We start from the raw sequence: 117,338 nt of genomic DNA, 5'->3' as shown, positions 1-117,338 counted from the left end.
GTGCAGGTATTTGGTGATTTTTCCATTTTGTCTGGTGATTGGTTGATGAACAAGGGACCTTCCATCTACATAGATGGGCTGATGAACTAAGACTGAGAATGCCTAACAAAGGCTCTGCTGGGGCCCTGCCTGCCCCCTGCATTTCAGTGGGATCCTTATGTCTTTGTGACCGCCAGGAAGGAAGAGAACATGAGTTGGTATTGGTCCAGTCGCTACCCCTCTTCACCATGGAGAAAGCAGACAAGACACCTCATTGAATATCTGCTCATGCTCTGGACTATTCCACCCGTCAATCGCATACTCCACAAGAGGCATCAGCAAACTCCAAAAGCTTCTGGGACTACAGCTGTATTTTTAACCTTCCTCCTTACATAAGCAACTGGAAACTGAGTGGATGCCCATTAGTTGGAGAATGGCTGAATGAGTGATAGGATATGAATGTTATAGAATATTATTATTCTATAAGAAATGATCAGAAAGGCTTGGAGAGACTTCAGTGAGGACATTTATGTCTCACATGAGACATAAGTAAGCAAATCATAAAAACAATGACAACTATGAGTTTTTAAAAAAGTAAAGTAACATCATAAAAATATCTAAAAAGCAAGTAAACCATAAAATCAATGATGACAACAATAAGTTTAAAAAAAATTTAGAAAACTTGGAATAAGCAGACTTTATCACTTTATCAGATGACAAAGATGGATAACAGATACATACCATCATATTTGCTAAATACATATATAGTGGTTAACTTAGAATAAAAATAACTACGATATGAGAATAGAATCAAAAGTTTCTTTATGGGTGACAGCCACATGAATTCAGTTAATAAGTATATCAACAAAAAAGGAGCTTAGGAAATGACTGAATGATACAGATTTGTTGGTAGAAATAGAAGTGTATGGTAGATATTCAGAACCAGATCTATCTGAATTACCAGAGATTTCGGAAGCATTAGCCTTAAGGAACCTCAATTTAGCAATTAATGAAGATAATATGAGGACATGGATGAGACTATAGATGACAACACTGAAGAGTGTAAAAATCGATCACCTCCTGAATACCCACAAAGACATGACCTGAAGATTAGATTTCTATTTGTTAAACTTGTTATCTTTCATGGAAAGATGACAAATCCCCAATTTGTAAATGTCCAAATGTTCTGGAGAACTCAGTCGACAAACCAGGCCATCAGCACAGATTGGTTTGCTCACTATTTCCTGAACATAACATTTATTCACAAAAAAAATTAGTAATAGCTTTCTTCGTAGATGTCATTAGCTTAAATATTCACTATCTTCCCAATCTAGTCCATCATCCACTTAGTTGTCAAAGTGATTTCCCTAAATTGCAACTCCAACTATATTACTCCTCTATCAATAAAATCCAATTGTCCCCAATAACGTCTAAGATCAAATATCAGATTCTTTATTTGGCATTCAAAGCCCTTCACATCTAGCATCCTATTTCTTTTCTTTTTTCCCCCTGAGGCAGTTCGGTTAAGTGACTTGCCCAGGGTCACACAGCTAGGAAGTATTAATGTCTGAGGCCACATTTGAACTCAGGTCCTCCTGACTTCAGGGCTGGTGCTGTATCCACTGCACCACCTAGTTGACCCCCTATTTTTTTAAAAATAATTTTTTATTTTCAAAATGCAAATAAAGATGTTTTCAACATTTACCCTTGCAAAACCCTGAGTTCCAATTTTTTCTCCCTTTCTTCTCGCTATACCCTTCCCCTAGACAGTCAAGTAATCCAATGTAGGTTAAACATGAAGCACCTTATTTTCTTTCCAGTCTTTATATACTTTACTATTACTGTCCCCAGATTCCATATATACTATCATCTAGTGACTCTATTCTCTTTGTTCTTCCTTGAACCAGACACTCCATCTTTTGGCTCCAGACATTTTTTTCTGTCTCATGCTTGAGAGGCTCTCCCTCCTCATCTTCACCTCTTGGCTTCCCTCAAGTCTTAGCTAAAATTTTATCTTTTACAAGAGAACTTTCCCAATCTCTTTTAATCCTAGCACCTTCTCTTTGTGGGATATTTTTTAGTTATTCTGTATATAATTATTTGTATATAGTTGTTTGCATGCTGTTTTCTTCCTCTTCCTCCCATTGGGGGTAAGTGACTTGTCCGAGGTCATATAGCTAGTAAGTCTGAGGCCATATTTGAAGTCATTCTTTTTGACTCCTTGCTTGGTGCTCTAGCCACAGGGCCACCTAGCTGCCTCCAGCCTTTTTTTGTATCACTAGCACTTACCATAGTTTGGCACATTGTAGTTGTTTAATAACTGTTGATTTACTAAATGATGATAGTTGACATTTAATTTAGAAGCCCCTCACAAACTGGTTCCAATCTCCCTTTCATTTTTATGAAATTTATAAAAATTCAACCAAACTGGCCTTTTTTTTCTGTTCCTTAGATGCAACATTCAATTTCCCACGTCAGGATGCTCTTCTTTCTTTGAGAATCTCTATTTTCCTTCAAAACTCAAGAGCCATTTCTCCTGTAAGAGACTCTTTCAAGATTCTCACAGATGCTAGTGTCCCCTGCTACCAAATTATTTTGCCTCAGTGTTATGGAGTTACCCTTTCCCTCTCAGGTGGGATTCTGTGCTTGGAGCAACTCTGGCTAAAGTTTCACTTCCTAGGTGGCTTTCACTTCATATCCTAAGACAGGAGAGGCAGTAGATAATTGGTCTTCTGAGGAAGTCCAAGGTTCAAATTCTGCCTCTAATATAGACTGCCTAAAACCCCACCTCTACAGGAAGCCTTTCCCAATTCCTCTTAATGTTAGTACTTATCTAGCTTGTACCAGTTGCTAAACACCAATTTATCCTGTCTATATCTTGCTGAAAATAATTATTTGCATGTTGCCTCCTTGCATAAGTTACTTGGGGGGAAGAGGGGAAGAGAGACTGTCTCTTTCCTTTCTTTGTAAATCCCCAGTTCTTAGGCTAGTTTTCTGTCATTTTTTCAGTTGTGTGTCTGACTTTTCCCAACTCTTTGTGGGATTTTCTTGGCAATGCTCATTTTATAGATGAGAGGGCAGCTAGGTGACGCAGTGGATCGAGCACCAGCCCTGGTGAGACTTCCAATAAACACCCCCAAATTTAAGAGGGACAAAAAAGACAGAGGCGTTGAATGTAAAGGGGAAGAACTTCAAATGTAAATAATAATCATAACCTGCACGTTAGAAGAATTTGAGGTTTGAATAGTTCAATTGTCTGAAACCCAGAAAAGACAATGAAATTGCCTTTGAGTCACAGGCCACATTCATACTTTCCCTCTGGACACTCTCTGGCATCAGATTTCAAGGCAGGCTGGGCAGTGTAAGTGGTTGAATCAGAACTGCTCAACATAAAGCTAGGAAGAGTTCCTGCCCAATAATGGCTCCAAAGCAAAAAGGATTGTCAAGGAGAAGCTTGCTCTCTCCCTTCTCTGACTTGGAGGTGACAAACCCAAGAGCTGACATTTTAAGGACTTTCTTAAAAAGAGGAGAGGTTTCTGCTAATCTTAGATGGACCCATTGCCTTGGCTGGAAGAGAACTGTAGCACTCCACCTGAAAAGAGCATTCTCGTTGAAGACAGCACAGTATTATGCAGCGAAGACAGTAGCTACAGGTGGGTGAAAGATCACAGCTGTTTATCAGCTACCCAGGGATTCTATCAGATCAACTAGGTGGCTAGAGCACTGGATTCAGTATCAGTGGGCTCCCCCCCCTCACCAATGGCTTCCTACAAGTACGAGGAAGACCTGAATTCAAATCCAGATTCAGACAATTACTAGTTGTGTGAACCTGGGCAAGTCTCTTAACCTCTGTCTGCCTCAGTTTCCTCATCTGTAAAATGGAAATAATAATAATGGCATCTATCTCTAGGGTTTTTGTGAGGATAAAATGAGATGATATTTGTAAAACTCTTTGCAAACCTTGTAGCACCATATGAGTGTTAGCTATTGTTATTAATATCATCATCAGCAGCAGCAGCTCCTTTAGTAGTGATACTATGCCCTTGAGAAGGGCCCTGTAGCTAATGACCTTCCTGGCCATGGCCCAGCAGCAGCATTACCTATATGTCAAATGTCCTGTCCAGTCTGATGCAAAAAGCAGCTGCCCAATGGCAAATACCCTTCTTGGTCCCGCTCAGCAGGTGATATGCCCAGCTATTAAGGACCATGGCTAAGTGAAGGGGCAGGGCAATTCTCCGAGAGCCTCCGCAGTTGTGGATCATAACACTTGAAGGAGTTGCAAAGCTGCCTTTACTAACGCAGATATTCCTTGTGGGTTGGGAAATAAATTTGAGGCAAGAGGGAAGAGGAGGGAGGTTAGGGAATGCACCTGCCTCTCAGTCTCCTTGTATCATCATCATCCTCTCACATAAAGAGAGCCGTTCTACAAGTCTAAGTTAGACCTCCTGCAGCCACTGGCAGGTGGCTCCTGTGTCACAACATCCAACAGCTGAGCAACCCACCCACTCTAGCTCAGTAATTGATCAACTTATCCATTGAGATGCTGTGCTCGGTAGGGAGCAAGCTCAGCTGAGTAACGCAATGACTTCTTTTCCACTAAAACTATGTCCCCAGAAAACTTCATTAGAACTCTCCAGAGAAGAGTAGTTTAGAACTATGCTCAAAAAGTTATCCAAATGTGCATACCCTTTGATCCAGCAGTGTTACTACTGGGCTTATATCCCAAAGAGATTATAAAGAAGGGAAAGGGACCTGTATGTGCACGAATGTTTGTGGCAGCCCTTTTTGTAGTGGCTAGAAACTGGAAACTGAATGGATGTCCATCAGTTGGAGAATGGCTGAATAAATTGTGGTATATGAAAATTATGGAATATTACTGTTCCGCAAGAAATGACCAACAGGATGATTTCAGAAAGGCCTGGAGAGACTTACACGAACTGATGCTGAGTGAAATGAGCAGGACCAGGAGATCATTATATACTTCAACAACAATACTAGATGATGACCAGTTCTGATGGACCTGGCCATCCTCAGCAACCAGATCAACCAAATCATTTCCAATGGAACAGTAATGAACTGAACCAGCTACGCCCAGAGAAAGAACTCTGGGAGATGACTAAAAAACCATTACATTGAATTCCCAATCCCTATATTTATGCCCACCTGCATTTTTGATTTCCTTCACAAGCTAATTGTACAATATTTCAGAGTCTGATTCTTTTTGTACAGCAAAATAATTGTTTGGTCATGTATACTTACTGTGTATCTAATTTATATTTTAATGTATTTAACATCTACTGGTCATCCTGCTATCTGGGGGAGGGGGTGGGGGGAGTAAGAGGTGAAAAATTGGAACAAGAGGTTTGGCAATTGTTAATGCTGTAAAGTTACCCATGCATATAACCTGTAAATAAAAGGCTATTAAATTAAAAAAAAAAAAAGAACTCTCCAGAGAAAGATAGGACATAAAAATTGATGTTTTAAAGGTAGGACTTGTAATTCCCTATAGAGGTCCTTCACTACAATTATACTTTATTAAAATTTTAAAAATAATTTTTATTGATATTTTCTGTTACTTATATTAATTACCATAGTATCTCATGCATTCTTTCCCCACTCCTTTCCAGAGCGTCATCCCATATGACAAATAGTATTTTTGAAGGCTGGGGGGAAAAGTCAATACAACTGGTCAGTATATTGAGAAAGTCTAAAAATACATATAATGTACTAACAGCTGTGGACTTTCCACCTCTGGGGCTATCTTCTTATATCTCTTCATTCAAGTCCTGCTTGAATAAAAAAAATCTAGATTATTTTGTTACATCCACTTTTGATTTGTTTGAGGTGCCATTGTTCTTTCCATTTACATTGTTGCAATTACTATATACACTGTTTTCTTGATTCTGCTTACTTTGCTCTGAATCAGTTCATATAGATCTTTCCATGCTTCTGTATCTATTACACACTATCATTTCTTCTAGCGTTGTAGTACTCCATTACATTCACAAACCACAATTTGTTTAGTAGATGGGCATCTACTTTGTTTCTAACTCTTGGTTATCACAAAAAGTGCTCCTGTAAATATTTTGGAAAATTGTGGGCTCCCCTCTCACCTATGGCTTCCTACAAGTACAAGGTACAAGTAGTCATCTAGCTTTGGCAATATCACCTCCAACTTCATTTTACCAAAAATTGCTTTCTCCAAAAGCCCAATGATCTCTTAATCGACAAATCTAATGGACTCTTCTCAATACCTTAAGTTTTGTAAAGTACTCCACACACATTTTCTCACTTTATCTTCACAGAAACTGGAACGAAAATGCCCAGGTCTTTCATCCCAATTTTGAAGATGAGAAAGCCAAATTTTCAATACAGTGATTTATACAGGGCCACAGAGATTCCTTCCATACTCAGCCGTGCTCCAGCCCTAGGATCCAGGAGTCTACAGGAACTTGATCCAGAGGGACAGAACAGCTTTCTACCAGTTTATTTTAAGACCTGGCTGTGTAGAGGGATGGGACACCATCATAGAAATAGAAATGACACCTTCCCCAGTGGGATCTAAAGTTTCTAGAAAAGACCAGGCTCCTCTTTCTGTCTCATGTTTAAAGTATGCTCTCTCCCATCACCCTGTTTTTCATGATTAGAGCATCCCTCAGTTACTCCTCACTAATATTTTGGCTCCCAATATAACTACCCATAAACAAGATCAGTACTCCCTTAGGTCTAATCTCAGTCTTTCATGTTTCTGTCATTAGTGGAAAATGTATCATCCCCTATCTACTAGGAAGTCCTCGTGGACTGACGGGGAAAGAAATAACAGCAGTCTCCAACACAACTCATGGGGCTTCCTCAGCCAGTCCCAAATATTCTCTTATTTAGTTATCTGTGAGTCTGGCTGGGTTCTTTAGTCTATTGTCTTTATAACCATGGACACGTCTGTGGCTTCATGTCACATCTGTGACTTCACATCAGAGAAGGGACTCCTTGGGAGTAGGGGTCAGCTTTCTCCCTCACCTGGGGATTACTAATTTCTCCTTTTTTTCTTCCCCTTCTATCCTCCCCTCCCTATACACCTCCTTTGCCAATCTGTCAGAGGACAAGCAACCAATCATGTCAGTCATAGAAGGAGAGAGGTGTGGCTTGTGACTTAGAATTTGTGCTCCCTGAGAACATTGCTCCCCCCTTTTTGCTTTAGAAGTGCCTAGCATACTCACTAGGCCCTTAAAAATTCTTGTTGACTGATTAGTTAGCTGATTGTGGGGCTGACTTTCTGTATAATTTTGGTCAAGTCAATCTCCTCATCTATAAAATAAGAGGTCAGAAGTAATTGATTTTGAAGGTCCCTTTCAGTTCTGAATCTCTCAGGATGAATAGATGCTTATTCAGTTGGTCCTGACCAGTGACCTCTCCAGCTATTTACAGCAAGAGAATGCTTAAATTCCCTGGCCAGGTGCTCCAGTGTGATTAGAGTGACTCTTTAATGGCATCCTTGAAGGATCTTGGATTCTAGGAATGATTCCTTCTAGAATTTTAAGGGTGATTTCTTGGAAATTAAATAATAGGACTGGAAAGGTCCAAGAACTATGAAAGTCAAGGAGAAGTGTGTGTAGAGAGGCCCTGGTAATTGGAAATTGATTTCTTTTCACCGCAAAGTCTTCTCATCTGGAAGGGCCTTTCACCTGCCCAGAACTCAAGGCCAGCTCTTATACAGCCCCAGCTGGAAGCAGTAAAGAGCAGAGTTCTGGCAAATAGGAGCTCTGCTAAGTGTGGGAGCTTCTGGGCAGTCAAGAGCATTAAGGAACCTTTTTGTGGTGATGTTTATGTCCCAGCTCTTTCCTGCTCCTCTCTGGACTAGCAAAGAGAAACCAGGGGGCAGAATGGTTATCAAGTACCCAAGATTCCCATCATTTATACACATCGGTACCCGATGGTGGAGCTGGATTTGAATTGAACTCAGACTTCAAAGGAAACTCTTTGCTCTGAATCCTGTGGCTTATTCCAGTGTTCAGCCTGTTCAATTTCTCTCCAGCCTCTCTGGGCCAGTCCTTTGGATCTCTCCTGTGGCACGTCTCATATTTTACACGGTAGCCTAGGCCCACAGTCTCCATTGGATCCTAGTAGACTGCAAGTACAGTGAAGGCAAAGCCTGGCCTAATAGCCTCCTGGAGCTTCCTCTCTTTGCCATGGATGCAGTGGATTGTGGGCACCCCGAGGGCAGGATTTGCACTGATGCTTTACCTCTCCCTTCTCTTAAACCCAACACGGCCCCTGAATTCAGCAGGTGTTGGCAATCTCAGAATCTCAACTTTGGAAAGAACTTTATAGGGCTGAGCCACAGATTCAGTTCTGGAAAGAGTGTTACAGCTTCATTCAAATCCCAACCTTGCTACTTACTGTGTGACCTTGAACAAGCTACTGTACCTCTTGGGGCCTCAGTTTCTCCATCTGTAAAATGAAGAGGCAGGACTGGACAACCTCTAAGATGCTTTCTAGATCTAAATCTGTGCCACCAGGAGAGTTTGAGGGTATCTGGATTATTGTTGTCAAAAGGTATAACTAGACTGGACTCTCATGGAGTCCTTTAATGGACTCTGTCACCATGCCTTTCTCTAAACCTCTGGGAAACCTGGTTCTCTTTTTGATCAACACAGGGGTTGGGATCCACATCTGCCTCATCTCTCCTCAGGATCAGGGGAGAACAGGGGAGGGAGCTCTGGGCTAGGAGCTAGGAAATCTGAGTTTCAATCTTCTCTTGGCTGCTGGAATTCTGGATGATTTCCCCCTCTCCAAACCTCAGTTTTCTCTTCTGTAATTAGAGGGCCTTTCCAGCTCATTCATTCAGTAACTCCATCTCACTTCAATTCTGTCAAGATGGATGCCTTATGAGTCATTCTAATTGAATGGGCTACACTGGCACTGAGCTCATATCATTCACTCCTTGGGGAGTATTAAAGCTGTTTTTTCCAGACTGAATCCCTGCTCCCTGAGGTCTGAGAAGCTGCCTATACCTTCCTTGCACCCAGTGACTTGACCCCTAGGGATGATTGGGGTGAGGATGAGAAGGCAGGGACCAACGTGAGCCTTTTTCTGTATTCATCCTGACAGCAGAATTCAAATTTGAAGGCTGAAGTTCTGGCTTCTAATTATGATTTTAGGTTAAGTCACAATATTTTAAAGATTGAAAGCTGAAAGAAAGTTTCATTCTATATCTGAGCAAGAATCTTTCTCTGTAACTCCTACCCTTCCTCTGTGTCACACAGGTCTACAGCAGACTAAAAGAAGGCACAGTCTCAGTCTCTCCTGTTTTTTTTCTTTCTTTTTGTCTCTCTGTCTCTGTCTGTCTCTGTTTCTCTGTCTCTCTCTCTCCTTCTGTTTCTCTCTTGGTCTCTCTCTCTCCTTCTGTTTCTCTCTTGGTCTCTCTCTCTCTCTCTCTCTCTCTCTCTCTCTCTCTCTCTCTCTCTGTCTCTCTCTCGCTCTCTCTCTCTCTCTCTCTCTCTCTCTCTCTCTCTCTCTCTCTCTCTCTCTCTCTGTTTGCTTGTCTCTCTGTGTCTGTCTCTCTGTCTTTCTCTGTGTCTCTGTCTCTCTCTCTGTTTCCTTCTCTCTCTCTCTCTCTCTCTCTGCTTGTCTCTCTGTGTCTGTCTCTCTGTCTTTCTCTGTCTCTCTGTCTCTCTCTCTGTTTCCTTCTCTCTCTCTCTCTCTCTCTCTGTTTGCCTGTCTCTCTGTGTCTGTTTCTGTGTCTGTCTGTCTCTTTCTCTGTGTCTCTGTGTCTCTGTCAGTCTCATTAGTGAGAAACACAAGAAAGACAACTTGGGGAGAAACATGGAGATTTCTGAAGACTTGAGAGAAAGCAGCCCTTCTCTGAGGTAAAATGATTGACTGAACATTCCTTGATCAGTGTGTTTGGAGTTTTTAGGACTATGGCGTTTATTGCAGAGAAACTGTTTGGGAACTATGAAACTATCGAATAATAGCTATTTGTGTCAGAAATGATAGAAATAGGAATTGGGAGTTATTCAATCTATGTTAGAAATGAGTCACTCCTTAAAAAGCAGCCTTAATTTGGGGCTTTAGAAGCCAGTGATCAAAAATTGAGAAACCAATCTGAGACATCAGAGAAGCTAAAAAACTGTTCATACAAAAAAACTGTTCATACAGGATAAAAAACAAAAGCCAATAGTGCCAAGCACAACTGATGGCTGATATTGACAATAATGAGTTGATCTGTTTGGAGGAAAGCGACGATGCTGGGAGCTGATTGTCAAAGGAATATCCCATGGTTTATAAAGGGCTGATTGATAGGGGAAGAAGGATAAATAGTGAGTGGGGTGTTTTTCTCTTTAGAATTATATAGAAAAGGGGAAAAGGAGCTTGCCTATTTTATTCTATGGTTATAGAAAGGGGGAAACCCTTCAGGGTCTACTTTTCACTGAAAGCTTGTTGTATTGCCTCAGCATCTTACTAAAGAAGTAGACCCTGGAAGCCCTGAAGATTCCAGGCTTAAGGCTTTTATTAGATGAAAGAGTATAGTACTGATTTCAGGAGGAGAGAATTCCATAGGGGAGTAGAGAGACCCTTAATAGGAGCTGGTAACACATGGTATAGACTGTTCTCTAAAGAGATGGCAGCATCTAGGCCTGCAGTCTACAGTTACAAATTGCCCTTGGCATATGGATGTCCTTCCTGCTTCACTGCTATTTTCTTCAAGTTTCTTTTTAATTTTCTTCCATGGATCCTGTGGGAATTGGGGAAATTGTGATCCAGGTTTATGGTTAAACTTTTATTCTTGTTTTGGTCTTTAATTTAGTAAATGTTAAATTATAATTTTTTTTTCTTTTTCTATCTTATTTAATCAACATTTTGTGTTGAATTGATGGTTTCATTGAACTTATGTATTTCTTTAAAAAAATTTATACTGTCATTATGAATGATTTGTGGAAAATATCAGAGCCTTGGGAGTTAGTCATTAATGTAGACATGTACGGACACCAGGGTTACCCTTATGACCTTGAGAGTGAGTAGCATCCTATTATGCTTCAGGTGAAGTAAAAAAAGCAGGGGTAGCCATCCTTACCTCAGATCAAGCAAAAGCAAAAATTGATCTAATTAAAAGAGATAAGGAAGGAAACTATATCTTGCTAAAGGGTACTATAGACAATGAAGCAATATCAATATTAAACATATATGCACTAAGTGGTATAGCATCTAACTTCCTAAAGGAGAAGTTAAGAGAGTGGCAAGAAGAAATAAACAGCAAAACTATACTAGTGGGAGATCTCAATATTGCACTCCCAGAATTAGATAAATCAAACCACAAAACAAGTAAGAGAGTGAGTAGCATTCATGACAATGCTAACTGCCCCTTTGGGAAAGCACCCAACTGCCAACGTAAGTGCAGGGTGGGGATGATCCCAGCCCAGGAAAAGAGAGATATTGGAGAGAGTTGAGGAGTAAGAGTCACATCCTACACTAATAATTTGAAAGAAATAGAGAAGAATGGACAGCTTAGAGAAGCAAGTGAACTCCCTTCTAAATGGAGGTCTTCAAGCAGGGATTGAATGACCATTTGTTGGGGATGTTGCAGAAAATATTTTTGTTTAGATGTCTTTGAAATCATTCAAAGTCTGAGATTCTGGAATTTCTTCATGAGGCAGCACTGGGAAAAGATGGATTGGAGAGTAAAGAAACTGGAAGTAAAGTGACCAGCTGAGAAGCTTTTACCTACACTTTGATTAAAGATGCTCCAGGAACAATGGAAGACCAAAGAAGGGGGTATGACATCCCTGATTGTATGGACTTAGTCACTATCTCAATGCCACCTCCCTCTATTCCTACAATTTCTTTCTCCTATTGATGAGTTCCTCCTAAACCTCCATTTTAGGGAAAGCCCAAGACTAGCCATCTCTCTGTCTCTGTACTTAGCCATTGTGCCTCAACTCTGCTCCTATGGGTCCCTTCTCCTATTGATGAGTTCCTCCCAGAACTTCCATTTTGGAAACAAAACTTCAAACTATCCCCAATTCTCTGGACTTAGCCACGCTTGTAGGTACTTTACCCCATTCAGCTCTTCTTTTATGTTGTTTTCATTTACTTTGGACAAACTCCTTGAGAGCAGAGAATTTCTTTTTTTTTTAAACAATAATTTCTTTTTTTTTATTTTCATGCATGCAAAGATAGTTTCCAACATTTGCCGTTACAAAACCTTGTTCCAATTTTTCTCCTTCCCTTCCCCTCACCTCCTCTCCTAGACAGAAAATAATAAATGTTAAACATCAATTTTTCTATACATATTTCCACAATTATCATGCTGCACAAGAAAAATCAGATCAAAAAGGGAAAAAATGAGAAAGAAAAAAACCCCCAGGCAAACAATAACAAAAAAGGTAAAAACACTATGTTGTGATGCACATTCAGTCTCCACAATCCCCTCTCTGGATGCAGCTAGCTCTCTCCATCACAAGATCATTGGAACTGTCCTGAATCAGCTCATTGTTAAAAAGAGCCACATCCATCAGAGTTGATTGTCACATAATCTTGTCATCGCTGTATACAATGTTCTCTTGTTTCTATTCACTTCACTCAGCATCAGTTCATGTAATTCTCTCCAAGCCTTTCTGAAATCATCCTGCTCATCATTTCTTATAGAACAATAATATCCCATAACATTCATATATCGCAACTTATTCAATCATTTTCTAAATGTTTTTCTCCTTAAATTTGTAGAGCTCAGTGTAATGCCCAGCCCATAATAAATGCTTAATAAATGCCCCATAAGCACGTGTCAGGGTGATGTGAAGACCTATTAGCCCCCTGACTGAGATCTGGTCAATATTGTAGAGCTCTGACTGAGGACAAGGAAGCTTGCCAATGCTCTCGGCACAGACACATCTGAAGAAGTGGAAGTTATTAAGTATCAGGAGCTCAGGAAATTGAGGTCAGAATCAAACAGGACCCTACCACACCATAAAGAGGCAAGGAAGGAATAAAATTTGCCTATGACACAATGTCTTGAACCAAGCCCTGAGGCTAGAGGTGTGTAAATAGAAGGCAGTAATGCTGTGGGAAACATATGATGGAGCAAATGATGCCCAAGAGATGAGTCCGGAGGAATTATTCTAGAACCAAAGGCAGAGTTTTAGAGAAAACCACGACTTGGTTACAAGGAGTATAATAGTCATTGGGAGGAATGACCCAAGAGATTAAAAAATGGAGTTGTAGGTGAAATGAAAACTCCAGATAAATCAAAGCCTATAGGAATGAGTTAGAAGAATAAATAGCTAAAATCAAAAGATTTTCTCCCTTACTCAGTTAGTGAGCCCCTCATGCCATCAAAATGAATCAGAACTCCTGAATTCCATGGGAAAAAGTGGTTCTCCATTAGAACAAAATCAAAATTTAGAAAAATAGAATAAATTTACTATCAAAGACATAGGACTTGGAATAAGAATGGTTAGTTTAGAAGTCACTGGAAGTCTCATGATTTTAAAAAGCCTGGATACCATCCATATATCAAGAAATCTTAAATGAAAATTGCTCAGATTATACAGGATTTGAGAAATGGAAATTGCCTCACTAGCCATCGAATCCAACCCATACATGAAAAAAATCCCCTCTATGACACATGGCAAAAGGTTGTCCAGTCTTTGAAGATATGACTAAAGATACTATTCCTTCTCCCACTTCCACCAGGGAGGAAGCATCTTGAAGCAGTTGCTTATATTTTGGGACAGTTAGGAAGTTTTCCTTGACATCAAGCTTAAATTTGGCACCAAAGAAATGGGAATTTTTAAAGAAGGGACTGGTTGAAAGTGAGTGCTTACTTTCATTTATTTTATTTTACTTTTGTGAGGCAATTGGGGCTATGTAGCTTCCCCAGAGTCACAAACTTAGGTGTTAAGTGTCTGAGGGCAGATTTGATCTGAAGTTCTCCTGACCCCAGAGCTAGTACACTGTACCATCTAGCTGTTCCAGTGCTTAATTTTAGGCATATTGAATTTGAAGCAACATCCAGGCAGGAGTGTATTAGCAAACATTTAACAACAGGATATCTGGGGAAAATGCACACAAGACACACTTTTATATTTAATCTGCCCTTTTAGCATATTTCCCATCACTTTAAAAAATTAGATCACAGGAAAAACGATGAATGGAGCCCTGATTTTGTTTGCCAGTTTCTGAGGGGTAAATGCTTACTGAACTCCAGCATACTCCTATATCCAGGTAAATATGTTCAGCAAGTAATAGAGGGAGGAGGAGGAGAAAGGAGGGAGAAGGAAGAAGGGGAAAGGGAAAGAGAGTGGGAGTGCTATTAAGGATGAATTTAACTATATAGAGATTTGGAGCCATTTTTCTAGAGATCTGTGTGGCTGTCATTATATACAAAGTGTACAGATGGGAGTAGATAATAGCACAAGTAAATGGACTCTAGTAGTAAGTAATGGTAATCTTGGAAGGCAGTCTCAAGAAGAAGGCTCAGAGATCAATCAACCAACAAGCATTTATTTGGTACCTACTAGGAGTTCTGAACCCATTCAGGATGTTCTATTGCTCGATAGACAAATACATAAGTGAGATTGTGTATGCCTTCAGGGAGCCGACATCCTATCAGGGGAATACAATATGTTCAAAGGTAAGTAAATCTAGGATTTATGCAAAAGAAAAAGCCAGTGATGGAAAAGGCACTCACAGTCAAGTGAATCAGTCAAGAATTCTGGGAGGGGATGACACTTGAGCCAAGCCTTGGAGGAAACTAGGGCTATCTTAAAGAAGATTAGGGGGTGAGGAAGAATATTCCAAGTAGAGAGGATAGACTGTGCAAAGGGCAGAGGCAGGATACGGAATTTCATATATGGGGAACAGAAGGAAGGTTAGTTGGGCTGGAACAGAATGCATCATGGGGAGTAATAGGCACCCATGAAAGGGAGGCTCTAATCAGACTGCAAAGAGCTTTAAAAGTCAAAGAAAGAGGATTATGTTATAGCCTACCGGTAATGGGGACCTTAAGCATGAGAATGACATGGTTAGCAGTATACTTTAGGAATATCAATTCTGGGGCAGTTAAGTGGTTAAGTGGTGGATCAAGCACTCAAGGACGCAAGAATCAGGACTTGGGGTCAAATCTGGCCTCAAACACTTATTAGCTGTGTTACCCCGGGGAAGTAACTTAACCCCGATTGCCTCAAAAAAGGAGAAAGAGAAGCAAGGGATATCAATTTGGCAATTCTGTGTAGTAGGAAGAGGCTTAAAGCAAGGAGGCCTCTGCAGTAGTTTAGGGCAGGAGTGGTCAGGGCTTGCACCAGGGTGATGGTTGGGTGAAAGAAAAGAAGGGCCTAGATGTGAAAGAGATTGTGGAGGCAGGTGCAGCTGGAAGTGACGGGGTGTGGAACTGTGTTCCCTTTTGATCTGTAAAATTAACACTCTGAAATTTTGTCTCCTTTGATTCCTGATTCCCCCCCCACCCCACCCCAGACTCCAGAGAGTCTCTGAGAGCATATCTTCCTGGCTGGGCCATTTCTAAGGCAAATCACCTCCACTGATAACCAGATCTCCATTCAAATTCAGGCTGAGAAAACCTTTAAAGTAATTTCAGTTGGGAGATCCTGGTCTGATCATCTCAAACTACCCCAGCCCCCACCAAGATCTGCTCATAAAACAGATTTCTGTTTGCAATGTCCAAAGTAGCATGCCTTGCCTCTTTGGCATAGCTGCCGGGACTCCTGCCCGCTGTGAAGACATTCTCTTCTCAGTGCCAGCCTCCATTTCCCTAATAGGACTTTGCCACTGAAGAAGTCAGTTTTTCTAGCAAAACTGACTTCTCATCCAACAATAAACTTCCATTTTTGCCACTTAAAACTCTTCCGGTTCGTGAATTCTTTCACGAAGGACCTGCGCCTCCTATCAAAAGGGGATTTCCACAACTCTCTGCCTGCCACGAGAACCCCATCAAAAGGACATGGAATTTGGAATAAGAAATCTTGGCTTTCAATCCTAGCTCTTCTACTTTTATGACCTATAAGAAGCTACTACATGGATAGAGTACTGGATCTGAATCTGAGGAGAAGGAGTTCAAATCCTGCCTTAGATATTTAATAGCTCTGTGCCCCAGAGAAATTGTGAGCTCTAAACTTTGGGATCTTATGAGGTAATCTTATGGATTAAAAGTGAGGTGGGAGGTAGAGCAAGGCATTAAGGCCTGTTTCACTGGAAGGATGGTAGTGCCCTCCACAAAGACAGGGAAATTCAGAATGGGCCGAGTTGAGGTGGAAGGAGGAAGATGATAAATTTTTTTTGGATATATTGGATTTCAAATGCCTTTGGGATATCTACTTTGGTACATCCAGCAGACAGTTGGAAATGTGAAAGCAGAGCTTGGAGAAAAACTGAGGCTAGGATTAAATTCTGGGAATTGTTTATATAGAGACATGAATTGAATTGATGGGAATTTATGAAGTCACTGAGAAAAGAAGATCCAGAATCATCTTGGATGAATATTACAAGTCTTACAATAGGCACTGTGGGGAGTGGGAGAGAGTCTAGCAGGGAAAAAATAGAATTGCTATACAGAAGGGAGAGCCTGGCCAAGGTTGGCTAACACCAATCTGTGGATCCACTCAGGGCTAGTTCACCAGTTCCTCCATGACTGGGTGACACATGAAGCAACACCACCTATGGGGGTAGGACTCTGAGCTGGGAGTCAGGCACATATCTATACATATCTGTATCTATATCTATGCACACATCAGGCAGCATGCACTCACACACACACACACACACATATTAACAGGTGCTTGTTGATTCCTAGACAGGGCTTTATATGCTCATTGGATGTAAATCAAGTTCACAAATGATGATTAATCATCTGATATGTTCAAAGGCAGTAGATCTTTACAAGGAGAAGATTGTTGGTCTTTTAACGTCCCTCCCAACTCCAGCCTCCACTTCCATTTACCGATACAGGAGCCAGGGAATGCTGGGGAGGAGGGGGATGGGCAGAAGAGTCAGAGCTGTTCTAGGCAGATCCCAGGCCACAGGACCTGATAACCCCAAAGGTTCCCTCCCCGCATTGACAGAGTATGTTATTTAAAAGCAAAGGGGGGTGGGGACGGGGTGCTTTTGCAAAGAGAAGAATCCTTGGGTCAGGGCTGCATTTCCATTTGGGAAATTGCTTAAACTGAGGTCTGCCTTCCTGTGGAACGATTCTTCCCTCTCCCTCCCAGTGTCCTCCGGGGGATAAGCTGCCCGAGCCTCAGCCTTGGGGGGAATTAACGCCATGCATTCAACAAGTGGCCCGCCTCAGAACCTAGAGCCCCGTAAGAAATCAGAGCCCGGTGAGAAATGAGAGCCCAGAGCCGGAGTGCAGCAAGAGATGGGAGCGCAGAGCCCCGGGGAGGGTCAGAGCGCAGAACCCCGGGAGAGGTCAGAGCTCAGCCCCGGCTCAGGGCATCTCCTAGCTACCAGGCTGTCTGTGCTCCTGACTCTTTCTCCCTCGTCTGTTTCTCCCTCCCCATGCGACATCTCTCCCCCCCCACCCCTCCCCGGCCGCCTGCGGCTTGTGATTTGGGGTCTATCTCGCCCTCCTCGCCCTCTTTCTTCCCACTGCCCCCACCCCCACCTCTTTCCCTTCCAATCCGCTTCCCTCACTTGCCTGGAGCCAGGAGTCCGGAGCAGCAGGTGCTGGAAGCGGGGCCTGAGCTGGGGCGGGGGTCACCTGGGAGAGAGGAGGACTGACGACGTGGCGCCCACGAGAGAAGCATCTCCGGGACGGGGGTCTGCACGCCTCCCCCTCTGGAGCACAAACTTTGCAGTCAGCGGGGGTGTGGGCCGAGGGGAGAGAGACGGGTGAATTTGAGAGAGCGGCAGATCGACAGATATTTGAGGGCCTGGGAATTGAGGGGCATCGAGTCCATCACAGGCAGGAGTCTGGCTTCACTCCAGGTTCGCAAGCCGCTTGGAGATCCTGGACTGGGCTCCCTGAGTAGAGGCAGCGGGCGGGGTTAGGTTCCGAGCCTTCTCTCATGCTCTGCTTTTGGTCTCTCCACCCCCTTTAGAAAAAAGCATCCCTCCAGCACCGGGCAGGGGCCCGGGTGGGGGGCCCAGTCCGGGGGACTGCCGGGGAGGCGGGCCAAGCGGCTGGCTCCAAGATCAGGCTCAGACTCAAGGCTTCCAGGCGCCCAGCGGCCGCTGGCGCGGGGAGGGGCTGAACAGGCGGGCAGGAGGACTAGCGAGCGAACAAGCAAGAGAGGGAGGGAGCAAGGGAGCCACACGCAATTCCACTATTCCCAGGCGGGAAGAACATGGCGGGCCCACCCAGTGGGCGCCGACTCTCCGACCTAACCACCTTGCTCTCCTTCTTTCCACTTCTCCGGTCCCCCCCCCAATCTGAGCCAGCTGATAGGAGAGCACCTTTTCCCTCTCTTCCTCCCCCCCCTCCCCCTCCATCCCTACACTTGTCTTTTTTAGCTCCTTCCCCTTCCTCTCCACTCCTAACCTTCACCCTTAAGTCAGGAATTTCAAACAACCTTGCAGCTAAGTACTCGCCCAGTTTTGCAGGCCTGGAACTAGGAAGTATATTGAAACTCCTGCAGTGAATGACTCCCTCTCCAATGCTGTGGACTCAGGTCTGAACTCCCCATGGGGGCTGAGGAGCCTCCACGTATTTCCTGAATAGAATGGATCAATTCAAGGTCTGTACCAAACTCCCCTGGAGCTGTCCATACACGAGGTGCTGAAATTAATCTCCAGTACGAAGAGCCCTGAACTTCATAGATAACAATAACGGCTAACATTTTGGTAGAGTTTTAAGGTGTACAAACCACTTCCATCATATAGTTCAAGGCTTACTATTCCCATTTTACACTTCCATCATATAGTTCAAGGCTTACTATTCCCATTTTACAGGTAATGGAAGTGAGGCTCAGAAGCAAAGTAACTTTCACAGTGTTCCACACTTAGTGGCAGAGCTAGGATTCAAATCCAGGTCTGGTTAATTCCAAGTCCAATACTCCCAGCCTGAGATAGCCAACAGATTCCCTTTGACCCAGCAGTGACATTACTGGGTCTATATCCCACGGAAATCAGAAAAGAGGGAAAAGGACCCACATGTGCAAAAATATTTGTAGTAGCTCTTTTGTGGTGGCAAGAAACTGGAAACTGAGTAGATGCCCATCAATTGGAGAATAGTGGAACAAGTTGTAGTATATGAAGGCAATGAAATATTATTGTTGTATAAAAAATGAAAGCCGATTTTAGAAAGGCGTGGAAAGAGTTATACGAACTGATATTGAGCGAAACTAGCAGAACCAGGAATACATTATACACAGTAACAACAAGATTGTGAAATGATCAATTATGAAAAGACTTGGTTCTTCTCAGCGGGTCAGTGATCCAAGCAAATTTCAATTAACCTTGTAGAAAATGCCATCTGCCTCCAGAGAGAGAACTATGAAGATTGAGTGTAAATCTTACTTTTTCTTTTTTTCTCTCCTGTGGTTTTTCCCTTTTGTTTGATTTTTCTTTCTCAAAGCAATTTATAAAGAAATATGTAGTTTAAAAATTAATATACATGTATAACCAGAAAAATGAAACAATAAAGGAAAAATAACCAACAGATTGATAAAGGCAACTGGGAATAGGCCAAGGGACAGGAAAAGTGTGAGATTATCAGGGGTACCTTCCCCTTCTTAAGGCATGGGCTCCATTACATGAGAATTCTCATCTTCATTTAGAATTCTCATCATCTTCAGCTGGTGTGTGTGTGTGTGTGTTCATGTGTCTACCTCAGGATGGTAGCCCCTAGACAGGGCATAGGCCAAGTACTCTACTTTCTATGTGGGGAGATGTTCCCTTGCACATTAGCCCAGCATATCCTCTCAACTTCACACAATAAGGAGAAGCCATTGTTGATGACAATCCCTTTCGTGCCCCCTCCTTTAGCAGGCTCAGAGGCAAACTGTACACACCTGACTAGGTCCAAAAGACCCTAAAATGTGAGAGGGAACAGGATACAGATAGACCTTATCAAAAAAGACAGAAGGATAGTTGGATGCATGGACTGGATGGATTCAGAGGGAACATCTCCCTCCTTCAACTGTTGCTGAGTCATTTTTCAGTAGTGTCCAACTCTTCCTGACCCTATTTGAGGTTTTCTTGTCAAAGATGCTGGAGTGGTTTGCCATTTCCTTCTCCATTTTACAGACAAGGAAATTGAAGCAAACTGAACTAAGTGACTTGCCCAGGATCACACAGCTAACTAAGTGTTTAAGGCTAGATTTAATTTCAAGAAGATGAGTCTTCCTGACTTCAGGTCTGGCACTCTATCCACTGATCACCTACACCTCCTTCCTTCAATACCTCCCCCATGTGTTCCCAGCATAAGGAGGGGGCTGAAAGCATTGTGAATATTTTGTACTTCCCTTACTGCTCTACTCACTCTATCTGCTTTATAAATGTTTATTGGCTGTAGGAGGGGTTGACAGTCTAGAAATTCTATGATCTGTAATTCTTCAACTCTGAGTCTGGAAGGTTTTTTTAGATTAAGCATTTATTAAGCTCTTTCGATGAGCCAGGCACTGTGTAATTAGATCAGAAGGCAGAACATAGAATGTCAGAGCTAGAAAGAATTTCAGGAATAAAGATCTGAGAACATACATAGAACACAGAACATACACAGAACATAGAAATCTGAGAACATACATAGAACACAGAATGTCAGAATTGGAAGGCATATAAGCGCAGGTTGTTGGGCTATCTTACTGGGCTACATTAGGGGAATGATATGAAAAGAGGAGAGGACAGTGACTGTCTCTCAGGTGATGTGCTACCTCCTACATGAAGACTTTCTTCAGCCCTTTAGCTACAAATAGACTCTCTCCCACACCTTATTTTGTATATTCTTTATGTAAACCTTGGGTTGCTTACATGTGTGTATGTTGTTTCCCTGATAAGATTATAAGATCCTCAAGAACAAAGACAGTTTTAGACTTTGGAACTCAAAACCTACTACAGTGCCTGCTTGCCAATGACTTGATTGATCTAATCTCTTGGTGCCTCCAAGTAATCTTCTATTAATAATAATAAATGTTGTCCATCTAATTGCAGACATTCTTTATCCACTTGAATTTCCCTATATAGTTAGGACACATTGTTTGGAGATATTACAGACCTTTTCTAGGAGTCTCTGCAGTGTTCTGGGGTTTGATGCAATCAGCAAAATGCCATCCACCAAAGAGGAACATCTGGAAGACTTCACCATCTCTCTTCAAATTGGATTTCTCTCTCCCTTGACAGTAGCAAACATCTTTGACAGATAAATCTCCATTTCATGTCTCACTTGATATTAATGATCAGAGTGGTAATGTACCAGATTGCTACATCTTGTAAAGCATCTTGTATAATTTTGATTTGTGTCTAGGAGGTAACTCTTTGAAGCCTTTAAGATAGTATTTCGATCGAATCAAATGCCTTTGTTTAGTGAACCAACAACAGTCATAGTGAGATCCTGGGCTCTTGACCTCTTTCAGTCAATTGTGTGAAGTTAAATATGTGGCGTGCCATGGAATATCGCATCACTATTCTCTTCTTCCTTATCCAGGATGCTTTCAATATGTGGGTAATTTTTTTTCTTATAAAATATCATATAGATGAAGAACAGATAAATCAATAGTTATTGTTCTTTTGTTCATGGAGGGGGAATAAGAATCATCTAAAAGCCTAAGCTTTCTTTCCAAGCCTTTGGTCTTCTTGACAATCAAACCATCCACACTTTCTCAACTGCATTGCCTCCAACAAAAACTTTTTCAGTGTATACTTAGCCTCCTTTAGTCACTTTTCCCATTGTTTCTTCAGAGCCATTATACCTTCCTCTATGTACAGTCAGGACTGTGATAAGACAGTTTAATCTGGTGGTTTCCCTATCTATGAACCATCTTTCCATAATAATAATAGCATCTAGCATTGATATAGCACTTAAGATTTCTAAAGCACATTTCAAATATTATCTATTTTATCCTCATAAACTCTCTGAGGTTAAGATTCTATTATTATCCCTACTTTTCAGAGGAGGAAACTGAGGCAGAAAATAGTGAAGTGACTTGGTTAGGATCACACATTTGAATTCAAGTTTTCCTGATCAGAGATCAAGCATTCTACCTACTTCTCTTTAGTTGTTGAGTTTTCTATATCTTCTGGCTTAATTTATAGCATGACGCACTGGAATTAATGAATGAATAAGTGCTTAATATGTACTAGGCACTATTAAGTTCTAGGGATACTAAAAATAGTCAATCTCTGTCCTGAAGGAGCTTACGTTGTAAGGGAAGGGACAACATATATAGGGAAGAGATGACCAGGGAAAGGAGTTTTGTTTTGGAGAGGCAGAAAGTGTTGGGTGGAAGGGTGGGGTGATGATAATGTGGCCTATGTGAGTGGCTGGGGAGGGGTGGGGTAGTCAAAGCAAGGCTTTTTAAGATGATTAGATAGAGTAGGTAAAGTGGGCTTGATGAATCATATTCAGCCACCAATTAACTAAGATGGATTCTAGCGCCGGAGCTTTGAAGATGAATGGATTAATGTAGAATCAGAACACCAGAGTTTAAATGCCAACAGTGATGCTTTCTTCCCATATAATCTTTTTATTTTAAGGTCACTTCATCTCCATTAGTCTCAATTTACTCACCTGTGCAACATGAGTCCCAAAGCCTAAAGAAACAGGACTTTCTTCATTGGTGGAGCATAATTCCTTTGCCTGCATGAAGGGTAAGGTAAAGTTGATAAGAACGGGAGAGAAGAGAGCTTCTCTTTGTTCTCTTCAGGCTTTGCAGTCCTGCTGATTGCTTTTGCTTTCCAGTTTTGAGAGAGAAAGGATGAGCAATGCCAAGCCCACTTCAGATTGCTGGAAGGAAAATTAGACTGGGAAGATAATGACTAGAAAAAGCTATCCGTCTCTATAATGTCCCAATCCTAAATTTGCTACACTAAAGACTTTGCAGAATTTGTCCTTGGATGAAACCTGGGACTCTCTCTTTGCTGAAATGAGTGACCTCGCTCCCAACGGGAAAGTTTCTTTGCTCTGTATTGTCTCTGTCTACTTCCTCTGATATCTATTTTTTAAAATAGTATTTTATTTTTCTAAATACATGCAAAGATAGTTTTCAACATCCATCTTTGCAAAACCTTATGTTCCAAGTTTTTCTCCCTCCCCCCCCCCACTTCCCTTCCCAAGACAGCAAGCAATTCAATCTAGATTAAACATGTGCAATTTTTCTAAATATAGTTCCATATTCATCATGTTTCACAAGAAAAATCAGATTAAAAGGGAAAAAAACATGAGAAAGAAAAAAATCCAAGCAAATAAACAACAACAAGGGTGAAAATTTTATGCTTTGATCCACATTCAGTCTCCATAGTTTCTCTTTCTGGATGGATGGCATTTTATGTCCCAAGTCTATTGAAATTGCCTTGAATCATCTTATTGTTGAAAAGGGCCAAGTTCATCACAGTTGATCATCCCATAATCTTATTGTTACTGTGTACCATGTTCTTTTGGTCCTGCTCACTTCACTTAGCATCAGTTCTTGTAAGTTTTTCCAGGATTTTCAGAAATCTGTATCTGTTTTGCTAACAACCGGGATAAATGGGTTCATTTGCTACTCATTCTGTGTATTCATTGTGAAACTGGTATTTTGTGGGAAGGAATATAAATCTTGAATATAAAGAATATAAAGACATATATGTCTTGAATATAAAGCTTGAGGTCTTACTTTCCCCCAAATAAATAGCAATCAAAATTTTAGCCTGAATATGAAAATGACATCTCCTAGATTAAGAAGATAAGGCAGTGGATAGATGTAATTCTAGCCCAGTAGCTCCTCTGAGAAAAGCAGAACAACTAAACTTCTGGCCCCACACTCTTGATTCCTGGTAGGAAATAAAGTCTCCTTGGGAGAACAGTGAGGGGAGGGAGGCTAGAGATGTCTATTCTGCCTTCCTCAAGCTTCATAATGTGGGAGACAGCCTCACTATACCTGTAAAACGAAGTTAGTTTTAGACTGTGTGATTCCTTCCAATTCTGGGTCTAGGATCCTTTCCAGTCTTTTTACTTATTGGACAGCAGACAAAGACCTCAAATTGTGATTATCTTCTGTTACGGAATTTCTTTCAATCCATGCTTAGTACTATAGTCAGGGGACAAAGTGAAATGAGCAGGACCTTGGCCAGGTCTTGCCCTCAGGGAGCTCCCAACCTATATAAGTTTTATCTACTTATAGATAAGTAGATAAGTTCCAGACACACAGAACATAATTTGGATGCCAGTGGACCATGAGATGGGGTCCAGATACCTGCAATATTTAGGGAAAAAAGTAAAAGTTGGTGAATCAAGGGAGGCTTCTTGGAGGAAATGATCCCTGTACTGATCATAGGATTTAGAGATGGACAGGATCATAGGTCTTTTATGCAAAACCTTTTCATAAAAGTTATGTTGTGAGAAAAAATATATCTCTCCCTTCCCTCTTCCTTACCCCCCCAAAAAAATCCCCTCAAGAAAAATAAAGTAATGCATTTTGTGTTCTTTTTTTTCCCTTTTTTATCTGATTTTTCTTGTGTACCATGATAATTGTGGGAAAATGTACAGAAAAATTTCACATGTTTAACATATTGGAGACTAGGAAAGGAGGTGGGAAAAAAGGGGAGGGAGAAAAAAATTTGGAACACAAGGTTTTACAAGGATGAATGTTGAAAATTATCTATGCATTTGCTTTCAAAATAAAAAAAGCTTTAATTAAAAAAGGAGAAAAATAAAGAAAAAGAGTATGCTTCAATCTGCATACAGACACAATCAGTTCTTTCTCCATTTATAGATAGCATTTTTTTTTATCATAAGTCTTTCAGAATAGTGACAGATCATAGTATTGCTGAGAATAGCAAAATCATTTACAGCTGATCATCCCACAACATTGCTATTACTTTGGATCACACAGGTAATGAATGACAAAGTCAGGATTTGAGCAACCTAAGTCCTTTTGTTGCCAACTCTGGACTCTTTCCCGAACTCCACTGTAGCCATCTGGATTCCTTGGACACTGTCCAGTCAAACCCATGGACCCCTCCTCAGAAGAATGTTTTTTTTTTTAATAACTTTTTATTGACAGAACCCATGCCAGGGTAATTTTTTACAACATTATCCCTTGCACTCACTTCTGTTCCAATTTTTCCCCTCCCTCCCTCCACCCCCTTCCCCAGATGGCAAGCAGTCCTATACATGTTAAATAGGTTACAGTAGATCTTGGATACAATATATGTGTGTAGAACTGAACAGTTCTCTTGTTGCTTAGGGAGAATTGGATTCAGAAGGTAGAAATAACCCGGGAAGAAGAACAAAAATACAAGCAGTTTACATTCATTTCCCAGTGTTCTTTCTTTGGGTAGCTGCTTCTGTCCATCATTGATCAATTGAAACTGAGTTAGATCTTCTCTTTGTCGAAGAAATCCACTTCCATCCGAATACATCCTCATACAGTATCGTTGTTGAAGTATATAATGAGCTCCTGGTTCTGCTCATTTCACTCAGCATCAGTTCATGTAAGTCTCGCCAATCCTCTCTGTATTCATCCTGCTGGTCGTTAGAAGAATGTTTTTTAAAAAAAATATTCACAATGGAAAGAAATGCTAGATTTTATGTAGAAGTTGATGAAAATAAGATGTGTTCAAACTGATGTCAAGAGAAACAAGTAGAACCAGGAATACAGTGTACATACTAACAGCAAGATTGTGTGATGATCAGCAGTTCTTAATGGTTCAGTGATCCAAGGCAGTTCCTGTAAACTTCGGATAGAAAATGCCATCTGCATCCAGAGAGAGAACTATGGAGAATGAGTGTAAAGTTATACAAGCCATATTCACTTTTTTTCTTTTTCGTTTGTTTTCTTTTCTCTTATGGTTTTCCCTTTTGTTCTGATTTTTCTCTCCCAACATAATTCATAAAGATGTATTTTAAAAATTAATGTACATGTATAACCAGAAAAAAAACAATAAAAAAGTTTTAAAAATAAAGTGTGTTTTTTCTCTTCCAAGTTTATAGAGCCCTGAAATCTATTCACAAATCCTTCAAACACTCTGATCTTGACCAACTCCTTTATTTTGTAGATTTGGAGGCCCACGTCCAGGAAGAACCTTGCCCATGACCTCACACGCCAAGGAGCAGAGCCATGCTATAAATTTGGGCTTTGAGTTTCCAAATCTCAGGCTCTTCATTTCTCCAGGTTATTTCAAAAAGTGAAAAGGGGAAGGGGAGATGTTCTAAGTATAGGGGGCATTAAAAGGGTACAGGCCGGAGTCATCCTGAGTCTTCCCTGGCCATCTTAGTTTGAGTGTACAAAACAGTCCCTGGAGGTTTAGAAGTTTTAAAAGCCTTTGGGCTCAGCTATCCCACCCCCCCCAAATTTCACTGATTTAGACACTTACACTCAGAGAGAGAAAGGGATGGGGCCAATGTCTCCCAGTGCATGAGTTGGAGAGTTGAGTGTAGATCATATGGAGGACTAGAGAGGGGAAAGCAGTGAGATACCTCTATGGTTTGCCCCATGCATACCTCGGAATTCCCTCAGCATCCCCACCCTGGCCCCAATTTTGCTCCCTGATCCCCTGGGTTTCCCCTGATTATGACATGAGTGAGTCCTGGAAGTTCGGGAGTCCCTGGGTCACAGACTTATTCCCTATCATTCTGAAAAGTTAGCTGGGCAAGGAGATGGGCTTGAGATGGACTTTGAAGAATCAGCCCAGTCTGGGCCAAGAGTAAGGATACTTCTTTCTCAGAGAACATTGAATTACAGGCTTAGAAAGGACCTTATTTGATAGATGAGGAAAATGAAGCTTGGAGATTTGGGGATTTGCCGAGTCCCCCAGCCAGTATGTGGAAGAATGTGGAACTTGAACTTGGCCTTCTGACTCTTGGTCTCGTATCTTGTGTTTAAATGTGAGAGAAGTCAGGGAGAGATGGTGGACTTCAAAAGAACCATAATCTAGTCTTACAAGTGATAATTTTCCAACATTTAAAAATGAAACCAGACAGTGGATCAAAAGCGACTTAGGATCATAGAGGAAAAGAGTCTTTCCCACCCCCCAATTAAAAAAATTATTTAAAGTTTTGAGTTCCAAATTTTACCCTGCCCTTCCTCCTTTCCCTCCCCCTCCCCACACAAGGTAAACAATCCTATATAGGTTATAAATAAGCAATTATGTACAACATTTCCATATTAGTCATTTTTTTACAAGCAGACGAATAAAAGAAAGAACAATGAAAGAAAGTGAAAAATAGCTCATTTCAGTCTATATTCAATCAATATCAGCTCCTTCTCTGGAGACAGATAGTATGCTCCATCATAGTCCTTAGGAATTGTCTTGGATCATTGTATTACTGAGAACAGCTACGTCATGCAGTTTTTCAGCAATGTTGTTGCTGTCTACAGGGTTCTCCTGGTTCTGTTCTCTTCCCTGTGCATCAGTTCTTGTAAGGCTTTCCAGGTTTTTCTGAAACCATCCTGCTTGTCCTTTCTTATAGTACAATAATAGTCCATTACTACCATACTTTGGTTTGTCCATTTCCCGATTAATGGACATATCTTTAATTTCTCATTCTTAGCCACCAAAAAAGAGCTGCTATAGATATTTTTGTACAAATAGGTCCTTTTCCCTTTTTTTTTTCTCTTTTGATGTCTTTGAAATACAGACCTAGCAGTGATATTAGCGAATCAGAGTATCTTATAGCCCTGCAGACATAATTCCAAATAGCGCTCCAGAACCGTTGGATCAGTTCACTACTCCACCAACAGTACATTAATGTCCCGGTTTTCCCACATTCCCTCCAACATCCAGCATTTTCCATTTCTGTCACATCAGTCACTCTGACAGGTGTGAAATGATACCAAAAAAGACAGTTTTAAAAGGAATCATACTGTGAGTCTGACAAAGAAATAAGAAAATGGGTTTGAAATAAAAAGTCCAGATGCATCCTGTGTAGGGCCATAGGGGTAGAATGTGGAAATGTGGCATGATGAGAGTTTGCCTCCTGCTGCCTTCCCGATGTTTATAACTTCCAGGCTTCCTGTCCCAGGAGTACAGCCCAGGGGAGCCAGAGTGGAGGACTTGGGGGGCAGAGCGGGAGGGGGTCCCCGTCCTGTTCCCTTTCCTGGGTGATGCGTCCTCAGGCAGCAGCTTGTGCCCCCAGCTCAAGGTCCCTCAGCCCTCCTCGGTCCCTCGGCTCCCACTGGCACTGCCACTTCCAGGTTTCAGTTTCTCCAGGGTCCGGGTCACAGTGGAAAGGCTGTTGGACACATGGCTTCTTATTCCTTAGGGAAGGGGGAAAACAAGATCAACATTAAAGACAGAAGAGAGACTCTGGGGGATGATGGGAGAAGAGACAGCCTGGTTACACAGGGTGGTTCCAGAGCCATCGAGAGGGAGTTAATGGCAGTGGGAGAGAAGCCCTGAATGAGGCAGGGCTTAGTGGGGAGGGGGGAGGTCTCCTACCTCCAGAATTCCTTGTATTTATTGGGGATTTATCTGGATGTGCGCTATCTTTCCTCACACATAATAGAAGAAAAGCTTCTTAAAGCAAGGATTGTTTCCTTTTGGTCTTTGTATCTCCAGGGTGGCGCAGAATGCCATAGGTGCTTAATAAATGCTGTTGGGGGGTCGATTAAGTAAAGGAGAAGGCAGGATCCTCCTTTAGAGGCATCTACACTGGCCTGTACCTGCTCAAGGTCCCCTCCTAAACTCCCTGATGAGGCCAGTCTGTCTCCACTTGGGATTCTGGAGCGCTGGGTCCCCTCTCTGGGCCGGGCTGGGACCAGGAGGGACTGTGGGGTCCCTCACACTTACCTTCGCTCTTCCCCTCACCGCTGGGGGCCCCTTCCTCCGCACTGTTCCCACGCTGGGGGTGGATCCTCAGATTCCCTGCAAGGGGAGAGGGATCTCAGTTTGGATAAGGCAGCCCCTTCCCCAATCCCCTGATCTAGGTCTCCCCGTTTCCTTGGCTATCCCCTATCTCACGCTGCCCCCGTCTGCACCTGGCATCCATGACTGAATGGTACATGGTACCACGTGGCATCTGCCACATGTAGGAGACCCTGTGGATGGAGCGCTGGCTCTGGCATGGGGACTCAAGTTCAAATTCAGCCTTAGACACTTCCTAGCTACGGGATCCTGGGCAAGTCAATTAACCTTTTTCTGCCTCAGTTTCCTCCTCTGTGAAAAGGAGCATATTAATATCTCTCAAGGTTGCGATGAAAATAAAATGAGATAATATTTGTGAAACACTCTGTAAGCTCTAATGAGCCACACAAATGGCAGCTTTTATTTGGATGTTTTGGATCCACTTCATTTTTTTGGTGTGTAATGAGAGGGATCAAGGACCAGCAAGAGATGGGCACCTGTAGGGAGGTTCCGCGACTGGCAGAAGCTGTGCTGGGTAGGAAGTGGGGGAGGGGGGCAAGGGGGAAGGGTAACGACTTTTTTCTAAATCTGTCTAAGAGTGTCTCTGGCAGGATGTAAGTCCTCGAAGGTATCCTTGTTGTCATAGCAACATTTAAACACATCTGTGAAGGCTTCAAACCCACACAGATGCAAACACGGGCAGCCTCACACAAACACACACACGTACACACTCACATGTTCACATACTCACATTCACACACACTCACATTCACACACTCACACAGACACAGACACACACACACACTCACACACACACTCACTCACACTCACACACAAACACACTTACACACAAACACACACACATTCAGTCACACACACACTCACACACACTCAGTCTCACTCACACACATACACACACCGTCACATACACACTCATTCACACATACACACTCACACTCACACACTCTCACACACATTCTCACTCACACACAGTCACACTCGCACACACACTCACTCATGCTCACACACGCTCAGTCACACACACACACACTCACACTCACGCACACAGTCACACACATACACTCAAACACAAACACACATGCAGTCACACACATACACACACACTCACACTCACTTACACACACTCATACACAAACACACACACACACACACTCTCACACACACACAGACACTCACATACACACACATGCACTGTCCATAGCTGCCCAAGCTCCTGAGAGCTCTTGGTCCCTCAATGAGGAGCCACAGGTAGCGTGATGTCTCTTTTGCAGATGAAGCAGCTGGTGATTACCCGGCTAGAAATGCTGGAGCTGTGTTTCGAGCCTGGGCTCCTGGGAGTAGCCTCTGACTACTGCCCTGAGTTGTTCCTCACCCCCCCTGCCCCATCACACAGCCCCACAGGGCCCCCCCATCAGCCCCATCACCCTCTTCCCTTCCCCGGGCCCAGGGGGTCAGGGGATACTCACCCAGGGAAGGCAGGAACCGATCCAGATTGAAGCGGGAGTTCAGAAAGGGATAGACCAAGATGAGGAGCCCTGCACGAGGGAGAGAAGCGAGCACCCGTGAGCCCCAGGTTCCACTCCACACTCTGCTCTCATCCCTCCCGGGAAGCCTCGGACAGTCACTGACCACTGAGTCCACACCCTCCACCCCCCAGAGCCGGAAGCTCACAGAGAAGCGGGAGGTTGCCCCGCTCCCGGAGGTGGCCGCTTAACAGTTAGAGGGAAACCCCAGCTTTCCGACTCCTGGCTGTGGGGCTGGGGGAAACTGGAGGCTCAGGGCTTGGCTGTTTGGAGAAGGACTCGGGTGTCCAAAGTGGGCCAGCAGTTGGGGGAAGATGGGTCATTGAGGAGGGAGGAGTTGGTGGGGAGGACGGGAGTGGCAGACAGAGCCTTCAGGTCCCTCTTTCCCCACCCTGGGCTCAGGTTGCCCAAGGCATGACTGCCCTCCCTCCCCTCCCCCGTGCCCTCTGCCTCTGGAAAGCCCGGCTCCTCCCCTGCTGGCTCTGGGCTCCACGCTTCTGATCTGGAACTTCAGGGTCTCATGATGGACTTTGTGGAAATCACCGATGAAGCTCTAGGATTTAAATCACAGCAAGCCCCTGGCGCCAGTGCTTGGGGAAATAAAGGGGGTCCCACAACTGCTTGGATACTCCCGGCCAGGGGTCTCCCTCTTGACCCACTGGGAGTGTTGACATGGACTAGAGAAGGTCAGAACTGAGGTGATCCTGCATCTATCTCCCTTGGCTTTAGAGGGGGAACCCTAGACCCCGAGGGGGGAACCTCAGACCCCGAGAGGGCAGCCCTGGCTCTTGCCTCCTCCTCCTCCTCTGATCGCTCTCCCAAGGCAGAGCTTGGCCTGTGTCTGGGTATGGGAGCTGTGGGGGGAAGGTGCCGCTGGTCAGAGGGATCGCCTGGGTCCCCATGACTCAGTAGGGCGACTCTCCAAAGCTCCCCCACCTCGGGGTGGGGGGAGCAGGACGGCTCCGGGCTTTCTGTCCAGGTCCCCACTCCCAGGGTTTCCATAAAGTGCTATCAGGGCCGAGCTGCATCAGAGTCCGGGACCTCATTGGGGGACACTCGGCCTTGCCCGGCAGAGGATGGGGTGGGTGATAAAGGGCATTGGTGCAGACCGAGAGGGGAGGCCAGGAAGGTCCAGGGTGTCCCCGGGTGTTCCTGAGTGAGACATGACAAGATCTGGGTTCGGTTTCCAAGGAGTCTCATTTGCGAGGCAGGTGAGGCTCACTGGGCTCAAGCCCAAAGGGAGCAGAGGAGGCTGGTGGGGAGAGTTCCCTATAGTGCGACCTGCCCCAGAGGGGAGCGGCCTGCTTGGTGGTGAGCCTTCTGTCCTTGGGGGTGCACAAACACTGCTGGGTGGGCAGGATCAGAGGGTTCCTAACTGGGGGGCCTCGGAACTCCCCTCTGGCCTTGGGGGTACACAAACACTACTGGGTGGGCCTTGAGCAGAGGATCCCTAACTTGGGGGGCCTTGGAGCTCCCCTCTGGCTTTGGGGGTGCACAAACACTGCTTGGTGGGCAGGATCAGAGGGTTCCTAACTCAGGGGGGCTCTTAGAGGCCCCTCTGGCTTTGGGGAGACCCTGAGGCTTCCCTGTGGGAGGCCAGGGAGGAGTTCGGGCCCCTCTGCCACGAGTCCTTTCCTGAGCGTGTGGAGCCTCAGCCTTTGGTTGCCGAGCTCCATCCCTGCCCCAGCAGGAGCGCAGCTTCCCTCCCCGGCCCCTCAGCACCTGAGAGATGGAGGCTGAGATAAGGGAACCTGAGAAGGGCTATTCTGTTTCCTTCTGGGCCAGGAGAACGAGGTCACGGTGACATCCAACACCAGGGGCCCAGCCCTGCTCCTTCCTCTCTTCCCCCGAAGCTGGGTCACGGGGCTGGCCTGGGAGCCCGGGGCCTGAATTCTGCCTTCTGCAACTCCCCCCATCTGCTCTCCCTATCCCTGGTACAAACCGCGTCAGGCAGGGGCTTCTGGGAGAGCCGTGGCCCGGGCTGGGCCTGGGCCTCCCTGAGCTTCCCAAGCCCCTCTCACCGGTGGGAAACCTGGCCAGCTTCCCCTCAACATCTCCAGGGACACGACACTCTCTGCCCCCGAGGCAGCCCCTCACTGCAGGTTGGCTCTGCCTCTTAGGACATTAGGTCTAGCTTCAATCTACCCAGATCCCCTGGGTCTCCCCCCTGCACTCCTTTGTTACTCCGGCCGCCCCTGGCCTCTGCCTCTCAAACGCCAAAGGGGTCGGGCAGCTGTTTGGGACCGAGGAGAAGGGGGTGGGGGGGCTCCACCTTTCCCTGCCCCCGCACATCCGCTATCCCAGTGGCTCCAAGGCCAGTAGGGAGGACTCAGGGTTCTTGCCTACCTTCCTTGGGAGCAGCTGGGAGCACTGCAGTGGGGAGGAGGGGAGCTACTGACAATGACCACAGGCTCTCAGCATCCTTGTGAAAGAGGAGTAAACTCATCCCCATTGCACAGAGGGTAAAACTGAGGCCCCAGGAGGTCATTTGGTGAGAGCCAGAATCAAATGCAAGTCCAGGGCCGGTTCCATTGTAGCATGCAGCCTCTATCTTATGCCCAGGGTTTCCTCCGGTTGTCTTTTATAAACCCACTGAATGAGGAGACTGTATCACAAGAGGTGTATACCTGTGGCTGGGCGGTGGGCTAGGGCAGCGGGGGGCCTCCCTCCCCTCCTCTTAAGGATCCAGGCCACCCCTTTGGCTTCTCTTCCTTCTCCCTCCCGGCCCCTTAGTCCCTTCCCCAAATGCCCCAAATGCCCCGTCCCCCTCCCTCCCCGCTGAGAGCTTCCCACTCACCAAGACCAGCGGCTCCGATGAAGATGCCCCCCACGGCCGCAGCCGTGGACGAGACGGACACCCCGATGATGATGCTGCCGGCCAGCAGGCCCAGGGCAGCGCAGGCCAGCTGCAGACAGCGCAGGTCGCGGCCGCTGATGGAGACGTCCATGTAGGGCTGGACCCCCGGCTCCTGGCTCCTGGCTGCAGGCACCCCTGGCTCCCCAGTGTGGGCACCCCTGGCTCCTGGCTCCCAGCTGCGGCTCAGGGCTCGGACGACTCCCTTGGGCAGGGGCTGGGCTCCGGCAGGCCCCTCAGCATCCCTCCTGGCCTGGAGTTCTGGCCCAGCCAGTCCCACCTTCCCCCACCTGTGCCCCCCTAGGGGCCCGGGTCCTCCTTTGCTTCTAATCTCAGCCCCTTTCTAGAAGGCCCCCTTAGGCTCACGGCGCTGTCCTGGTACCACTGAGGTGGGAGTCTGGCTTGGGCCTTGGAGGGCCGGGGGGCCGTGTCTCACCCGCAGAGAGCTTCCCTGAGCTTCCTGCCTGCTTCAGAGAGAGCTCAGGAAACCCCCCCCCCCCCACCTTCCATCCGCTCCTTCCAGGGGAGCTGCCGGGGCCCCTGTGATCCCGAGGGGGTGGGGGGGAGGAGCCCAGCTCACCGGGCTCAGGTTCTCCCAGAGATAAGGAACGGGGCTGCATTATGAATAAGGCCCAGGCAACATGAGCTGGGGAGTGGTTGGGATGGGCAGCAGGGAGACAGCGCCCGGGAGGCTGTTCCGGGAGGCTTCCAGGCCCTTGCTGAGACCAGGCAAAGAGCCCGGGATTGGGAGGGGGAGGCCGTCAGAGGGCCTGGGCCCAAAGCCCGATTGTACTTCTGAGCTGTGTGACCTGGACAAGTGCTTTCCCTGTGCCGTGGCCCAGCTTCCTCCTCTGTCAAATGGAGGGTTTGGAGCTCTCAGAGCCCTCTCAGTGCTGAGATTTTTCTGATACTGTTCTAAGGTCCCTCTCAGCTTTTCTATTCCTTATTCCTCTCAGAAGGTCTCTTTCAGACATTATTTGTTCCCCTGTTTTAAGCTCCCTCCCAGCCCTGACCTCCCCTATTCTAGGCCCCTCCCAGCTCTGAGATTCTCTGTTCTAGGTTATAAATCTACCCATCTCCAAAGCCAACTGCCCCCTACCCCTCGGACTCCAGCGTCACCGGCCAATTACTCCTGACACTCGCTGTGGACCCTGGCAGGGGGCCCTGGCAGGGGGATCTGTGTGTGTGTCTGGGAGGGAGCGGTAAGGGCCTGCCTTCCTACGGTGAGCCCTGCCTTCCTCTGTGCCACCTCCCAAGGGCCTGTCCGCTGTCCCGGGCTCCTTGGATCACTGCTGAGGAGCTGGCGGGGCCACCCTCATGGTCCAAAAGAGGAAGCAGCTTCAGGAGTGGGGGGGACTTGACCCAGGCCATGGGAGAGCTGGGTGTCAGAGCTTTCCCCCCATCCTCAGAGTTTAAATCCCACCCACTTTTCACCAAACCTCAGAAAACCTCTGCCTCGGATCATCCTGAGGACCTAAACGTGGGGGCCGGAGCTCCTGCGTGCAGAGCCTGCCTCAATTGCAGAATCAGACGATTCAGTCAGTATTTGGGGGGAGTAATTTAATTATTTTAGGAATAAGGCCAGCAAGTTATTAGTAAAAGGATGGTCATTTTGCCATCTCTTTTTAAAATATTATTTTATTTTTCCAAATCCATGCAAAGACAGTTTTCCACATTCACCTTTGCAAAGCCTTGGGTTCCTAATTTTTCTCCCTCCCTCCCCCCACCTCCTCCCATAGACAGCAAGCAATCCAATAAAGGCTAAACGTGGGCCAGTCTTCTAAACATATTTCCACATGCATTGCGCTGCACGAGAAAAATCAGATAAAAAGGGAAAGAAATGAGAAAGAAAAAACAGCAAACAAACAACAACGACAAAAAGGTGAAAACGCTGTGCTTTGATCCATACTCAGACTCTGTGGTTCTCTCTGGATGTGGATGACACTCTCCACCACAGGATTATTGCCTTGAATCATCTCATTGTCGAAAAGACCAGCTGCCTCTTTTAGACTAAAGACAATTGGCCGCGGACAATCAGGACTTCTAACTGTGGGACTCGTTAGAAAGGGGAAAAGGGAAAGATGGAGGGGGCTTTGGCAAAACTCGAACAGGCCAATCCTCTTTGAGAAGCAGCCCTTACAGATAAAAAACGCAGCAGGAAAAGTAGCTGTCTCCCTTCCTCTAGAAACATTTGAGGCGGTTCTGTGGCTCTGGAGAGGTCTCAGTTCTTCTCCAGCTCACTTGTAGAAACGTCTTACAAAACTAGTCTCAACTTTGCCAATAACCGTCAGTCGGTATGAAGGGTTTATTATAAGCAGGACAAGGTTCTGGGGACACAGAGCCCAAACAGTCCTTGTCTTTAAGGAGTTCACAGTCTGTGGGTGGCTTATGGGGGGCCTCGGGCCTCACGGAGACACAGAACCTGGAGGTGAAGGGGCTGGCACAGCGTTATGTGTTTAGAAGGTATTAATATACCTGCGGCATTTCTTTGCTGAAGACGCAGACCCGGTGAGCAGTCCCAGTCTCTCTTGTCTTTCTCTCTCTGTCTCTGTCTCTCTGTCTCTCTGTGTTTCTCTCTCTCTCTCTCTCTCTCTCTCTCTCTCTCTCTCTCTCTCTCTTTGTCTCTCTTTTTCTCTCTGTCTCTGTCTGTCTCTGTTTGACTCTCTGTCTTTGTCTCTCTCTGTCTCTCTCTTTCTCTCTGTCTCTGTCTGTCTGTCTCTGTCTCTCTCTCTCTCTGTGTGTCTCTCTCTGTCTCTCTGTCTCTGTCTCTCCGTATTTCTCTCTCTCTCTCTCTTTCTCTCTCTCTCTCTCTCTCTCTCTCTCTCTCTCTCTCTCTCTCTCTCTCTGTCTCTCTCTGTCTCTCTGTTTCTCTCTGTCTCTGTCTCTCTGTCTCTCTGTCTCTCTCTCAGGCAGATTGGTTGCATGACTGGATTCAAACAGGAATTGCCACTAGTTCAATGTCAGCATGGTTGGAGTCCCTAGTGGAGGCCCCAAGGTTCTGTGCTTGGCCCGGCTGCTGCTCCTTAGACTTGCCGATGAACCAAAGCCGGATGACAAAGTCAGTCAGGATCCACATGGATCTTGATGAGGTAATGGATTCAGTTTAATGTGATAATGGGAAATGAAATGGGGATAAATATAAAGTCTTGGTCACAGAAAATCAAATCCACAAATAGAAGACAAGGGGGAGTGGACAGACAGTAGTTTTATTCTCAAAAAGAGAGCCGGGGATCTGAGGAGACCCCAAGCTTGATGTGATTAAATAGTGTGAAATGGCCGGCAAAAGTGTTGCTGTAACCTTGGCCTTCGGGAAAATGGGCCGAGTTTCTGGGAGAGTCCTGCTGTCCTCCTCAGATTTAGGCTAGACGTTCAGTCTGTTAAGTACTTATGATGGGCCAACTTTGGCTATGACATCTCTGTATCTGAGAGAGAGCCACTGGTTAAATTCTGGGCACTGACGGTTAAAAAGGCCATTGTTTCCCCAGAGAGGTCCAAGTGTCGGAAGAAGCAGCCCGGATGGAAAGGAGCTTGAAGGCCGACTAGAGGCCCTCTGAGGTCCCTCCAGCCCGGAGATTCAGCAAGAACTGGCCCGGCCCTGCTGGCCCTCAGTCCCGGCCTCGTTCACCCTCCCCTCCTGGGCCAGACATTCCTGGATAACAACAGCCTCGTCCCGGCTGTTCAAACCTCCAGCCCCGGTGCCAGAAGGAGGTCTGATTACGCCTCTAATTAGGCAACAAATGACAGCCTGAGTTCCCGGGACTCGACATTTATCCCCCGCAGATCTGGCGCAGAAGGAGGCACGGGAATAATTGTGCATGAAAAGCCCCCTTATTTGCAGGCTCCAAGCAGAGACATGCCTGGCTCCGCCACACACAGGCCCGGGCCGGCTGCCGCATCTGGGCCCAAGCACGTTCCCCACCCCCTCCCCGCCCCCAATCCTCTCAGCAGACCAGGGCCTGAACTGGGCCCCGCCACCTGCCTGGAGACCAAGGGCTCTGTGGGATGGCGGGTACCAGGGCTCTGTGGGGAGCAGGGCTGGGGCTCTCCTGGGGCAAGGCGCAGGGGCAGGCTTGGGGCCAGTCTAAGCAGGGAGGCTGAAGGCTGACCGTGACTTGGCTCAGGGCTCAGCAGGACTGGGAAAGGGCTTGGGCCGTGGCTGGGACCTGGCGCAGGCTCCGGCTAAGGCCAAAGTGGGGCTGCTTTTGTCTCTCGCTCTCTCCTGCTTCCTGTTCGCACAAAGCTATCACTCCCTGGGCGCCTTCTGATCCGTGCCAGCCACAATGAGCCGCGTTCACCAGGGAGCTGTTTTCGGTTCCTTGCTTGTCTTCTTAGAACAGAAAAGAGAATGAATCCCTTGCAGAAACATCCTCTAACAAAGGCTGCAAAGTTGCCAAAATGCCTGAAGATACTGTCGCTAATGCAGACTGAAAAAGGCGGTCCTGAGATGGAGGGAGTGAGCTCCCCATCGCTGGAGATCTCCAAAAGGAGACTGGGTGATCCCTTCTCTGAGAGCTGCCGAGACTGGGGGACCCTCAGAGTCTGAGGTCTGCTCAACGGAACCTTATTTCCAAGGCACAGGCTGGTATCAGCCCATGGGGGGCCCCTCTGGTGCCAGGAGCACCGATAGCAACCCCGGAGAGTTTCCCTCTGGCATCAGCCTTGGCAGGGAGGCAGGACCAGAGCTAGTCCCCTCCCACTGCCCTTTACAGAGGTGGAAACTGAGTCCCGGAGAAGGGAAAGGATTCTTCCAGAGCATCTGAGGGGAAACTAGAGGTCAGTCTCCTGTGGCCAGGTGGGGGGAGGAAGGATAATGAAGGCTGGTCTCTGGGAGGCTCAGCTAGAGAGAGAGAGAGAGAGAGAGAGAGAGAGAGAGAGATGGAGAGAGAGAGAGAGAGGCAGACAGACAAAGACAGGGAGGTAGAGACAGAGAGACACAGAGAGATACACAGAGATGGACAGACAGACACATTAGAATTGGACATAATTTCAACTACTGAAGATGCAGAGACCTTTTCCAGCATGAGGGTTTAGGGCAAGCAAAGGTTTAGAGGCTGGGGAGGGAAGCCTGACATCCAGTGTAGGCCCTTTTGTCTGGAACTGATGTGAAAAAAGGCTGGGGTTACATTGTGCAAGATCCTGACTGTGATCAGGATAAAACATTTAGAATTGCTTCTGGAAGGCGTGGGAATCCTCTAAAGGGAGGGCAAGCTAGGATCTAGGCGATGGGGCTCTCAGGATTCTCTGGGATGGGTGGGATTTCCCACTAAATCAATAATTTCTGCTTTTCTCCTCAAGTCCTTGCCATTGGGTCCCGCCCCTGGCGCAGCTCTCTCTGAAGTCCCTTATGACTTCAAACTCAACGAGCCCTTCCGGGTCCTTGTCACCCTCGACCTCTGAATCCTAGACCTGAGTTCCATGGTTAGCACAGGCAGAGGCGGCTCAGTGGGGTTTGGGCCAGGAAGGCAGCAAGTGTTATAACGGTCCCTGGAGGCATCCCCCTGCCTCGGTTCTATTTCCATAGCCTGAGAGGTATATAATGCACACAGCAGGTTTGCATGCAGGGTTCCTTGCAGGGAAGCTGTGAGGGGAAGCACTTTACAGACCAGCGAGCATCAGACAATAGGAGCTAAGAATTTATACAGGAACAGTGGGGGAAAGAGACGACCATTTGTCCAGATCTGTAGCAGACTCCGCTCTATTCTGTGAATTTGTGTTCGGGGGAGTCACTTCCTGGGCTGGCTCCCCTGGAATTCACACCCCATTTCTCAGCTCTGTCCCTCTGCCTCTGGGGGAAGGGACTCAGAGAAAACAGACTTTCCATCTGTGCTGGGTTGTTCAGGGAGGGAATGATCACAGGAATTAAGGCAAACATTTCCCATAATATTATAATTCTTAAATATTCCTTCTCTCTCGTGGCGCCCATAACATAGAAGAAATACTGGAATAATTATTCTCACTTTATAGAGGAGGAGTCTGAGATGCGCAGAGGGAAAGTTACTCAGTCACTTGATGTAGAAGAGGAAAGGAGGAGAAGGAATAAGTCTTTCTGTGGTGAGCCAGGCACTGCTTAATCCTAGGGACACAAACAGCAAAGGCCCATAGTCTCTCCCCCCAGGGAGCGTGTTTGCTAATGGGGGAGGCAATCCATACTGGGGAGCGACAGCCAGAAAAGGAGCACTTTGATCCAGAGTTACTGAGATGGCAAAGACCAGGCTATTTGGGTCATTTCCCGCTGGGAAGTCTCAGACTTCTCTGCCCGGCAGGCACAATCAGGACTAAACGCCTATCCCTCCCCTTTTCAGACTCAACCAAGCCCCCAAGCTCTTGGCTCTTTGCCCCCTAAGCCCCCTGTGCTCTCCCACCTTCATGGCTTTGCTGAGACCTTGCCTCTGCCTGGAATACCCTCCCTCTCTTTTATAAGCTACTGAATTCTTCCTCATTCTTTAAATCTGTCCTCAGATGGAAGTCTTCTCTGCTCTTCCTCACACTCACAAAGCATTAAGGTAAATCCTCAAGGGAAGCACCGGAGGTTCTGGATTTGTGTCTCAGCCCTGCCCCAAACCGGGGCTCCAGGAGCCCAGCTGCTCTCCCCCCCTCCCCCGCCGTCCCCTGGCACTGAGCCTCCAGGGCACAGCATGCACTAAACAAATGGCCTTTGTCACTGTCATGGCTGCTGCTTATCTGTGCCCTCATCCCCAGCGGCTCCAGGGGCTGAAATGTCTCCGTAGCCATCATGCAGAAGGGGTGACTCGCATTGTGTGAGAGCCTCGCCCTTGCTGAGGGCAGAGCCAGGATGGCAGGAGAACCCTCCATTAGAACTGCCCTGGGAAGGGGGAGGCGCATCTGCTCTTTCCTGGGAGGTCTTCAAGAACAGAAAACCCTGGTGTCAGGGACCATTCTGGGCTCTGCTGCTGTGTGACCTTGAGCTGGTCACAACCTCTCTGATCTGATTTCAGGCTCTCCCCAAGGGGAGAGGATGGCCTTGAGGATCCTTTCAAGTCTGTGGGATCGCTGGCCACTTGTGGAGGCTGCCCTAAAGGAGTTCCTGTTTGGTACAGATGGAACTATTTGCCACTTAGGGCATACATCAGGACACCGGGGCTGAGTGGGGAAGGGCAGATGGGGGCGGGGGGGCTCGCTTAAAGCCCTTGCAGCTCATTTTACAGAGGGAGAAAATGAAGTCCTTGGTCTTCCCAGTCCTTGGACTGGGAGGGAGAGGCGGGGGGGAGACAGAGAGGGAGAGACAAAGACAGAGACAGAGACACAGAGACAGAGAGAGACAGAGACAGGGGCGGGGGGGAGACAGAGAGAGACAGAGAGACAGACAGCCAGAGACAGAGACAGGGAGACACGCAGGCCTTCCCAGTCCTTGGACTGGGAGGAAGGCGACTGCCCGGTTTGTCCTGAGAATCTGAGGGGGAGAATCTGTCTCGAACAGATTCTGGGGAGGCTTGGGTTTCTGAGACTAGGAAAGAAGCCTGGAAAAAGAAGTGGGTGGGAATCGGTGGGGAAGGCAAAGGGCAGAGAGGGAGGGGGGCAGCTAAGAGAAGGCTTGCTCTTTGGGGTTTGGAGGGGAGGAGCAAAGGGGCCGGCGATTTAGGGGGGATGTGGGGAAGGAGCACAAGCAGGAGGACTCTCGCTGAGGCAGCTGGGAAGGAGGGAGGGTGGAGGTGCTCACATCGGGCCCAGAGGGGAGTTTGGGGGAGGTCACTCGGCTCTACTCATCTTCTCTGGGGCCAGAGGGGGAAGGGGGCCAGGGAGGAGCAGTCTGTTTCTGAGTCCCCAGGGAGGAGTGTAGGTGGGAGACAAGACGGGCTTGGAGAGGCTGAGGTCCATTTGAGTTCCTTGAGGAGGGAGGGCTGGGGGGAGGCAACATGATTAATCCTTGGTTCCCCAAAGGAATGAGCCGCTTCCTGGGGCCATGCGGAGGATGCCGACAGCCTGGCCAGGCTCATGAGCTGGCTTCCACGGCAACAAGCTGCCATGGTGATAGGGATGCTGGCCTGAGGAGGGGAGGCTGAGAGGATGCTGGAGATTGTGTGTGTGTGTGTGTGTGTGTGTGTGAGAGAGAGAGAGAGAGAGAGAGAGAGAGAGACAGAGAGAGAGACAGAAAGAGAGACAGAGGAGAGACAGAGAGAGACAGACAGACAGAGAGACAAAGAGACACAGAAACAGAGATGGACAGACACAGAGATAGAGAGAGACAGAGAGAAAGGGAGGGAGGGAGAGAGAAAGAAAGGGAGGGAAGAAGGGAAAGAGAGAGACAGAGACCAGTGAGAGACAAAGACACAGAGATGGAGATAGGCAGAGAGATAGAGACAGAGAGAGAGAGAGAGAGAGAGACACAGAGAGACAGAGAGACAGAGAGAGACAAAGACAGAGAGAGACAGACACACAGAGAGAGAGAGACAGACACACAGAGAGAGGAGAGAGACAGAGAGAGAAAGAGACGGGGGGTGGGAGACAAGCAGAGACAGACAGACAGACATACAGAAACAGAGAGAGACAGAGACAGAGAGAGACGGAGAAGAGACAGAGATAGAGACAGAGACAGGGAGACACGCAGGAGCACAGCTGGCTGCACCTCTCTAGTCCTGTCTCAGATCCCGTCCTAAGCTTGTCTGGCTGCTGTGACACTGCTGGCTTTTGTTGAGCTTCTGGTCCACTAAAACCCTCAGATTTTTTTCAGAACACCTGCTCACTAAGCCATTTCCATCCTTGTAATTGGGGAGAGTTTTTGAGCTCAAGTACAAGACTATATTATCCTTTATCCAAGTTCATTTCTTTATTTGGTCCAATGTTCTGCCCTCTCTGGGCTTTCTTGGAGTTCATTCAGTTATCCCTAACTTCAGGGGCAGCCGGTGGCACAACAGACAGAACCTGGGATCAGGAGGACCCGAGCCCTCAGAGACTTCCTAGCTGTTTGACACCTGGCAAGTCATTGTACCCTGTTTGCCTCAGTTTCCCCAACTAGAAAATGGGGATAATAGCCTATCCCCCGCAGGGTTGTTGTGGGGACCTGGCACGTAGTGGGTGCTGTGTCCGGGCAGGTTCCCTCCCTCCTGACAGCCTCCAATAAGCGCGCCTTGGTCTGAGGAACAGACAGAAACGTCCGGAACGGAGACAAGCCCAGGCCCTGAGGTGACCAACCCTGAGAGGCAGCCAAGGGAGGCAGGGGGAGCCTTCCGGGGGCCTGAGGGCGAATCTCGCTGGAGAAGTCTGGGCCTGTCCAGGGAAAGCCCGAATTTTGGAGCCCAAGCTGCTCCCTGAGGCAGGGAGGGAGGAGCAATGGTTAGATCGACCTTTTGGTCTTAACTGGGCCTTTAGTTACCTTTAAGCGGACCTCGGTTATAGCCCCCTCGGACGCAGGCTTCTGACTGAATTCTTAGTTTTGACAAAACCATCCCCCACAGTTGCTGCATCCAGTCAGAAAGCCGAGACCCCAGGGCGATGCCCTCTCTCGGTTATATTTTCCCAATAAGAGACAGACTCACGTTACAGATCCCCCCCCCCAACTCCTTCTTTAGGAACTTAGCCCATCTTAGGGCTTCGGGTTCTCTCTGGGAGCCGCTGTGCCTTTCTCCGTGTTACAGCGAACTTTCAAGGGCTTAGACTCCTTTAGCCCCATGACAATTGTATCAATACGTACACATATGTTGGATTGAACATGTATCTTTACCATGTGCAACGAGTACTGAACTACTTGACATCTAGGGGAGGGCGAGGGGGGCGAGGGGTTGGGACACAGGTTTTGTACATGCTATTGTTCAAGAATTGTCCATGCAAATGTTTGGAAAAATAAAAAGCTTTAATTGAAAAAAAAAAAAAAAAAGGAATTTGACCCCCCAGTCAATGGCACGATCCTGGTTAACTATTTTTTTTTTTATGTTAGGAATTTAGCCCACCTTATGGAGTTGCAGGTTCCTTAAAACTTGATAGAGTCGCATCTTTCCTCTGGTTAAGTGTGTGCTCTATTAGGGAGCTTAGCTCTCTCCCTTGTCCATGGCTAAGTTCCTCAGGAACTGAGTGCTCCGGTCAGAGGAGGAGCAATGAAATATTTGCTTCTGGATTTGGAAATGGTCTAAGCCTCCAAACTCTTGTGATCCACCTTGTGCCAGTAGTCTGCGGTAGCCCCTTTTCCCCAACCTTTGCCGGCTATCGCCTTCTTAAGCACTGGATCGTCCTGTCTTCCTGAGGGGCGCCCATCCCAGTCAAACTCCGTGTTCCCCGGGGGCAGTGATCGCATCTTTTCTTTCCTTTGTGGGCTTCTCATGTCCCTGTCAGTAGAGCTGCCTCGCTCTTTGTGTAGGGGCCCTTTGTGTAGGGGCTGGACACTGGAAACTGAGGGGATGCCCATCAATTGGAGAATGACTGAGTAAATGGTGGCATATGAATGTGATGGAATATTATGGTTCTCTAAGAAATGATCAGCAGGAGGATTTCAGAGAGGCCTGGAGAGACTGACAGGAACTGGTGCTGAGGGAAGTGAGCAGAACCAAGAGCTCATTGGACCCGGCACCAGCAAGGTTATGTGACGATCAATTCTGAAGGACCTGGCTCTTTCCAACAATGAGATGAACCAAATCCGTTCCATTTGTTCAGTAATGAAGAGAACCAGCTACACTCAGGGGAAGAACTCTGGGAGATGAGTGTGAACCACAACATAGCATTTCCACTCCCTCTGTTGGGAGGAGGGAGGCCTTCAGAGTCAGGAGTCCCTGCTTGCGGCCTCAGTTTCCCCACTTGCGGCCTCAGTTTCCCTGCTTGCGGCCTCAGTTTCCCCACTTGCGGCCTCAGTTTCCCTGCTTGCGGCCGTTTCCTTCTCCGTGGAAATGAAAGCCGGCTCTTCTAGTCCTAAATCACTTTGCTCCTCTGTGGAGAGACCCCAGCGGGACCCCCCCCAGTGGCCACGAGATACAAAAAACACTTGGTCAAGCGCTTCTCGCGGCCGAAATCCAAATTTACACATAATGTGCAAATCGTCATCATGCTTCATGGTCAGCGTGAGCTCCAGGCAGAGGCCGGGTCCTGGTGCAGGTGGTGACAAGCCCTGGGGGAGCAGAGGCAGGTCTGCCCCCCTCCTCCGTTGCTCCCCCTCTTCCCCGCAAGGAGGAAGGTCCCGAGTCAGGCCTCGAGGGAGAGTTTCCCGGCATCCCAGGCTTTCAAACACAGGCTGGCCAGTTATGGGGGAAGCCAGGGAGCAAGTTCTTGTCCATTTAATTTATATTTATTTAATGTTACACTTAATTTTATTTTATATAGTCATATTTAATAATTAATGAATATAATTATTTATTTAGCAGAGGCGGCCAGCAGTCTGTGCCCAGAGTGCTCCCCATGGAGGTGCTCAGCCCAGGGGCTGGCACTTAGTAGGTGTTTTATGGACGGAGGCGGCGACCAGCCTTGGGCTTCCTGCTGCTAAGCCACCGGGTGGGATGGAGGTGGGGGCTGGGCGCACCCTCCTATCCCAGCTCCGGGTGCCTGAGAACCTGGGGCTCCAACTCAAGGCCTCGTAGGTCCCCCAATACTGGGCGAGGGGGCCCAGAGACTAAAATAAGGCTTTGGGGAGTGTTTGTGTGTGGGGCACCTGGAGGCAACCCAGAGGCCCAGCAATCGGGGCTGGCAGAGGGAACGGGGCACGTTTGTGGGAGTCAGGACGAACGCTCCGGACCTAGATGGACGCATGGCTGGGACCCAGACAGGTGGGCGGGCTGCCACAGACATCCCGCAGAGGGTCACAGACAGTGGGGGGCTCTCGGCGAGGTGTGAGACCCTTCAGTGCTGTGAAACTGCTGGCAGCGCCTGGCCGGCCCCCCGACCTCCCGGGAAGTCGGGGGCTGTGACGACTGTACTGTGATTGGGGCAGGGTGAGAGCAGGCGGCAGAGTCACCGACCTACAAGAGCAAGTGTTCCCATGGTCCCTAAGGGCGCGTGAGGGGGAGAGAGCTGGGACAGACGGCTCCACGTTCCCACCCTCCTCGGGAGTCCCGGCTTGTCGCTTCTCCGCTCGGACGGTATCTGTAACCACCGGTGTGGGGGCTCTAGGAAGCAGGACCCAACAAAACTCCCTCCCAAAACCACGTCTGCATCGTGCTTTATGAACTGGCTCTCCTTTGACCCTTGCCATCCACCTGGCAGGGAGGTGCTATTATTATGCCCATCCTAGAGTTGGGGAAACTGAGGCACAGCCAAGGGACTCGCCTGCGTCTGAAGATGGATCTAGACTCGGGCCTCCCTCCAGGCCCAGCCGATTGTGGGTATCCCCCCCTGTAGCCCTTCTTAAATTCCGTGAGGGCCCCTCCCTCCAAGGCCCCTTAGGCTTGCCTAAGCAAGTCCCCAAGGAACCTCCTGCCGGATTCCCTGCTCGCCCCACACAGCCCCCTTGGAACGGCGGCCTGACAAAATTCGGGAAAGGAAAACTAGGGAGGGGCCGTGCAGGTCCCTGCTCGACCCCGCCGAAGGGCCTTTGAAGAACAGGAGAGCCTGAACTTAAAATTAATTTAAATTTAAACAAGTAGAAACATCATGACATGTTTGCCCAAATCTCTTGAATTTCTTAATGTAGGATCTCCAACTACCAAACAATTTATTTAAAACAACAATTAAGGCTCGAACATCCTTCACCCAGTATTAAAAAGCCTTAAAAAACCCCTTGATATTTTGGTAGCATCCAAACCAACCGAAACTACGGGCAGCGGACTCCAAGGCTGGCCGGGGAGGAGCGGCCCTTTTATGCACCCAGCTCCAAGCCCTCCTGGCCCCGACAGGAGGGCAGCCCCCCAAGGGGAGCCCAAACACAACGGGGGCCGGTGGTTCTTGGTAGAAACTCTTCCCACTTTGGGCAGTGTGGAAGAGGAGCCTTTTTAAACCAAATCAGACGGTGGGAGGCTCGCCGGGCCCCTGATGGGGGGGCCGGGCGGGGCCCGCCCCCAGGGAAGCCGCCATGGGAGGGAGAGGCCTGGCGGGAGCTTCCCCTCGTTCCTCGAGCGCACAAGGGTTCAGAGATGACATAGTAAAGGAAAGGACCTGTTTCCTTTCCGAAAACCTTGAGACCAGCTCTCCCAAGGCCTTGGGGAGGCGGGAGCGGAGATGGAGTCCCAGCTCTGCAACGGGAGCAGGCGGACGGGGGCAGGGGCGGCCGGCCTCCCCACCTAGCCTTCGGAGTGGCGCGAGGGGCCTAGGGTCGGGCCTCCCAGCTCCTGGCAGGGCAGGCCAGGCATTGGGGGGGAGGTACGAGGAACTTCATGGCCTTCCGGCCCCCCAGCTCTTGCTTCATGCAACTGCGGTCAAGATGCCCGCTTGCAAAGGGGAGGCGAAGTGCTGTTTCTTGGAGACGAAAGGAGGGGAGCCGCTTGGCAGGAGCCTTGGCAGGCCTCCCCCCCTGGGAGGCCTTCCAGGAGCTGGGCAGCCGGGATGGCTGTGCCCAGGACCCGGAGCGGTGGGCTCCTCGGACCCTTCCATGGGCTGTCCCCCTCCTCCCTGGGGCCGTAGGGAGGGTATTTGGGACCCGGCGAGGACAGGAGCTCACTACAAAATTTTCCTTCCTGCGGAGGCTCCTGCCTTTGGGGAGAGTGCCGTAGCGCGTTACCGGCTGGAGCCTGGAAGGGTGAGAGGGCCCTGGCCTGGAAGGAGTAGCCGCTCAGCCCCCGGCCCTCCCCAGGAACGGCTGGCCAATTCAATGGGGTAGCTGCCGTTAGGAGGAGGCAACCCTGGTGCAAGGCCAGGCTTGAGCTGCGCTCTCCTTGCCTAGAGACAAAGTCCGGACCCCTGCCGCGCCTCTCCTGGTGCCGGGTTGGGGTGAACCCATTCCCGGCTGCCATGCCATTTCGGGCAGCTCCAGGAAGGAAACAAGGAAGGATCCCTGGTTGGCCCCGTCCTCTGGGAGGACTGGAGCCTGTGCCTTTTCCGTAGGAAGCCTCTGTAGGGCCCCCTGGGCTGGAGCCCCTGGCTGCCTGGGCACTCGGGGTGCCGAAAAGGAGAGCTGGGCAGATTCAACATTGAGAGCTGATCCAGCAGGCACAGCCGGGCAACTCCTTAAACCTAGCATTGTGTGGCAACCCTCTCCGGCCTTGAAAGGAGGGAGAGCTGAGGGATGACCTCCCCAGGATTCCAGCCTGGCAAGTGGAGCAGCTATTTTATCTGGGTTCTGTGGAGGGAAGCCTGATAGATTGGGAGCCCCTGGGGGGGAACCCTGCACCTGGGTGCTAGCCAGGCCCCCTTTCAGAAGGGCTAATAAGGAGGTAGGGTCTTGGGACCGACATCCAAACGAGATGCAGGATTTAGGAGGAGACCTCGGGCAGTGCACGGTCTTTGAGGCCCCGCCCCAAGAGCTCGGTTAGGAACGGCAAAGGGAAGGGCCGGCCTCCTGCCCTGGCACCCCCTGAGGGGCTGAACCCCCTGACGCTTGTTGGGAGGACAGAGAGGTTGGGCAATGGCGCCCCATCCTTTCGCGGAATGGATTCCTCCTGGGCTCTCAGCCTGCCTGGGAGGAAGAAGGGCGGGACCTTTCCTGGTCCTGGTGGCCAGGGACCTCACTGTGGACTGGCCTGCCCGGCTCCAGAGCTTTTCCCAATTTGAAGTACAGGTCAGAACCCAGGGACAGAGGAGGCGAGGTACTGGCCACGAGGAATTAAGACCTCACTTAGGGACCCTCCGAGGATTCAGATTCGCCCTCAGCTCTTCAAATCTGAAATGGGGATTACCAGAGCACCCAGTTCCCAGGGCAGCAGAGAAAATCTCACACACCAACACGAGTCTAGGAACGCCATCTGATCTGACGAACTTAGTTAGACCCCTGGAAGGCCAGCAGAGAGCCTGGCACACAGCAGGAGCTTAATCAGTGTTGGCTGAGTGCTCACTGTGCTTTTTAAAAAAATTCCTATTTCATACCACTCTGTACAGGCCTCCTTGGACGCCTCAGTGGCCTGTCCTTGCCCAGCCTACCTTGGATGGCAAGCACGGGGAAACTCGTGAGCAGGCAGGCCGGTGGGTGACGGAGGCCCTGGTCTGGGCTGCCATCTGCAGGAGGGACCCAGGGGCAGCTCAGGAAGCGCCTGCTGGGGAACATGGGCCCCCGCCCTGGAAAATGCCACAGCAGGGACCCCAGGACTCAGGCTGCGCCTCACCTGGCAGACTCGGCAGACCTCTCCCCGGTCCCAGCCGCAGTCGGTGCCACAGTGACCCACAAAGGGAGGGTAGCCACTGAGCATGATGTACAGAACCACCCCGAGGCTCCAGAGGTCACAGCGCTTGTCGTAAAAAGTGGCTTCTTCAGTGAACACCTCGACCACCTCAGGTGCCATGTATTCAGCCGAGCCGCACTGGAGGAGAAGAGAGGGGGAGATGTAGGGAGGACGATGAGCAAATATTAAGCGCCTACTGTACACAGAGCACGGGACGAGGCACAGAACACACAGAGAACCTGCCTGACATTCTGAAAACATGCTACGTGCACCGAATCCCCTCCACCCCAAAGCACCCGCTGCGTCCTCCTCTCTTCTCTGATCCCTGCCTTCTGTCAGCGGTGCACTAATGGCTATGGGGATTCCCCAGAGAAGAACTTGGCTGGGCGGCCTCCCAGAGGACAAACCTCTGCTCCTGGAGACAGCTCTGAGCATCGCAGGGAAGCTTTTCCTGATATCCAAACTGAGTTGTTTTACCCCATTCCCACTGACCCCGGTCTGTGCCTCTGGGACCAAAGAGAACCCTGTTCTCATGACGCAGCCCTGAAGTCCTCTTGGACTAAGCTGAGCTCGCCCTCCGCCCTTAGGACAACCTCCAACTTAACAGCACCCTTCCTATGACTCGGCACTAAGCAGAGCCGAGCACCAGACTTCAGTCCATCCAAAAAGCCCCCATGACCAGAGAGAGGCTGGACGTGATACCATTCTCGATGCAGCCTCAGACTGCATTGGGGCTATTCCTTTTGAACTTGTGGACTACTGAAATCCCCAGATTTTTTTCAGAGAACTGATGTCACATCTTTTCATCATATACATGTAAAATTATTTATCTTATTTTTTTTTGGTTATACATGTATATTAAAAAAAAAAAAACATTTCCTTATGGATCATTTTGGGAGAGAAAAATTAGAAAAGAAAAAAAACCCAAGAGGAAAAAAAAAGAAGAAAAAGAAAAGAAAATGTGTGATTTACATTCAGTGTCCATAGTTCTTTCTCTGGATGCAGATGGCGTTTACCATCCAAAATTTATTGGGATTACTGTGGATCACTGAACTACTGAGAAGAACCAAGTCTTTCATGGTTGATCAAGGCACCATCTTGCGGGTACCGTGTACAATGTATTCCTGGTTTTGCTTATTTTGTTTAGCAGCAGTTCATGTAAATCTTTCCAGGCTTTTCTAAAACCAGCTTGTTCATCATTTTTTATAGAATAATAATATTCCAGTACTTTCACAGACCATAACTTATGCCACCATTTCTCAACTGATGGGTAGTAAAATGATTTTTTGAACCTCACTGGATTCATGATCCTGATTATATTATCCCAAGTGTTAGTTCTCTCTCCCAACTCTGTCACCTGCAATCCTAATAAGTATGACAGTGATGTCTCTATCCAAGTCACTGTTAAATGCACAGGGACAAAAACAGATCCCTGGAGGGACAAGGGCCCATCAATGATCATTCTTTCTCTTTCTCTCTCCTCTTTTTTTTTTGGCAAGGCAATTGGAGTTAAATGATCTGCTTAGGGTTACATTGTTAGTAAATGTCCAGTGTCCGAAATCACATTTGAACTTGCTACGTGCACCGAATCCCCTCCACCCCAAAGCACCCGCTGCGTCCTCCTCTCTTCTCTGATCCCTGCCTTCTGTCAGCGGTGCACTCATGGCTATGGGGATTCCCCAGAGAAGAACTTGGCTGGGCGGCCTCCCAGAGGACAAACCTCTGCTCCTGGAGACAGCTCTGAGCATCGCAGGGAAGCTTTTCCTGATATCCAAACTGAGTTGTTTTACCCCATTCCCTGGAGGGGGATTTGAACTGACTCCAAAGCCAGTCAATGCACTATCTATTGTGCCATAAGAATTGGACAATAAATAGCTTCAATACAAAACGAAACCACAAAAAGCAGCAGCATTTCTCTGCGGAAACAGCAAAATCCAAGAGGAAACGAGAGAGAGAGAGAGAGAGACATTCCACTTTAAACCAACACAAAATGCCTTCAGTGTCTCTGAAGTCGGTCTCTACTAAACAGCTGTATTGACATGACTATGGACCACCTCTGGAAGGAGGAAGGGAGAGAGGGAGGAAGGGGGGGAAGGGAGGGAAGGGAGGGAGGAGGAAAGGAAGGAGGGAAGGGAGGAAAGGAAGGGGAGGAAGGGAGGAAGGAAGGGAGGGACGAAGGGAGGAAGGAAGGGAGGGACGAAGGGAGGGAGGAAGGAAGGGAAGGACGAAAGGAGGGAGGGAGGAAGGAGGGAAGGAAGGAAAGGAGGAAGGGAAGGAGGGAAGGGAGGGAGGAAAGGAAGAGGGAAGGAAGGAGGGAAGGGAGGAAAGGAAGGGAAGGAAGGGAGGAGGGAAGAGAGAGAGGAAGGGAGGAAGGAAGGAAGGAAGGAGGAAAGGGAGGAAAGGAAGGGAGGGAGGAAGGGAGAGAGGGAGGGAGAAAGGAGAGAAGGGAGGAAAAGAAGAGAAGGGAGGAAAAGAAGGGAAGGAAGGAAGGAGGGAGGGAGGAAGAAGAAAAGGAAAGAGGGAAGAAAGAGAAGGAAGGAAAAGTAGCAGGAAGAGAGGGAGACAAGGAAAGAAAGAATCGGAGGTTTACTCAGTGCTCTTGGCTGGACCAGGCTAATGTAAAGAAAATAGAACCTAAGTTTATTTCCACATTTCATGCTACACCAATCAAATTACCAAGGAGACACTATGGAGAGCTAGACAAAATAACAGAATGTTATCTGCAAGACAAAAGATCTTGAAGCTCAAGGGAAATCATGAAACAAACTGGAAATGAAGAGGAGGAGGACACGTGCAGACTTCAAGCTCTACTGGAAACTAGGTGATCCTGGTTAAAAACCCAGAGAAATGGCTTGGGGCTCTTCTGAGAGGATGAAAAATCAGAAACCTGATAACCTGAAAACGCAGGTGATCTGAGATCTCAAGTTACATGAAAAAGAGCTCCACATCTTCCCAAGATCGGTCAGCCAACAAGCATTTATTAAGCACTGACTATATACCAGGAGAGCTTTGGATTCAGCAAATGGGCAAAACAGACACCGGCCTCTTGGGAGTATCAGTGGACAATCCATAAACACCCCTAATGAGCTGCTCCTGGGAGGGGCCTTGAGATGCTGCCTTTGCACAAACCAAAGGTTCTGTTTTGGGGGCAACTTTGTATTTGGACCAAATCCAGACCAAATTGAGGCTCTATTCAGATGTTAAGCAGCTGCCAATGAGGGTTATTTATTTTTTAATGATATTATCTATGTCCCAAGCATTTGGTTATTCTGTCTCTCAGGATCTGAAGCTAGAAGGAAGCTTAGACGCCCCCCTCCCAGTGCAGCTCCCCCCGCCCCCACTCCAGACACCCTTGATTTCATAATCGGCCCTCAGAAGCTGCTGACAGGCAACTCCCCCAAAGAGTGGCTTCTGTGATGAGAGATGGGAGGACCCAAAGGGAGCCTTGGTTTTGGCAATCAGAGCTCCTAGCTGGGAACCCAAGGCGACCCGGGGCAGCCATGCTTTCTTATAGGGACACACGATGGGCGCCTTGCATCCTTAAATATGTGGGGGAAAAGGCTCTTAGAGAGCTGGAAAATCTCTGAGAAGAACCTCAACAAGAAATGTGTCTCGAGTGTATCCGAGAGGACTCTTAGGCCCCTCCCAGCAGGCCCAGCCCGGAGGCAGACAACAGTGTTCTGGGCCAGCCTCCAGCTCCAGCCACGGCGTCCTGCAAGAGGAGGGGCTCCCTGATGGTCTGCACTGGGAGCCCCCCCCCGGACATGCTTTGCCCCCCCCCCCCAGACCTTGCTGTCTCCCAAACTGCCCCATTTCCATTCTTCTTCCAGGTTTCTAGCCTCTTCCCTGTCCCTCATTTCCCATCCACAGCTACCACAGTACACAGAGCACAGGTCACTGACTAAGCCCCTTCCTCCTGCCTCCCCCTTGCAGAACTGCTCCCTCGCTCCTGCTCAAGGACCATCTTCCCCACGAAGGCCGCCTGTCCCATCTCCCCCACGAGTGCCTTCCCCTCCTAAGCACGTTCCCTTCCTCCTGTTGCCCCCTGCCCTCATGGGAAGCTCCTTTTCCCCCCTATCCCTAGCATGGGACCACACGGTGCTCATGGGCCGAGCGCTGTGGACATGCTTTGCTGGCCCCTTTGGGATCAGGTGGCATGGGGCCCGGAGATGGCCCCAGCTAAGAGGGAGGGTCGGCCCCAGAGGCTGCAGGGGCTGGGGGGCGGGGCCAGAGGCTAGGGGCCGGCTGTCTTTTTGCTTGTAGCTGCACCCCCAGCCCTTAGCCCAGAGCTCAGCACCCAGAAAAGGCTCAATAACTGCCCGTGGCCTGAGAGCCTGGCCCGCCGGCTTCTCTAACACAGGACGCTGGCGGGTGAGACCCGGACCTGGAAGGAACTAAGAGGCCCATCCTGCCTCTGGCTCCTCGGTGCTTTCCTCTGTCTTGTCAGCATCTTGCCCGGACGTGCTCCCCAAAGATGCCATAGTGGGGGGAGGGAAAGGGGATGACAGGCCCGGGCCCGGCCCCAGGACACTTACCGGCGTGGTCAGCTCCGGCGTGGTGATGGGGGTACAAGAGTTGTTCAGCTTCACGCCGCTGCCCAGGTCGAAGTCACAGATCTTCACTGGGGACACCTGGAGTGGATGAGAGCGCGAGGTCACCGCCCGCGGCGTCCTCTCCCGGGCCTGGCCCTGGTCACCGCAAACTCTGGCCCTACTAGAGCCAGAGAAGCTTCTCACGGAAGCCGAGAGAAGCTTTCACACCTGTGTCTCCCCAAATTGCAGCTGGGGCCTGCCCTGACCCGCCTCATGCCGGAAGATCCCAGACATCCTAACCAGGCTGACCATCTCAGCGCCCCAGGCCGGCTTCCCTCAGAAGCCCAGCGGGGAGAACTTCAGGGGTCACAGGGCCACGCAGGGTCAGTGCTGGGAGGGGAGGGACAGGCCCAACGCCATGGGCAGAAAAGCCTGTGACTGATGCCGTCCAAGGTTGGCTTCCTCCCAGCCCCAATCTTCACCTTCCCACAGGACACGCATCCCCCCAAGTTATGAAGCCCCCGCCCTACTCATCCTGACCCCAGGCCCCCCCATCTCTTCCAGGGCCATGATTCAGAGGTCTCCTCCTCTCCCTCAGGGTTCCTGGCCCCACCTCTGATCTGTCCACAAACCCAGACAGGTTTGCTCAGTCCTGGGCAGCTTCCCCTGGTCATTCCCCCCCGCCTCTGGTCCCCCGCTTCGTCTCTGATCCCTTCACCATCTATTTCTGGTCTCAACACCCCACCCCCCCGGTCTCTAGACTCCCCATCTCTCACTGCCAAACTCCTGGGAGCAGCGGCCTGGCCAGGACTCCCCCAGCTGTCCCGCCACAGTGACCATTTGAGGGGACACCCCCCCCCCTTCCTGGGCACACTCTTCTCCCCCACACCCCAGGAGTCCTCTGCAGGCCCAGGCCCCCACACCCCAGGAGTCCTTTCCACAAGGCCCTGGGCCGGCCCTCCAGCCCCCGCCCGACTCCTCCAAGAAGGGGGAGGCCGCTGCATGGTGGGGGGCACCGGAAGGCCACTCTGGTTCCTGGCCCAAAGAGGCAAAGAGCTTGCAGATCCTCCCTCAGCTCTAGCAGGAAGGAATCCACAATCGGCCCCGGCCCTGGAAAGGGAGACCTCCTTCCAAGGGGACAAGAAAACCAGATTCAAAAGACAGGTTTATGTGGGAAACCCAGAAACGGGAGAGAGAAAAGGCGGGCGGAGAAGGGCAGCAGACGTGCGGGGGCAGCAAAGCCAGAGGCAGCGCTGCTGTGGGGGCAGACGGCTGGCTCTGCCCAAGGAGGGCTGCGGCCATTGCTGCGCTGTAAGACAGAGCAAGGAGGGCGGGCTCCCACGGCCAAAGGGAGACCTCGATGCTGATGACAAAAGGGTCATGATCCTGAGGGAAAGCAGGCGTGAAGCCATCTAAGGAGAGGGTGTGGATGGGCGCCGACCTCGGCCACTGACCCCTGGGGGAGAGCAGAGGAGTCTGACTCAAAAAGCATCCAAAAGCATGGTAGGGGAAATGTGCCAGGGCTGGAGGCCAAGGGCCCGAGTTCGAATCCCGGAGGAGCCATTCCTAGCCTGCGTGACCGCGGGCAATGGCTCCCGTCTGACCTCCGAGGGCCCTTCAATGAGACCAGGAGTGCTCATGAACGCTTCCTCCCTCTAGCTGCTAATGACACAAAGGGAGGCGACAGCAGCTTGAGACCAGTGCCCCGTGGCTGCCGCAGGTTTCAGACAGACACCGAGGTGTTTATTCCTCTCCCTGGCTCAGAAGCCACTGGCTCTAAATGTGCCACTCGTTCCGTTGGACTTGCCTTAATGGCCGCCTGGTTTGTGTTTTAGGGAAGCAGGATGGGAGAAAGGCTGACTGGGAAGTCATTCCCGTCAAGATCCACCCACAAAACACAAAGCCCCAGGAAGAAGACAAGAGCCAAGGCAGGGAGAGGCAGGGGATGCAGGAGGCTGAGGCAATAGGCTGGGAGGGAGGTGGAGGCCGGAGGCCTGGGCGCTAAGCCGGCCTCCCATGCTCCGCCATCCTGGCCAAGGCACTCAGCCTCCTCAAAAGGAGCAGAGTGTCCTCAAAGGCCCACCTGGTGGGGGGAGGACTCTGAAACCCGTAAGGTGCTGGCTAGGCAGGAATTATGGGACTGCTATTGTTTCAAGGGGGACAGAGGCAGGACCCAAGGACGCTGCTCAAAGGGCAGCTGGGCGTGAGCATGGGATCCCAGGGACCCCCGCTGGAGACGGGATCTCCACTGACGCCAATCCCCCCATTTTATAGAGAAGTGGAAGGGGGCGGGGGTGGGGAAATGCCTTTTTTTTTTTTTTAAAGATTTAGGCGTAGGAGAGACATACAGAAACTGACGCTGAGTGAGATGAGCAAACCAGGAGATCATTATACACTTCAACAACAATAGTGTATGATGATCCATTCTGATGGACCTGGCCATCTTTAACACTGAGATGAACCAAATCAGTTCCATTTGTTCAATAATGAATAGAACCAGCTACACCCAGTGAAAGAACTCTGGGAAATAAGTGTGGACCATAGCATAGCATTTCCACTCCCTCTGTTTTTGTCCACCTGCATTTTTGATTTCCTCCTCAGGTTAATTTTACCTTATTTCTAAATCCAATTTTTCTTTTGCAGCAAAATAACTGTATGGATATGCATACATATATTGTATTTAACATAGACTTTAAGATATTTAACATGTATGGGTCTGCTTGCCATCTAGGGAAGGGGGTGGGGGGAAGGAGGGGAAAAGTTGAAAAAGAGGGTTTTGCAATTGTCAGTGCTGAAAAATTACCCACACATATGTCTTGTAAATAAAAAGCTACAATTAAAAAAAAAAAAGATTTAGGGCTAAATTACAATAGATTTAGGATGGAAAATGCCATCCACATCCAGACAGAGAACTATGGAGACTGAATATGGATTAAAGAATACGATTTTCATTTTTTGGTTTTTGTTTTCTCCTGTTTTTTCCTCTTTTGTTCTGATTTTTCTTATACAACCTGACAAAAATGGAAATATGTTTAAAAGAACTGCACATATTTAGCCCATATCAGATTAATTACTGTCTTGGTGAGGTGGGAAGGGAGAGGAAAGGGAAACAGGGAGAAAAAATTTAGAACACAAAGTCTACAGAAATGAATATTGAAAATTATTTTTATAAAAATTTGTTAAGTAAAATACTAAAGATTCAATTGATAATGATTAATTTTAATTTAAATAAATAATTAATTTTAGTTAATAAATTAACTGAAAATAGGGACTCTATTTATTTTAGAGGCAGTTGGGATTAACTGACCTGCTCAGGGTCATACAGCTAATAAGTGTCCAAGGTCACACTGGAACTTGGAGCAGTAAGATCAAAACAAAAATGTCTACCAGGGAATACAACATCCAAGATAAGGAAAGCTAAAGAGAAAGGGCCTCGAAGTCATGAGGCATTCCTGTTACAAGGCCCAGATAACTACATAAACAATGATCTCAGAAAGTTGTTCTCAGAAAGCCAAGTGATCAAAAGATAGGGGTAATTATAAAAGAACAGCAAACTATTAACAACCATTTGCAAGAATGCTCCAAATCACCGATACCAAAAGAAATGCAAATCACAACAATTCTGAAGTCTCACCTCGCACCTAACAAAATGGCAAAGATGACAGAAGATGGGAAAAAAGGCACACAGGTACATTGTTGGTGGAGCTGTGGATCAATGCCACCATTTTGGGAAGCAATTTGGAATTACACAGAGTGACTAAAATGTCCAGAGACTTTGTCATTTGGTATACATCCCAAGAAGGTCACTGATAAGAAGAAAGTCCCTCCCAAATTTAAATTTTGCTAGCAAAGAACTGGAAATGGAGAAGATGCTCATTTACTAGGGAACGGTAAAGTATGGAACAGGAATGGAATGAAATTTACTCTTACTGAGCTGTAAGAGAAAACAAAGGGGATGATTCTGGAGAAGCCCGGAAAACTGACAATTTGGTGCAAAGAGAAGGAATATCTGAAATAGTACCAGGAAAACTATCTATTCAATGATGTAGCAAAATCCTGGCTACAAGGAAAAGGCAGAAAAGATCCCTCTCCCATCCTTTGTGGAGGCAGAAGAGCCCTGGAGAGAAGCAGCACTGCTCTTATTTCAGACTTTTGGGTTTTTCTTTTTTTTTTTCCTTCCCTTTTTTCTTTCAAAAATATTTGTTATGATTTCTGGGAGGGGGGAAGAAGGATATTGGGAGAAACTCTGATGATGTAAAAAACAAGCTATCAATAAATGATCCCTACATCATTTGTTCAAATTTGATCAAAAGAGATCCCTACAGGCTACATCATTGGACCAAAGTGGATGGAAAAAAACCTGGTTTCACAAATACTAGAGCACAGCTAGAAATCAGTGTGTCTTCGTTAGGGGATGAGTCAACGGCATAGTGTGGGAGTCCGCTCAGGCCTAACTGCAGAGAGATTAGCCCCTGGCACCTGACCATGTGACATTCAGTGATGAGGTGGAGGATCCCTAGGGTGGACACCAAGGGACCATCCCCCATGAGGACCAGCTCAAAGAACCAGGGATATTTAGTCTGGAGAGAGGAGTTAAGGGTCTGTGGGATTGCTCCTTAAATATCCCAGGCAAGAAGTCACATGGGAGAGGCACCAGGCGGGGTCTGTCTGGCCACCAAGGGCAAAATCTGGGGTCATCAGAGACAATTAGGAGGACAGAGATTTCAGCTCCAGACAAGGGGGACAAAAAGCAGGTGGGGTCCCAGAAGGCCAGAGCCAGAATGAGGGCTCTGCTGCTTACCTCTCCTCTGAGCCTCAGTTTTTCCACCTGGGAAGAGGGGCTCGGATCCACCATCTCCATGTTCACTTCTAGCTGAGGCCCTCTGCTACTGGGAGCTAATATTGGGGCCGGGATCTGGACATTTATTCTCCTAGTTAATCACTGGCTAGAGAGGTGGGGAATCCCCCAGACCAGGAGCCTTCAAGCAGAAGCTGAATAACCACTGGATGACGGGATTCATCCCCCTGACAAAAGCTGGCCAGAAGCTGAAGATCTAATTCAGTTCTGCGACGCTATGATTCTGATTTTCAGCTTTTAAATTACAGCACGAAATGAAAGCAATCCTCTGGAGCAGGGACTTAAATAGAAAGATGATGCACTGATTTGTTATTCTTTACTGCTGTAATCAGACAAGTCTGGGAAGGAGATGATTCACTAATATCACCCCATATCACAGATGATGAAACCGAAGTTAAGCACCTTCCCAATAGTCACCTCCATAGCCCAGGAGACAGGTCTCGCATTTGTTTCTTTTTTTAGGTCTCGAATGTGGATCCTTGTACAGAGGCAGGGCCTTTACCTACCAGACCTACCAGGCCCATAGCCTTAAACACACAAGGAAAAGCTTCCGACCAGACTCTGGTTTTCTTTCTGCAAGAAAGCCTGGGAAGGGTTTCCGAGCCGGCCACCTCGGAAAGCATTTATTTTGTGCAGATCGGACGTTTTTAAAACTCAACCAGCCTGCCTCCCCACTACTGAGAGTGAGCAAGGAGGCGGGGGCCGCATGGGGCCAAAAGCAGGCTCCCCCCTCCCCAGCACGGAGGCCCTGAAGTACCTCTGAGGGGGATTCACACAGTATGTTCTCCGGCTTCAGATCTCGGTGAGCGATGCCTGAAAGGGAGGGAGGGGAAGAAATGGTTAAGATGCAAACAATTATTAGACATTCCACACACAATTAATTTTTTTCAAATGCTGCTGCTCGCAGATTAATTCCCAATTATGGTACATTAAAAAATTAACGAGCTGCAGGAGACAGAAGTAAGCGGGGCCACCGGGAGGGCTGCTGACTCGGGAGCCCGCAGAAGCCAGGCCTCCACAGCCAACCGACTTCCAGCCATCCGCCTTTGCGCGCCACCGTGAGGGAGGACAAAGCGAGGGCAGTCGGAGCCGGCAGCCCCGAATGCCCCAAACGGCGCGGCCGTGGTAATTAGGTCCTCATTTAGAAGCTCTCAGGGGAGCAGCGCGGCCTCCCCTCATTTCTTCTTGTGCGGCCACAGCCAAAGCTTTCCGCCATGCAGGATGCCCTGAATTTCCAGTGCACCAAGTGTTAACAAGTCTCCCAGGGCTTGCCTAATTCCCCGCCCCTTCTGTGGCCACAGAACCAGCTGGCTGTTTGGGGGAGAATCTGTTGGAGGGGGGACAGAAAGAAAGGCCTCTGGCGTCCCCAGGGACAGAACCAAGACCCTTCTTTCCCGCAGGAGCCTCCTGGCCTGGGACAGTGTTAACCATGGACTGGCTACAAGGCTGCCAAAGGCGCCCTGGGAGGCCAGTGGGGCTTGACTCCCAGCTCAGGGTGGACGAGCTCTCTCCACATGAGAGCCAAACACCATCCTAGACGTGGGTGGGCAGGGGTCTCCGGGGTGCTCTAAAGCACCTGCTCTAGAGCAGTCGGCGGGCCAGCCTGCCGTCACTGTCATGGAAGCCAACTGGAAACGCGACTTCCTTTTAGAGAAGTTCCTCCCCCTCGGCTCTGGTACCGCCGCTTTTTGGCACCCTCCCTCCCAAGAAGCGGTCCCTGCACACCTGTGTGTGAGTGCCCCTGGCCAGCAGGAAGCATCCCAGGGCCGGCTCACTTTCATTCAAGCCACCTAATTGAATGAAAACCCAGAGCAACCAAGTTCCAATTTGCCCAAATGGAGCCAGGCAACCAGTAGCAGCTCTAAAAGGGAAAGTACTTTCCCATTACGGCTAATGTTTCCAAAGGCAGTGGGGATAGCCTCGCCTCCACCTTCCCAGGGCCAGGCGACGGGCCAGGGACCCCCATCCGGAAGTGGTGAGAACCACTGGGCAGCAGCCCGCCTTCTACCGATTTCCCAGAGGCTCTGCTACAGCGTGGCTGGTGCTTTAAAAGTACAGACCTTGTTTCCAGGCTGACCATGGAGGCCCCATCCATCTTTGCAGAGTAAAGTTATTTATCAAGATCCGCGGCTCAGTCGGCAATCGTTTTTCAGCCACTTCATGGATCATGTGATGGCGCAGGCCGATGGTGAGGGAGCTAGAGTTCCTGAGATGCTCATGGCTGCCCCCTCGGTCCCTGCACACACCTGGAAGCTGGCCGGAGCCGGCCCCCCCCCACCGGGCACCCGAGGAGGCGTGACCCACTTTGGATGGACAGCAGCAGGTGGGGAGACGCTGTAAATCTCTGTCAGGCAGGGGCCACCTGCACACATCCCAGCCCTTAGATGCGGAGCCGTGGCCATTCATCACGGCTGCCGCTCTTCAGACACCCGCTCATTGGCATTTTCTCCCAGGTGCAGATCCTGCCCCCGGTCACCCCAGCGTCCGGCTCGTGAGTCACCGAGGGGAGGACGTGGACAAGGAGGGAAAGGAGAGGCTGGAAGCAGGCTGGCGTGTGGGACCGCAGGGGAGCCCACGGAGACCCAGAGCGCTCTCTCCAGTCTTTGTACCTCCCTTGGACACTGTACAATAGGCTACATCTATCCTTATTACAGATCTGTTTCCCCCATAATTCTGAGGAGCTCGATAGCTCAGTGGGCAGAGCTTGGTCTGGGGTCAGGAAGACCGGACTTCAAATCTCATCTGAGACACCTCCTAGCTGTGTGACCTTGGACAGAAGTCCCTCAACTTGTTTACCAGTTTCCTCAACTGAAAAATGGGGACAATAAAAACCTCACAGGATTGTTGTAAAGATAGAATGAGATAATCTTTGTGACGGTCTTAGGATGTAAACAGCAGGCACTTAATAAATGCTCCTTCCTTTGACTATAAAGCTCCATGAGGGCAGGACCAAGAAAGACTTTGTAATGACTCCACCTGGACCTGGGGTATGGCAAAGGAGGCCACGCCCTGAGGGCCCAGGGTTTGGGAACCAAATGTTTGCATTCTCCCTGCTAATTGATTGACCCCAGGAGAGGAGGAAAATGTTTGATGTTCTGGGTGTGGGACGTTCGGAAAATAGTGACACAGTCCCGGGAGCCTCTGGCCGGTCCTTGCCAGTCAGTGTCGGGAATGGAAGCGGATTTCATGGTCTTGTAAATGGTTCTTTCCTGCTGCTGTTACAGCCCGGTCTCAGCATCCCTCGGGCCAGTGCTTGTGCATACATGCGCCCCTTCCCCAGCACTCACACACACAATCACACTCACACACACTCACACTCCTCCCCTCCCCCCCCATGTTGTGTGCACTGGAAGCTCCCACGCCCACAGCACGAGCCCGCTGTTCTCCATCTCTTCATTTCAGCCAGAGGAGGGGCTGCTGTGGAGGTGGCCAGCAGCAGGAACTCTGGGACGAGGCCCCCAGGGGACGTCAGGGGTGCCCCATGGAGGTCTGAGCCCCGCCCCCCTCGGCCGCCAAGTCAATCCGTGAGATCTGCTTCTGAGCCACATCTCCCTCAGCGCAACCAAGGGCAAGAACCTCTGAGGACCCGAAAGCTGACAATGGGGATGGAAGCGATTTAAAAAACAAAAGCCGACTGAAAGAAGACTGCGCACAGGTACGGGAGAAGCCCGGGCTGTGTCTGTGAGCACAATGCCAGAGTGACCGAGCCCCACAAAACGCTCGCCGCGCTAGAAGCTGGCGCGCCCTTCACATGAGCGAGGGCTTCAGATGCCTGGGCTCTCTGGGCAGACGCTTGTGCGCCCGAGCCGTTTCCTAGGCTCGGGGGGGGGGGGGGGGGGGGCGGGGGGGTTTGCGGGGGGGGGGGGGGGGGGGGGGGGGGCTGCCGCAGAGAGCACCTGGCTGCCAGGGACGGGCCCACAAGAGATCGAGAAAGCCCCAGCCCAGGGCCCCAGATGCGCCAGTTCTCCTGGTTAGAGCATTCTGTGTGAATGAAGAGGCCAAAGCTGCCCCAAGTACTGAGAGGGGCAGGGGCCCCAAGAGATCTCCCCCACAGAGGGCTTTGTGAAGGGGCGCGGGCCACTCGCTGGGTCATGGGGTGAGAGGGAGCTGGCTCTGACCACAACCATAACCGCCCTCTGGTTACTCCCCCAGTCAGAGGCGTGCTTAAACAGAGAGAAGGAAAAAAGAGACTTTGGGCCCTCCTTAGTGCCAGAACACCCATCAACCCCCCAAACGTTTGCCAAGCAGTGAGGCCCGGCCAGGCCCTCAAAGAGCCCCGAGTGCCGCACTCACCCTTCGTGTGCAAGAAGTCCAGGGCAGAGGAGACATCGCGGACCACCCGGCTGGCTTCCCGCTCGTTGAAATGCTTTCGCTTTTGGATGTGAGTCAAAATCGAGCCTTTGGCGAAAGAGATAAGGGGGATCCGTCAGACACCGGCCAAACAATTCGGTGATCACACGTCACAATCTGCTGGGATCTGTCGGGCGCCGGGACGACAATGAAGTGGACACCAAACGGTCCCCAACCGTGGCTCAGTTTGGCTCAAGAAGAGTGAGGCAGGAGCCCCTTTAATGTGAGGAGCTTTGGCTCTGGGAGGCAAGCGCTATTATTCCTCCCATTTTACAGATGGAAAAGCTGGGCAGACAGGAATGGGGAGACATGCCCAGAGTGCTACAGCTTGTAAGGGATGCTGAGTGCTGAATGCCATGTCCTGGGCCACCGAGCTGCCAGAGCGGGCCCCACCTGCAACCCAGGAGCCCCCTGGGGCAAGAGGGGCCTGGTCCCAAACACAGAGGGCCTCCCTTGGGAAGCAAGTATGCACGGTTTGTAAGGTCTTCTGCCTCCCCTGAGGATTCCCCCACTCTGGGAGGGATCTGGGAGGGGAGACAAGATAGGAAAGACCCATGTTTGCAACTTCTCTTCCCCTGCACCTGCCTGTGCTGAGTCATGTCTCTGACTAAGGAAGGTCGGCTATCCCGGGCCCCTCATATCGGGCACAGAGCCCAGGTTCCCGGGCTGAGTGGGGCTGGGGGGGCCCTCTGTGCAGATAGGAATTCAGCCTGGAGTTCCTGCAGTCTCTGGCTGGCACCGACTGGTTCCCTCTCAGCGCCATTCAAGCCTCTCCCACGATGGGGGACTGAGCCAACACCTTTATCCCTTCGGCCTTGGCCCAGACACTGGCAGACCCTGGCAGAGGCCCCTGGGAGGGCAGCGAGCATCTGCGTGGGGGGCCAGAGGCCAGAGGACAAGTCCCAGCTCCTGGGTGACAGTAGCCAGCAGCCCCCCTCAGTGCCTCAGTTTCCCCCCTGATTCCCCCAAGGACTCCTGTGGTCCGGGAAGCGTCATTGCCCCTCCAAGTTTACAGACTGGTGGCCAGTTGGCTCGGCCGGCTGCGGCCCAAGGCTGAGAGGTCAGCTCGATGCCCAGGGGCTTCACACAAAGAACAGCTTGCCGGGGGTGGGCCGCAGCCCTCCTCACCTCTGCTACTCTCACTCAGGGGCATCCCGAGGGGCTCAGAGTAAGGAGGGGCGGTGGCGAGAGCAGCTGGCTTCTGGGGAGCCGCTCCCGCTGGCAGCGGGCCACGGCCAGATGGCGGGCCAAAAGGCCGGCTTCCTCCCGGCAGCTGGCACGCTGCTGGTCCCACTCAACCTTGGCGGCGAGCCCCGAGTGAGAGGCTCTTCCCTCCTCCAGCGAGTATTTCTGGCATCGCCAGTGCGTTCAAAAACTCCCACCCCCATAATTAATTTTGTTAAGTGGTGGGTCTGTCAAAGCAGGGGATTGGGAAATTGATGACTAATTTTATCTATATGTGATTTCCATTATAATGAAAAGGCACTTATAGAATGCCAACCGGCTGCCTTCTAAGCTGCACAAATGTTAATTGTCCTCCTCCCTCTCTCCCCCTAAACCAAGGGCAGTCCTAAAGTCCTTCATCCTTCCCGCTCCAGAATCCGTCCAGGGGCCTCTGGGAGCTGTGACAGATCATCGCTGCCCGCGGCAGCGCCAGTACCTCCTTGCAGCTTCTCGAAGACCAGGTAAAACCTTGCTTCATCTTCAAAAAATTCAATCAGTTCCAAAATGTTCCTGAAAGGGAAGAGAAAAAAGAAAGACACGATGGGGAAAATGGCAGCGACCCTCCTTTATGGCCGCAAGACACCCCGCTGCAGGTCAAAACTCAAGCTGGAATGGGCAAACTGGCTGGGAATCGGCGCTTTAGCAGGGCTGGGGCGCACCGGCTCCGGGTCACCTTATCTTTCCATAATGTTGTGTCCCCCGCGCTTTCCCGCCAAGCCCGCGCTGTCAAACCCCAGCCCGGAAATCCGCCAGGTAGGGTTATAAAAAGTCCCGGCCACATCAGAGCCCAGAAAACCCAGAGCAGCCACGGTAAGCAATTGCGGTTAATAACGTGGAATAGGAGGCGCGTGTCCTGGAGGCAAGTATAAAATAATTACTTGCCCTCCTCCTCTCCCATAAATCACGGGGCAGTATTTACATGGCCTGGAGAAAATGGAAACATCTGTCAAATAGACTGGGGGCCGGACATGGGCGCCGCAGCCCCCGCTGCTAAGTGCTGCTTAATGAAAGCGCGGGGGCTCGCGGCCGTAGGTACTTGTAGCGCTCCCTGGTGAACGCTCGCCGTCTGCCCAGCATTACACGCTCTGCCAGCAAGGTCGTCTTGTAGCTCAGTGGGGAGACCCACCACCGGCCTGGATTCTGGGCCAGAGAGGGGCGGGGGGCAGCGGGGGGGGGAGGGGGCACGCTTCCCCCCGTTCTTCCTAGAGTGAAACGAGCTGCACGGAGCCTCCAATGTGACCGAAGAAGCTCAGGGAGTGGGCCTCCCAATGGGGCTGAGGATGGCCTACTGTGCGCCAGGCTAAGCACCTGCCCCCCCTGCCCTCGAGGAGCTCCCAGTCTGGGGGAGATGACAGAGAGGGGCAGGGCGGGAGCTCCTGATCATGTGCAAGGGGGCAAGGGGGAGGAAGGAGGCTGGAGAGGTGGAAGGGGCCGGGTCAGAATCTGGTAGGGAGATACAGGACACACAGACCCTCGCACACAGACAGACACACACACACCACACACACACACACACACTCTCACATACTCACACACACACACATACACACTCATACCCGCTACAAGGCAGACGGCATAATCAGTGCCAGTCAAGGTCTGAGAAGGAACGAGCACAGCACCCATGGGCCCTCCTGAAGACCTTGATCACAGACCGGACTGGGGACGCCGGTGTGCAGTAATCTTGGCGCTCTCATAAATCACGCTGTTTCTCGGGGGCCTCACAAACCACTTCTCCCCCCAAACGGTTCGGCGGGGGGGGGGGGGGGGGGGGGGGGGGGCTGTGTGTGTGTGAGCAGAGTATGAGCCCTGGGGATCAGGGCAGGAAATGACCAGCTCAGGGTCCCCTCTGCAGAGAGGGTTTGCTGAGCAAATCAGTCACTGGGGTAACTCCTGCAGCTGAGGAAGGGCCCCTCAACAGCACCAGCTGCTCTGCAGACAAGGCAGCTGTCACAAGCCCGCCTCCATCTCTGGCCTTGCAAAGCCTCTTGACTGTGGCCAGGTCACTTCCCCAGGAATGACACTCAAAGCGTTAGGGGGCTCCCGGGATGGAACGGAAACTGTCCCGACCCCCGACCCCCGACCCCCGACCCGCGGCAGGGGCAGCAGGGGGTCGCTCAGGAGCAGGCAGGCTGCTCTCAGACTCACTTGTTGCCTTGACACTGATACAACGTCTCCACCTCCCGGAACACCCTGCTCCGGCTGTGTCCGGCTTGTTTCTCGATGATCTGTGGAAAGAAGGGCATTGGTCAGGCCTGAGCCCCCGGGCCCTGGGCTTGGTATCAAGGCGGCCGGGATGCTGCAGCCGGACGGAGCCAAGGGCTGGTCGGAGTCTAAGCTGGCTGCAGCCAGAGGCAGGGGGCTCTGCGACCCCCAAAGGACTCCGCCCACGGCGGCCGTGGTCTCCCCTCCACCCTCGATCCCCTCGCCCATGTGCCGGGGGACAAGGATGCAGAGAAGGCAAAAGTCTCCTGGCCCTAAGGGAGAGGCCGGGCAAGGCCTAGGGACTGGGGTTTAAAAAGGTGGCGTTTCGCTGTAATTGCAACCAAATCAGCTTCCTTCGGAGTCCTCGTTATTTTATTCTATGTATTAAAAATAGGAAGCTGTGAAGGGTCCCTGGGCCCCTAAGAGCCTCTTAAGGTGATACTCAGGGAGGGAGAGCGCAATGGCAACAACGGGGATGAGCTGCGGCAAAGCCTTCGAGCAGATGCAGGCCTGAGAGACAGGCGGGCGTCCCAGCAGCTCCCGGTTTGACGCAGCACAGTCAGAACCCACCAGACATGACGGGGGGCGTAGCACAGAACCAGAGGAAATGAGAGACCATATGTGCCAGGCTGTCTCTGAGGGGAGAGGGGGGGCCCTGAGCTTTCTTAAACCAGGGAATGCCGCGATCAGATCGGGGCCGGCTGCGGGGGAACCAGTGAGGGAAGGGGAGACGGGGAAGTTCGATGAGGAGCCAGAACAAGAGCCCAAGCCCCGACCCCTTCCTCTCAGCACAAATCACGATGAAAACACCTTCTTCTCTCCTGCTCCTCCCTCTGCCCTCACCACCTCCTGGCCTCCTGGGTCACTTGGACCTGTTTCTCACCTCTGTATGCTCTCCCACTAATCCAGAAGACGGTCCTCTCCATCTCCTCTCTCTTACTTGGCTCCCATCTCTCCCTGTCTACTCCCCATAAATACATCTATATCTCCTCTATTCTCAAATCACTTGACCCATATAATCCTGCTAACTATCATCCTACATCTCTTTCCCCTTTGGTTAAACCACTTGATAAAAACCTCAAGACTACTGTTTCTTTCCTTCCTTTCTTTTTTCTTTCTCCTTTCCTTCCTTCCTTTTTTTTTTTTTTTTTTTTTTTTTTTTACAATTAAATGAACACACCAAATATTTATTTTATTTGCCTTCCAGCTATCTCTCCCAACCCCAACCCTGTAAAAACCAAAAACCAAACAAAAAATCCTTCATGACAAACACTCAGTTAAGCCAAACAAACTCCGCCATTAGCCATGTCCAGAGATGTTTCACTCTACATCATTTGTGATCGTTGTGAGTCCCTCAGAGCTTTTCCCGTTTTCACAAAGATGCTGCTGTTCCTATACAAACTGCTCCCGGCTGCTCCCTTCCTCTGCCTCAGTTCACAGAGGTCTCCCCTGGCTTTTCTGAATCCAGCCCGGCCCTTGTTTCTTAGAGCACAACCAGAGCCAGGACCTTTACTGACCCATCGATTCCTTCCCCAATTGACGAGAACCTTTGGGTTTCCGGTTCCTTGTGGGAACGCCTCTCCCCCACCTGTCGGCGCTCTGCGATCTGACTCCAGGCTTTGCTGTTCACCTAAACCTTCCTCTGCAGGCTAATGCTGAGTCCTCATCAGCCAAATCCAGCGCCCGGCAGACGCTGCTGACCCTGGACACTCTGTGTCCCTGGGACCTTCCTGACAACCAGTGCCCCCACCTCTGTCATGTCTGTGCCCCCTCCTCAGTGTCTGTTGGGGAACCTTCCCCTAGTGTCAGTGAAGGCTTCACACAGAAAGGTTTTGACAGATGAAATGGCTTCCTCCCAAACAAACAAGAGGAGCCCAGGGCAGGAGGGAGGGACAGCACACACCTGTGCTTTTTTTCCTCTCTTCTTAAACCCGGGGTTTCCCTTCTTTACTTAGGCCTAACCCCACGGCTGAATGGTGCAGGGGGTTTGATCTGCCCCACTTCTGATCGGAGGTCCTTCACATGTCCGTGGCTCCCTCAGACAGTGCCAGACTCAGTGTGAAGGGACCCAACCAGCTCAGACCCAGCATTCCACCAACCTTGTCCCTCCAATAGGAGTTACAGGAAGTCCATTTTTCTTTTTTTTCTTTTGCTGAGGCAAATGGAGTTAAGTGACTTGCCCAGGATCACACAGGTAGGAAGTGTTTAGTATTAAGTTTGAAATCCTGACTTCAGGGCTGGAGCTCTATCCTCTGCACCAACTAGCTGCCCAAGTCCATTTGTTTTTCTTTTTTTGTTTTTTTTTTTTTCCCCTGAGGCAAGTGGGGTTAAGTGACTTGCTCAGGGTCACACAGCTAGGAAGTGTTAAGTATCTGAGGCCAGATTTGAACTCAGGTCCTCCTGACTTCAGGGGTGGGGCTCTACCCACTGAACCATCTGACTGCCCCAAGCCCATTCGTTTTCCAAAGGATGCAGAGGCTGGTCCAATAACGGCTAGAAGCCTGGGCCTGCCTGGGGACCCTTACCTTTACTGCATATTCTTTGCCGTTCTGCAAACTCACAGCACCTTGAACTTTGGCGTAGGCACCTTCTCCCAGCAGCTCGGAGGTCAGTCTGTACAAATCTGACAAGGATACAGAGCAAAGGCTGTCAGCTGGTGGATGGGCAGGAACTCCCCCTCGGGCTGAGCTCCTCCTCAGGCAGCAGCAACCCAAAGATCAAATCCTGCCCCTGGTGGCCCCTGGGGGCTGTTCTGCCTCGGTTTCCTCATCTGTAACACAAGGGGCCCAGCAGCAGCGGGGCTTTAATGGGCAGACTGTGCAGTCTGCCACGATGTGGTTGAGATGCCAGGAGGGCTGTGGTCTGTCAGACACGCAGCCTGGCGGTGACAGAGAGGCAGGTGGGCGGGGCTTCTGGGGGTGCCGCTGCAGCCCCCGAGTCAGGCTGGGCCCGCCTGCAGGAGGCACACTGACCCCCACAAGCAGCAGGAGCAGCCGCACTGCCTTCCACGGGCTCAGCAGGCTCACCCACTCCTGCGTCTGCCATGTCCTCTCTTCTCTAATTTGTGCCTCCTGGGGCGTCCTTACTTGGAAGCGGAAACTTTCTTACCAAGCAATTAGATTTTTATCACTCTGACTCATGAAAACCCCAGCTGTGCTTGCATGAATGCCCTTTTCTAGCAGGAAGCCCTTGATCTCTTTAGCTGAAGGAGCGAGTCCTGTGGGCAGGGAAACGCTGCTCAAAAGCTTGGCGCGTGAGCCGAAGCAGGCCCTGGAAGCACCCGAGGCCCTAATCCAGCTCGCATCCTCAACTGGGGGCTCGAGATGATGTCATGTATGTCTCCTAAAGGACTCAGTGGTCTGGAGTCAGTCTCTGACAACAGCCAATCAGAGTGAGGGGGACGAAGGTTATTCTTGTCTAAATAACAGAAGGCTCAGCTTGGAAAAAAATCAATTCTCTAGTCTGTGTACAAAGAGGGGAAGCAGGGCCAGAGGTGCTCGGGGATTACGGTCATTAATGGAATGAAATAAAGGGGGGCCCCTCTGTCCAATTAACCCTAAGCAAACTGCTTCCCCAGAATCTCCAGCCCTCCGAGCAGGAGGTGACCTCAGGAGGCTTCTAGAATATACTACACAACACCTCCAACAAGAGCCTCAGGAAGGAAGGCACCACCTGTGCCTCCAGAACTGGTGTCTCCATGACTACCCACTCCCAGGATGGCTTTCACATTCTCCCGATGCCCCGAGGAAGCACATGCTGGGAGCGTGCCCCCTGCCAGTGCCCGAAGAAAGGAGGCAGTGGGTGTTGGGGAGGGGACCATCCGGGATTTCAGTCCTGATCCTGCACCAGCTGCTGGGCAACCCTGTGTGGCCATGTCTCCTGCCTGAGCCTCAGTCTCCCCATTTATAAAACTGAGACAATGTGTCATCCCAGTCCTTTCTCCCCAAGTAACTCAGGATCTTCTGGTTGGAGGAGACAAAATCACTCAACTTCTGAGTTGGAAGGGGCCTGAACGTCATTTGATCCGACCGATAACTGAACAAAAATCTCCTCCATATTATGAGCCTCCGGAGAACTCATCACCCCCTCCCAGGGACAGCTCTCATCACTTGGGAGGAGCATCCCCTGACCCCAAGCCTAAATCTGCCTCTTTGGGACTTCCCTCCTATGTTCCTGCTTCAGTCCTGGGGCCAAACACAGCAAGTCACAGGATCAGATTTTGAACTCAAAGGGCTCTTAGAGGTCCAGTCCACTGTGGCTTATTTTCAAGATGGGGAAACTGAGGCCCCAAGTTGTTACATGCCCGAGGTGACCCAGGGAGCAAATGGAAGAGCTACAACATGAACCCCAAATTACTGACCAGCCTTCTTCTTCCTGGGCCATCTCTGATGCTTCTCCTGGGATCGGGCTGTGAGCCCATCCCACCTAAATCTGCCCTTTTCCAGCGGTTTCCTTCAGCAACTATAAACACGATACCACCTAAGCAGTTTCTTGGCTGCCGGTGCCCCTGGCTGTGACTCCTCTGAGCATGTCCAGAATCTCAATATTCTTCCTAAAATGTCCAAAGGGCTGTGGTCCCACTCAGGATGGAGGATCAGCCTTCTGCCTCATCCTGGACACTGGGGTTCTCTAAGATCCCATGATCACCATCACAGCCTCAAGACTGTGAGAGCCTCAAGATATTTTTCTCTCATCCTGTCTCCTGCATCTTAAACTTAAGTTGTTTTTTGGACCCATAAAAACTTTAAATTAGCACTATTAAAATTCATCTTATTCAATTGAGCCCCGTGTTCTTTTGGAAGCCCTACTTGACCATCCAGTGTGGAGACTCCAGTGCTGAGCCATCTAAACTCAACGAGCCCGACAGCTCCACCTTATCCGGGCCACTGATCATAACGGGAGGCCAGGTCAGGCCTGGGACCGGGAGAGCTGCCCCAGAGACCTCGGAAGTTCACAGAACTTGAAGTTGGAGGGGCTGGCAGAGGTCATTGGGCTAATTCAAGCCCCCTAGAGATAGGGCTCAGCCAATGGGCTAGTCAGCCTCTGCTAGAAGAGTCCTCACCGCCCCCCCCCAAGAGGGCCCAGCCTTTCGGCCTCAGATAAAGAAACTCACTTCTGAGCAGAACCAAGAGTAAGAGCAAGATTATGTGGGGATCAGCTGCAATGGGCATGGCTCTTTTCAACAAGGAGATGATTGAGGGCAATTCCAAGAGACTTGGGAGGGAAAGAGCCATTGGCCTCCAGAGAAGACCATGGGGACTGAGTGTGGATCAAAGGGAGGGAGAGAGAAAATTGTGGAACACAAGGTTTCGCAAGGATATGTTGAAAACTATCTTTGCGTGTATTTAAAAAAAAAAAAAAGGAAACCCACTTCCTTCCTTCTAAGGAGCAAGGGACAGACAAATGTGGGCTGAGCAGGTCTGAAGTGGCTCCCAGGCAGGCGGATTTTGCTTAACTGTTTATTCTTGTGGTTCCCAGCAGCCTGTACTTCTCGAGTGTTTTTAGGTTTATTGAAGCATTTTATACTTTATCTGGTTTGAGCCTCAGACAGTAAGATACATACTATTGTCTTCAGTTTACAAATAGGGAAATTGAGTCTAATAAATGACTGGCCAGGCTCTTAGGCAGGACTCAAACTTAGGTCTTCCTAGCTCCAGTTTATGGCATTGTCTCCCTAGCCATGCAAGAATGGAACGAAAGGCTACGGTGCAGAAGGAAGAGATGAAAAACTTTATCAACAAAGAGATACTAAAAAAGGGAAAGGGACCTGTATGTGCCAAAATGTTTGTGGCAGCCCTGTTTGTAGTGGCTAGAAGCTGGAAACTGAGTGGATGCCCATCAATTGGAGAATGGTTGGGTAAATTGTGGCATATGAATGTTATGGAATATTATTGTTCTGTAAGAAACGACCAGCAGGATGAAAACAGAGAGGCTTGGAGAGAATTACATGAACTGATGCTGAGTGAAATGAGCAGGACCAGGAGATCATTATATACTTCAATAACGATACTGTATGAGGATGTATTCTGATGGAAGTGGATTTCTTTAACAAAGAGAAGATCTAGCTCAGTTTCAATTGATCAATGATGGACAGAAGCAGCTACACCCAAAAAAAGAACACTGGGAAATGAATGTAAACTGTTGGCATTTTTGTTTTTCTTCCAAAGTTATTTTTACCTTCTGAATCCAACTTCCTGTGCAACAAGAGAACTGTTTGGTTCTGCACACATACATTGTATCTAGGATATACTGCGACATATTTAACATGTATAGGACTGCTTGCCATCTGGGGGAGGGGGTGGAGGGTGGGAGGGAAAAATCGGAACAGAAGTGAGTGCAAGGGATAATGTTGTAAAAAATTACCCTGGCCTGGGTTCTGGCAATAAAAGTTATTATAATAAAAAAAAATAATAAATTAAAAAAAATATAAAAACTTTATCAAGTGCCTCCCTACTATGCGCCAGGACAAGCCCTCGCGGAATTCAGCTTCTCCTGGGGGAGACCATCCATGGCTAGCACGATGGCCAGGGGCTCCCGGATGGGGAAGGAGCCCCAGGGCCAGGGCTGGACACACTCTCCTGGGCAGCCAGAATCACCCATCGGAGGGTCCCTGTGGCGGTCACGCGGAAGAGACCCAGGTGCCCTCAGGGAGGGGGCGTTGTGGCCCGGGAGCATTGCTGAGCACATGGGAAAGCTTCAGGGAAGAGCTGAGGCAGAAGTGGTGACATAGAGGGCACACAAGCCTGGGAGTCCAGGCTTTGAGTCCCAGCTCCGCCCTGAACTGTGGGACTGTGTGCCAGCGTGTGCCAGCTTGAGTGCCTGTAACCAGCTGGCTCCACTTCTTCATGTCCTCCCGCTAACTCCTCCCCCCCCCAACCCTATCAGCCTAGAACATCGCAAGGGGAACAAAACATGAGGTCTGAAGTCAAGGAAGACGGACCCGAAGGGACTGTACAAGTGCCGATATCCCCCAATGGGGAAACTGAGGCAGAGAGCGACAGTGACGTACAGAGTCAGAGCTGAGACTGGAACTCGGTCCAACTGTTCACTGACTGCTGTTACCATGGCAACCTCTCTGGGCTCAGCCCTCCCCCCAAACATCCCATCTCTAAGGGCCAGACAGACCAGGCTGGTTCTGCTGGGCCCCTGCAAGGATGACCCCTTGTGGGGCCGGCCTGTCTCAGGGGAGGGCGGACCAGGGGCTCAGGCAGTGCCAGCCCTTTCTGGTGACTGCCACGGCCCAGGCACTACTGAGGGCGACGCTACATCCAGACTCAGAGACAAGCGTACACAACTGACCTTCAAACCTTTCGGGCAGGGAATCCGGGGCTCGGGCCTTCCGCTTCTTCTTTTTCCTGGCGCCGCTTTCGGAGATGGGAAGGGGCTGGCTGCTGCCCATGTCTAGGAGGGAGAGGGGGAAGGGGAGCCAGGTCAGGGGGCTGTGGCCCCTCCCGGCCTCCTAGCCTCGAGAAGGGAAGCCAGGGAAGCTGCCCCAGAAACAGCCACAAGGCCTATCGGTCCGCTCTGCTCCAGTGGCAAAATGAAAGGCAAAGTCACTGGGGAAGGTCGTTAACCAAAAAGGAACTCAGACAGGGCGGGATTACAGAAAGCTGGGGAGTGGGCGCAGTTAGAGCCCCAGCGGGGCCAGAGCACCGGCCTTCCTCATCAGCACCCAAGGCAGCAGAGAAGGAGGCTCCGCCGGGGATCTGAAAAGAGGAGCCTGAGGGACGGCGGGAAGGGCCCAGGGCCCGCTCCGGGCTCGCCCACTGCCATGGGCAGCGTTTGCCTCGGTTTCCTGATCTGCAGAATGATCTCGCCCTCTCTCCCTCTTCAAGGCTGTTGGGGGACAGGTGGGGTTTGCTACGTCTTTGACAGACAAACATGGGGCAGACTGGACTTCCTGCATTTCCTTCAGCCCTAAATCCTATGATCTTATAAGAAAATGCAAAAGTAACTGGGATCCAGGATAGGCAGGCGCAGGTGAATTATTCAGGAATAAATCTTTCCCATAAGGAACGTGGAGGGGAAATACAACGCCCACACCCCCTTCTCTTGGTCACAGCATAGAGCAAGCTCAGCTTATAGCTCAAGTCCCTTTCTCTGGGGTGGGGGGGGAGAGGGGGGGGAGAGGGTAGCACACCCTGAGAACAAGACCTAGCTCAGGCCCCTGAGTGCTCCAAGTCATTACTGTCCCCGCTCAAAAAAGCACCTGGAACCTCTCTTATGTGGAGAGACAGAGACAGAAACAGAGACAGAGAGAGAGACACACACCAGAGACAGAGACATAGATCAGGACAAAGTGACTCTGAGACCAAAGTGGGAGCGATCAGGAAAGCAGGAATGAGTCCGAGAGGTAGGGAGAGGGAAATAAATAAACGCCAGCGTCAGGAACCAATCACGGGGCTGCTCTAAGACTCCACAGCAAGGGCCTGGTTAAAGATAAATGACCCACAGACCGGAGCCCGCACTGATCCAGAATGGAGGCTTAACACTCTTTGCCTGCAGTTGGAAATAATAAGATTTCTTGAAGTCTCTTTGTCCAAATCCCCACCTGGGCAATGAAAGCTCTGCGTCCTTCTGAAATAACGGCCCCGGCGCACTGACGGGGCGGGGAGAGAAGGCTGGCTCCAGGACCAACCTTCCATAAACACCGGCTTCGTTTTTTCTCTGTGCCTTTACAATGGAAGCCGGCGAGTGGCCCCTGCCTGTGCGCCGACCAGAGGCGAGTCCGCGGCCCTTCTCTACGGGCCCCAGCTGAAAACTATCAAGGAAATGGCAGCTGCCCGGGAAGATTGATGCCCGCCGGCGCTTCTGCAGACTGTCCCCGGGCGCGGGCACAGAACAGCTATTTGGGAAAGACGGCCCGAATGTGGCGCTGGTAAATCCCCCCGTGCTCGGGCCTGGACGACGCAGCAGTCAAGTGCCTGCGGCTCAATCTGGGTGAGGGTCCAGAGGGCAAAGTCAGGCCCAAGTACAGCTCAGGCCCCATTATCCACATCATGGCCAGACCCGCGACCCTCGGCAACCAGCTGCATGGAACAGCCACGGAAGCCACGGCCCAGACACTCTGGCCCAGGAGCTCCCGGAACGTCTGCATCTGAGAAAGCTTCGGGAGCGCACCCCGCTTCTCCAACCCCTTCCTTCTCCGGCACTTATTACATGCCAATCATCCGCCAGGCTTGGAGGAGAAAGTCCCCTGCCCTTGGGGCTCGCAAGTCCCTGCCCAGGGTATCCCAGCCCATGGCTGATGCGGAGCACAGCTGGGAGCTACACACTCACATTCACACAGACAGACACACCCACACCCACACACCCTCACTCACTCACACAGACACATTCAGACACACACACACACACACACACACACATTCACACACTCAGACACACACTCTCTCACACATTCACACACACGCTGCCAGCCCGGGGCTCCCCCGCAGGCCTACCTCTGCCGGGCCGGGGCTGTCCTTGTTTGTCTCAGAGCTGGGGGGACACTGAGAGCATCTGGCCTAGCCAGGAACCAACCCATCCCCCGCCCGGCAGCAGCCCAGGGGCCCAGGAGTTCTCCAGGGCTGGGAGCCTGGGTCTCCCCAAATCTAGAACAGCCGCTGATCAAGACTCGGGGGAGGGGGGGAAGCACCCAGACCCCTCTTCCATGTGCCCGCTGCAGCCGAAGGGAGAGTCGGACGGCGGCTCAGCCAGGGGTTTGTGGGCAGGGGTCGCCCACTCCAACAGGGAGACAGACCGTGTTCCAGGAGAACATCTTCTGGCCGTGGGTCCCAGCTACACTAGAGGGGGGGTGGGCCTAGGGAGGGAAGGGTGGTCCGGAGAAGCCAGGCCCGAAGGCTGGGAGGGACCAGGGTGTCCGGGCAACGACACACACCTGGCGAGGGGGAGGGATTTTCTAGAGGCAGGAAAAGAAAGATGAGGGGAAAAAAATCAGGCTGCCTGCTGCACTCACTGACAAAGTTTGCAGGGAGGGGGAGCTTCTCACAGCTCTTCTTTCTTGCCACTTCTGTGAGTCAGCCAATAAGCACTAATTAAGCACCAGCTGTGTGCCAGGCACTGAGCTAAGCCTTGGGAATACAAAGAAAGGTGAAAGCTGTCCCAGCCTCAGGGGGTTCCCAGCCCGATAAGGATGACAACTGGCAAGCCAGTGTGCAAACACACTCCATCAGTGGTCCGCAGCTCGTCGGCCTGGACCTGACATTAAGGGGCACCAGGAAAGGCTTCCTGCAGGAGGCGGAATGTTAGCTGGGCTCTGAAGGCAGGCAGGAGGAGGATGGCGGGCATCCCAGGCAGGGACACAGCCAGAGAAAATGCCCCGAGCCGGAGACGAGCAGAGCCCCCCAGGAGCAGGGAGGAGGCCAGGATGCCTGGGTCACAGAGGACGTGGGTACCCGTGTGAAGGAGGCTAGGAAGCTGGCAGTGGGGGTTCCAAAGGCCACAGCAGGCTCTTCGGGCCCTGGGGGGCGCCATGGGGTTGGCTGAAGAGGGCGAGTGCCATGGCCAAGAAGATGACCCGGGCAGGTCAGTGGAGATGTGCTGACTGTGAGAGCTGGAGAGATGTGCGAGGCCCAAGACGTCCCCCAGCTTGCAGCGGAGCTACGGCGGCAGTCAGGGAGCACCCGGCGCAGCTGATTCTTTTTGCAGTTGCTTCCGGCTTCCTGGACATCTGCTTGCCGGCCTTATTTCTCCCTGCACATTCATGCTGCTTCCCAAATGTAATATGGCCACTCAGCTGGGGAGGGTGAGGGTATCGCCTCCCTCCTCATTCCTGCGCCCCAGCATCTTCTCTATTAATTCTGGGGCCACATCCTGAGGACTCCCTGTCCTCTGAGGCTCGGACCTCAGTCACAGCAACGGACACCATGGTCCCAAGTTCTTCTGAGGCAGAGGAACTGGGCAGTGAGCCTCGGGCCCTTTGGGGCTAATCCACAAAACTCTGGACACCCCAGGCCCCTGTGAGCTGAGGGGTAGGTGAGGAGAGTGCCCTCCTCCCAGCTTCAGGAAGATTCGCACTCAGAGGATGGCTCTGGGGCCCATCAGGAGACTGATCAAAGAGCCTGGGCCCAAAGGACAGAGATGGGAATACTAACGTCTACCCCCTCCTACATTGTAAGCACAGAAAGCTTCGTGCTGGCAGACGCAGGCACACCTGGCGATGGGGAAACAATGGGGAGGCAGGGAGCACAAGCCCATTTTACAGAAGAGAGGGCTGAGGTTCAGAAGAAAGGAGGGACGGAATTGGGAGCCGAGCCCATCAGTGCCGGGCCTGACCCTGAGTCTCTTTCTCAAGCAGTTTCCTCGGGCCAGTGACAAGGACGGGGCTTGAAGGATCCAAGGGGACATTTCTGGCCTCAGGCACTGCCCGCAATGGGAAGGAGCCCAGGGCCCGGCCTGCCAGCTCAACGACACCCTCCTCAGAGAGGGCTCCGCAGCAGCAGCTAACGGGGGCCAAAGGGCTCTGGCCGTGGCCGCGCAGGGGCCGACCACAGCGTGTGCAGAGGGAAGGGGAGACGGGGAGCCCCTCCTGATGAGATCCTGGGGAACATCGCTGGGACCTCCCCTGTAGGTCCCCATGAGGAAAGACACAGAGAATGAGCGCACGACTCTCTGCTCTCTCTCCTGGGGAAGCTGAGCCTCCCCAGCGGGTAGGAGCCCCAAGCGGGCACTTCTGCCAGCCTTCTGCACTGCCCACGCCTCCCACCACACAGGGGCCGGAACAAGCTCTGCTTCCTTTAAGCCCTGCTGGAGCGCCTCACGCACCCTTACCTGGACTTGCTCTTGGCTAGGCGAAGACGGGGAGCGAGCAAATCCGTTTCTGCGCCGACCTCGCACCTGGCAGGGCCGTCCTGTTCTTCTGCGGCTCTGGAGCAGCTTTCATGGGTCCTTATCATTCACCTGAAAAGGGCAGTGAACATTCAGTTCCCCATCGGGCCAGAACCTCACTTCATGTGGCATCTAAAAGGGACCAAGAAAGAGCGCGTGCTGGGGTCCCCTTGCCCTGAGGAGCAGCGCTGGCCTGGTAGCCCGAGTCATTTCTGGGCTCCTGCTCAAACGACGCCTGAAAGGCTCCTCGCCGCCCGCTCGGGCTTTTCCTCGGCTCCCAGGACACTGTGGCCTTTCCTTTGACACCATGAAAAACCTTTGTCATGTCTCTCCCCTTCTCACTCAAACAGAAAATCCCTTTAATTATCTAGCAGGGGCCTGCAGCCTCACAGAGCCCACCTCCCTCTGCTATGGCTCTCTCTCCCTGATGCTCTTGGGCTCTCGCTATCTCCCATCTTTAGCACCTGCGGGGAGCGGCCTAGAATAAGTCCCAGATTGTGCCGGTGTTTTCTGACAGAGCCTGTGACTTCAGGGGGCCGGGACTTCCTTCCATCGGTGTGGACCCACGTCCGCCCTACAGCTCAGAGAGGCGCCCAGAGTCACATGGCCAGTGAGTGTCAAGGGTGGCCATGGATGGGGCTGTTCCCAGCTCCAACCACTGCCTGACAGCTGCCCAGATCCTAGGCAGCTTCTACTCTGGGCACTGCTCAGGGTCCCAGGACTGAAGCTGCCGAAGGGAGTTTTTTTTAAGGCTTTTTATTTTCCAAAACATACACATAGACAAATTTTCAACATTAGCCCTCGCAAATCCTTGTGTTCCAATTTTCCTCCCTACACCCATGCCCTGCACTACATGGCAAGTAGTCCGGTATATGTTAAACATGGTAGAAATATATGTTAAAGCCAATAGAATGCATGCAATTATTGCTGCACAAGAAAAATCAGATCAAACCAGAAAAAAATGGGAAAGAAAAAACACAAGCAAACAACAAAAAGGGTGAAAATACTACATTGTGAACCCCCCTCAGTTCCTCCCTCTGGGGGCAGGTGGCTCTCTTCGTCCCAAGACCACTGGAACAGATCTGAATCATCTCCTTGTAGAAGAGCCGTCCGAGTGAAGTTTAAGCAGAGAGTGCCAAGGACTGAGTGCAGAGGGTGACACACGTGACTTTCAAAGGGAAAAGGGGCAGGGAGGCCGAGATGAGGAGTCATAGCATAGGGACCTAAAGGGTCAGGCCAGTGACCAAAGCCCCGACAGCCAGCCTGGCACAGCTCCTGTAAGTCAGGCTCTGCCTCCTCCGCCGGATCCGCCTCCAAGTCACGCTCTCCCTGGAGCTATCCCTCTGTCCCGGTCCCTCCTCTCTTCTCCCTTTGTACAACTTCAGCTGAGGATCTCTGGCTCCTGAGAATTTAATTATCACCATTTATAATGCAGGCAGGACTGGAAGGATCCCTGGAGAATATCTAATTCTCACACTTCATGGTGGGGAAACTAAGGCTCAGAAATGGGGCACGAAGGCCTGCTCAAGTTCACAGAGCTAGTTGGAAGAAGGGCTGGGCCAGCTCTGGGTCATTCTGGGCTCATTCCACTCCCAGGGTCTTTCCTAAGAGGATTCCAAGATCCTGGAGAGATCTGGCTAAAAACATCCAGCAGAGCTCATTCTCTCCAACCAAGCTCCCTGAGAAAACTTAAAGTATAATCTAACTGACGCTCAACGTTTTACAGAAAGCGAAGCAGACCTGTATTCACTTTGGAGGCTTGCCTCCCATGATGCCTTAGGACACTTCAATAAGGAGACACGTACAAGGTTCACTCAATTGAGCTGAATTTAAATTTAATGTAGGGAGAAACAGCTTAACAATTACAATTATGGCAGAGGGGAGGGAGCCATTTCTAAGGTAGAGGCTTGCTCCCCACTCCTCCCTGGGGCCCTTTTGGATGCTGGATGATAACTTGGGGCTGGGGGAGGGAGAAGGCCATACATATAGGGATTCTTTGTCAGGAAGAGATCGGACCTGTAGCCACAAAGTCCCTCCCAGCGGACATTCTATGATCGTGCCCCGAGCCGAGAATGGGTAATTAAAAAAAAGACCTTTTCTTCCCCTGAGACTCCCACCCAGTCCCCAGAAGTGTTCACAAGTGATGCTATGAAGAAGAAAGGGGGATGAGTCCTCAGACCAATCAGAGGCGGCAGGGAGGATGGCCTCCTGACACAATGATGGCCACAATTAACGCCATCCCTCCATTAGTCACATCCTCCAAGCAGCCAGGCCAGAAGCTAAAAGAGAAGCCCATAAGTAGCTTGGTTTTCTAATAAAAGACAGACAACAGCTGGAGATCAAAGGGTCCAGCTTGGGGACTCAACCCAACTCAAGCTTTGGGAGGACTTCAGGAGCCTAAGGGCTCACACAGTGCTGGTGCATAGTAGGTACTTAATAAACACTTCTGGACTGACCTTCCAACAGCCCAGTGAGAAGGTGGTGCAAGTATTCTCATCGGTCTCATTTTGCAGATGACAAAACGAGTCTCAGGGAGGTCAGAGAGCTTGACCTAGATCCTTCTGGCTCTATGCCCAGAGCTCTTCCCAGCAGGCCACGAGGCCCGGCAATGGGGAGCCCAGGTGGCTTGATCAAAGCTGAGTGGCTCCCACAAGAGCCCACAAAGCCCCAGGCATGGGATCCGTCCGCAGCACCAATGGGCTTTTATGAGTTGCCTCAGTTGCATGAAAGAAAGGAGATCCATCCTCCCACTGACCTGCCTGGGTGCTGAAATCTGCCCGCAGCCCACCTCCCAGAGGCTGGGACCCCGGGCAAGGGGAAGAGTGCAAACCCCTTTGTTTTCTATCTGGTGCCAGAAAGTGGCAGCCTGCCAGGTTGTGGGCTCTCCTCCCCCTCAGCCCACACCGCCCAAGCAGCCCCTCCGGATCCCTCGGCCACAAGCTTGGATCCCAGATCCCCGGCACTTCCAGCGAGTACAACCCCTGATCCTACAGACAGGATGTTGAGCCCTAGTTGGGGCCGAGCCAATCAGCAGCAAGTATAGGACAGGAATACAGCATCCCCATGAACTACCTGTACTTCTGCACACAGGCTCTGTCCCCACAGTGCCTCAGTGAGCCCCCAAACAAGCCCCTCTGCCCAGAATGTTGTCGGTTTAGCAAATCCCTCCCCAGCCTATAAATGCCAATGCTACCTCCTCCAGGAAGTTTGCCCGGATCCCTCAAGTGGGGAAAAGCGGGGAGGCTTCCCAAAGCCCCTTTCCAATGCCCCATCCTGGGATCCTTCCTGGTCTGGCCAGCTTCAAAGATGTGCTGTAGCTTGTGGTGGCAGGGATCGGGTCACAGCCAAGTCTTACAGCAACTCCAGGCCAGCACAAGGCTTGTTTCTTGGAGGTACTTTAAAATGTCTGCAAAGGGGAAGCCTTGAAATCAGGAGGACCTGAGTTCAAATCTGGCCACGGGCATTTACTAGCTGTGTGACTCTGGTAAGTCAACCCCAAGTACCTTCCACACATTCCCCTCCCGCCCCCCCCCCAAAAAAAACACCAAACATTTTTATAGCTGGATGCCTTTCACAGAGCTGAGCAAACTGCAGAACCTCAGGAAAGAGATGATGGAAGGAAAAACAAGTCCAGCCAGCCCTCAAATCTAAATCCCAGATCATGCTCAAAATTAAAGAGAAAGGTAAAGGAGAGGGGGGAGAGAAAGACAGAGAGAGACAGACAGAGACAGAGACACAGAGAGACAAAGACAGAGAGAGACAGAGACAGAGAGAGATAGAGAGACAGAAAGACACAAAGACAGAGAGAGAGAGACAGAGACATAGAGATAAAGACAGAAAGACAGAGAGAGACAGAGAGTGATTAGGCACCTACAAAGTGCTTTGATACACTTTGACACTGTGCTCCAAATGAAACAGTCCCTGCTCTCAAGGAGCTGCCATCCTATTGGAGGAAGCAGCCGAGTCTGACAACATCTTTGTTGTATAAATGCAACAAAAGTGAACACAAGGTAACTGGGAGAGCAAAGGTGGGACTGGGAAGGGCAGATGGAGAGGCCATGGGAGGACATCCGGGGAGTGGAAGGGAGCCAGTGCTGAGGCCGGAGGCTGGGAGAAGCGGGGACCCGGTGGAGCTTGCTGACCCGCTGGGGAGCTTGGGAGCTAGTGAGGCATTAAGGGGAGTTCCAAAGGGGCGGGTTTGGGCCCAGGAGGGGATTCTGGACAGACCCAGGAGACCAATCCCAAAGTCTAGTGAGCAGTTACTGATGTGGAACTTCAGCTCAGGAGGAAAACGAGATATCAGCCCACAAGCATTGATTAGGCGCTTACTATGTACAGGCACTGGGCTGAATGCTGGGGATACAAAGAAAGTTGGAATCACGGGCTCTGCCTTCAAGAAGTTTATGGTCCAATGGGGGAGAAGATGTGCAAACCCCTGTGTGTACAGGGAGAGGGGAGGAGAGATGATGGATAGATCCAGGTCATTTCAGAGGGAAGCCAGCTGGGGGAGGGGAAAAATCTAGGAAGAGGCTCCCATAGCAGGTGAGATTGGGGCTGATTCTGGAGGCAGAGGAGAGAGCGAAGGCCCAGAGAGGCCCAGGGGAGCTGGCTCCCAGAAGGCTTGGAGGACAGGAGGTGGAAGAGGGGCCAGGGCCAGATCTGCATAATGGGGGAGCTAGAGAAGTGCCAGCAGATAGGAAAGAGAGAAAAGGGGAAAGGACTCCGGACAGAGCCCTGGGAGGAGGGGGAGAGGAGGCCGAGGAGAAGGGATGGTGGGTGGTGGGGGAGGGGCTGAGGGGGGCAGAGGCCAGGATGTGGCTGCCTGGGTGACTGGTGAGAACAGCCTCAAGGAAGGCTCAGGGGAGGGGGGAGAGAGGGGGGATGCTCAGAAATAGAGGCAAGGCCCAGGATGGGAGCTCAGGGGGTGCTGGGGGAATGAGCGGGGAACCGAGGCTGGAAACGAGATCAGAGGCAAAGGGCCAGAGGGAGGGGGGGCAAGGCAAAGGGGGTCCCTGCAAAAGGAGCGGTGTTGGCTGTTAAAGCGCACTCCATCAGAGGCAGGAGGAAAAGAGGAAACAGTGGGTGCTGCCCAAAGCGAGAGGAGGGCAGGAGATGCCCGAGAGGCAAGTTTCAGGCTTTCCAGTAAAACACGAAATGCGGAACTCAGCGGAGGGGGAGGGGACCCGGGAGGCCCCGGAGGAAAACAGGCCGGGCCAAAGGAGGGATACCGCCTTGCCCAGGAAGCCGGGGACTGAAGCGGCCCCAGAATCCCTTACTCCGGTTGTTCTGTCAGATTTGTTTTACAACTTGGTCCAAAAAGCCTCCTCTGGTTCCGAGGGCAAGAGCAAGGCAGCCAGCCAGCCTGAAACGGTCCAAAAGCGGCACGTGTTGCCGAAACCCCGCCATCCCTGGCAGACAGCAAGAAACCAGGGGCCGGCCCTCAGGCCCGGGGCCTCCTGGCCGCCGCCCCGCCGTCGGTCCCGCCCAGGCTCTCCGCCACCGCCGCCGCCGGGCAGCGCCCTGAGGTCCGGGGACCTGAGTTCAGATCCAGCCTCAGACACGCATCGCTTCCGGGCTGTGTGACCCTGGGCCAGTCCCTCACCCCCACCTGCGCAACCACAAACAGGGCCAGAGGACCCCGCCCCTCCGGGACCCCCCGGCCCGGCCCCCCTTGGGGAGTCCGGCCCAGCCCGGCCCCGCCCCCCGCCGGGGCGCCCCGCGGCGCCGCCCTCCTGGCTGCTGCAGCCCTTCAGCCGGGGAACCCCGCCCCTCCCTCCCTCCCTCTCCGGGCAAGCTCTCGGGACCGCACTCCTGCCCCGGAGCGGCCGCCGCCCTCCCGGAGGCTGGTGGGGCGGGGGCGGCGCCCCTGTGCTCCCTCCCCCCGGCTAACGCCCGGCCGGGGGCCACAACGCCCGGGATCTTCTTCGGACCGCCTCCAGTCCTTCTGTGGGTCCCCCCCCCGCCCCCCCGCCTCCCTCCCCACAAGACCCCTCTCCCCGCCCCGAAGCCCCTTCCCGGGCTCCCCCCTCCCCAAAGCCTCCTCTCACCTCCGCCTCCCTCGGGGTCTCCGCGGGCTGCCTGGGTCTCCCAGGCTGGGTCACGGCTCAGCTGGGACGCCGGAAGCGCGGGGAAGGGGGCGGGCCGCGCCCGGTTGGGCCTTTGTAGCCCAGGAGGCCCCGGGCGCCGAGCCGCCGAGGGGCCTCCGGCCCCCCCGCGCCTTCCTGGGAACCGCCTCTCTCCTGGAAGGCGTGGATCGGAGCCGGGGCGGTCTGGGGGAAAGAAAGGGGCGGGGCGGATGGGGCCTGGGCCCCGGGAAGGGCGGAGGCGGGGGGAGGAGAAGGGCGGGGGGAGGGACAACGGGCAACATTTCACGCCAAGATTTAAACCTACTGCATTCCGGGTACTCTGCCGGGGGCCTGATTCGGGAAGAATCCTTTTGACTCAAACCAGGTAACCTCACTGGCGGTGGGCGTGGCCGGCATTTCCGGCTGCCTGCCTCAGTTTCTTCATCCGTGGAATGGGGAGAAAAGAGATCCCTCCCTCAATCTAGGTCCGGGGTGGCCGGATCCGGCAGGGTGCCCCACAGGGCTTCCCGTTTCGGGACCAGGTCTTGGGGCTCTGATGCCCTTGGGGGCGCTGCCGAGCCCGGTGGTAAGGGCCCCTGAGGGGAGGCCTGGGAAAGAAGAGGCGTGCAAGGCCAGCGGCCGGGTTTCCTTGGTCAAAGAGGAGAGAAAGGCCGGAGCGGGGGAGGGGGCAGCTGGGGGGGACAGAAAATCGCAAGGAGACGGAAGGTCAGCGGGAAAGTCCCATCCGCCCATGTGTTCATTCGCTAAGCAGTGAGCGCCTAAGTGTGTGAAGCCCCGGGGGGACGCGAGCGGGCGGAACCCCTGACCTCAGGGGCAGGGGGCGCCTTGGGTGGTGGCTTCTGGGAAGGATGCGGCAGGACAGCTGAGAGCGGGCGGTTCTCAGGAAACCTGCCCGGGGGTGGGGTGTCACCGGGGCAGGCCGGGGTCCGCAGGGCGCAGGCGGCCGCTTTCCCTGGGGCCAAGAGTAGGGACCGAGGAGTCACTTGTCAGGAGACAGACAGTCTGAGGGAGCTGATGAAGGGCCTCCAACCTCAACGACCCATCTTATGTTTGCTCTGGAGATGAGAGCGACTCGCTGAACTTCACTGAGTGGGAGGAACCTGCGTTTTAGGGGGATGACTTTAGTGGCAGCGGGGTGACCAGACTCGGTGGGGGGAGAGAGGGAGCTATGCAAAGCCAGCCGTGGGGAGAGGGAGGAGGCATCACGTCGGGCCTACTGTGTGCTAGACACTGTATGTCTTTATGCTTTCACAAATATTTTCTTGTTTGATCCCCACAACTCTGGGAGCTATTATTGTCCCCATTTTACAGGTGAGGAAACTGAGGCAGACCAAAGCGAAGTGACTTGCTCAGTAAATGTCTGAATCTAGATTTGAATTTGGGTCTTCCTGGCTCTAGGCCCAGTCCTCCAGCCACTGCCCCACCAACTAGGAGTGATTCATCCATTACTAACGCTTGTACCCAAAGCAAAGATGGTGGCACTCCCATGGACAGGATTCATAAGGTATTCCCCGGCCCTCCGTGACCCTCACCCATCTGTCTCATTACCTCTAAATGAGGGGCCCTTGTGTAAGGGACAATGTGCCTCTTGCTTCAATAGGTATTCCTGTGTAAGAGCTAATCAGGACCCCTGGACGATTGCGACCAGGAAGCTCACCAGACGGGGGCTCGAGACTGGTGCAATTAGAAGCCACAACCCCCCACTTATTCTAGAAGCCTAAATGCCCTCTGAGGAACCAACCTCCAGGATGAGGGGGGGGGGCTACAGTGGGACTCCAGATTGGAAAACTGGGGAAAAGTTCCCCAGCAAGGGCGAGATTGGAACCCACGCCTCCTCCGCTCCATGTTAGCCTGTCCATCTGTGGTGTCCCAGAAGCCTTCTCCAAGATAATCTCATCATCTACTTTTCTAAGTTTCCGTTTCCCGGAACCGTCTCCTCTCAGCCATCCTGCAACATCCTTCCAGGAGTAACTTGTGACACCACAAGACCCCCCCCCCCCCCTTCCTCCCTCTCCTCCCCGCTCTCCTCCCACCCTCCTCCCTCAGCACAAAGTAAGTCATGAGGTTCCGGCCGGTGCTTTTCCGCTGGCCTAGTTTGAGGTTTAACCCCCTTGGCTTTGGGGAAGATGCTGCTACTTCTCATGCTCCCCAGCCCTCGGGGGCAGGGGGTAGAGACAGGGGTGGGGTGAAGGGGAGGGAGATTCCCTGGCCCCTCAGTGCATTCATCATAGTGGCTACAGAGGAGAGAGGGGCAGCTCTGGAGCAGAAAGGTCAGTTCTGCTTCCGGTGCTTGCTGGGCCAGTTAGAATTCAGAGCCTCCAAGACTCCGTGACCCCCTGCTCTGAGAGGACAAAAGGGGGGAGCATCCCCCCAGGCGAAACCCCAGATCCCTCTGTCTCTCCTTTCTCTCACTCCTCCCTGTCTCTGCTCCTTCCTTCCTTCTCCTCCTCCCTGCTCTCTTCCTCCCCTTTCTCTTCCACTTCTTCCTCTATCTCTCTCTCTCCTCCACTCTCCTTTTCTCCCTCCCTTTCTCTCTGCCTTCCTCCTTCCCTCTCCTCCTCCCCTTTCTTTTCCCCTTCTTCTTCCATCTCTGTATCCCGCTTCCCCCCTCCTTCCCTTATTTTCTCTTCCCCTTTTCTCCTCTCCCCCTTCTCTCCCTCTGACTCCTGCTTTCTCAGCCCCTCCTTTCCTCCCTCCCACTAACACCCTCTTTCTCTCTGTGTCTCATTAGTCAACAACCATTTATTAAGGACCTACTATGTGCCTGGCACTGTGCTAAGTGCTAGATATGCAGAGACAGATAACAGACAGCACCTGCCCGCAAGGAGCTTCCAGGCCAAAGGCGCAGAACAAATGGATTCTGAGAAGCCATTGTCAGGATGCATTTAGAATCGTAAACAAAGGGGAGGCCCTCGCAATAATCAGGACTGGGAAAGGCTTCCTGAAGAAGGAGGAATCTGAACTGGGACAGAAGGAAGAAGGGAGGCCGAGATGAAGAGGGATGGCATCCCAGGCAGGGGACACAGCCAGTGACGATGCCTGGAGCTGGGAGACGAACGTGTCTCATTCGGGCAATAGCAGGAGACCAGCGGCACTGAATCTAACAGTACTGGGGGGATTGGGACCAGAAAGCTGGGGAGGGCAACAGCAGGCTTTAAGGGCCCTTAGATCAGGGGGGGGGGGTCCTCAAAGGAAGGAACCATATTTTGCTTTTCTGACTCTCACAATGTTTGGCACATAGTAGGTACTTAATAAATGTTTATTGTCCCGGGGTGGGGGTCTGGGGATCTGCCTTCGGGCTGACGGCTGTTCTGGCTCTGCTCAGTCCCAGAAGGCCACAGCTGTTGGAGGATGAGCTAATCACGGGTTGGGAGAACTTTCCTAGAAAAAGCCCAGCTGGGATCCAGGGATGGTTGGAAGTGTCAGGGATGTGGAGGTTGGGGGGGGAATCTTGGCCCCTTCCAGCCCCCAGCTTCTGGGGCTTGGTTTTCCCGGCACTCCCAGAGGCACTTCCAGGCACCCTGGGTGGGGCTGGCTGAGAGGCCCCCCTGGGCCCTGAAGAGGGGGAGCAAACATGGGCTCGGCACTGCTGAGTCCCCCAGCCTAGAGCAGGCCCCAAAAGGGATCAGGAAGGGCCAGTTCTGGCCGGTTTGGAGCCTGCCTTGGGTCAGTCTCGGGGGCAAGGCCGGGTCCGTTCTCTCTTCTAAATTTGTCCCCCCAGAGCTCAGAAGCCTTAATGGGCTCAGCAATCCTAGGGGAGCTCAGGGCCTCGTTCTTCCCAGCCTTGTGGAGGCCCCGAAGTCAGAGCCCCGGGACCCTCTCTGCTGGCCCAGCCCGGGCTAGGGCCTGGAGCCAGGGCTCTCAGGCTGCGGCTCCCCCAGGGTGTGGTAGTTGTTGCTTTTTAAAACTCTGGACATCAAAGGAGCCCATCTGGCCAGACAAAGGCCGTCTTTCTTCTTTATTTTTCTTTGTTTAAAATAAAAACAATCCACTCTTTCCCTTTACTTAAAAAAATAATTTCCCCTTCCCAGTGGATCAGCAGTGAGCCCAGCACAGGGAGATTCCAATCACTGATTGATCACTGGGTGCCGGGGTGAGGTAGGGGGCAGAGAAGCCGAGGCTTCCCAGAATCCCCTCTAGACTCAGACCATAGGTTGCTGCCCTCCTCTCCTCCCTCCCTCCCCCACCCCTTCCATGTCTTCAGAATGAAGCGTTTCTGGGAATGGCAACAGTCAATGAGGCTCAGGTCTCAGGTGGTGGTGGGGCCCCGCCTTGGTTCAGAATGGCTCGGCAAAGCTTCCATCAGAATTGACAAGGTGGGCGGATGAAGGAGAGCCTGCGTTCTGAGAAACGAAGGCTGGAAGCTTCCTGTGGGCAGGGGCTGGCTTCCTCTGTCTCACCCCCCCCCCCCCAAGTTTTGGCTCAGAGATGGGGGTAGGGGGGTTCAGAGGCGAGTGGCTGCAGGGCTCAGTGGCACCCATTTGGCATGGAGTGGGACGGCAGCAGGGGGAGCTCGGGCATCCCCAACAGGCCCCGGGCCTCTCCCATTCTCTCCCTTTTGAGACCCCGGGTCTTCAGTGTGAAGGAAGCATGGGCATGAAAGCCCAGAATGACTGGGAGGGAGGACATGGGAGGAAACATCCTCCATCATCCTTCCTCTGTCATCTATCCTCCATCATCCTTCCTCCTCCATCCTTCTTGCGCGTTCCTCTCACGGGTAGCCCTTCAGTTTCAGGCACAGAGCACCCTAGGCGAGAGGTTTCCCAGAAGGGCTGCCACAAGAGGCTGGATCTGCTCCAGCTTTGGGGAAGGATCCAAGAGCCATCTCTTCAGTCCAAAGAGCTTCTCAAGGGCTGCCCTGACAGCCGGAGAGCGGCTTTGGGCAAGGGCTCCCGGGGGACGGCTTCCATCTTGCCAAAAAGCAGCAGCAGGTCTCATTACATGCGAGCTCGGCCTGCTGAGCCAGGGGGTTGTGGGTGATCCCCAAAAATGCCTTCTGGAGGTGGGAAGGGACGGGCTCTTAACGAGCAGCAGGGCCTTCCACCCATCACAGGGAGGGCCTGGATCCAGAGGATGGACAAGGTGACTCCTGTAGGAACTGGCATCACGTGGGAGACCTTCGGGGGGTCAGGACCAGGGTCCCAATTGTCCACTGAGCTACCTCTTAATTCCAAATCCTGGGGGTCCTCCCTGGGGAAGGAATGGTGCCCCCCCCAAAAGTGGTGAAATGTTCCCTCACTGGCCCGTGTGCACGAGGCCCTCGGCTCTGACGCGTGGGGCCGGGGAGTCACACAGGGCAGGAGCACACAGGGGAGCCGGTCAGCCAGACACCCTCAGCCCTCAGCTCTGTCCTTGGCATACCACAAGTGCTTAATAAATGCCTTGAATTCACGGACAGAGCCTTGAAGGCAGGTGATCTCACAGGATGACGTTCGGGGCCCTCCTAGCTCAGGCCCGAGAATTTCCGGTTCTAATCCTACCCAAGGTCAGCCTCCCTGGGGACGCTCTGGGGCCTTGTCTGGCTCGGGGTAAAGGTGAGGGAGGGTCTCCTGAAGGAACTTCAGCTTCGTGACACCCTCCCTCCCAGCAGTTTCTGAAGTGTCCCTGTTCTGCCTTTCTTCTGATTCCTTCCCAACCTCCTTCCAGCAGGAGGGTGGGGGTGGAATCTAGAAAAGAAGCTCTGGTATTTGGGGGCCTTGGGGGAGGGGCCCCAGAGGAGGAGAGTGGCTTGGGTCTCTCCGTGGCCACAGTCACGGGGGCGATGGCCTTTTCCCCACCAAAGTCCAGGACGCTCCAGGCAAAGGTCAGCATCTTCCCCGGGCTCTTGGGGGCTCAGTGACAGATCCTCTCAGTCATTTCTCTCTGGAACGTCAAAAACAGGGACAAGGGTCAGGTCTGGGGATCCAGAAGCCCCTGGGCCCAAAGCCCGTTCTTCTCGCCCCCTCCCCTGCATTCCTCCCCCACCCCCTGCATTCCTCTCAGGAGAAGATGGCCTCTCTTCCCCGGGGGCAACTCCCCAGTGAAGGTCTGTGGCCATAAAACATCACAGGAAGGCTCCCTGTAGATAACAATGGTCTCTTCATCCCTGCTTATCTACTCGGTGCCATCAGAATTTCATATAGTGGTTCTCAAACTTTCGTTTTCAGTATCTTTATCCTATTAAAAATTATTGAAGATCTCTCCAAAGCGTTTTTGTTTGTCTGGGTTATATTTATAGACATTTACCATATTGAAAATAAAAACTAATTTTGAATTTGTAGACCCTCTAAAAGGGTGTCTGAGATCCGCAGGATTCTCTAGACCATACTTTGAGAACCACTGCTCTAGGCTTTCTTACAGCAACCCCCCGCCCCAATACCAGCAAGTCCTGCGTAGAGCAGCCAAAGACCTGAGATAGAACCACGAACCGGCACAGACCTGGAGAGGAGGCCCGCCCTCCCTCGGTGGGCAAGAGAATGGTATTAAGGAGGAGGACGGCACAGAGCCCAGAGAGGGGTAGAGCCCTCCCCCAGAACGATGGGGCTCCTGCAGTTAGCCTTGGAAGTGAGAAGTAGCTGGAGGCAATGGGCCTGATGGGCAGGAGGCCCAGGTACAAAGGGTGGCTCTGGGGCCTTCACTTTCCCCCTCCATGAAATGGGAATAATAGTGAACCTGGGGTAAGGGTGGGGGGACTTGTAAGCCTTAAGGCCCTGCAGAAATAGACAGGATGGGGAAGGAGGCCTGTGTAGGAGCAAGGATGGAGACCTCTCTTACCAGTGGCTCTAGCTCCCGGTGGTCCACGAGGCTGAACTCCTGGATAAAGTAGTAGAAATGCTTGTAGCACGTGTTGACATGGGCCTCGGCCCCCATTGCGATGATGCCATCAAAATGGTGGATGTAGACATGGACGAAGACTCGGAAAAGGCGGGTCAGGATCTTGGTGCACACCTGCTGGAAGTTCTTGGGGAAGGGGACTCCTGCAAGTAAGGGGGAAAGAACTGCTCAGAATCTAGAACCCTGGAATACTGACCTGCAGATATCTGGGTCCCCGGAGAACCAGAGCCTTAAGACAGGACATTGGGGCCCTCGGACCTCCGGACATCCAGAGCCTTGGGCATTAAGACAGGACATCAGGGCCTCTGGACACTGAATCTCTATATTATAGGCCCCTCATGTATACTCCATCCCCACGTCCAAGTTCATTTCCTTGGAGAAAAGCCAGGATAGTGGGGTCTCCACCCCATTCTGAACAAAGAGAAGAGGCAGAAATTCATCTCCCATTAATGTCTCAATCGGAGATCATGTCCTGAGCCTTCCTGCCCAGTCTGCCACTCACTGCCCCTCTGATCCTGCTTTCAGTTTCATCCTGAAAGCAGAGAATGGGGCAGCTAGGAGTAGAGCCTCAGCTCTGAAGTCAGGAGGACCTGAGTTCAAATCTAACCTCAGACACTTCCTAGCTGTGTGACCCTGGGCAAGTCACTTAACTGCAACTGCTTTAGCAAAACAAACAAACAAACAAACAAACAGAGAACGAAAGAGAAAGAACAGTGTAGATAAACAAGGCCTGGAAGAAAAAAACAATGTGCTGATTTGTCAATGAAGGCCCCACTCAGACCTCCGCTGCCAAGGCTAAATCTTCTATAAACATCTTTTCATTTACTCCAGGCTGCTAATAGCTTCCTGCCAAGTATGGCAGGAGAGCATGGATTTGGAATTTGAAGGGACCTCAGACACATCTAATCCTGCCTTCTCATTTTAAGTTTGATTTTTTTCCCCCCAAATGTAAATGTAAAACAATTTTTAACATTTGTTTTTAAAACTTTAAGTTCCAGATTCTCTCCCTTCCATTCACCAATTCTGAGAATGCACATGTGAAGTCACAAAATATTTCTATAAAAGTCATGTTGTAATAGAAAACAAATCTCCCTTCTCCCCAAAAAACTCTCAAGAAAAATAAAGTAAAAAAATAATATGCTTCAATCTATATTTAGACACAACCAGTTCTTTTTCTGCATAGCGTTTTTCATCATAAATCCTTCAGAGTGAGCTTGGATCACAGTATTGCTGAGAATAACAAAGTTACTCACAGCTGATCATCCCACAATATTATTACTTTGTATACATTTCACTTTGCATCAATTCATGGAGGATTTTCCAGGTTTTTCTGGGAGCATCCTGCTCATCATTTCCCACAGTCCATTATAATCACCTACTATAACTTATTCAGCCATTCCCCAACTGATGAACATCCCCTCAATTTCTAACTCTTTGCCCTAAGAAAAGAGCTGCTATAAATATTTTTGTATACACACAGCCTCCTAATTTTACGGGAGATGGAACAGGGGCTCCAAAATGGGTGAAGGTCACAATCAGGCAGGGAGCTCACGGCAAAGCTGGAATCCAAACTTCCCAATCCCAACACTTCCCATCATACCCACTGTTTCCCCCTGGGACTGTAAGCAGACAAATGATCAGGCTCAAGGAGAATAGCCTTCATTTCAAACATGAGCTGGATGATCCCAGAATTACTTTAAGAGATGGCCTTCCCAGCTCCACACTGCCCCTTGTGGTTGTAGCCCAGAAAGCCTCATCCTCCCATGTTTTGGGCTAGCCTGGGGCTGTTTCTCATCATGGGTAAGTCCCCTCAGTGCCCAGAACAGACCAGGCCACATTCCAGCTCACTCCCATCACCTATAAACAGACAAGGGAGAGCAGGAAGCTGCCACAGGATCTCACTTATCCCCACACAAACACACAGGACAAAGCCATCAGACTCTGAACCTTAAGGAAGAAAATCCCAGGGAGGTAGACCATGTCATCCAAGAAAAGGAGAGAAAGGTGGGGGTTTCTGTCTTTGCATCTCTAGTGCACGGCACACAGTAGGTGCTTAACAAGTGCTTCTGATTAATTTACTCAATAACTCCATCTTCCACAATCTGCTGCTGTGATATGATCTGGGATAAACTCATTCTGACTTCTCAGAACTAAACTGACCAATAGAGTAATCTCCAGCATAAGGACCTCTTCTCCTAATGAATGTGGTTGGGGAGTAGCTGAACCAGACTCCAGGCTCCCAAAGCAGAGTTGTTTTCTCCATCTCATTCTTCTAATTCCGCAAATAGGGATGTTGAAGTCCTGAAAAAAAGCTAGGAGGAGCTCTCTCTCTATTTTGATCCTATCTCCCAATACTTTTTTTTTTTTTTCAAAATACATGCATAGATAGCTTTCAACATTCACCTCTGCAAAACCTTGTGTTCCAAATTTTTTCTCCCTTCCCTCTTCCCACCCCCTCCCTTAGACGGCAAGCGATCCAAAATATATGTTAAACAGGTGCAATTCTTCTATACATATTTCCACAATTTTCATGATGCATAAGAAAAATCAGATCAAAAAAGAAAAGAAAATGAGAAAGAAAACAAAAGGCAAGCAAACAATAACAAAAAAGGTAAAAATGCTATGTTGTGGTCCACACTCAGTCCCTGCAGCGCTCTTGCTGGATGTAGATGGCTCTCTCCATCACAAGTCCATTGGAATTGGCCTGAATCATCTCATTGTTCCCAATATAATTTTTAAAAAATATTTTAAAAATAAATGCTTATTGATTTTGATTTTTTTTTACAGCACTGCAGTTTCCTCCATCTCTCCCCTTCCCAGAGAGTCATCCCATAAAGCAAATAACAATTTTTCAAAGATTTAAAAAAGAGAGAAAAAGAAAATCAAACTAACTGATCAACACATTGGAAAAAGTATGAAAATATGTACGATGGGTGATGTTTCTAGACTTCTTGCCTCTGAAAAGGGATGGGTGCCTCCAATATGATGTGAAAATACTATTCCTTTTAAAAAAATCATTCATGTTATCAATATATATTAAGTGCTTGAAATGGTTGCTACCCTTCAATATTAGCAAACTGGCAATTGACACCATAAAAGTCCTCGCCCCATTCACCAGATGGAAAAAAATAGCATTTCGAGTCTTTTCTCGGCTCATTTCAAGCTGGCTTTTGTCCCTGCCACACCATATTATAACCAGTGGCAAGAAAATCCTTCCTGCTATCAAGCAGAAATCTCTCACTCCAAGTTGCATGAGCACATGGGCAGCCTTCCCAAGAAGGGAGCTCCCAGTCAGGGGAGATATGCAAATAAAGGCTGGATGGCACCTGCCGGAGATGCCATTGGGACTGATGACCTCAGAGGTCCTTTCCAAGGGGGGATTCTGGGGCCCTGTTATCGCCTAGTGAAGCAGTTACACCCATAGTTTCCTGGGGAACAATTATCTCGTGGGTGTAACAGAACACCTATATGGAAAAGGTGAGGCGCAGGGTGACTGACAGAGGCCCATGATTGGTTCAAGACAGGAAGGGAGGTAACACTGCAGCAAGGGCCCCAGAGCTAGCTGCTTGCAGTCTGGGAAGAAAAGAGACGTGGAGATGGCTTTCTGGGGGAGGGAGGGATCCAGGGGAGAAGAGTGACCAGTTCAGCGGCCAGGGGCTGGGAGTAAGACCCTCCTCCCTGCTTGTCCCTGGAACTCGGGCGCCATGGAGCTTGCCTCCTCTATGACTTGTTTTGTCCATTCTCAGGAAGAGAGAGAATGTAATTTAGACCCCAAACACGTGAGACGCTGAACCCTGCAGAGTCCTGGGCCTGTGCCATGGGTCTGTAACTGGCTGACCCATAGGAGCTTCTTCTCTGGTATGGATGGGAGGAGACTCTCTAAGGCTCTACCAGGGATACAGAGCTTGAAGAGACTGTGGGTCAAGGCCTGGGGGCAGAGTGGATTTGCTGTCTCAGGTCAGAATCATGAAATCTGAGAGCTGGAAGGACCATCCAAGAAGGAATCTTTGCTGTAACATACCAGCCTCCAAAGATGGGGAGCTTATTTCTTCCTGAAATGACCAAATCTACTTTAGCAAGTTCTTGAGATAGCCCAAGCTGCTTTAGGAAGTTCCTGAGATAACCCAATCTATCCTGTAAGTCCTCAAGATAGTTCAATCCAGTTTAGTAAGTTCCCAAGAAGACCCAATCCACTTTAGCAAGTTCTTGAGATAGCCCAGTCTACTTTAGGAAGTTCCTGAGATAGCCCAATCCGCTTTAGTAAGTTCTTGGGGGGACCCAATCCACTTTAGCAAGCTCCAGAGATAGCCTACTTTAGTAAGTTCTTACTGACTTCTAGACTAATTTAACATCTTCATAACATCCCTTCTCACTTCACTGCTCCTAATTTTCACCTCAGGGTCTTAGCAGAACAAGGTTGATTCTTCCTCCATATAAAAGCCCTTCAAATGTCCAAGAGAGCTTTCATGTCTTCCTGAGGCTTCTTTTCTTCAACTTAAACACTCCCAGTTCCCTCAACAGATCCTCCTAAGACATGAGTTCAAGGCTATTGCCCATCCAGGCAGTTGGTCAATGTCCTCCTTAAAATGTGGTGCCCAGAAATGAACCCAGTCTTCCAAAGGAGGCCTGATTCAGACAAAGGATTGATCCCAGACCTGCTGGTTCTAAGCCCCTTCTGCCACACTGTCAGGAATTGTAACTCCCCCAGGAAGCTATGGCTGTTTCCCAGGCTCTTGGAGCAAGTGCTGCAAAGTACCTTGGAGGCCACTCAGGTGGCCTTAGAGATAAGGTAGAGGTCCAGACAAAGGCAGCAGTTTGACTAAGGTTACAAGATGAGCAAAGGCACTGACTCCATGCAGCATTCCTCCCACCACTGGCCTGTATCTCTTTGGTTCTCTAGGCTAGATCCTCCTTGTCCCTTTGACAGCATGACTTCATCCCACTCTGCCCTCTGCCATTTCTAGACTTTCTCAAGTTTTTCTTGAGATCCTAAGCTCTTCCTCCCCCCACGCCTCTCCCATGTCTTCTCCATTGCTTATGAGAAGGGTTGCTTTTTGAGGGGATGAGCAGAGAGGCTTTGAGATTCTCCAGGCTGGAAGGAAGCTACGAGTTCCCCTGGACCCTCCTCCTTCTCAAGGTAGGACCCTCGGGGGTTACCTGGTGCTCATGAATATCTTAAGTTAGGGAGCTCTTACTGGCAAGACCCAAGCCAGGCCAATGGTCCTGCCACAATATGAAGGGCAGGTACTGGAGGAAAGGGAGTCTTTCTATAGTCGTGCCATAGAGTGAGAAGGGCCTGCATCAACTCCGGCCCAGGGAGCCCCTACAGCCCAGAGAGGGAGCTGGGCTGGGTGGGCTGCAGGGCTGAGGCCCCACAAGCTACTCTGCCTGTGGTATCTCTCCTTAGGGGATTCCCTTTATCCCCACCCCCAGCAGACCAAGGTCGGGGACACCTCAGCAACAGGGGTGGGTTGGAGATATTCAAGGCCTAAACCACAGCCCCAGCTTCTGGGCGGAGAAGATAAGATGAGAAGGAGAGTACAATCACTGTGTTCTTTCCTCCCAGGATCCCCAACCCTCCCTCTCCAGGGCCCAGTCTCCTACTCAGGGACTGTCATGACAGCCCTACCCCCAGGGAGCTCCCTCGAGCCCAAGCTCTGTGTCTACTCAGGCCAGGAGCTCAGCTCCCGGGGTCCCTGGGCAGGGCCTTGCCCTGTTCAGCTCCTGGGCTCTGGGGGGCAGGGTCGTGTCTCTGCTAGGCCATGGCCTCCCCGGCAGGACCTTGTCCCTGCTCAGCTCCCGGGACCCCCTGCGTCTGCCTCCTTCTGCCCCCTCTCCTCCGGGCTTCCTGACACCCCCAGTCCTCTCCTCCTCCCCCCCCCCAGTGGCCAGGGCACTCACCCACTTGGGTGGGGAAGACGGCCTCATTGTTGATGAGCCCCTCGATCCAGTCCATGAGCAGCGCCATGTAGCGGGGGGCGGGCAGCTTGGCGGGCCGGCGGTACTGCTGCTCGTCCTGCCAGCGGTACTCGTAGCGCGGGCCGCCCGACATCACAGGGCAGCTAGTCTCCGAGCAGCACTCGCCCATGGTGCCGTAGATGAGGTTGATGCGGTTGAAGAAGTCCACCACGTGCACGGCCAGCCAGTCGTTGATGCTCTCCCCGGGTGGCAGCCGCACCACGGCCCGCAGGTCCAGGCCCGACTTCAGGGAGGCCTGTGCCTTCTTGTAGAGCTCAAAGCGCTCAGTGCCCGGCTCGAAGCGCTTCCGGGGCCTGAACGTCTTGTCTTTGTTGAACACCTGCTTCAGACACAAAGCCATGGCGGGGGCTGGGGGGGCGGGGGCGGGCGCAGCTCTGGCCTAGAGAACAGACAGAGCCATGAGTGGCGAGCCCCTCCTCCTGGGCCCCTCATGCCCCTCAGCCCGGCCCGCTGCAGCCTCGGTTCCCTCCGCTGTACAATGAGGGGCTTGGGGGGATGGATCCCCGGGATCTGGGAGCCTGGGCACTTCCTACCTCCTTTCACAGCTTTTTCCCCGGGAGTGTCTGCCTTCCTGTACCCCCGTACCGACCTCCCACCCAGCTTTCCCTGGGAAGTTTCCTGCTTGAATTCACACTTGATATTTCCTAAGGGCCTCCCAAGTGCAGTCAAGGCCTGCCCCGTTCACTGTCACTGCAGCTTCCGAGCCCTCCCTGCTGTCCTTAGCGGGTCCTCTGGGGCACCGGCAGGTCTGGGAATGGGCCAGGCTGGCACCCTGCCTTGGCCGCGGGCTCCGTGCTTTCCCCAGTGCCATATATGGCAGGGTTAGGGCCAGGGCCACGGGCAGCCACCCTCGGCACTCCTAGGCCCAGACACCGGGCGTCGCTTCTCTGCCAGGGGGCCGATCTGAGGCAGGGGACTGCACACAAAGGCCAGTTGACCACAGCTGCCCCAGCTTTGTGTGGGTTGGCAGTGGGACACTTCCTCCTGGATATCCCGTCGTCCGGCCGGGGGATTCCCGGGGCACTGGGGAGGGACGTTCTGCCCAAAAAGCCTTTTCCGGTTTTTCTGGCTGAAAGAGGAAAGAGCTGGGCAGGATGTGTGGGCTGCAGACTGGGGAGGTGGGGAAAGGGGCCCGAGAGGAGAAGCCGCGAAGGGGAAGGACTGAGCTCTCCACAGTGGGGGACGGGGTGGGAAAGCACAGGCTCACCCAGGACGATGCTAATTCAGCAAATTAGTGGCAAGCCCTGCTCGGCTCTGGGGGCCAAGAAGAGGAACCGGCCCTCCCCTTTCCTGCTGAGGACAGTGCTGTCCGGGGGGGCCAGAGGAGACAGACCAGCCACAGCAGGGACCAAGGCCCTTCCAGAAAATGGCCACCTACTCCTACAACGCCCCCTCCCTGAGCATCTGCTGGGAGACCCTGGGGGAGGAACCACCATCTGTCCATCACTTTGGAGAGGGCTCACCATGGGGAAGTTCTGCTCCGGTTCTGGCTCTGAGGCCAGGAGAACAAAACATCCCTCTCTCCACCATAGATTCCAGATACCACAGGGCCTCTCTCAGGGCTCCCCCTCCTCCCCCAGGCTAAACCCCCCAGTTCCTTCAGCTGAGACACTTTTTCTGGAGAAAGCTCCCCCTGGTGCCCCTCACTTCTCTGTGGTGCCCAGGGTGGAACACCTGGGGCCTGGCCGGAGGGACTCTCCCTTCCTCCTCCCAAGCAACCTTTGCCTTCTCGGCTCTGATAGCCCTGACTCAGAGGCAGAATCCTGATAAGCCCCGGACTCTGCCCTCGCTCTCACCCCCTGTAGCATCAGACCCTTTCGACACCTGAGGATTTGCTCTGTCTCGTATTCGTTACTGAGCGCTTCCAGGGCTCTTGTTTGCAGCTCCCGTAAGGCCGACATATTACCTACTGCTCTTTCGGGGGTGCACAGGCCAGCGGGGGTGCCCCATCTCTCTGAGCTCCCCGAGCAGGGACCCAGGGCAAGCTCAGCACTCATGCAAAGGGACCTGGTTTCACATAAACTCAAACTGTTCCTTGGCCTTGAGCGACTGTTTCAGCCCTGGGCTCTGCCAGTCATGGGGACTGGGGAGGAGTGGGTGACTCTGCAGAGGCTTTATGCAGACCCAGCTGTGGCCTCTGGGGCTGGACAGTTCACTTCCTTTATAAATCAAAGGCTGATCCATTTAAAGAAGGCTCTCTTCAGTTCCCCCCCCCCCACCCCTGCCAGCCCCCAGCTCATATTCTTGGACAGAGGGAGGACCCAGAGCCAGTTAATCAAAGTCCAAGGCCCAGTGGCTTCCAACACAGAAGTCTTCTGAGCCAAGGACCTTTAAAATACTTCCTGACCTGGTTCTTTCCTTCCTTTCTAACTTTACACATTCTCCTACATACTCCTACCTATCAACATACCCCTCCTACATCGGCAGCCATCCAGCTCCCACGGGCATTCTTGCTGCATTTCCCCCATCCTTGCCTTTGCACTGGCTGTCCCTCCTGCCTGGGATCCTCCTTCCTCACCCAGGCTTCCTAGTTTCCTTCAAGACTCAACTCCAGCCTTGCCTTCTGCAAGAGGCTTCTCCCCGAACCCTTGATGGCTGATCCTTCCCCTCTTGGACTGCCTTCCTTCTGGGTCCTTTGTGTATCTAATAATTTATTTGTCATCATCAGGACGTGAGCTCTTTGAGGGTGAGGGATGATGGGTTTTTGTCCTTTTTTTGTATCCTCAGTGCTTAGCACAGTCCCTGGTATATAGTAGGTGCTTAATAAATTCTTGTTAATAATATATTTTTAATTGTGCCTTCTAATTCTAGTTCTGTGCCTTCACTTACAGGCTATGGACGGACATGGGATAACAGTTAAAAGCAGTTGGCTTGTTGGCGGATGTCCAGGAGACCACGTCGAAGGGACTTAGGAGCAGGGAATGGGAATGGCAGGAAGGCCCTTCCCAATTGGGTTCCAGTCTGCCTTTCCAGCCTTGTTTCCCTTCAGACACTGCGCTCCAGCCAATCAGTGTTCCCCAAACCCGACCCTGCGTGGCTCAGCTCCAGGTCCCATCTGGATTGCACTCCCTCCTCTCGGAGGGCTGAGGGCTTTGGCCCCCCAAATAGCCGCTGCTCCTCTCCCGGGCCTCCTCTCTCGAGGGTGTGGGTTCTCTGATGTCCGGGGAGATAGGCAGAGGGATAATCTGATTCATGGTCAGCACCCATTGGTGCTGAAACCATGGCACAGGGTGGGGGGCGTTGTCAGGGGTTCAGCTCACTCGGGTCCCTCTTTGGGGGGCCCAAAGGGCACAGTCCTGATACACTGAATACAAGGGGGGTGGGGGATCTCAGGCTGGTCCCCCCTAAGGGATACCGGGTCCTTCCCTGGATGGCTGGGGCCCTCGCAGTGCTCTTAAGCAAGCCAAGCCCTCAAACCCCGGATGCTTCTCTCTACAGAATCCTAGTGATTCAGGCTGGGGACAGTGTGGGGGTCTTACCCACTGGTGACCCCTCTTGTGCCTTAGAGCTGAAAGGGCCCTTACAAATGGCCTCGCGAGGCCCCTGCTGGGAACACACAGAGATGAAATGCTCAGGGTCAGGCTACTGATAGGCTTGTGTGCTTTGAAACATAGAGACCTTCAGCAGTACTAACAAAGTACTTTCCGAGCTAGAATAGTCATCCTCGCTTTTCTCGGGAGTGTGGTTTGGGGCTGTTGAGACTAGTCTGGAAACCGGCTCGTCTGTCCGTCCTACTCAGAGGCCATATCTGTCTGTCTGTCTGTTTCTGTCTGTGTGTGTGTGTGTCTCTCTCTCACACACACACACACGAGCTGCTATCTAAGAGACAGCCCTGAACCCCTCCTTTCTCTTCTCCTTCCCTCCCAGAAAGGGGAGATGAATCTGTGTCAGCAAGCACATTCAAGCCTCCCCGGCCCTCTCCCTGGGCAATCTCTGATTCTCCTTCAACTTGCGGTCAGGAAGCAACTCTGTTTTCCCTGAACAAAGGTACGGACACCTAATAAAGGGCCGGAGACTGAACCTAGGAAGCAGGGAAAAGAGGTCCCAGGGAAATGGGCCCTAAGGGGCTTCCCGAAAGAGAAGCTGCCCTCCTACCTGGAGCGGAGGGACTTGGGATGAACTCCAGTGGGAAGGGGCTCTGCTGGCTGCTGCTTTTTTCCGGCTGCTTCAGACACAGGACTATCTGGGCTGCTTTGGGCAAGGCCACATCCAGGATGATGGGGAGGGGGCAGGAGCACGAATAGGATGAACTTGATAGCTTGAGGGAGGAAGGGGCAAGAACAGAAGTGAATAAACTACTTTCCCCATAAACCTCTGAAAGGTAGAGAGTGTGAAGACTAATTATCTCCATTTTACAGCAGGGGAAACCGAGTCTCTGCAGTGTCAGAAATAGGTCTCTTTCCTGACTCCTGGTCCAGTGGACTTCTGGAGGTGACTGGCACTGGAGACTGGACTCAAGTGAGAAGCAGTAGCCTCAACCCTCCTCAGGACAGGGGCCAGTTTTCCTGGAGGGTGGGGGTGATGAAATGGCTCTAGCAGTTTTCAGCTTAAAATACGCTGCTCCTACGACCCAGCAGCCTTTGTGTGAGCAAGGCCCAGAGCAGGGGAGCTCTCCGAGAGAATGGCTCTCATTCTTATCTCTGAATCCCAGGTCTAACAGAGCTTATGCAGGGGCTCATTGACCACGGACTGAGGGACCTTGAAGGCGAGTCTGGGGCGGGTGTGAGCCTTCTTTGTCCTCAGTTTCCTCCTTTGTAAAATATAGAAAACCTCATTGGCCGATCGCAGCTCGGGGACCTCCCTGGGCTTTGGTGTGGACTCAGGGAGCTGAGAGAGCAGACGGCTCTCAGAGGGGAATCCCTGTTTCCTGCCTTCACCAGCCCCTCCCCACGCTCACAGAATTGGGAGTTGGCAGTAACCTTAAGAGCCGCTGGTCCAGCCCATCCAAGAAGGGATCCCCACTGGACCATTACAGACAAGTGAGCATCCAGCTTGTGCCCCAACCCTCCGGGGAAGAGGCACTCACTGCACCCCATTCTGCGAGAGCCTCACTTAGGCCTTGGCAACGCCCTCTCCCCCCCTGCTCCCTTTCTCTTCTCCCAGTCCAGGCTAGTCCCCTGCACCACCGCCACCAGGACAACTTTGAGAACCCGGATCGCAGGGGGCCCAGAGAGGTCTCTGTCCCCTCCCTTTTGTCCCCCCGCCGGGGCAACTTCTCCAGCTCCCCAAACACGGAACGTTTCCCACTTGGGGTCCCGTTATCCCCGGGAAAACTTCACATGACCCTGATTATAGAGATATAGAAAGCAGGTATAGAAAGCAAGCGTTTACTGACCGCAGATCCTAATTCTGGGACCTTCACACCCAGCTACGAGACCCATAGGGGGTTGTGGGCCTCGGCGTAAGGCTCTAAAGGCCCATCAAGACTCCTTCTTTTTTCTTTTTTTAAGAAGTGTTTTTTTTTTTTTTTTTTTTCAAATCTGTGCAAAGATGGTTTTCAGCATCCCCTTTGCCAAATTCTGTTCCAATTTTTTTCCCCTCTCCGAGGCAGCGGACAACTGGATAAAGGGTAACCATGTGCCCCGACCCAGCGTTCATTATGCTGTGCAAGAAACACCAGACCAAAGGAGAAAACACAGGAGAAGAAAGAAAAGCCCCGACGACAGCAACAACAAGCCAAAAAGGAAAGAGTGCTGTGCCTCGCTCGGCTCCCAGCCCATGGCTCTCCCTGGAGGGCCGGCAGCCCCCGTGCCAGAGCTGCTGGAATTGCCAGCAGGGCTTCGTCTGGGGGAGAAACTCGGGCCGGGGACGGTCCCTCTCTTAGGCCCCACTCGTCCCTTTCCCGGCCCCAGCCCCCCAGACCTCTGGGACCCCGAAACCCTCTCCCCCAGGGCTTCTCCCTTGGGGAGCGGACTCCCCCAGGCCCCTGGCTCAGGCGCCCCCTCCCTCAGCTGCAGGCAGGGGGGCCGGGGCAGGGGGGTTTAAACTTGGGTCCGCCTGCTGGAAGCTCCTCCGGTCAGGCTCCTCCTGGGCAATGGCCTCCCTTCCGGGGGCCCTCCCCCCCCCCGTAGTTTGGGCCCCCCGGGGTGCTGCCTGAATCCTCCCCGCCCCCCTTTCTGCGGGGCCGGGGCCGGGGGGCACCGCCCCAAGGGACCTGTCAGAGGCGGGACTGGCAGCGGGGCCTCCGCCTCCAGCCTCCGACCCCATTCTGCCGCACTCAGAAAGGGGCTTTCCTGAGGGAAGGAGCCTGGACCCCGCCGCCCCGCAGCCCGTCCCAGGCCCCCCTCACAGAGCCCCGCAGCCCGGCCCCGTCCCAGGCCCCCCTCGCGCTGCCCCGCAGCCCGGTGGGTCCCAGGCCCCCCTCGCGCCCCCTGCAGGGGCCCCTGGGCGCGCGGTGCCGCAGCGGCTCGGTCAGCCCCCCGAAGGGTCGGACCCCGGGCCCCCGCCCGCGGGAGGGGGGGGGCGAGGCCCCAGGGGCCGGGCGGGTTCCGGCGGGGGCGGGCCCCGGGGAGCTCTCCCCGGCGGGGGCCAGCGGGCGTTCAAGGGGAGGCCTGTCCTCCCGGGCGCTCTCTGTTCCGCGCCGGGACTCTCCGTTAGGCGCCGGCCCAGCCGGGCCCGGTCGGGGACCTCGCCCCGCCCCTCCTGTGGCCCCGCCCCCCCCCGCCCGCCCCGGGCCTCCCCCCCGCCCCCCCCCCCCCTGCTGCTGGGCTCCCGCCCTGACCCTGACCCCGACCCTGACCCTGCACTGGCCTCTGACCTTGACCCTGGCCCTGCCCAGAGGCTCCGTCTCGGCCCCAGTTTGAGCCCCGCCGATGGCTCCAAAGTCGGTGACAACAAGAGTGACGTTTCTATGGCAACTGCCTCGTGCCGGGCCCTGTGCTAAGTGCTTTCTAGAAACTTCCCAACAACAGGTTGGAGAGATTGTTATCCCCATTTCACAGGCAAGGAGACTGAGGGAGATTCAGGGAACGGCTCGCCCCGGACGCGCGGCCAGTGCCCGGGACTGGATCTGCACTCAGTGTTCCTGACTCCGAGCCGCCGCTCCGAGCGCCCCCTGCCCGAGCCCCCGGTCCTGTCCCTTGGCCTTGACCCTGGCCCTGATTCTCCGCCGGGCCTCGGCTGGGTTATGGCCTCCCTCAGGGCCCTGGGCCGCCCGTGAGCACAGCCGAGCTGGCGCCCCCTGCAGGAAGAGGCTGGTGGTCGCAGATGTGGGACCCGCCCCCCTCCCCCCCCCCCGGGGGGGGGGGGCGGTCGGCTTCTGCCTGGGCCCGGCCCGAGCGTCTGCCCCCTGTCGGCGGCATTTGGAGCGGTGAGAGCCGGAGGCGGATCTGGGCTGGGGGGACATCTGCCGCCTACAACCGCTTACGGCCTCCATGGGCCCCTGAGAGCAGGGCCCGGGGTAGCGGGTGGGGGAGGGGCCGGGGTAGCGGGTGGGGGAGGGGCCGGGGGCGGGGAGCGCGGTGCCCGCTGCGCCAACTCTCCCCCCCAGGCCGAGCCCCGACCTTGCCCGAGACGCCTCCGCAGTCACTCCCAGAGCAGGCGGACTCGGGCCGGGCAATGTTCGGGCTCTTCTCTGTGCTCGCGCGGAGGGACCGCCGGGGTCATGCGGGGCTGGGGCCCGGGTCAGAGAGGAGGCTCCTTTCCGAGAGCCCCTGCTGGGGAGCGGCGGTGCCCCCGCCTGCCTGGTCAGGGAGCGGCCTCCGCCTGGGGGCCGCTGGGGAGAAGGGGGCGGCCGGGGAGGGGAGGGGGCGCCCGGCGTTCCGTGCCTCGCAGGGGGAAATGAATATTGGAAATTTTCTTCCTTCCTTCCTTCCCTCCTCCCTCCCTTCCTTCCTTCCTTCCTTCCTTCCTTCCTTCCTTCCTTCCTTCCTTCCTTCCTTCCTTCCTTTCTTCCTCCCTCCCTCCCTCCCTCCCTCCCTCCTTCCTTCCTTCCTTCCTTCCTTCCTTCCTTCCTTCCTTCCTCCTTCCTTCCTCCCTCCCTCCCTCCCTCCCTCCCTCCCTCCCTCCCTCCCCTCCCTCCCCCCTCCCTTCCTTCTTCCTTCCTTCCTTCCTTCCTTCCTTCCTTCCTTCCTTCCTTTCCTTCCTCCTTCCTTCCTCCCTCCTCCCTCCTCCCTCCTCCCTCCCTCCCTCCTTCCTTCCTTCCTTCTTCCTTCCTTCCTTCCTTCCTTCCTTCCTTCCCTCCTTCCTTCCTCCCTCCTCCCTCCCTCCCTCCCTCCCTCCCTTCCTTCCTTCCTTCCTTCCTTCCTTCCTTCCTTCCTTCCTTCCTTCCTTCCTTCCTTCCTTTCTTCCTTCCTTCCTCTTTTCCCCCCCTGAGGCAGTTGGGGTTAAGCGACTTGCCCAGGGTCACACTAGGAAGTATTAAGTGTCTGAGGCCATGTTGGAGCTCAGGTCCTCCTGCTGTGGCACTACCCACTGCGCCCCCAGCTGCCCCTCCTGTCCTCCTTAATCTTGCTTCTTCCCCTCTGCTGACTGCCCCCCTTTACCTGGTACAGAAGCATTTTTCTCCTTAGATCGTGATCTCGAGAACAGGGTCCGCTTTCCCATTCTTCCTATTTCCAGCCCTTTGCACAGCGACTCGCACCTAATAGACACCAAATAATGCAAGGAGCCGCAGGGGGTCTTTGGGGTCAGGATGGGAAGATGAAGATCGGGGGACAGGACAGCGCGCTCCATTCAGAACTGATTGATGGGAAAACCCAAAATGCCAACATGGAGGCCAGTCTTATGGCCCATCTGCCGTCGTCTGCTTGGGTCTGAGCAGCCCGTTATAGGAAGGATGCGACAGACTGGAAAAGTCCGGGACATGGGACAAGATGACAAAGGGGCTGGAGGCGAACGTGGAGGATCCGAGGGAGGGGGAGATCTCTCCTGGAGGAGAGAAGGCTCCAGGAGGGGATGGGGGTGAAAGCTGCACTCAAGGTCTGCCTGGGGATGAGATTAGCCGGGTTCTGCTTGGCAAGGAGAGGGGGGTCTTGGAGTGTACAAAGGCTTAGCTGCCTCCAAGGTCTTTCCCAAGATTCTGTGATTATAAATCAGGAGCCGGGTCCTAATCTTGTCTTTGACACTAGCTTGGTTGTTTCGTTTCTTTGGGCCTCAGTTTCCCTATTTGTAACGAGGGGGGCTTGGAGCTATAGAAAAGCTTAGCTGCCTCCAAGGTCTTTCCCAAGATTCTGTGGTTATAAATCAGGAGACAGGGCCCTAATCTTGGCCTGACACTAGCTTGGATGAGTTTCGTTTCTCTGGGGCTCAGTTTCCCCATCTGTAAAATGAAAGTCGTTCCAACAACAATGGTCTGTGACGAGCCCCTGACACATTCTCGCAGCTGCTCCTCCCGGGCTTCTCCCCAGCCCTGCCAGGCCCAGCCCTCCCTCCGGTTTCCTGCTACATCTCCATGACCTCCTGTCCCTGAGGACTTAGTGCGAGGTTATGGTAGGATTTTAGGCAGCTGGGAGGGGATTTAGTGATCATCCCGATCAGTCCCATTGCTTTAGAAAGGCAGAGGCCCGACGTGGCCAAGATCATCAGACTTGGTGCCTTCTGGGCAGCCGGGGCTTCCGGTCCCTAGGACTCTAGCATGAGCTCCCGGCCTTGGGCTCTGTCTTCCCATGGCTACATCAGCCTGGATCCCCCCGGACCCTAGAGTTAGACCCACACTTGCTTCCCAGCTGTCTCTGTCCTGGAATAGAAAGGGAAGTCAGAGGTAAGAAGAGACATAGTCCTGAGGCACACGGTTGTCCCAGATGAACCAATGGGCCCAAGGGAAGGGTGAAGGGCAGTTTAGGGAGGGCCCAGGAGAGCAGCAAAAACCCGGCTATAATTCCCTTTTCACCATGTGCTCATCACCTCAGACCCACTGCTCGCATGCCCAGGAAAGGTGAACCTCCTCACCTTGGCATTCAAGGCTCTGTACAAAGTAGCACCATCTTTCCTTTGTTAGCTATCTAAAAGTGGACTCAGGAAGGCTCGAGTTCAAATGCTGCCTCAGATACTTGCTAGCTGTATGACCCTGGGCGAGTTCACCTATGGCATGGGATAATAATAGCATAATAGTATACATCATTTTATAAACTCTAAAGCATGAAGTAAATGCGAGCTATTATTATTATTTTTTAACTTCATTCTCATTTCAAGCATATCCTTTGTTTCCCTTCCTCAAGTCCTTTGTAATGAGAATGAAAAAGAGGAAAAAAGCAGTTCACCAAATTCAAGGAATATAACTGTGTTTGACAGCGTATGTCCCATTCTACACCCGCAGTCCCTCACCTCTACGGATAAAAGAGGGAGGTGCATTTTCTTCCTCTTCCTTGGGAATAAGTTTGTTCTCTAGAAAGAATTCCATTTCTATTTTTTTGTTCTTTCTACTCAAAGCACTTTCCTCCCATCAGAGGCCCTCAGACCCTCTCACTTCCTGAGTAATTGTCTTTAAACCTCATTCCCACCTCGCCCCCCACCCCATCTCCTTCCAGACAGTATGGGTATTGATCTGGTCCCCCTGCTGTAGGGAGGAAGTCCAACTTGTTCATGCAGGGACCCCTGCCCTCTCATAGGTCACTAGCATCCCTGCGGGGAAGGAAACTGTGATAGCAGCACAAGAGCCTCAAGATTCCATAAGCATTTATTAAGCACCTGCTGAATACAAGGCCCAGTGCTAGGTCCCCTGGACACTGAGACAAACCCAGAAAACAGACCCCTCCCTGCTTTTAAGGAGCCCATCTTGGGAAAGGAGGATCAGTTCCTCCTCGGCCCCAGGAGAGATGGGGATGAGAGGGAGGATTTCAGGAAGACCCTTCCAACAGAGAGCCTGTGAGGGGAGGAGAATAGAGAGACACCAGATACAATCTGAAAACAGATAAACACCAGCCCTTTGGGGAGTAATTTGAAGAGCAAGGGCCCTTCAGAACTAGGGAATTGGGCCAGGGCTGACTGGGTTTGAAGGAAGCTGGGAGCTGCTCCCTCCTGGCCCTCCTTCCCACTGGAACCCATATACCAGCTTGTGGGCTTCTGCAGAGGCCCCTGGGACGTAAGGCAGGCAGCAAGTACAGTGAAGGGAGCTCGGCTGTGGACAAATCGGGCCACATTTCTGGGATTTAATGTTGTCGACGTGAAATGGGATCCGACTTTTCGGATTCAGGTTCTCCATCTATTTCTTGGGGCGATTGTGAAGAAAAAGCTGCTAGCCCTTGGGGTACCGCAGAAATGAGAGCTGCCGGGTCTGAGCCCCATCCACTGGGAGGCACAGACACAAACGCAGGGCTTTGGCCTCCTGGCTGGTGTCCGACCCTTGTGACCACCCTCGTCCAGGGCAGCCACAGGATGGAAGCCATTAGCCTCTCAGCCACCTGCCCAGTGGCAGCTGCTCTACTCAGGGGTCTGCTGGGGAGGGGGAAGAGGGAGAAGAACCCCCCCCTCCAGCCCTCCCTGTCCCAGGGGCTCCCAGGCCCAAGCAGAATGGGAGTTGCTGCTAAGGACAGAGACCTGGGGCTGGGGAGGAACCTCTCGTGGACATGGGAGCTGACCCCAAGAGCTGCCTGGAGACCAGTAAATACTTTGGCTTAAAGCACAGTGTCTCCCGGAGGCCTCTGTGACTCACATGGGGAGGGGGTTCCTGTCTCAGGAGGCTCTTTTACAAGGGCACGGGGATGGCGAGCCCAGAGAGCTGGTGAGGACATGATGGTTACCTTAAGGATCAGAAGGCCTGTCTTGGGGAAGAAGAATCAGCTTCTCCTTGGTCCCAGGAGAGATGGGGATCAGAGGGAGGATTTCAGGAAGACCAGGCCAACAAAGAGCACTGCCCTGCAACTACAAGGTGCTGCCTTAACAGGTAGTGAACCTCTTATCTCTGGAAGTATTAAAAAAAAAAAAAAAAAAGGAGAACAGATAGTATTTTCACCTTTTTTATTCATTTATTGTTTTTTCTTTCTTGTGGTTTTTTTCTCTTTTGGTCTTAATTTTCTTTCTTTTTTTTATTCTTTTTTCCTGAGGCAATTGGGCTTAAGCAAAGCTCCGGTCCTTCTGACTTCTGGGCTGGTGCTCTATCCACTGCGCCACCTAGTTGCCCCTTGATCTTACTTTTCTTGTGCAACATGACAAACCTGGAAGTATTTTTAAAAGGATAGTGTATATTTAACCAAATCCGATTGTTTGTTGGCTTGAGATAGGAAGGTAATGGAGGGAGGGAGAAAAACTTGGAACATGAAGTCTTACAAAAATGAATGTCGAAAACTATCTTTCTATGTATTTGGAAAAATAAATTACTTCTGAAGGAAAAAAATCTTAAAAGACAAAAAGGGGGAAGCTGGAAGAGCATCTATCCCAGAAGGGCTTCCTAGACATTAAACATTAAGTGGCAGTTTGACGACATTTTCCACTCTGAGCTTCTGGTCACTTCATAGAACCGATATTTGCTGGGTTCAGTGGAATGGCTGGGCACAGCCCCTTTGTGCCCTGGGCAGCCATGGGCCCTAGGAGTGAGTTTCTCCCTAATTATTAGCAGGGACAGAGAGGAGGGTTTGGAGATAGAGAATAATGGCAGGAAGGAGGAAGGTATGGAGGCCTGGGTATTGCCGAGGAGGGTGGGCTGGGACGCTGGGTAATCAGAGCTGGGAGGGAAAAGTGGGCCTAGTGGCAGAAAGGAGAGCTAGAGAATGAAGCTTCACTCCTGGCTACGGGTACCCAAGGCCTCTGGAGCCTCCAGGAGGGCTTGAGCTGAAGCCTCTGTCCTTTGCCTTATCTTCCCCCACCCAGCCATGTCCCTTTTCCTGGGGAAAGTCCAGCTCACTGGCTTGAGAGCAGCCCCCACTTCCGACTGGGCCCTGGCCTTTGGGACCACTGGGCTGTTGGAATGGGGGGGGGTTGGGGTGGGCTGGGGTGGAATGATGCATGTGGTCTGCTCATCTCTGCCAGCGCGTCCTATCACCCTGCCGTAGCCCATCCGTCAGCCCCTTATCGGTGCTCCTTCCTCTCGGCAGGGCTCCTTATCTTCGTGCCTGTTCCTTCCTCCAACTCCCTGGGCTCTGGCCCCCCCCCCCCATCTGGCCTAGCCCCATGCCCCCCTCCCTGGAAATTCTACTTCCCTGTTGCTGTCCCCACCGAGAGAGAAAGTTCTCCCCTAAGAGAGCTGGTCACGCCTGGAGGACGAGGGAGGAGGGAAGGGCACCTGTCCTGTCCCTCTCTCCCCTCTTCCCAGCACGGATTTTACACATTCACACCTGCCTGCGCACCTAAGTACCTATGTGTGTGTTTGCCAGGTGGGGGCTCAGAGCTATAGAGCAGAGAACAAGACGAACATCTTGGGAACTTCCCAGAGCAGGCCGGGAGAGACGCCGCGGGCCGGGGCTGTTCTTGGTTTTCAGTTCTGTCGGACGCTTTCCGACTGCTCTGTGGCGTTTTCTTGGCAGAGAGGCTGAGGCGCTTCGCCATTTCCTTCTTCAGAGGAGGAAACAGCCAGAGTTAAATGTCTCGTCCAGGTCCCACAACGAGTGGGTGTCTGAGGTCGGAGCTGAACTCGGGGCTTCTTGACTCCATCCTCTGCAATGCCCCCGGTCCCAGCTGAATCTCAGGGCCAGCAGGTAACCCTGGGGTTGCAGGGCCCGAGAAGGAGGCTGGTTACTCCTTCCTTGGGCGCTCCCTGTGGCTGCTCTGGGTCACTCCCCCCACAGCCGTTCTGCCTTATCACTGAGCGCAGCTTTCTCCTTATCTCCCACTTTAGAAGGAGGGTTTTCCTTTCAAACCCAGCACAGGGAGATGGAGGGGGATGAGGTGGCTGAGGGGCCGCCTCTCGTAGCCATGGCTGCTTGCTCCGGAATTGTCAGATGTTCAGTCTGAGCGTCTCTGCCTTGGAGAGCTGTGAAAGCTGCAGATCTGGCCTTCACTTGTTGTCTTCTGGTTGTCTAAGCTTCAGAAAGGTCTGGAGAAAGTGATAATAACATAAATTTAAAAGTCCCCCAGAGTCTTTCATTATTATTGATAATATAATAATAACTATTATTACCTATTATTAACATTCACAGCCCAGCCCCGGGAGTGTGGAGCTGGAGGTGTGTTGGCTGGGCCCGTGGGCCCTGGGAGTCACTGCCGGGGAGTGGGGCCCTCCAGAGAGAAGCAGTAGGCCGGCCGGTGGGTGCCACCTCCAGGAAGTGAATCTGGGGAGAAGCGGGAACCCGTCGCTGTCCCCACGGACCTTTACATGGCATGAAAGGCAAACTCTGGGGTACTAACATCAGAGCTCTGTGACCAGGCGGGGAGGGAGGCCCATTACGCAGATGCAGAACTGTTGGAACCATCCGGATATTCTCTCCTTCCAGTCTCCTCTGGCACTTTCTTCCCAGTGTCTCCCTCTTTGGGGAGGGAGACGAGCCTTTTCCCGATGTTCTAGTTCTCGATCAGGGTTCCCTGGCTCATAAGTGTTTGGATTTAACACGAGGGCTCTCCTGGCCTTGGATTCAGCATTCTCTTTACTCCACCCCTCCTGTTTTCTTCATTTTATTTTCTATTTTTGTTCCACCCCACTGGATTTCTTTTTCCCCCCTTTTAAATAGTATTTTATTTTTTCCAATTATATATAAAGGTAATTTCGAACATGCATTTTTAATAGGAAATTTTGAGTTTCAGATTTTTCTCCCTTCCTTCCTCTACCCCTCCCTCAGATAGTGAGCGATTTAATATAGGTTATGTATGTGCAATCATGTAAAACCTATTTCCCTATTAGTCATGTTTTTACTGTTGTTTTAAATCCAATTCTTTTCAAATAAATGTGGTTAACCATTATTGATTTATGTGTTTCATTACTCAAATATAACCGAGAAAAACAATAGAAGGGCAATGAAAGAGACAGAGGAAAAGAAAGAAACAGAGCCGGAGATGACTTTTTAAACTGATCTGTGTCTCTGTTTCAAAGTCCGACTCTTTTTGTACAGCAAAATAACTGTGTGGACATGTCTACATATATTGTATTTAACTTACACTTTAACATATTTAACATGTATTGGTTTACCTGCCATCCAGGGGGAAGGAAGGGAAAAATATTTGCAATTATCAATGCTGAAAAATTACCCATGAGTATGTCTTGTAAATAAAAAGCTATAATAAAAAAAATAAATAAAAATAAACCAATCCATGTCTGCCAGGGGAACTTTCCTGGCTGGGAGCTCGGAACTGTAGAAGAAAGAACTATTGATTTTGGTAGCTTCCAGAAGAGCAGGGGAAGGAGATCTGGGGCTGGAGAAGAGCATGAGTGAGTTGGAATTGGGGTGAGAGGGGGCCCCCTCAACCATTTCATTCTCCCATTGTCTTTTTGGGGTGGGTTCGTTATTGTTTGTCCTTGGTTTTTGAAGGGGATCGATGATATTGTGGGTGATATTTCAACTCTTCTTCCAAGAGGGAAAAGTAGAGAGAAAGTCATACCAGCTAAGAAAGTAGTGACCTTTGTGGCCTCCCTCTCAGCCCAGCTGAGCACTCCTGGTATCACCCTCCTGACTCTCGCCTTAGACTAATCCAGCTACTCCTCTTGGGTCTTGGGTCACAATCCTGCTGAGGAAGCTTCTGCTCTCCTCCCTCCCCAGAAAGGGGAAGAGCACATGGTAGGCCCAGAATGGCTCTCCAGGGCATCCAGGAGGTGTATCCGGGAGTTCCTGTCTGCCAGCAGACACCGTCTCTAATGACCCGTGAAACCAGCATCACTGTGGGGAAGGATTCTGACAGAGAGGAAAGCACTCGGCTGTGGTGACACCGGAGCCATGTCAGCAGAGGGAAGGCTTTTTAACGGGGGACCACAATTTACCTAGATTTTTGCAGGGTGTTTGATAAAGACAAGGCCGTCTCCACAGCATCACTTGCATCTTCCTGTTGTCTTCACCCTCCTGGTCCCCTCTCCCCTGAACTGTAGTGATGGCTCCTCACGGTTTCACCCTTTGCACAGGTTCTCCTCCCTCTGCACAGCTCTCGCAGCTTCCTTTCGTCTTTATGGGATAAAATACAAACTCCTCTGTTTGACTTTTAAAAGCCTTCACAATCTTTCTAGGGTCATAACTACATGCATCTCTCTTCCTCCCTCCCCTTCTCTCTTTCTCTCTCTCTTCTCTCTCTCTCTTTCTCTCTCTCTCTCTCTCTCTCTCTCTCTCTCTGTCTCTTTCTCCCCCCTTTTCCTCTTCTTTTCCTCTCGCTCTCCCCATTCCCCTCTGTCTCTCTCTCTCATGCTTTTTAATTTTTTAAAAATTTCTTTTTCTCCCTTCCTTCTATCTTCCTTCCCTTCCTCCCTCTCTCTCCCTCCCTCCCTCCTTCATGCCTTTTATCTTTTTTCCTGCTTTCTTTCTTTCTTTCCTTCCTTCCTCCCTTCCTCTCTCCCTCCTTTCCTTCCTTCCTTCTTTTCTTCTTCTTCTTCTTCTTCTTCTTCTTCTTCTTCTTCTTCTTCTTCTTCTTCTTCTTCTTCTTCTTCTTCTTCTTCTTCTTCTTCTTCTTCTTCTTCTTCTCTCGTCACCTCTTAGGTCTCTGTCCTTGTTTGGCTATAGAGTCTTGTGGTCAGTTCTGGGCTCACTGATTAGAGACCAGACTTGATAAAACAGTGAGTGTATGGAAGAGAGGAGCCAATCCTCCTGGGGAAGGGTTTTGAGTTCCTATAAGGACTGAAGGAGGGTGGGATATTTAGCCCTAGAAAAGCTTTGAATTCTCTCTCCTCGTCCTTGGGGATGTTGCAGAAGGATTCCTGATCAGGTCTGAGTTGGGCTGGCCCTCAAGGGTTCCAGACAGTTCAAAGGGATCCATGAAAATGGAAAAGGATGGGTAATGCACAAAAATATTTCTAGCAGCTCCTGTTGTGATGGCAAAGAACTGGACATTGAAGGGCTGCCCATCAATTAGGAAATGGCTGAACAAATTGTGGCATATGAATGTGTTAGAATACTATTGTGCTACAAGAAATAAGCAAAATAGTTTCCGAAAAATCTGGGATGACTCCTATGAACTGATAGAAAGCGAAGTGAGCAAAACCAGGAAAACACCTATACATTAACAGCCGCAGTGTATGATGATCAGCTATGAATGACAGCTATTCTGTTGATACAATTATCTAAGACAGTTCTGAAGGACTCAACAATGATCAAAAAAAAATACTATCCATACTATCCACCTCCAGAGAAAGAACTGATAGGGTCTGAATGCAAACTGACGCATCATTTTTTCACTTGCTTTATTTTTCTTACTTTTCTTTGGCAACATGGCCAATATGGAAATGTTTTGCATGATCTCACCCGTATAATTGATATCACATTTCTTGCTTTCACAATGGGGGAGAGAGAGAATTCAGAACTTAAAAAAAAGAAAAAAGAAAAGAATGTTAAAAATAAACTAAAAATTGGGAAAAAAAGAAATTTCCAGGAAAGCATGCAGAGCTGAGGAGGGGCCAATCCCAGAGGGCTTTGCAGCTCAGTGACCAGATGGTGAGCAGGCTTGGTCCCCGAACCACAGCTCAGAGAGGAGGGAGGCTTAGGTAATATTACAAAAAGAAATCCTTGTGTTAAGGGACAGTTTTTCCCAGGATAGGCCTGTGTAGGTATCATTATCAGGACAAGAGGTCTCCAGTTGCCCAGGCCTAGGGAAACTTCTGATGACCCCAAAGTGCTACCCAAAAAAGGGGAGGGACAGTGGCCCAGTCCCACAGATTAGGGGCATTTTGGACTTAGCGCGCTTCCCCTGGGTTCTTGACAAGTATGGGGATAAGATGAGGAGCATAGGGCTGGACTGGGCAAGGTGGACTTGGGGGGCTGTTGTTCTTCTTTGGGGAACCCTGAGGTAGAAAGCCACAGCGATGGGCAGAGAACCAGGGAAAGCAGGAGCAGCCTGTAGATTTATTGAATGTCTCGCTGTTCAGCTGGTGCACCAGTTAGACAGTGTCCACAGTGGTATGTCCCCGAAGGAGACCCCACCCTTGAACCCCCCCCCCAAAAAAAAGAAAGCATTGTGAGAACTCTCATTCACAGGACTTTTGGCTCAAGATGTTCCTAATTTGTTTTCTCCCAGTTTAGAAAGGAGTCTTAGATCCTAACAATGTCAGAGCTTATAAGCATCTTAGAACAAAGAACAGAGAATGTCAGATCTAGGAACCTAGAACCTAGAACATCAAAGGTGGGAAAGAATTTAGACTACAGAGCAGAAAATATCAAGACTGAGAGAGACTTGAATATATAGAAAATAATGTAAAAGCTAGGAAGATAGAATATGGAATTGTGTGAGGGTGGGAGGGAACATAGGACATAGAATGTCACAACTGGAAGGGACCTTAGAACAGAAAATATAGAACTCGGAGAGACTCAAGAACATAGAACACAGACTGTCAGAGCTGAGAGGGATCTTAGAACCTAGAACATGAAATGTTAGAGGTGAGGGAGCTTAGAACACAGAATATAGTCTGTGGGGGCTGGAAGGATTCTTAGGTATCTTGGAGTCCACCCCCTCATTTTACAAAGAGGGAATCTAAAATGCAAAGAAATGTACTGACAGGCCCACCAGCCACAAGGCTGGGACTAGGACTAGGTATAATATACTTAGATTTAGCAAAGCTTAAAATTTTTTTATTGACACCTTTTGTTTTTGATATTGTCTAACTTTTCCTTAAGTTTGCTTCCTAAGTACAGGAAGGAAATGTGCATTTATTAAGTGCCTACTATGTGCTAAGAATTTTTGCAACTATCGTATCATTTTGATTCATCATTTTTACCACAAAATTTAAAAAATAAATAAAAATAGGAATACAAGGAAAAAAATCCAGTAAAACAAGGTAATACATTGAAAAAAAGCTGATAATACGCTCCCCATTCCTCAGCCCTGGACCGTTCGAGGAATGAGGGGAGCTGGTTTTTCTCGTCTCTCTTCTTTGGGCTCAAACTTGTCCTTGGTAATTTCCCAGCATCCTTTGGGGATTGTTTCAGGCTTATTGTTCTTTTCATTTCCATGGCTGCCACTGTGGCTGTGTTTTCTTGGTTCCAATTCATAAATTCTTTTGTGCTGTTCTTGCGGAAAAGATGGAAAGGGGCGGCCCAGACAATAGGACAATGAAGTGCACTCGGAAGTGGTTGAATGAGGAGACCAAAAGAGCCATTGTTAATAGTTCCACGGGAGCGCGGAAGGAGGTCTGAAGTACAGTATCCCAGAGATCTGTGGCTGGCCCCAGTAATAATAATAACGACATTTACATAAAACTTTAACGTTTGTAGAGTAATTTATATTTTCCTCAGTTGATCTCCAAAACAAATCTTGGGAAGTAGGTGCTATTATGTTCCCATGTTACAGATGGGGAAACTGAGGTGGACGGAGGGTAAGTGACTAATAATTAAGACACTTCTGAGGCTCCTTGTGAGCATTTTAGTGGCTGACTCCAGGGCGAGTGCTCCGTGCACTCTGGCACCACCTGGTGGCCACCTGTCAAACCCTTCAGGTTGACCATTTTTGTCCAACATTGAGGTTAAAGGCAGATGCTCCCTCTGTCTGATTTGTGGACGGCACAGAGCTGGAAGGGACGGCCGGCACAGAGCTGGAAGGGACGGCCGGCACAGAGCTGGAAGGGACGGCCGGCACAGAGCTGGAAGGGACGGCCGGCACAGAGCTGGAAGGGACGGCCGGCACAGAGCTGGAAGGGACGGCCGGCACAGCGGATGACAAGATCGGGATCCCAGAAGAGATCTTGATGGATCTAGAGCCTAAGAAGGGGAACTTTAGGAAGGAGCACTTGTCTTATAGAGGGGTTCAGATATGGATTTTACAAGATTCTACAGGAGTTTGTCTGAAAATGTCTGGGGGTTTTAATGGACAAGCTCAATAAAGAGTCATCGGCGCTACTGCCAGCTTGGGCTCCATCTGTCCTTTGCTGTCATTGGACCTCATCTGGACTATTCAGTTCATTTTTGGACCATACAGTTTATTTTATTTTTTCTGAGGCAGTTGAGGTTAAGTGACTTGCCCAGGGTCACACAGCTGGGAAGTATTAAGTGTCTGAGACCAAATTTGAACTTGGGTCCTCCTGACTTCAGGGCTGGTGCTCTATCCACTGTGCCACTTAACTGCTCCTAACAATCAATTATTATTATTATTTTGTTTTATTTTTTGCTATTTTTTATTATAGCTTTTTATTTGCAAGTTATATGCATGGGTAATTTTACAGCATTGACAATTGCCAAACTTTTTATTCCAATTTTTCCCCTCCTTCCCCTCCATCCTCTTCCCTTCCCCCCCCCCCATGGCAGGTTGACCAATACATGTTAAATATGTTAAAATATATTATTATCATTTAGCATAGTGCCTGGCACATAGTATGCTTTAGCATGTTGCTGGCGCACAGTAGGTGCTTGTTGATTTGATTCGGTCTGAATTCCTAGGGATGAGCACAGCCGGTTGGGGCTATTTGGACGTTCCATTTTCTCCCTGAGTTACTATCCTTTTAGTGACCCCCATCTTCTTTGTCTCACTTAGCCCCATCCCCTTCCTGAACTCCACATCCTCTCCCTGAGCCCCTTGCATTCACCTACTCAAACCATGTCCCTGGAGCTTTGGGCTCTGATAACTTTGGTCTTCTGGATGTTGGAGCTTCTGCGAGAGGTAAGGGAAGAAAGGCAGAGCTCACTCCTTGAGAAAATGAGACTTAAGGAAAGTCTTCCTCCCTCAGGAGTTCCAGCAGCCCCAAGAGTAACAAGGACCCATGGCTCCTGACCTGGGAGTCAGCGTGCCACAATGAGCCAAAGTGTAGGAACCTTCTCATCTAAGGAGTGTTTTTCCATAGAGAGGGAGTGCAGTTTATGAGGGAGAGGCGTTGCCTGCACGGTCCCCATGGATTCACAGATAAGGCTCAAGGAGAGACATGGAAGATCTCTCTGGATCTGTGACCATCCCTTTCCAAGGGAAACGATGATTCTTATCTGAAGGAAGCAGGAGAAGGGCGGTGAGACTGGTTCCTGGAGAAGAGATACAGATAAAACTACTGGCCCCTTCTAGAAAT

The 117,338-nt window shown here is 51.2% G+C and overlaps 3 protein-coding genes across 4 annotated transcripts; all 3 read right to left on the bottom strand.

Moving 5' to 3' along the window:
• Nucleotides 1-28,209: 28,209 nt before the first annotated feature.
• KNCN (kinocilin) lies at nt 28,210-33,397 on the bottom strand. Its single transcript, XM_003767554.1, has 4 exons — nt 33,247-33,397; nt 30,393-30,461; nt 28,852-28,926; nt 28,210-28,319 (listed from the first exon to the last, which is right to left on the bottom strand). Exons 1-4 carry the CDS (start codon nt 33,395-33,397, stop codon nt 28,210-28,212), a joined length of 405 nt encoding a protein of 134 aa, XP_003767602.1.
• Nucleotides 33,398-47,990: 14,593 nt separating this feature from the next.
• MKNK1 (MAPK interacting serine/threonine kinase 1) lies at nt 47,991-83,610 on the bottom strand. Its single transcript, XM_031969183.1, has 10 exons — nt 83,528-83,610; nt 77,424-77,552; nt 72,951-73,052; nt 68,177-68,274; nt 65,595-65,674; nt 63,886-63,959; nt 62,169-62,273; nt 58,633-58,688; nt 53,021-53,116; nt 47,991-48,623 (listed from the first exon to the last, which is right to left on the bottom strand). The coding sequence occupies exons 3-10, from the start codon at nt 73,048-73,050 to the stop codon at nt 48,243-48,245; spliced, it is 990 nt and encodes a 329-aa protein (XP_031825043.1). The 5' UTR covers nt 73,051-73,052; nt 77,424-77,552; nt 83,528-83,610; the 3' UTR covers nt 47,991-48,242.
• A 3,871-nt stretch (nt 83,611-87,481) lies between these two features.
• On the bottom strand, nt 87,482-101,814 carry MOB3C (MOB kinase activator 3C). Of its 2 annotated transcripts, none has more exons than XM_031969182.1 (4): nt 100,454-101,814; nt 96,281-97,427; nt 90,320-90,522; nt 87,482-89,428 (listed from the first exon to the last, which is right to left on the bottom strand). In XM_031969182.1, exons 2-4 carry the CDS (start codon nt 96,696-96,698, stop codon nt 89,399-89,401), a joined length of 651 nt encoding a protein of 216 aa, XP_031825042.1. In that variant the 5' UTR covers nt 96,699-97,427; nt 100,454-101,814; the 3' UTR covers nt 87,482-89,398. The 2 variants fall into 2 exon arrangements, with proteins under 2 accessions (XP_031825042.1, XP_003767220.2); XM_003767172.4 differs by having other exon boundaries at nt 96,281-96,737.
• Between the last annotated feature and the right edge of the window lie 15,524 nt (nt 101,815-117,338).

This window comes from Sarcophilus harrisii, chromosome 4 (assembly GCF_902635505.1).
Source record: "Sarcophilus harrisii chromosome 4, mSarHar1.11, whole genome shotgun sequence".
NCBI classification, from domain to species: Eukaryota; Metazoa; Chordata; class Mammalia; order Dasyuromorphia; family Dasyuridae; genus Sarcophilus; species Sarcophilus harrisii.
The sequence above is the reverse complement of the archived record's forward strand: the minus strand, read 5'-3'. Positions and strand labels throughout refer to the sequence as shown.

What these genes read in the sequence shown, in the direction of transcription:
- KNCN (XM_003767554.1), bottom strand. Translation starts at nt 33,397, where the DNA reads ATGGACGTCTCCATCAGCGGCCGCGACCTGCGCTGTCTGCAGCTGGCC. An exon ending in CATCGGAGCCGCTGGTCTTG is followed by an intron (nt 30,462 to 33,246) that starts GTGAGTGGGAAG and finishes TCCCTCGTGCAG; the next exon opens with GGCTCCTCATCTTGGTCTAT. An exon ending in TCGGTTCCTGCCTTCCCTGG is followed by an intron (nt 28,927 to 30,392) that starts GTGAGTATCCCC and finishes CTCCCCTTGCAG; the next exon opens with GGAATCTGAGGATCCACCCC.
- MKNK1 (XM_031969183.1), bottom strand. Translation starts at nt 73,050, where the DNA reads ATGGGCAGCAGCCAGCCCCTTCCCATCTCCGAAAGCGGCGCCAGGAAA. An exon ending in GCAAAGAATATGCAGTAAAG is followed by an intron (nt 65,675 to 68,176) that starts GTAAGGGTCCCC and finishes TTCTTTCCACAG; the next exon opens with ATCATCGAGAAACAAGCCGG. An exon ending in TGTGTGAATCCCCCTCAGAG is followed by an intron (nt 53,117 to 58,632) that starts GTACTTCAGGGC and finishes CATCCACTCCAG; the next exon opens with GTGTCCCCAGTGAAGATCTG.
- MOB3C (XM_031969182.1), bottom strand. Translation starts at nt 96,698, where the DNA reads ATGGCTTTGTGTCTGAAGCAGGTGTTCAACAAAGACAAGACGTTCAGG. An exon ending in CGTCTTCCCCACCCAAGTGG is followed by an intron (nt 90,523 to 96,280) that starts GTGAGTGCCCTG and finishes CCTTACTTGCAG; the next exon opens with GAGTCCCCTTCCCCAAGAAC. An exon ending in ACCGGGAGCTAGAGCCACTG is followed by an intron (nt 89,429 to 90,319) that starts GTAAGAGAGGTC and finishes TTGACGTTCCAG; the next exon opens with AGAGAAATGACTGAGAGGAT.